This window comes from Ochotona princeps, chromosome 32, assembly GCF_030435755.1.
Source record: "Ochotona princeps isolate mOchPri1 chromosome 32, mOchPri1.hap1, whole genome shotgun sequence".
Taxonomy (NCBI): Eukaryota; Metazoa; Chordata; class Mammalia; order Lagomorpha; family Ochotonidae; genus Ochotona; species Ochotona princeps.
The window spans coordinates 10,938,128-11,082,306 of record NC_080863.1 but is presented as its reverse complement, the minus strand read 5'-3'; the positions used below and the strand labels follow the sequence as shown (position 1 = coordinate 11,082,306).

The following is a 144,179-nucleotide window of genomic DNA, read 5'->3' as shown; positions in this document are numbered from 1 at the left end:
TCTGAGATTATGTTCTTATGATGTTAAGAAAATGTGCATGAGTTAGGTTAATACAGCTAAAAAATCATGAAAGCCACAATAGAATCTCAAATAAAAAACTAAGACAGCTCCTGACTTCTAAACCCTGGTTTTTAATGTACTATTAAAACTGACTCCTGGTTTTGGATCCACTCAGGTCCAGCCATCGTATCCTTTTTTTTGTTTTGTTTTGGTTTTTTTTTTTGTTTGTTTTAAACATATTTTTATTGCATTTCATTTTTTAAATTAATTACATTGCATTATGTGATACATTTTTTATGCACTGGGATTCCCCCCCGCCCCTCCCCACATCCTCCCCCCACGGCGGATTGCTCCACCTTGTTGCATTTCCATAATTCAAATTCAGTTGATATTCTTTCATTGGAGGTATTTACCAAGCATAAAGTCCAGCATCTTATTGTCCTGGTAAGTTCAATGGTTTCTTGGTGAGACCATCTCTGGTCTGAAGGTAGAGCCGGCACAGTATCATCTCAATCAATTAAAAGCCCCAACATAATATTTCCAACCATTTACAACATTGTGGCATTAATAAATAAATGCATCTTTGGAAGACACAGAAAAATCTGAAATGTATGAATATTTGGCTTTGCTGAGCTTCAAGGAATCTGTACCTATTTATTACCATAAAAATCCACACATAAAACTTTTTCTAATCCCCAATGTTTGGCTACAATAAAACAGCAAATCATTTGAATCTTTGCGTCGTGTGAACATGCTCCACAAAATCAAGTGAGCTCTGAAGATTCATTATGCTGTGAATTTTAATTGTGTAGCTTCAGAAGTTGTAGCTTTGAATTTAAGATTGCAAAAACAAAAATATTCAGTAACGTATACAGTGTTTTATTTAGCCCATCATGTGGTTGCCATAGCTCTCTTTGGCAAGATAATGAGATCTGATACATTTTCTTCCTTGTAAGTTCCTGAGAAGTCCTTAGGTAAAGCACACTTTGCATTTTGTCGGTAAGGAAGTATATTTAGCAAATAGGCTTTGGAAAGTCATCAGTCTTCTAAAGTTCTTACAGGTGAGGAAAAAGAAAGGAATAAAATACTTTCTTTGTGTGCTTCAAATTGATGTTGTTTTGTCAGAAAGCAGTGGAAAATGCCCACACGACTCGGAAAGCTAAGAAAGGGAAGATAAGCCTTATTTAAGTAAAGTGTGAAAAAAACTCTGGCTTTAGCAAAGAGGGAAAGGAATGAATTTCAGATCAAGCACCTAGCAGAGAGACAGAGAGCGAGAGAGAGAGAGCGAGATAAGGAAAACATGTTAAGATACAGGAATACCATTAATCACTTGCATCTCTTACTGAACTACCAGAGGACTGAATTGTCGTCCTGAGGCACAGAGATTGCCATTATGAATTATCAAACAGCCAACACAAGCAGACACAAGCAAGGAACAAAGCAGATAATATTAGAATGCAACAGAAGATTCTGTGCACATTCAAAGTAAGTGCAAGTTAAGAGTGGGAAAGTTAGGTTCAGATGACAAATTCAAATATTCGCTTAAAATAGCAAAGAAAATTGAGCTGTATAGTATGAAAAATATAGATTGAGGCAACTTTCATAGCCACATTCACTAAAGAATGTACAAACTAAGTAAAAATTACTCAGAATTTATCCGAGAGATGAAGAGTTAGAATCTGCAGGGAAGATTTTAAAATGCAAATAAAGGGGGCTGATGAGATGTTTTAATATCTAACCCTGCGCCTTCAAGCGCCAGCGTCAATTTGCGCACCGGTCTGTGTCCTCACTGCTCCAATACCCATCCAGCTCCCTTGTGTCCTGGAAACGTGTGGAAGTTGGTCCAAAGCCTTGGAACCCTGAACCCACATAGAAGACTTGAATCTGCAGCCTCTTGTCATTGAATGAACACACCAGCCAAAAAATTAAAAAAAAAAAAAAAAAACCAGACGTAGAGGCATGTGGCCAGGTGGGGTCCTGACTGCCTAATATTTTGTATCCCTATTGGCCAATGCGGATGGATTTCCAGAGTGCCAAGCCTGGGAAGTGGGAAAACCTGGCAACAGTGAAGGAACCAAGATGCTTCCCAGCATTGTCTTTCTCAATACTTCCTTCTTGGGTGTTTTTAGCCCTGATCATGTGCAGCAACATTTTAATACCACAGATGTTTTCTAAGCTTCTTGTGCCCTGTTCTACCTGTAATGCACACAAAAAGACGAAGATAATTTTCCCTTCTCCAAGAACCATATTTTCCACCCTTGGTGGATCTATCACTCCTGTTAAGAATAACTATTTTAAAATAATATTTCTGAGTGCTGTGTATTGCAGAATACCACTTACATTCCCTGTATCCTAACTTATGAAAGTATAATAGATCTCTAAAATTTGTTAAAGTCCTTAGGAAGGGGACTCAACTCTATACTTAGGAAACTCCTGTGGAGAAATCATTTAGTTGAAGCAATTAAGGAGAATGAGTCAGTTGCAATTTTTTTTTTTTGCCTTGAAGTCAATTGCTTAGGGGAAAAAATGTGGAAGTGGTCAAATAATCTACATAAAATCAGCGAGGCAATGGTAGTGCAGAAGTTACATGCACTTATTATACCTCTTGATGAGAATTTCACAGAATGATAGCAAATCAAAGGATGGTTTTACTGTGGCAAGGCTAAGTCACATGACATTTGCTTATTAATTAAGCTTACCTAAATGTTCCCCCATAGCAGTTCTACTGCAAACTTGGAAAACAAAATCAACTAAAATACTTCCAAAATTTGCTGCTTACAGCACCTACATGCACAAAACAAAGAATTATGCCCTCTCCCCTTGGCAAATCCTTCTGTCCTTCCTTGAAATAACCAGTGCTGCTTCCAGTACCAAAAGTGGATAATGTCCTTTACCCCATCGAGAAGTAAATTCTTCACTACTGTTTTGTTTGGAGAGTGCAGAAGCAGGAGGCTTGCATCTTTACGCGCACCTGTTCACCTCATTCATCTTTAACGTGTCTCCCTCCCACTCATCCCCAGAGCAAAGGACACAGCTTTAGGACTCCACGATATGTTTTCTTATGCTTTATAAAGAAGCTTGAAATAAGTTGGATGTATCTACTTATTTATTTATGCTTATCACTTGTTTTCTGATGTCTGTTATATTTTATAAATATGCTTATTTATTTTCATTCTCAGCCACGGGAGAAAATACTCATATTTCCAATCTGAAAGTTTCAAGGGAAGAGTTTCAGAATGCAAGTAAACGCTTTCATCAATTTTTTCAAATTGCCATTGACCGATAGAAAGAAAGCAGGCACCTGCCATGGGTCGTAGTTGCAAGGGTTCAGGCATCATTGAGCAGCTGTATGACCTTGGAAAAGTAGGGCTAACCTTCTGAAACTTTCATTTGACTTCTTTGTAGCTGAATCAGTCATGACACCAGACTCAACCAGTGGCCATGGTCTCTGCAAAACTGGAGAAGTGCCCAGGTCTTCAGTATTCAAGAGATGCTGCTTGCTGGTCACAATGATACTATTCTATTTATTTTTGGCTATTATTTTATTATCCTCAACAGCAACTACCACAGTGCTGTGTATGCTAGGACATAATAAATTAGTAGATTAATGAATACAATTACAGTGCAGCTATGAACAATTCTTTAGAATGCATCAAACTAAATTAAATACTTTCCCTTTTTCTCATCCTTAAATTTTCTTCGTTAAGGATAACAGACATTTCACGACTCCTGGAAATAAGATGGGCTTTTCCAATGATTTTTTTTTTCTTAGACCATGAATTGACTATTGTGCAAGCCATAGAGAACCAGTTCTCAAGGGTGATTACCAAGGCTAGAAATCATGTAGAACTCAGATGACAATCTCTGTGTGCAGCTACTGAAATAAAAACTCCCCATTAAGGAAGGAACAAATCAGCAAAAATACAGCTTTCTATTACACCATTCCACATTTCATTTTTTATGAGTCTTTTAATCCAGGAATTTGATTAATTGGTTCTTTAATGCTCTTCGAACACTAACAGATAGGTAAGTCACCTTGTTCAAATGTGGCCATTTTGACCGGGGCCTAAATTCTAAGTATGAATCCCAAGCTGATATTATGGTTTGTACACTGCAGTTTGAAAAGCAAGGTTTGAAAATTTTTAAATATTTCATATCATGTGTGGAGTAAGATGAAGATCATTATTTTGAACCACTAAAATTAAACTACAATCTTAAGGTCATTTGCTCTGCGTAGCCAATTTTAGACTATTCCCCACATCTTTCATTGATTATAATTATTTTTTAATGAGGATAAGCATAGTGGTGGAGCAGTTAAACCACTGCTTAAAATGCCTGCATCTCCTACGATGGTGTCTGGGACCTGAATCCCACCACTACTTCTGATGCAACTTGCTGTGATGCACACTCAGGTGGTGGATCCAATGCTTGTATCTTGTCACCAGCTGGGAGACTTGGATCAAGTTCCGGGCTGCTGGCTTCAGCCTGACTATTACAACAACATGTGGGGAGTGAACCAGCAAATGCAAGACCTCTGCCCCTCTTGTTCTGTCTGTGGCTAGGTCTAGTTCTCAGTCACTGTGCCTTTCAAATGAATAACTACGTAAATGCGAAGAGAAGTAATAAGGGATGCTGTGTACGTGGAGATTATAACAGCTACATGGAGACAAGTTAACATAAACGGACAACTGACTATGATTGGCAGGTCTTATTTTAGCTTTTACTCTAAGACAAGAATAAGTAAACATTTTTGAATATAATCATACTAGCATTTAGGTGAGTGTGCATTTAAAATTTAACATTATTCTTCACTTAAATTCTTAGACTAAAAATTTCATGGAATTACGCTATCATGCTATCAAAGACTGCAAAATTGACACACGCTGAACTTTATGAAGGTAAATTTTAAAACAATTGAGTAACTAGTAGTATCAAAGATTTTAAAATATTCACATACCATGAGTCCATTCAAGAGCATGAAAGATTTGCCATTTAAAAGTGGAGGATGGATTTCTTAACTTTCTTTTGTAAAGATTTATTTATTTTCATTGGAAAAGCAGATTTACAGAGAAGGAGAAACAGAGGGAAAACTTCCATCCACTGGATCATGCCCCAACTGGCATCAGTAACCAGAGGTGAGCCTATCTGAAGCCTACGACTTTGTCTGGGGCTGCCCATGGGAGCAGAGTCCCAAGGCTTTGGCCCATCCTCTGCTGATTTCTCAGGCCACAATTGGGGAGCAAAGTGGGAAGTGGAGCATCTGGGACATAAACCAGTGCTCATATGGGATCCAGGCGCTTGCAGGGGGATGATTGGTCAATCAAGCTGGGCCTTGATTTCTCTCTTTAGTTCTCTTTAGTAGTAGAGTTACTAATTCCTAGCCTTGATATCTGATGGATTCTTCTAAATTATTTCTCTATTTGACTTCCCTGAAAACAAAAATCATATTCCTGAAATTCCTGAAGACTCTTTAGAGGGATATAATCTCAGATGACGCACCTGCCCAGCCTCCCAATCTCTGTTCAACACTTCTTTATAGCAGCCCTTGCTGTGTAAAGAGGTCACCTGCCTTCAGAGATAACCTGATAGTAGCTGGCTGCCATTACACTCTGATGCCTTATCTGATCTGGAGTCTTGGTACCATGAGGTGGATGCCTGCATTAGTTTAATCATTCTTTTTGACGTGTGTGCAAACCTGGAAACTTCAGGGAATCCTCACGCTCAACCCCAGCTCATTGAAAAGCAACAGCACAAACACTCGACTGGACATGCAGATCCACCCACAGGAACCGTGGGATTTCCAGCAGCAGTAACAGAAACCCATGCAGAGTCTCGCACATGGCAGTATCATCAAAGAGGGCCAACCATTGGCTTGACGCTGAGGGGGTCACACCAGACTGTATTCACTCTGGAGTGGGGGCAGCAATGTTCCCTTGCTATAGGAAAACCCGTCTCAAACCTGAATTTGTTGTTGTTGTCCATAGTGCACTGAACAGAGCACACTTCAAAACTCTGTAAACAGTCTGATTTACTTGCAGGTGATGACATAGCAAGTGCTCTCAATTCAAGTGACCCAATTTAAGGAGGAAGTTATGACACTGGGTGTTTGGCCATGGGATTCTTTGCTCCTATCATACAGTGGGTCATCTTGGAAACAAGTAACTGAATATTGGAATACCACTTAGAGTATCCAAAACAGTTGTTTCAGAGAATCCTCTAGGTTGATATTCATTCAGTGCTGTGATCCAACAGTAAGATGCCCTGTGTCCAACAAACTAAGGGTAAGAAATGGAGTTGGCACACTGTAGCTTAGCCTTAGGAGTTCTGATTTTGGATCCTTCAAATGTAGGTTCTCCTGGCTTAGAACTAGCTTCTGCTGTATGGGTCTGCAGGAGAGATGCAATCAGGGGCGATTTCTCCATGTGTCCATGAGAAGGATTCCATCGAAGTACAGACCAGCCAAGGTTCTCCCACACCAGTGGAATGTCATTACAAAGACAAGTCCTCCAAAGTGATTGTTGAATGTGATCTCAAATCCCAAGAGAAGATCGCTGCTCCTACAAGGTGAAAAGAGGAAGAAATGTCTAGAAGGCAAAGAACTACAGCATCTCTTGGTATATTTTCAAGTCTACAAAGGAATCTAATGGACCATTGGTGTGAATCCAAGCTAGCAACATTAAAGCAAATGAGAGTTCCAAACCATCATGATGAAAGCCAATAGCCTGAAGGTGTGGCAAATGGTGAGCAAAATATACAATTGGAGAAGAGTGTAAGAATCATTTACACTTTTGTACTTCATTGCAATGATGGTGAGAGCGTTTTGTCCCATTAACCTTTACATTTTGCGTTGATCAGATATGATCATTCATAGACGTAGTGCCTTTCAAAGTGGCAGGATAGGCATTCAGAGCAGTTAGATAATTTTCAAATGAATTAGATAATAATAGGGAAGAGATATATACACAAATAAATGAATAGATGAGGCATTTCAGAAACAATTTTAAATTTTGATGAAGGCATTTTGTATATAGATGAAAGATGGATTTTTCAATAACTGATGTTAAGGAAACCAAAGAGGATATCTCCTTCCTGAATTTATTGCTATTTTTTACAAATAGTAGGGCCCGATGCCCTGGCCTAGCAGCTAAAGTCCTCGCCTTGAATGTGCTGGGATCCCATATGGTCAGCGGTTCTAATCCCAGCGGTCCCACTTCCCATCCAGCTCCCTGCTTGTGGCCTGGGAAAGCAGTCGAGGATGGCCCAAAGCTTTGGGACCCTGCACCTGCATGGGAGACCTGGAAGAGGCTCCAGGCTCCTGTCTTTGGATCGGCTCAGCTCCAGCCATTGAGGCTACTTGGGGAGTGAATCATCAGACAGAAGATCTTTCTCTCTGTATATCTGACTTTGCAATGAAATAAATAAATCTTTTTAAAAAATGATAGTGGCATTGGGATCGTCGCGATGGCCCAACGCCTAATCGTCTACCTGTCATTGCTGGCATCATCTATAGGTGCTGATTTGTGTCCTGGCTGCTCTACTTTTCATTCAGCTCCCTGCTTGTGGCCTAGAAAAGTGGTGCAGGATGGTCCAAAGCATTGGGTCCCTGTACCCACATGGGATATTCTGTACCCACTGAAGACATTCTGCCTGTCTCCGGACTCCCCGGGTCCCAGCTCTGTCCCCTAAGCCTCTTAGTAACGTGTTCCCACCTTGGTGAGCTGCAGGCAATGGCTAAGTAGTTGGATCCCTGCCGCTGTATGGGAGGTGTGGCTGGAGCTCCTGGCTCCAAGTCTCAGCCCCAGCAGGCATTTAGAAACTGATCTGGAGAACGCAGGATCGCCTTCTCCATCTGTAGTCTCCCTTCCTCGTCCCTCTGCCTCTCAAATCATAAATCTAAAAGTTTTGAATGCACGATTCAGATAATTTCTCTAAGAAGGCTACTGAACTCTCAGATGCTGTTAATTTTGTTCTCCCTTACTTATTTCCATAGGATCTATTTTATCTAGAATTTAAATCACCTCTGTAGTAGCATGAATCTTTACAGGCAATACTCAGCGTTTCTCATCCTCATGTTGTTGATCACCATTACAATACCTGGCACAGAATGTGCCTGCTAACAGTCATTCATTTTCAATTGATTAACATGAATTAGAATAAATTGATCATTCACATGCTTATAGGTACAAAAATGAAAAATCTGGGGAAGCAATTTTAATGAGTGAGAAATACACGAAACCATTGAGTACAGGATGAAGAGAAAAAGAACTGCCTTTTACCCACTAGCTATAATTCAGTTAGCTCCGACTGACTCATGTTCAACGTGATTGGCGAATGAGTAGATTGTATTTCTTACTCCTTATAATACTTCTGCTTTTTGTCTAATGATGTATTACCTTAGCTGACGCTGGCTGTACTGATTTGAACCAATTAGCACATCAGAACATTGTTTATTTAGCAAGGCAAATGTGTGCCTTGATTGCTTTGCTGTCTTTAGAAAAGATAAAATCTTATGCTGCCCAAAGGCCTAATAAGAAGCACATTTTCAGATCACCAGGGGTCTGTAGCACATATATGTCTATTGCACATGTATTGGAATCCATATGTAGGGATTTCACTATCATTCACAGACTTGTACATCGCATGCTGTCTTCTTGGACTCACATTTCAAACTCATCAAACACCTGTTGACAAGAAAGGGGAGCAGACATTTGTCGCTTGGCAAGCTGTCACCTGTAACTGTTGCTTGGGCTCAGGTTCTGACTCTGCTCCTGAGTCTCACTTCCTGCTTCTGCGCTGCATGGGAGGTGCTGAGTGCTGGCTCAAGTGTCCGGGTCCCTCAAAAGCCACATAGGAGAGCTAAATTGAGTCCCATGCTTCTGTTCTTGGCTTGACTCAACTCCAGATGTTGCAGGCATCAAGTGAACAAGTGGTTGCAAAATGTCTTTCTCCCATTCTCCCTATCTTCCTCTCTCCCGCTAAGTCTCTCTCCCTTACTGACTCTCTCTCCCTCCACCTGGAAAGAAAGGCAAAGGAACAGTGGAGATGAAAAATAGAATGTGTGAGAGCCCAGCGCGGTAGCCTAGCAGCTGAAGTCCTCACCTTGAACACACCAGGATCCCATGTGGCCGCCGGTTCATATCCTAGCTGTTCTGCTTCCCATCCAGCTCCCTGGTTGTGGACTGGGAAAACAGTCAAGGACGGCTCAAAGGTTTTGGAACCTGCACCCCTATAGGAGACCCAGAAGAGGCTCCGGGCTCCTGGCTTCAGATTGGCTCAGCTCCAGCCATTACGGCCATTTGGGGAGTGAACCAATGGATGGGAAGGTCTTCCTTTCTGTCTCCCCTTGTCTCTGAATATCTGACTGTCCAATAAAAATAAATCTTTTGTAAAAATAGAATGTGTGAACAATCAACTAAGGTCAACATACCAGTGACTCTACTCACTATGTAGCTGAATGCCTAGATGTCTATCTTTTCTTAAAAAGTTAAATTCCAGTAATTTATGCAGTCACAAGAAAATAGGGCTTTTCCAGCAAAGGATCTGAAACAAATGTTAAAGATTAGATTTATCAGAAATATGTAAAATGAGCTTCTTGGTGGATATGGAACTAGGAATTGTGCATCTGAAATATCTTTCTTCATTTTCTTTCCTGCCTTGTGGAATTCACCCACTATCAATGGAAAGATGGTTTCATAAATATTGCTATTTCAGGACCATTTTTTTTCTGCAACCGAGACCTAAATTTGTCCCCAAATATTTTCAACATCAAATTTGTTCCCTTATTCCTAGAATTCTCATCTACTCTATAGCCCAGCAATATCTTAATAACAACTGGGTCTCAGTATCAACACATTGTATTTAGTTTTATCTTCTCTAACCCTAAACACTCTTTGAACAGGATCTTCATTCTTTCTCCTGTTCATATCTACTGCTTTATTTCCCCCAGGATGCTCTTCTGCTTCTCATCTCAGAAATCAGGCCAGTTCTTAGGAACTCTTCTCTTCTCTTAGTAACTATAGGTCGTGCAGGTCATGAGGTCAACCTAGATAAGGCAGAGATAAGCTTGATTTTCACAGATCCCATCATGACATGACCATGAACAAAGCAAGCAATACGACAACCCAACTATAATTCAAATGCACTCTTACAAGACATGTGAGATTGAGATTTTCCCCATTGTCATCAAAGCTAAAGGTTCTGGAACTGCTCCAATAATTCTTCCCTTATGATACATGAAATCAGTAGGAGTCACTCCAAATATTTTTCATGGAGTTTCCATGTACCAACTGACCTTCAAGCCCCCAGATAGCCATTGGTGTAATCAATACATACATGTCTTTGTCCTCAGAGGAGACAGAGAATTAATAGGAAATCAAGATAATTTCTAGATGAGGAGTGCAAACAAATAAAGAAATCACGCTCCGTGTTTGAAGTGGGAATTAAAGAGGGATTGAGTCTGACAGAGGAGAGAGGATCATAGAGCATGTTGTCTGAGACGGTGCAGTAGCAGCTAAGGCCTGATAACGACACATCTGACATTTCAACAGCTTGGGAAAGAAATCCCAAAAATCTTGGGGTCAGAAGGACACCAGTTTATTTGGTAATAAGAGATGATCCAGTGCGATGACAGCTTAGTAAGAAAGAGAGAAAAAAGGGTAATTAGAGAGAAGAAAGAAGTCAGGGAAAAAAAATCACTCAGGAACTTGTAGGTCATGGTATAGCATTGAGATTTACACTAAGTTAAATGTGGGGCCATGGGAGAACTTAAGCAGGGGTTGACATCTAATAGTCTTGCCAACATTGCTCTGTTTCCTCCGTGGCAAAGGGAGAGAGCAAAAGGGATAAGACATCTCACACATTGCACTGTTCTCCCACTACACAGATAGGACCTGGAAAAACAGGATGAGCTTCAGAATAGAGTATCAGGGTGGAGCTGGAGGAAAAACTCTCCTCACAGAAAATTCAAATTACTCTTGGGTGGAACAGCTTATTGGACAAGGAAGTAATAGGGCTGAAACAATGCCTGATTGAAAAGACTATCAAAACACGGGAACACAACCCAGCCTTCCCAATTCTGATTCACTTCCTTCCCAACCAGTTAGGTCCCCTTTGCTCTTAAAGGCTTCGGTGAGGTCTCACTGCTTTCATGAAGGTTTAAAACGTGTTACCAGCAACATAGAGACTGTAATAGTTTATTATTCTTAAAAGGGGTCCAGATTTATTTTTTTATTCTTCTAACAATTTAAAATTTCACTTAGAACTAAGAAAGCAGATTTGATTCATTTGACACAACCCCTTTGAACAATAAAGCGTGTAATTAAATTAATCTGATTCACACTTAACAAACTCTGAAGACACGCTAGGCATCATTCTGTTTATTTTTGTGTTGAAGCGCTACTGGAAACTGTGGCTGTCACAATTAAACAGGAAGTAAAATTGAGAAATGTTGGTGATTTATTTTTGAATTTGGACGGTCTGTCTCTGCAATGGACTGCTTCCAAATACAGAGGGTATTCATTAAAAGAAGTGAGCAGGGATGCATTCGTTCTATTCAGACATGTTCAGACAATTACACAACCCCAGTAGGTAATAAGTGGAAAGCAATGAACGGCTACATTTGGCAAGTGAGTGAACACAAGGAAGGAAAAAATCCTGATGAGAGAAATGTAACATATGTGTAAGTCTGTGAATGAAAGTAGGGTAAATTGGAAAGGCTGAAAAAAACACATTCTACCACCAGTGGCTTTAACCTCAGCTGAATGACTAGTGGACAGAGTCAAATAAACATCGCTGATGGAGCTCCTGATGCATGTGGGATAAATTTATTTTTAGGACTTACTGGGCTGACATTACTGTGTAATGGTTTAAGCTGCTTCTTAAAATGCTGGCATGTCCTGGCTGCTCTGCTTCCAACCCAGTTTCCCACTAATTTGCCTGAAAGGAGCAGGTGATGGTCCAAATGCTGGACTCTACCATTGTCCATGTCCGTGTCCATGCCCGCAATGATGGACGTGTGACTGTCTATGAGGAACTACACTGTAGTAATGCTATGGGGGAAATCAATGAGAGAGGGGATTTGGGAAGGAGGTAGGGGAAATCCCAGAGCCTATGGAACTGTATCATAAAATGATAACAATAATAAATGAAAAAAAATTTCAACGAGCTAGTTGCAGATCTAGGGATTGAACCCATGCACTCCAAGATCGGATGTGGACATCCCAACCACGGTCCTTACTGGGTAATCTGTCTGTAGATCAGCTATTCTTAAAGTCACCATTTCTTAAGCCTGATAACAGTATGTGCTTGTTAAATGTGTGGTCTCAAAGACTTCTTTTTAAGTAAAACATAGGAAAAGTCTGTACATTTGCGTTTTTGGTAAGGTAAGAGAGGTTCTACTAAGTAGAATCCAGGAGCTGATATTCTATTTGGGAAATTTGTCTCAATTTGATTTGAAGCAAAAGATGCAACAACCAACGTTTGCATGTTTCTCTCATCATCTTTTTCTTGTTTCTTTTGACCTCAGAGAGCGATTAATGAATCACTTATACGAGTTATTGGGCCTTCTATGTGCAGTTTACACCAATTTATTGGTGCCTTGTCGTGCATTTCTTGTTCCCATCTAAAGCCTTTTATTTATGTCACTCAAATATCTATTTTCTTTCAGTCCATTGTGAGCATCTTGCAAAGGCCAGTGTAGTCACTGTTCCAAGGAGCCAGCATAAATTCTGCAGCTCAAAAAAAATCCTTCCTCTAAGCTCGGAGAATGGCAAGCACTTGTCATTAGAAGCTGCTTGCCAGGGAGTCCGACTAGGAGCTGAAATAAAAATGTTTACTGCTTAAAGATTGGAGAGGTTCTGAAACTCCATTAGAGATATGCACCTGACCTGACAATGCGGCATTTTCAAATAAAATGGGCATTAAATGAAAAAACGTTCCCTTTTGGAAACAATCTTATTTTGCTATTCTGAGTAGAATTTCTTTGTAGATGAAAAATTCAAAACGTTTTACCATGATTTCTATGATTTAATAGCTTGAATTAATTATCATTATTCTATTTTGAATAACATTAAGGAAAACCGTAACACTGATTGGAAGCTTTAATACTACTTTAATAGTGATTGCAAGTTTTAATCACCAGGTTAGGTCTTTAAGACGCAGTGTTTATTTGAAAGAGAAAGTGACAAAGACAGAGAGGGATGGAAGGAGAGACTTCTTTCATTCACTGTTTTATTCTCTAAATTCCCACAGTGGCTTGAACTGGCTGTGCTGAAGCCAAGAACCCAGGATACCATTTTGATCTTCCCTACAAGTGGTAGGGGCCAGGCACCTGCATCAAACTTTCTGCCTTTTCAGACACACTGTCACGCAGCTGGATGGAAAGCAAACCAGTCAGGACTTGAAACAGCACCCCACTGTGGGATTTCTAGCATCCTAAGCAGGTGCGTATCCGCTGCACTACAGCGCCCTCCTTCCCAACCTGTTTTATAATAGACTAGAATCTATAGTTTATTTTTTATTCATCTTTGAGTAGCATATATTTCTACCTGGCCTGGTGACAGGACTCCATGACAGGGCCAGGTTTTGTGGATTTATTGCAGCACTTCACAAGCAGAAGATATTTATATAGAAGCCACATAAACACTGTATTACCACAGAAATAATGCATGCTTAGATGTCAATAGTATTCAGAGGTCATGATCGTTATAGTAATAGATTATATAATTTGTGTGTTTGGCGCTGTTCTGATATTGTGGGGTGGTGAAGGCTGGGTGATTGGTTGGGTGTTCTCATGCATAAGAGGGGGCATGAATTAGACACGCAAAAACATCCAATGAAATTGATATTATTATCTGCATGTCTCACAGGCATGTTACTTAAATGGAGTAAGAAGAAAGGAGTTGGCTAAATGAGCAACTTAATATTGAGTAATTGGTAATTGAGTAAAATATTTAACAATACTTTAGTCTTGGTCGTGCTGTCTTCAATGTGCCATGAGACGAATGCACATCCCCCCACCCACCTCAGGAAGCAGAACAAAATAAGACCATTTTTCTCCAACCGAGAGGAGTTTGTGCTATTCTCACTTTCCTGTAGCATCCTGTGATTCCCCGGCGATTGCTGGCCTTACGCAGACAGCAAAAATAGCCAAGTGGAACGCCATGTTAGTGCTGGAATTTTAATTGGCTGGGAAAGAGGAGCCTAAAACAGTACCACAATCAGTGTCAGCCTAGATTTACAGTCAGTGACTATTTAGGTTTGTAATTTGTGAGGTTTCTCTTTACCATCGGGAACATGTTATTACTGTAGAGCTACTGCAGGTGAATGGGTGGGGTTCTGGCACCGACATCGAAGCAGTTTCCATTCACCTTCATGAATCTGCCTCAGTTAGCACAGTGCCCTCTATCCAATAACTGTCAAATTGTCTTTCCTGAAACATCATAAGCATCATCTGCTTATTTGCTAGGATTCCAACTGTTGGCCCCGTGCATATCCCATCCATTCAGCAAGAGGGAAGGCGGGATCTAGAATTTTCTTAATTTTATTTGCCCCGGTGGAAAACCCTGATACGTGTTCTGCTCACTGCTGAGATCTCAAGTTGGGCTGGTTGACAGAATCACCAGAAACAATTCTGAAAAATATCCAACTTGCTACACACCTCCCCGTAAATAACTCTTCAGGAAAAAAAAAAAACCATAAGAATCTGTATTTTTAGATATATGCCCAAATAATTCCATTGGGATTTTAGTGGGAAGTCCATTAAGGTTCACTTAGTGGTCTTCCGAATTCCTTATTTAAATAGTCTCTTTTCTAAGCATTTGCAATGAGAGGAAACCCAATGACATTTGAAAGAAAATGTGAAGCTATTTGAGAAAGGGTGTTTACTCACCATCAAACCCCTCTGGGCACTTCCCATGCTGTGGCACTGTAATTCCGAGTGTTAACCAAAGCTGTGTTGTAGCAGGGCCACCATGGTGCGTGTTAAAATTTTAGATCTAGAGTCTCCTCTGGCCTGTTGGATGGAATCTCCAGGTCCTGATAAACATAGCAACATACAGACACCTGAGTGCCACGAATAACTTTCTTGCCAGGTTACACTGCCTTACCCCTGAAACCATCACCAGAAATGCAGTACTGTAGATAGATACTCAGACAAAAAACATAATAAAGTTCTACCTACACACCATACATGTGTAAGCTCTGGATTTCAGTTTCTTCCTGGGAAAAATTAGAGACAGATCATCTCGAATTTCTCCTCCTGTTCTACATGGCAATAATTGCATTGCTTATTTATCAACCTATCCACATGCCCATTTCCAAGAACCATACATAATATGACATGCTTCCCTTGGAACTCCTGTTTGACCACACCATGTACTGCATTGGTCAGAGACAAATATTTTAAGTGGATCACATTTGTTGACACAAAACAAGAGGGGAAAAGATGGAGAAAAGCTTCCTAAACATTTTTTGATGACACTTCTCACCATATGTTAACAATTGCCCTTTATTTTAAAATTTTCATTTAGCATAGCATGCATTTTTTCACATGTATCACTTTCAATGGTAACCAAATGAAATCTATTGATGATGTTAAAGACCATTTTTTTTTTGCTAGATCTGAATGAACAATAGTAAATTTTCCCAGAGGTTCTGGCAAGAGAGAGAGAGAGAGAAAGATCTTTCACCTGCTGGCTCAGAGAAAAAGACAGAGGCAGATCTTCAATATGCAGGTTCACGTGACAAATGGCTGTAACAGTCAGGCCAGGTTGAAGCCAGGAGATAGGAGCTCTGAGACTCCTCTGTGGATCGCAGGGACTCAAGTTCATAAGTCATCCTCCACTGCCCTCCTATACAAGAAGCCAGATTGGAGGTGAAGTAGCGTCATTCAAACCAGCACTCCTAAACAGCCACCTCCAGTTTGTTTATGAATAAAAAGCATCTCAAAATAATTTTCCATTACCTCGAATTGCTGAAATTGCCCTGGACAAATTCTGAGTTCTTAGGGCATAATCTTGCAATCCTAGGCCTAAAGAAATGACCTTATGTTTCTCATGATGGAATTTTGGTGGGTATATCAGGAAAAACTGGGGTAAAGATAAGATTTAGCAACTTTTTGGGACTCTTGATTGACTGGGATGATATTCTACCAGCTCTAACTTTGGACCAGAAATGGTCTCCCCAAGAAGCTGTTCAACCCATCTGGACAATAAGTAGCTGGACTCTATGCTTGGTATATGTTTGCAAGGAAAGAATCTTGATGGAATTTGAACTGTAATACTGCATCAAGGTGGAGGAATCCACCAGGGGGGAGGGGCGTCGGGAGGGGTGGGGGGATTCCCAGAGCCTATGAAACTGTCACATAATGCATAATAATTAATAAAAAAATATATATTAAAAAAAAAAGATTTAGCAACTTTACAAAACTAACAATTCTCATGTTGTTAAGTGACTTAACCATAACTAACAACTGGACAAAAAGTGCTAATTTGAAGGCTTTTCCTGATAATTTTTAGGATGTTTCCCCAAACTAATTTGAGTGGTCACCGCATTTGAGAATATTCCAGTCTGTAACGTGTTATGACTAAATGACAACAAAGGACAAAGTCATGGTTATTGGTCATGGTCCAATAAAGCCAAATTTATTGGCCTTGGGCTCAGCGTTAAGTCCATCTGTTTAGCCAGGTTTCTTCCTAATTGAGAATCAGCTGTGTTTTTTTTAAATTATTATTATTCAAAAATTGCCTCACATCATTTATTTGGAAGAGTTTGCATTGCAATGCATGGTCCTTAGATTTCGTTCTGTATATATAAGTAAAAATCTACTATTTTATATCAGTCTGTGATTGATATGTCTCTGGCCTTTGAATAGATTTATTTTGTTTCCACTAAAAGTGATAATATAAAAAAAAGATTGCATAGTACATTAAAAAGAATATAATTTTTTTAATTATTCAGTTGAAACAATGTCGGCTATCTAAGACTCTTTTCACCAATAGTCATAAGATGTTAATGTACAATGCCTTTGGAATTTATGTTTCTCTATTAGTAAAAGCTATTTTATGAAAAAAATACCCTAAGTTTCTGCCTTGATTATATTTGTCATGACTAAATAACACATTTTTTATGCTTTAAAGTAGATTTCATTTTTAAGTGAAGATATGTTGTAGTATGCTTCTCTGCTCTCAAATAAAAGTGACTCCCAATGAAACTGTCAACTATGTCTTGATAGTAGGATACTAAATGTTGTATCATTGCCTATACCTACAATGCCATAGTGCATTTAAATAGAATGTTGGACTTGTGACTGTTGCTAAAAGACTATAGGATGAATTTGAAACAACATAAGAGATCATATGAACCAGCAAAAAAAAAAGTAACCAAGGAATGAATCAAAAAATCAATCAGCTAATATAGTTCAGGGTGCAACTTAAGCATTAAACATGCCATGACAGACCTGAAGTCCAGGTGACTGCTCTCACAGGTAAACGTTCTTTTTCTTAAACTTGCTGATGTTTTCATCCTTTTCTTTCCACCTTGCATGACATAACCGTCTTTTGGCAAAGCGATTCAGAGATGCCACTGGGTTATTAAAGGAAGGCTCACACGCTCTGCTTTGTCTGCATTTTTCACACTAGTTCTCAAGCATGAGATGGACCAGATGTTGACAGATGTTTTGTGTCAGATAATTCCCTGGTTATGAAATTTTGGAAAGGCCAGGGTACATTAACCAGCAATCTTGAATGCAGACACATTAACAACATTTACAGGGCAATTAGTCCTTATGGATTTCTAAAAGAAAGAAATAATCAGTCTTTCCTTAGAAATTTTTGAGAGGCATCGTGCAGAATTAATTGTAACGCTGAAAAACGTGGACTCCAATGAATCAGTACATTTCTGATTCCAAGAAATTCAGAGGTAAAAATAGACTTATTTCTGAACTGTATGAGCTTGGGGAGGTTAAAATGAAGAAATATGCATGACATTTTGAATACATTCAAGACTATTTTAATTGCATGTAAGACATAATATAGCACATGATATGTGTAAAGTGTGGTCCTTCCATTAGCTATACATTGTGTTCAAACACAAAAAGTCACTTCCACAAGTTTAAGAAAAAAAAAGCTACATGTAGATTTCAAAAATGCTCAAAAAATAATTTGCCTTAGCAGAGAATGCTGGCCCAGTGGAGCACACTTAGCAACATGGTCTAAATCAGCTGCAACAAATCATTGGTAATGTGACATGAACCATGGACAACTGCTGGAAAAGGGGCTTCGGAAGCAGAGTGTGACCACTTCATAATTTATGAGACGTTCAGTTTCTTTCCTTGGTGTCCCAGAAGGCAAAGAGCAGTGAAAAGTATTTTCTAATTCATCATGAGCAAACGTGGCCAGTTTAAAGAAAATGAAAATCTTCACAATTTCTGTGAGCAAGACTGGTGAAGGCGTGAGCTGCTGCGATTCAAGGTGCATGTCAAGTGTGACCTCCGATCATTTGCATCACAGAAGGAAGTGAGCAGAGGACATCCAGAGAAAGGGACATGTTTATAATAACAGCTTTGGGCAGACCGGACGGATAAGACAAGGGGACATGTGAGAACCAGATATGAGAAATAAAACCAGCTAGTTGCAAGAGTGTTGGGTTACAAGTGTAGCTTAACAGGGAACCTTACATTGGATTTAGTACGGAATAGAAACAAAAAAAGGAGAATTTGTGTGCTATCCGCTACTAAGCACTTAGCATTGCCTACCTTAACTGTTACAGTATAAATAAAATCACACTTATTCCTCATTTTTTTAAGTTCCACAATTTCTTTACTCTGTGAAGCTCTTTATTTCTCTTTCTTTTAAAAAGATTTATTTGTATTCATTCATTTATTTATTTGAAAGGCAGATTTACAGAGAGAACGGGAGACAGAAAGATCTTCAGCCTGCTGGTCTACTACCCAAATGGCCACAACTACGATGTTCAGAACTGAGCTGATCCAATCCAGGAGCCAAGAGCTTTCTTCCAGGTCTCCCATGTGGGTGCAGGGTTCCAAGGCTTTGGGCCATTCTCTGCTGCTTTTCCAGGCCGCAAGCATGGAGCTGGAAGGGAGACAGAGCAGCTGGGACCTGAACTGGCATCCATATGGGATTTGGCACTTGCAAGGCGAGGATTTAGCCACTGAGCCATTGTTCCAGGCCCCTATTTCTATTTCTAGTATTCCCTTGATCTTCCCACTTTAAATCCACTGTGAACCATCTATGAACCAAGGGGCCAACTCAATCCAAAGGAAGTTAGTTCCGCTTCCAAATATCAGATGGGAAGGAAAAAACATATGGTGGGTCCATATCCTCCATCAATTTCATCATGAGTGCCTCACAGTCAGATATTTCTTTTCTCCTGCATGGAGGTTCTTACCAGCCTAGACACCTGCAGAGAATGGAGAAGTGATTCTCCTTCAGATTCAAGGATACAGATTTTGTACACTTATTTTCACAGACAGATTGTTTCCTTAAGCAGGACACTAGCCCAGAAGGGCTGGGTTTCTGTACCTGCTGACTCACATGGAAATTGCATAAAAATGTTCCCAGAGGGTAAACTCAAAATTCCATAGGCTTTGCCTCCAGGCAGCTGAACATACAACAGGCGTTGACACCCTGCTGTAAATTGGCTACATGTTTCATAATACCAAGTGTTCTTGCAAGTTTTATATAAACTGCTGGTAAGAGTAGAAATTGCTACACCCACCTGGAAAAACAATTTCACATCTAGCAAAATTCGAGATGTGACTGTACCAGTGCCCACTCCTAAAAACCTAGTCCACATGCTCATGTTCTCAACCAAGGAGGGGAAATGATGGAAATCTCCAGCAATGAATAATGGCTAAATAAACTATGCTATGGCCACACACTGCATTTAAATTTAGCAGATAGCAGATGTGGAGTAGCATATTGTGGCTATAACTCACTAGCTTGAGCAAGAACAACAAGGTATTTCATGGAGTATCTACATTTGGAGGCTACACATCTGAAGTTCAAAACTATGAAAAACCTAAAAATTCGTAGAGCTAAAAGATAGGTGGATGTGTGGCAAATTCATCAAGAAACACGAATGGATTTGAAAACATACTGCAGGATCCTGGCTATATCTGCATGAGATGGAAAGAGCTCTAATCAGGCAGAGGCACACTCATACACATACACGCTCACCAAAGCCACATACACTGTATGTTTGGTCCACATCAGTTCACAACTACTCCAGAGTTTCATAATTCAGCACATTTTGTAAAGACTGTCTCTAGAATCATCCTGGCTTTCCCCGACTCCCCGCTCCCTTTCCCTCCAGGTCTCCAATGGTGGAGACTCTGGTACTTGAATCTCCTGGCTCTCTGAGAGGAAGGGCCAAAGCACCAAGAATGGACACCAATGAGCCTGTCCTGGAGAGCATCCCCGGAGTGGCCTCTCTGTGGCTGATGGCTTCCGGCTCTGCTCTGTCCTGGCACCTGCCTCCCCAGATGGCAGCCCCATGTTCACCCGCCACTCTGTGTTGAACACTGCCACTCTTCTAACTACCTCCTTCCCTCTCTGTTTTCCCCCTTACCTACTTTTTCCACTCCATTCCTTACTTACGCAGTTTGTAAAACTTAACGTAGCTTCACCAAGATTTAAGAATAGGGAAATGGAAACAGAGAGGAAGTACTTTGTGGACACTAGTGTTGGAAACAGGTTGTTGGATAAGACTTCAAAAGCCAGGGAGGCAAAGACAAAGTTAGGTGAATGGGATTCTGTCAATCCTTCAAGCTTCCGTGTAGCAAAGGCAACAACACACAGATGAGGCAACCAACAGAAGAGGCAGAAAATACTTGTGAGCTACTTATCTGGGATCCATAAGGATGTAAAACAACAACAACAACAACAACAAAAACCCTACAACAAAAACACAACCAAGTCAGTTAAGAAATGGGCAGGGAGCTGTGAACAGATCTTCTCAAACAGGATACACAAATGGCCAAATAGTATATGAAAAATGATTCAACATTCCGATTAATTGGGGAAATGCATGTCAAAACCACATTGAGTTATCACCTTATCCCAAGCAGAATGAGTTACTATCAAACAGAAAGTAGCAGACAGAGATGAGGAAAGAGAGACCCTTACATGCGGTTTGTAGGAAATCAATTAGTATAGCCACTATGGAAAATGGCTTGGGAATTCCTTTAAAATGCTAGAAATAGAACTGGCATATGACCCAGCAATCCCGTTCCTGGGTATGATGTTAGTATAGGTAGTTAGATAAAAGCCATGACCTCGCCAGCCCTAAGCAACCCTACTCACCTGCCTGTCAATTAAACAACCCCTTCCACAAAATTACTTCCCCTCATCTGGAACTTGGGGGCACTATCACTCCCTACAAGCCTGCAAAGGGAGACGTGTGCACTCTCTCTCTCTTCCTGCACATACAGTGGATGAAAGGTAGAACTCTCTCTTTACCTCCCCCTTCCTGGTCTGCCCTATCCCTGAACATGGCACATGCTTGTCTGTGAATACCCTAACTTTTAAATAAATGTTAGCACTTTGTAAGCTGTGTTAGCATCTGTACTCAAAATGCTTTTTAGGTAAAAGGCAAGAAACTACCAAGTAAATATTAGGGACAAAACCTAGACCACAACAGCAGTGCATGTATGTGTGTATATATGTGTGTGTGTGTGTGTGTGTGTGTGTGTGTAGAAGACATGAAAGGTGGCTGCAGTACTATTCACAACAGCCTAAACATGGAATCAACCAAGATGTCAAAAAAAAAAAAAAGTTAATGCTCAAGAAAATTCGGTGTATTTCCACGAAGAAACAGGAGTTAGCTATGAAAAATAATGAATCCCTGTCATTTACCAGGAACTGTAGGCCTCTGTGTTAAGTGAAATAACTAGACACAGAGAGATAAGTAATGCATAGCACGACAAACACAACACAAAAATAAAAATAGACAACTCTCAATCTGGACACAAAACAGCAATTACCAGAAGCCAGGAAGTGTACAGGGGACAGTGGCTTGAGAGGGTAGCTGAAAGGTCGCCAATCAGAGTTGGACAGAACGGATAGGTTCCCAGGGTTACACAGCAGGGCAGGGTGACTGCAGTCCACCAACATTTATAACATATTTTCTGAACAATCAGAAAATGCTCTCTAATCCTAAAATAATAACGAAGAATGACAGATAACAAATATTCTGATTTGATTCATGCACTTTGCATACCTGCGTTGAAATTCCCTATGGTACCCTATTAGCATGTTTAATAATTCTTTATCAAGCACGTTAATATTTTTTAAATTAAATAAACTTTAAAATTGGTAAGAACTCCAAATGTTCTTCTCTAAATTCTAATTTGTATAAATTACTGAGGGAGTGTGCTTGTTGGAAATAGGCCTCTCATTTACTGACATTAAAGTGAATAAGATTGCTTTTAATTTATTTATAGCATTATAAAATAGCACTCAATTTGGTCTCGCACTTTATGGCAATATTTATATTGCCAAAATGATGCCAGAATAAGACAGTCCTTCTGTTTCACAGTTTTAAGTAAAATAGGTAATTTAAGGTAAAAATAATTATTTGAAGTGTGCTCATAGGCACGTGGCTCACTGGGGAGGAAGGTGGGGTATGCACAGAGCAAGCTTTCAAACTAATGTAGCAAATGAAGCAAAAAAAAGTTATCAATCATAAGAACTCTAAAGCAAGGATGCTGTGTGCCTTTCATTTCCAAATTAGTTTGAATGAAACAGAGAGGCAGTCCCTGTTCTCCAAATACCTGTCTTGGTTAATGTGCTCACTAGAAAAATAAAAACATCAAAAATGCCACTTGAATTACCATCAAGAATGTTCTCAGACTATAAAAAGAAATTATATTGTTTCCCTACATTCAATATTCATTGTAAATCATTTTTTTAATTTCTCCTACTTTCTATAATGAATTAGATATGGACATTTATATAATTAATTCTTTTTTAAAATATTTATTTTATTTTTTATCACAAAGTCAGATATACAGAGAGGAGGAGACACAGAGAGGAAGATCTTCCGTCCGATGGTTCACTCCCCAAGTGGCCACAACAGCCCGTGCTGCACCAATCCGAAGCCAAGAGCCAGGAACCTCTTCCAGGTCTCCCACACAGGTGCAAGGTCCCAAGGCTTTGGGCTGTCCTCGACTGCTTTCCCAGGCCACAAGCAGGGAGCTGGATGGGAAGCAGGGCTGCTGGAATAGGAACAGGTGTCCATATGGAATCCCGGCGCATACAAGGTGAGAACTTTAGCCACTAGGCTACCACGCTGGGCCCTCTCTTAATCATCTTTAAGACATTCTACATTTTGTATTCTCACCTGAAACTGAATGAGTGCCTCCTCCAGAAACAGATGCTATCTGAATGTTTGGAGCACAATAAATACGATTATATGCTAATGGATCTTCTTTACAGGGAAAAACATCATTAAAAAGTAATTCCTTCTCTATTTAGTGTATAACAGCAAAATAAAGACTATAAACTTGATACAAGTTTAATGTAATGCTCTTTTATTGGGCTTTTTTTCCCCCCAAATGATCCTAATTTCATTTAAGTAACTCAAAATCTGTTACCTGAGGTCCCATAATAGAAGACATAGCTCAAACAAGGGCAAGGCACTGTATGAAAAATTTTAGTCATTGTCCAAACATTCATCTCATTAGTAGGAGTACGGAGTCCCATCCATGACAGCCAACTCTTTAACCTTCTGAGTGTTTAATGACTTCATTTACATACTCTGATGTTCTGTGAAAACATGATTCAAACCAACTCCTCTATCATGAAGAGGAGATTCGGTGACGCTGATGAAAATCACGTTGGATGATTAATGTAATAAAATTCCATTAAAAAAAAGAAAGACACGGCCGAATCAGGATGGCTAAAGAACAGGAAAGGGGCTGGCATGAAGACATGCCAAGTAACACTGGTGCCCATGAAGCCACTATCCTATATGGACGTAGGTTCATACTCGATCCATTTCGCTGCTAATGACCCTGGCGGGCAGCAGAGGATGGCACAGTATCCCAGGCCCTGTCATCCATAACAGAGACGAGTGGAGAGCTCTTGGTTTTTGGCTCTGGGTTGGCCTCCATGCTGTTGGTTGTGGCCATCTGAAGAGTGAGCAAGTGGATGGAAGAGTTCTTTCTCTGTCTTTCCCTCTCTCTGTGTAACTATGAGCCTCAAAACCAATCTTAAACAAACAAACAAAAAGATTCTAAGAAGGATTCCAAAATGGATTCTTTGGGGGCAAGTTATGAAGTGAAGTGTTACAGAAATTTGGTCAGCTGTCAAATACATGATCAGAAATCATTATATATTCCATGAATATGCCAAATACGAAGGCAGCCACACTTTCTTTATGCATTTTTAAAAAGATTTATATTTATTGGAAAGGAAAAATCTCCATCTATCATTCCACTCCCCCAAATGGCCACAACTGCTGGAGCTGAGCCAATCCAAAGCCAGGTCTCCTGACTTGAGCCATTCTTCGCTGCTTTCCTAGGCCATAAGCAGAGAATTGATCGGAAGTGGAACAGCCAGGATTCAAACTGGCATCCCTATAGGAAGCCAGCACTGCAGGGAAAGGATTAGCCTGCAATGCCATTCTGCCAGTCCTGATTTAATGTAAAAGTCAACTTCCTTAATAGTTTAGCAAATTAGAGTATGGTTAAGACTCTAAGGGAAGCCTTGCTAAGCCTTAGGTAGCCTATTTATTCTTCAAATTGAAGCAGCATTTGGCAAAACCCGAAGTCAAATTCATTTATGAGTATGATAGATTGGTCTCATTTTATGGGAACCTACTTTAAAATCCTTTTCACTAACAATTTCTCAAGGGTGAAGCTCTTCTGCGTTGGTCTTCTCCTAGTGTAAACATAGAACTAAGAAGTCACAGCAGTTTGGAATCTCGTTTTCTCAAGGGTTGCTGATTTGGGTTCTGGAATTTGGAGTTGGCTAGGACTGAACCAACCGCATGTCTCGACTTGTTGTCACAGGTCAATGCTGCACCTGCAGTAGGCTGCCATGGGGCTCTAAGTGCCATTCTGTTTTTGTAATTTCTTTTTAAAAATCATCATTAATTGTTATCATTATTTTCCATGATACAGTTTTTGTACCTACAGGATTTCTCCCTCCCTGTCCTTTTTTTTCCTTCCCATTTTCCGCTACTGCCATTTTATAACCTCATATTATCACAGTAGTATAGCCTTTAAAATAGTTGCAACTTTAACATTTTGCTTTTAAATGTATTATAGCATCGTAGTTGTAGACAAAGGGAGAAAAGCTAACATGGTACTATCGAGGTAGTCTAAATACTGTCTTCTTGATATCGGAGCAGAAAAATCAATGTGTCTCTGGTAGCTATGCCAGTCCTCATTGTCAGTGTCAGTCCCTGGGGGACATGTTAATTTAGATGGCAAAAGGAACTTGACAGGAATTAAAAAAAAAAAAAAAAAGATTCATTTATTTTCATTGGAAAGGCAGATTTCCAGAGAGGACAAAGAGAAAGATCTTCCAAACACTGAATCACTTCCCAAATGGCTGCAACAGCCAGAGCCAATCAGGAGCCAGGAGCTTCTTTCAGATCTCCCACACGGGTGCAGGACCCCAAGGCTTTGGGTAGTCCTCTATTGCTTTTCCAGGCCACATGCAAGGGACTGGATGGGAAGTGGAACAGTAGGACATGACTCAGCATCCATACAGGATGCTGGCTCTTGTAGGTGGAGGATTATCCAGTTAAGGCATCACATCAGCCATTTAAAAGGGCAAATTATCTCGGAATAACCCAGGTGGGCCCAATGCCATCACAGGCATGCAGGACTTGTATAAAAAAATGCTAGACTGAGGAAAACATCCACAGGAACTGAGGTGAAGGATTTTGCAGATCGAGGAGGCGGTCATGAGACAACAAGGTGGACAGTCTCTAGAATCAGGTAAAGGGAAGGAAGTTGGCTGCTCCCCAAACCCTTCAGACAATTCATTGTCTTGTGGGTCTGTCGGAGAATTCTGGGCTCCAGAAGTTAATAGACCAGTCGCTACTTTTGCTGCCAAATGTTACAATCATGGCAGAAACTAGTGGAAAGCCTTGTTCGAAATTTCTGTCACCTGTTCAGTTGAAATCTTCAAATGACTCAGCAGGTAAGTGATCGTTTGGTGACATCAACATCCCCTTGGAGGGTGCCTGGCTTGCGTCCTGGTCACCCTGCTTCTGATTCCAGCTACCTGCTCATGTGTATCCTGGATGGCAGCAAATGATGACTCCAGTAGTTGGGTCCCTAGCACCCTGCTGGAGACTTAGCTGGAACTGTAGTCTCCTGGCTCTTGGCTAGCTCATTTCTGGCCATTGTAGGGTATTTGGGGGTCCGTTCAGGGATTCAGAGAAATTCTCTCCCATCCGTGTCTCTGCTTTTCCAATAAAGTGAAAATGAATTATTTATTTGTTTACAGTTCCATAGGTGTGGGAATTTCCAATTCCCCTTCCCCCACCGATTTCCCCCCTATTATTACAAGAGTGTAGTCCTTCAAAAACAGTCCCTTCTTCTGCTATTTAAGTGTATCCTGACATTGCAGTTATTTTTAAAAGAAAAAGACAGCTTAGTTCTCACTCTTTCCAGTTCCCTTTCAAGAGTAGCAGGACAAGGGCAGAAAGGTTGTCTTCCTCTTTGTCCATTTTCCCTTTTTTTCAGATCAGTTCCCAAGTCCTCTCGCCCAGGAGGGAGGCCCTAAGGCCATCTCCTCGCCTTTCTGGTCAGGTTGTTTCATCTGTGGTGACAATGAAATTAATAATTATGCTGGGACAACTCGGGTAAAGTTAAACTGTGCTGAGATAGACAGTCCCTGTGCTTGTATTTCCACTGCAATACCTATTTGATTTGGCTTTTGAATTGCAATGGGTTGCTCATCTGTCATCCTTACCTTTCCTTTTTATCTTTACTATTTATGATATACTCTTCATCATCATCATCATTATCAGCAAAAAAGGAGGATGATTGTAATATATTTCCCTGAGCCTATCATAGCACATCATGGATCTTACCTGAATGACTCATTCCATCCTTAAAATGGCGACAGTGGGTTGGCGCGATCACCCTTGTTTTCTAGAAAAACAATGGAGGCATTGACAGGCTAAGTAATGACTCAAGGTCACGCAACAGGAAATGATAGGCAGTTTTAGATGTTCTGGCTTCTTCATCACTATCCATTTTGCCATGCCCAACTGAACTGTTCCCAGAGAAGTCACTGAATCATCATTTGAAAAGAAACGGACACTCTTCTAAGGATGCTTTACCAACGCCTGTCTCTTGCAGCATGCTTCAAGAGCATCCTTTTCTCTTTGATGATTTCCAGGTGCAGATTTAGGTCCTTGACTCTTTCGGACCTGATTTTTGTATAAGGTGATAAGTGTGTATAGGGGGAGTCTTGTTTCTTACTTCTGCAAGTGGAAAAAAAAATGGTAGTAGGATAAACCAGGGATGGAGAGAGCAGAAGAAAAAAATAAAAGTAATGGACAGTTAGGTCCACATGTCTAGTCTAAATATTGCTGGAACAAAAAAGGTCATTATTTTTGTCCTAGACCTATTTTTGCCTTCCCCCCTTTATCACTTCATTAGTAGAATGCATAGTTCAGTTGGTGTTCTAGCCAAACTTCCACGGCCATTTAAAAGAACTATGATCTCCAAATATTGTCCTTGGCCTTTTCACAGCTAAATTAACAGTGTTAGAATTGATCTGGGGAAATAAAAGTTATTGGAGGGAACATACTCATCTTTTAAGCAGATGTCCAATCAGAGCTTCACCACAGCGACTCTAAGTGGAGCTGGCTGCTCTATCTTCCTTAATAGGTCAAATGCTTCCCAACCGTCCTTGACACTAACTAAACAGCAAGGGCCATTTTTTTCCCCCAAAGGTCTGTGGGCAAGAGAGATAACATTTAATTAGAAAAGATGGAGAATTTATATGGCTTCTTAAATGAATTCTCTTGCTTAATCTGAGACAAGTCCTGTTGAAAAACAGCCCTGGGGCTGGGACTGGTAGCCAAGTGCAGCAAATCTGATGCTGCTTAGCAAACAGAATAAACACACAACATGCCGAGAAAACTCACAGGCCTGCAAAATAAATAAAAGAAAGAAGTGTCAGGCTGGTTCTGTGTATTGACCATGGAAAGCTCTCCTGTCTGAACCATGATGTGGCAAGTACAAGTAAATGCATTCTACTAATTAAGTGATAAAGGGGAGGAGGCAAAAATAGGCACTATTTTCCAAATGATGGTATAAACATGAGCACAATTAGATAAATAGTGGATTTTTACACATAAAGTAACGTGGAAATCAATTTACTAGAATCTTAATATCTTCATTGGCTACATAATAGTTCAATCATATGATAACGAAGTTGCCAAAAACTTTAGTCTTCTTCCTCTTAATGATTGTTAGGGAAATTTAACTCCAGTTTGATTATTTAGGTATTTTTCAACTTAAAAAAAAACTGACATTTTTCTTTAAAATATGTTTTGAGGGCCCAGTGCAACAGCGTAATGGTTAAAGTCCTCGCCTTGCATGTGCCAGGATCCCATATGGGCACCGGTTCTAATACTGGCGGCCCTGCTTCCCATCCAGCTCCCTGCTTGTGGCCTGGGAAAGCAGTCGAGGACGGCCCAGAGCCTTCAGACCCTGCACCTGTGTGAGATCTGGAGGAAGTTCCTGGCTCCTGGCTTCGGATTGGCTCAGCTCCAGCTGTTGTGGTCACTTGGGGAGCGAATCATCAGACGGAAGATCTTCCTCTCTGTCTCTCCTCCTCTGTATATCTGCCTTTCCAATAAAAAATAAATAAATTTTTAAAAAAAAATAGATGTTTTGAAAATTTTCAACTAATTACAGTAGGGGCAAAGTCAGGGTTATATACAGAGAGAATGTTTCATCTGTTGGTTCATTTCCCAAATGCACAAGCACCAGGGCTGACCCAAGGCAGAGTGCAGGAGCTGGGAGCGTCTTCTGGTTCTCTCCCACATGAGGGGCAGGTCTCATGCATTTGGGCCCTATTCTGCTGCCTTTCCCAGGCCTTTTTTTCTTTTCAGGGAGATGGATCAGAAACTGGAACAGCCAGTCCATGAACGGGCACCCAGCAGGGATGCAGAATTAGCAGGCAGCAGTTATACCCCCTATACCACAAGGTCAGGCAGTCATTACCCATTTTCGATATTTAAGAATGAGCAAAGAATCAAAGCTGGAATTTCGTTTTCTCCAAAGATATTTCAAATTCAAGAGTCCAGAAGAGAGACTCCCAGGTAGCAGTATTTCCTCGTCATCTTGTTTTACCATGAAGACTAACTTAAAACCAAAGTTGTGCAACTATTTGTAAATCTAGGAAACACTAGCTGCGAAAAGCAGAAAATTCTATGTACATACAGCATGTCTGCACAGAATGGAACTAACTTTAAGAATTCTTTTGTCTCGTTCTGTTTTATCCTGGAATAAAAAGATTCCCAGGGTTGGTAAGAGATAAAGAACAGACAGTTGTGTTTCTTACAACCTGGGAGGTAGAGTCATCCACACAGAGGTGCTGGTATCTGATGAGGGCTTCCTTGGTCCATCAGAAAGAATGACACAGCCAAGATCAGCTTAGGTTTCTGGTCCATTTCCAACAAAGACACTACTACAAATGCCACCGAGAAGGTCACTATCATCATGACCCCAGCTAGGGGTCTCTCTACAATCCCATCCTCTAATATCATTAACACAGAAACTTGGGGATTCACTTTCTTTTTTTTTTAAGATGTTATTTATTTTTGTTTGAAAGGCAGAGTTGAAGAGACAAATTTTCCACTCAATGTTTCTCTCCCCAAATAGTCACAATGATCAGAGCTGCGACAGTCTGGAGTCAGAAATTTTTCCATATCAACCAAGGGGGTGCAAGGTCCCAAGGTCCTGGGCCATCCTCCACTGCTTTCCCAGGCCATTAGGAGAGAGCTGGATGAGAAATGGAACAGTGGGGGGTGTAAACCAACACCCATTTGGAATGCCAATGTCGCAAGTAGAGATGGATAAGCAGCCAGCCCTGGCATTCAGTTTCCAATACACGGACTTTTTGTGGGCAGTTGGGAAAGGAATTTCATGAACTCTGTGGTTTTCCCTAAGATGGGCAGTGCAGTCAAGGAAACTGGAAATACCTGACTTTAAACACAGGGTGTTCGAAAAGATGTATCACACAGCCTGGCTTAACAATCACAGCTTATTTTTGTCTGTACATATTTGGGTGTCTCTAGGCTTGATGCAATATGTTTCATCATTTTTCAAATGATTCAAAAATCTAAGGAAATGAAAGAAAACACAACAGAAACCAAAGCAAGAAGTTATTGGTTTGGGAAAAATGCCTGGGAAAGAGGCCAATGAAGTTGTGAAATCTAAACTCTACATATACATGCATTTTACACTTCTAAGATAGGGGTTTTTGAAAGCAACAGAGAAAATTTCCAAAACTAGGTTTATCTATTTACCTTAAAAAAAAGGGGGGGGTAGGGCCTAGCACAGCAGCCTAGTGGCTAAAGTCCTCGCCTTCATGCACCAGGATCCCATATGGGCACCATCTCGTATCCCAGCTGCCCTGCTTCCCATTGTTAATCACTGATACAATTTTAAAGCCATTGTAAAACATTCTTAACAACAGCAAAATTTACTGAAGGCTTCTGATGTACAATACTCACTCTTAAGTGGTTAGTATGCATTAGCAACTTAACGCTGCCGGAAACAACTAGATTAACGATTTGGTCCCATACTCCCTAATTTATGCAGATGACACAAAAGAAGAAAAGATAAACATCTTGTCCAAAGTCATCCGCTTTACAAGAGTGAGAATGTGGTGTGTGGGTTAAGCTGCTGTGTGAAATGTCACCATTCCATAAAAGTTCAGGCTTAATCCTGCTTGCTCCACTTCATTCCCAGATCCTTGCTAATGTCCTTGGGAGAGCAGTGGAAGATGGCCCGAGCGTCTGCATCCCGCATCCCTTTCTGCCTGTGTGGGAGGGAAGGGTGGAATTCTGGACTCCTGGTTTCAGCCTTGTCCAACCTTGGCTGTTGTGGGCATCTGGTCCACATACCACAAAGTGAAAGATTTTCTCTCTTTCTGCTTTTCAAATAAATTATTTTAAAGAGAGTTGAGGTTTGGAGCTAGACTTGGATCTCCACCTTGACTTTGCACTTCCATAACTAGGACACTAAGAAGCAACAATGTTAACAGTTGCAACATATGTAGGTATGTATTTTTTTAAAAAAATTGCTTTAACCAATTTTTATCTTACGTGAAAGGCATAGTGAGAGAAACAAAGATCTTCCATTTGCTGAGTCACTCAACCATCCACAACAGCTGGCAGTGGGGCAGGTTGAAGCTAGCGTTCAGAGCTTAATCTGGATCTCCCACACAGATGGTGCCAAATATTGAGAACCCAAGTATTTCAGTCTTAAGTTGCTGCCTCCCTCAGTGTGTAAGACTAGGATACTACAATCTGAAAAGTTGCTGGGACCTGAACTAGAACTCTGAGAGGGAATGTAGGCCTTCCAAGCAAAGAATTAGCCACTGTACCCACAGTTCTGCCCCATTCTGTTTTTTGTTTGTTTGTTTGTTTAACTAAAATCATATATATGGTTCCCTCAGAGGGTAGAGTAGGGATTGGTGAGACTATTTATTTCCTTTTTAGAAATAAGGTACACATGCTTAGGGTTCTGACAGACACAGAATCTGAAGTACTTAGTTTCAAATGTGGATTGGCGTTGCTGAAATGACAAACCTCTGATGTATCTTCCAGGGAAGGTAAGGTGTGCATTCTACAGCAGTGTGGAAATTTGAGTCAGTACTTTTTCCAACAAGGGACTGAACAAGACTGAATGAACTCGGCCTAAGAGCAGTTTCTCAGATCAGTACTTACGTGAGTGAAGAGAACTGGTTCCATTTCAGTCCCTTGCCCAGTGATGCAACTAGGGCTGACCAGACCTTGGCCAACAGCCAGGGAAGGCACGTGCTGGGACTGGCAGCCTGGCTGGAACTGCCCTATGCCCCAAAAAGGCAGACTGAAGAACAGCTATCAGTGGAATTAATGAAAGGAATCACGGCACAGGCATTTGGCACAGCAGTGACGCTATCGGTGTGGAACACCACATCTAATCCTGGCTCAGCCTCCTTCCCTGGATCCCTGCTAATGCAGGCAGTGGAGGATGCCCCATGGATTTGTGTTCTTGTCATCTATTTGGGTTGACTTCCCAGCTACCAGGTTTAGCCAGCTATGTCCTAGACATTGAGAGGACTTTGGAAGAGAAACACTGGATGGCATATCTGTCTGTTTCAAGCTTTTTTAAATAAATAAACTTTGTTTTTTAAAGGGGTGAGTTTTGAGTACAGTGGCCAACCCAGATGAGTGCCTGGGTTCAAATTCCAGCTTCCTGCTAATGTGCATCCAGTAAGGGAGCAGTGATGGCCCAAACGGTTGGGTCCCTGCCACTGAAAAGACCTGCACTGAGTTTTTGGTTCTGGGCTTAAGCCTGGCCCATTTCCAGCTGCCCTGAGAGTGTAGGGAGCGATCCAGTGGATGGAGGGTCTCTGTCTCCTGATTCTTCCTTCCAAAACATAACTAAATCAAGGTTATCATACACGAAACCAATGAGCTATGCAAATTTCAGACACATATGACCATTTCCTTGGCTCCAGACAATACTGTAAGCATGTTAGATGTAGTGCGTAGCCCGTGCTTGAATGCAGTCCAAAAGGAGTTGGGGGAGCAGTGGGCAGTGGGCTGAGATAACAAAAGGCTTTGAGTGGGAGAGCGGCTGAGTTCTATTTAATTCTATTGACAGAGTCAAGGAAGGTCACAGAATAGAGGGCAACACAGGGACTGCTCTATATTAAGACAACCAACCTAGATCAGAGGCAGGAAAAAGGGGAGGCGGGGATTCCATCACTAAGGCATCTCAAACGGAAGCTCAGCAGATACCTCCGACTCAGCAGGTTGGTACCACAGATGGAATGGAAAGGTAAAACAATGCCAAAGCACAGAGATAAGTATGGGGAAGGAGAAGCATCAGCAGAGACAGAGAGGCAAGACAGGAAGGGCTTCGAGTGGCCAACACCTTCCCTACGGAGGACTACACTGGGTGGTTTTCCATAGCTAACAGGGCAGAGCTGGAGATGAGAACTGGGTTCAAATAGGAGTGAGGGAGAATCTGGGTTTGGGCACAGGGAATTGCAGCAGATGATAAATTCTCAGAAAGGGGTATGAAGCAGGCAATTCCAAAACTGGGCATCCACCTAATGAAAAAAATTCGGACCAGAAAAAAAAAGCATCTGGAGTAGGTGAAGATGTGAAATAAAACATTGAGAAAGATGAACTGAAGATAGGCTGAGACTTAATTCTAATGCAAATGTGTTTAGGCAACAGTGTATAAAATTTTAAAAATTTAAATTTATTAGGATTTATTAGGAACACAGTTACACAGAATAAAGTTTAGGAATTCACCAATGATGGTCAACAATATGTGCTTCTTTGTGGCTTTTTTTTTTAAAACCATAGTTCTCATGATTCAAATTTATTCATATTTCAGTTAGACTTAACACACCTTCACAATGTGGACATTACAGGATTCCCATCAATAAAATTAATGAACACACATTTCGGATGAAAGGCACAGAAAGAATAGAAACTAACACATTGAAGGAATTGCAATAACTCTGAATTTCTGTACATTACAAAGGAGAAGGAACAGAATCTCTAAACAGGAAAGAGGCACAAATATCATTTATGACTACACACACACACACACACACACACACATCCACTTCAACATCTATTCTTTAGGGAAATGGCAACACGAAACCAAACGTCAACAAAATGAGAGCACGCAACGAAAACAAGAAGCCACTTCCCAGTGAAGCTTACTGAAAGACTAGGTTTTTCTGTTTGTTTTCCCCAAGATGAGTAAAAGGAGGGATGCTGGCTGGGGGATGCTGTTGGCTTTGCTGAAACAACGTCACAGAGACACACTAAGAGTAACCCAAAGAAAAAGGGTCCTATCCAAGGTACGAACTAGCCGATAAGCAACGGTGAATTTGAGCATACATAGAGTCACGGACTTTTAAATACGATTACTCATGTGCAAGTACCACGGTCCATTTCTGCCTCAGAAACTTTAGCATAACTGAAAAAGAAAGAATACGAGCTCAAGCAAGGGGAGGGGGTTTGAGAACCTAAGGTGTGATACAGTGTGATAACCGAGTTTGAAACCAGTTACACAGATGAATTTGAGGGTTGCCCTGCATCTGTGATCTTTCTAACTAACCTCTAAGGTGGTATACCAGGTATGACGTATTTCCCAAAGGAAATACACACATGAATGTTTCAACATTCATTATGCTGACACTGGCTTGTTTTTTTTTCTTTACTCATGGAAGTGCTCTCAATATCTCCATTTAAACTGTTACAAATAAAAATTCGGTTATTTCAAGAGTATAAAAATCAACCAGGCATCACCTTTTTAAGGCAATGCACTGAATACCATCCAGATATCAAAATTCCAAGTGAAAACAAACTAACGGAATAAAAAGAAAGTGTTTAGAATATGCTTAAAGCTGTATATCCTAAGAATTGGGAAATTTTAGTTTTTCAAACTAGAGCTCACGTAGTACCAGGGCAGCACGTAACTCTTCAAATTCAAAAATTAAAACACACACAAGGCTGAAATAATGGATTCAGAGGCAAGTATGCAGTTACCCTCTTTAAGAACATTTCAATAAAACAGTCAATTTAAGGAACAAATCATGTTATTAAAATAGTCTGTGCAATGTTTGTACAAATAACATCCTTATGAATACAAGTGTACATGTCATCACGATCAAGGCTGTAACATCTCCCCGATCAATTACTGTACTCAAAATAATATGTAAGACATGAACATAAATACAGCTGGTCAAAACTGGCAGACACAGTCACGGTCGGTCATTCAGCCCAGGGTACTTGAGAGTGATGTTATCTTCAAAGCCATCACACTACAACTCAAAAGTTGCCACTCGCGAAACCTAATAGTTACGTGGAAGAGTAAAGTTATAAATACATGTGAACATAACATTTTTGCATATTTACACTGAGACACAGAAGTCAAGAGATTCTAGAGCCCAGCTTAACACTGTCCTTCAGATTCACACTGTGGAACCGGCTTTCACTCTTAGGTAAGGTCCTTCTGCTACTTTGAGACAAAAAGAAAAACAAACAAACAAAAGAAACCAGAACAGAATAACTTTGGTGAAGTGCCGGATGCAAATGCCATAGCCTACATTCTTGTGTTGCTGCAAGACTCTAGGAGGGAGAAATCCGTATAGAAGGACTCATTTGGTTTGAAAATGCAATTTACCATTCACTGCAAGACTTAGAAGAGACCACAATCTTTGAGGTTATTTTTGATGATGACATCTGTTACGGCATCGAAAACAAACTGCACATTCTTGGTATCTGTGGCACACGTGAAGTGGGTGTAAATTTCTTTTGTGTCCTTCCTCTTATTGAGGTCTTCGAACTGACACTGAATATACGCAGCTGCCTCTTCATAGGTGTTCGATCCTGAGCCAGAAAATTTTTTTTTAAAAAAAGGGAAAGAAATAGAATATAAGAAGTTAAAAATAGACCTTAAAATATTGAAGTCAGCTTTATTCACATCAAATATGTGGGGCTCGTTAAATATATTTTCCCTTCTGGAACAAAACAGATGATGCCAAGGCAGAAAACATCACATGCTAATCACCTTGTAATGTCTCTAAGTCAGCCCTAAAATTTAACAACCACAGCAGCTACAACAAGATACGCCTCGTGTGTGGTCTTTAGGATCCCACGGTCTTTATTCCTGCTGAATTCCCGGAATGCCAGGTGTCTTTTCTCTCTGGCCCACCCTCTACTTCTGCACACTCAAATGTCTGACGGTGCGGGCTACTTCAGTCTAACCCTGAGGCAGCTCAATAATGTTGGCTGAACACCAATAGGTGTTTTTTATTCCCTTTGCCATTTGTGAATTAATTAGCATCGTTCCCTTATTTTTCTTCATTCAAAAATTAAACAAGGATCTACGATGCTAGCTACCAAAATAAAATAAAAGACATCTCCCACTGGCAAGTGCAGATGACACATTTGCGCCGAGTACAAACGCACCAGAGACTACATGTCGGACCCAGCAGATCTGTATCTAGGTGGAGAAGGGGAGGACCAATACTCCTACGTGTACCAGCAGACATTTAAAGTACACAGAGCCCAGCACACTCACAGGGAGCTGCCATGAAAGAATGCCAAGTGACGGCAGAAGCATCGTTGCTGCATGAGAAAGCCAGACCTATGAAGAGTATTTCTTGGGTGATCCAAGGTTGTCTGACAAAACAGCCAACATGCTGAGGAGAAAAGATTGTGGCTATTCTGCGTGTGTCTAGGGGGGGGGGCGGAGCTGGTGGAGGGGGATAGAGAGGTGGACCAAAGATGGAGGGGTGCCCTGACACGACTTCTGGCATCCTGGAAATGAACTGCTTGACCTGAAGGGTGAAAATGGGCGAGTTGCCTTTCTTTTCTTTTTTATTCTAATTAATTAACTGCATTTTCTCTGATCTACTGGTTCACACTCCAAAGCCTGCCTCTAATAGCTGTCCTGATTGGGCCAGGCTGAAGCCTAGAGCCTGGGTGTCCATCTGGGACTGGACCATCTGGGTGAGCTGCCTCTTGGATGCAGTGCGTTGGAAGTGGTGTGGTCAGGGCTCTAACTGTGTATTCTAATGTGGGGTAACTGAACCACTGTGTGAAATACTCACCCCTGGTACATTCACTTTGAAAACTTCCATGAGCTCCACGCTTGGATGTTCATAGATATGTCTGTGTGTAACCATGTACACTGTATATCTAAGTGTGTATCCATCCCACATTGTTTTAATACTACGTTCATGTGCAGAAGAAAAACACATATACCTACAAACTTCTATAAAATGTCATTTGAACAAAAACTACATAAATTCCTCTTGCAGTAATAACACAAACATTCTCTGTCTGATTTTTGGGGTGCTGTGCGTGATGCCATGTTGAGGGGATCCACCTTCCAGAGATCTAAGACATACTATGTTCCTGGCATAACTACTGTTCTCCCTTCCACTGCACTGCCTTCATGTTTGCTCCAAACCGGCCCTCCACACACTCTTTCTACTTAACCAAATCCAGATGGGTTCTCACTCACTTAACAGACTCTACCCAACTCCTAAAGAGCATAGATAAACTTCACTTCAGCTTTTGTTAGATGAACATTGCTCATGAGGTTTCGATCAGATTTTCAGCATGCCATCTCCTCCCCCAGTCATGAAACACTTCAGGAGTAAGCGTGATAGTCTACAGACCCCATATCGCACACAATAATACCCTGCTCAGTGCAACGTGACAAACACCTGCAGGAATGTTCTATTGAAATGTATAAGTGAAGAACATTTGTGTTAGACGACCTTTATTTTGATGAAAAAAATTGAAAACTCGTGCAATTTTTTTCATAAGACTTATCTTCCATTCACTTATTGGAGATCCCACATGGATATCATTTCATATGTTTTTGTACCCCCAAATAAACTTAATTTTTCAAAAAAAATGCTATCACCACATTATCTGTGGAACTTGTTACAGAAGGGATTCAAAAATAATGAATCTACAGTCTTGGATAAGCATGCATTTTAACACTTTTATGATGCTACTAGATAACTGTACACCTTTATAAAACACACTTTATTTTACTTTCTTACGAATTAGAGCTGGTGCTCCCAAGTTCTATGACAATCCATAGTGTCTTGCTGCTAGATTAATAAAGATTTGCAGGAACACCTTGTCCTGAACACTTAGCTCAGTTGCTTGAACATATCTGGGTAATCGTTAAGTTCCTCAACCCAAATAACATGAGACATGAGGGAAGTCATGAGCACACTCCTCAGCTGGACAGCAAATCTCACAATCAGTAAAGTATGTGTGTCAGGACACTGTTTGGAATCAAGATCAGTGTAGACGAGACCCAGGCAGAAAATGGAGAATCAAGAAGTTGATGATGTCATCGGAAGGGAAAGAGGGGAGGTGTTGGGGGTGGGGGAAATGAGTTCAGTTGGAGCATCAGATGTTAAAACACGTATGTATTCAACATGGAGTTGGTCTGGAAGCTGTGTGTTTCAGAGAAATGTTACGTGGGTGTTTCTTTGTTAAGGCAGAGAGTTCCTCAGCACTAAAATAAAATCATATTGAGAACCCCGACACGTCAAACCCAGGAAACATCTGTGACTCTGCCCTTGTAAGGCATGAATGAGGTTGTAAGGCGTTGTAAGGCATGAATGAGGTAAGTTCTTCTTACTCCTTGCACATAGTACCTGCCCGGTTAGCGCTCCAAGGAGCAAAACTATACTAAAACCAATGCTGCAGCCCTATTGTTGATTTCAGAGTTTGGGGGTACTGAGGACAAGGCAAGTTCACTGCTATACATTCAAGGCCAAGAGTTAATTCTGGCAAAGTGGAAATGTCCTTCTGGCTAACTTTTCTCCTTCAAGGGCATTTTCCATGGTGGTCAACTTAAAAGGAGCATGAACAGATGAGTTATTCAAATGGGTACTGTCTGTGAAATCTTCCCTGACGTTCTGGAAAAGTCCATTGCATCAGTGACATCTTCTGCATTCTGTTTTCCTTATAATGATGTCCACACTCCTTGGCTGTAGCGTGGCCACGGAGTGCTTAATGGTGCAATGGTCCGGTGGATTACACGGTGAGCTGGTCCTATTTACCATGTATCATATGCTATTTGACACAGGCTCTGTTATTCAGGTGAACAATGCTTTCAATTTAGGAAGCCCTGCAGTCATCACAGAAAAGCATGGAGCAGCCTTTCTTTGGAAAGAATGCTATTTTCAGCAATCTCTTCTACATCTTCAGCAACTGAAGCGATTGATAAATAGTCATCCTGTAGAAGTACGAATTACCAAGCTAAGAGACTCAAACAAACTCTATCTTGCCATAGGGGAAGTTTTTACTTTGAAATACATAACTCTGCTATGTTATTCATAAAAATGAAAATACCTGTATATTCTGGATAGCATATGGTGAGGGGGCTCTTCTTGATTTTTTCTTCAAAGAGATCCTTCTTGTTTAGGAACAGGATAATGGATGTATCTGTAAACCACTTGTTGTTACATATGCTGTCAAACAATTTCATGCTTTCATGCATTCGGTTCTATAACATAAAATAAAAGTATATTGTCACTAATAGGATTTTGAGGAATCCTCTAATAGTAAGGATTTTGAAGAATCCTTCAAGAAAAAAAAATCAAAGAGAACTAGATGAAAAGTAGCTAATATACTGCAAAAACAAAGAATATCAATTTAGAACAAGGATCCTATGAAACCCAATTAGCCAATCATCCCAAATAGTAACACAAGAGACTCCTACTTCCTGCTTCCTACATTTTCCAAAGGGCACTCACTGACCAGGGATGGGTGTTGGATGCAGTGGCTAAGAAACTGCTTGGAATACCAGCTCCTCCCCTTCCGATCCAGCTTCCTGCCACTGTGTAATCCAGGAGGCCGCCCATAATGGGTCAAGTCCTTGTGTGCATAACCATTACTGTGGTAGGCATGGATTGAGTTTCAGGCACGTGATCCAACCCTAGCTATTGTGACCATTTGGAGTGAATCAATAGACAGAAGATATTTCTTTCAAGTACAAGGGCATGGCATCTCCTGTCCTAGCAGCAAAGACATAGTCAGAATCCACATCAGCGTGTCTGAGTTCAAGTGCACTAGTGCACACCCTGGGGGGCAGCGGTGATAGTTCAAGAATTGGGGTCCCTGACAGCCATCTGGAAGAGCTCCAGCTTAGTCCTGGACCAGTCCTGGCTGTTGTGGGCATTTGAGGATTAAAACAGGACGGAAGAACTTATTCTTTGTCTTCGCCTCCCCCCAAAAAATAAACACTATATTTTTGAAGGACCCTGAAACATTTTCTAGTATTAACATGAGCGAAATGAATGAACGCTGTTGTACTCTACCTACTGCATAACAATTTCCTGGTCCTGACTCTAAAAATAGAAAATTTGCATTTCTATCTTAATCCCTCAACCCAACCCAATTTTGTACTGAAGTTAATTCAAAATGAGTTTTCAATTTCTGTGTAAAAATATTTTTCCTCCACTAAAAAGCATTAGAAAACGGCATAGCAATAGCGCAATATAGTATCTGTGCAACAAAAATAACTGAATGGGCACAAGGAACACAAAAAGAAAAAGGGGCCCTGGATGATTGTGGAGTTGGCTCTACTGGTACTTAGGATGGAGATGGCAGATGGAGGCTCAGGCAGTGAGAGGGTTGGGATAAGATGTACTCTCCATCTTCTCATTTTCCCTAACATCCACCTGCACTAGATTCGCTTCAACCAGAAAAAAGTCAGAGCAAAGAGCTACACTTCAAATAGTTGAGACATGAACAAGAATTTCCCAGGAAAATGCCCGGCAACATGTCCACCTCGTCGCGCATGACACCCACACCCCGGAAGTGGCTCTACTTGCCATCTCTTCGTCTTCAGCGAGGACCAGATCATAGTCACTCAGGGCCACGCAGAAGATGATGGCAGTCACTCCCTCGAAGCAGTGGATCCACTTCTTCCGCTCTGATCTCTGTCCTCCCACATCAAACATTCTGAAGAGAGAAAAACAAGGAGTTAACAGGAGTTACAGGTGAGGTGAGATCAAAGCAACATCTCCAAATAACTGGTGGGGAAGAAAGCAAAAAGGGCATTCAGGGAAGAAAACAAATCTGCTGATAACTTTGTCATGGAAGGTCAAGAACGCGAAGAAAAATCAAAATATTGTTGAAATAGGAGATGTTCATTAATGTGAACATTTACAGAACATGAAATTGAATAGAAAGGATTGGACAGAGGGGATACAGGAGGTCTGTGGGGGAAATAGCAGAGATCAAAGAGCACAGTCCACATCCCACAGTTGTAGAGCACTCCAGGCAGAGGACCAAGCTCCCCTCTTCCTATCCTACATTGTATCAGAGTGGGTTAAGCTATCATCTGGAAGCTGGCATCCCATATGAGAACCAGTTCCAGTCTTAGCTGTTTCATTTCCAAGGCAGCTCCCTGCTACTACGTCTGGAAAAGCAGCACAAGATGACCCAAGTCTTTAGGACCCTGCCATTCATACGGGATGGATCCTGGACAGAGTTCCAGGTTCTTGACTTTGGCCCAGCTCTGTCCTAGCCATTATAGCCACTTTGAGCAGTAACCTAGCAAATGGAAGACCTCTGTTGGTCTCTCACACTTCTTCTGTAACTCTGGATTTCAAAAAGAAAGAAGTCTTAAAGAACAAACAAAAAAGAATAAAAGAATGGTATAGAAAACATGATACAACTAAAATATAAATAAGTAAAGAAAAACAGCCTTGGAACTGAGAATGAATAACTCAGTTTTTGTACAATATACAACAGTAAACCACTGTACGTTAGCAAATGACATAGCAACACATTTGGAAAAGATAAAGCACAATGACCTTTCTTCTTACAAGTGTTGATAAAGATAGGCAAAAGTTAAAATCCACAAAGACTACATTATGCAACCTAGAAATAGTCACTTATGTAACAGAAGCTCTATGCACACTGGCACATTTTTAAAGGCTACATTTATCTAGATGGTGCGCTAATTAACACAGTCCCCATTTAATTCCCAGGCAAGAAGCATTTTCCCTACAGAGCACCACTGGCCTATAAATTGAATCTCAGCACATCAACTACTATCATTACTATTTTCATCCTGTAACAGGCCTTCAGTTTGGCTTAGCCAATGCATACAAAGGCGCTATGTATCAAAATGATTCTACCACATGCCAAACAAAAATGAATAGCATACCTAAAGGACAGTTAGTAACAGAGACCAAACAAGAACAAAAGAAAGTTGATTTTTAACTGGGCAACCCTTCGTCAAGTTGCTTCTCAATACAACTAGAAAACACTTTACTGAAAACGATAAACATGGCTTCGGGAACTTCTGTAACACAATCATACATACTCCCTGTCCAGTCAATATAAAAGAATAACTCCACCCAGGCCACCTGCTATTTTCTGTGATGGCTGATTTTGGCTTGGCTTGGCTGGCTGACCACACTGTTATTTAATCCAGTACCCAGAGACTGCTGTGATGACATTTCACAAATGTGATCTAACTTTAAGTTATGGAGATAGTCCTCAGTATTGTAGATAGGCGGCATACTACGAGTTAAAGGCTTTGGTGCCCAACCTGAGGTTTCCCTGGCCTAGACAAAATTCTTTCTAAGCCTCTAACAGCACTCATGTGTAGGCAGGTAGGCCTGCCCTATAAACCTGAGCTCTACAGTCACACAAACCAATTCACTGAAACAAACATAACAGATTGGTTCTGTTTCTCCAGAGAGATTCACTGGTACAAATTTGAGTACCAGGAGAGAGGTGCTACTTTAACAAATGCCTAAAAATGGGAAAGTAGCTTTGGAATTGGGTTATAGACAAGGCTGAAAGAATACTGAAAACACTAAATGGGGGGGGGGGGGGGACACACAAAACTAAGTTGTTTTGAAGAAACAGACACCAGAGGCCAGTCAGGTAAGAACTCAGAGAAATAGAGCTACGGCCTCGTAGCAGATAGTACCATCATCAACAGTGATGGGAGGTACGTGAATACTGAACGCAACTTTAATGAGGTCTCAGTAGGAAATAATAAGTTATCACACCATGCAGGTAAGACAATCTTTGTTACAAAATGGCAAACAGTTGGCTGATTGTGTTTTACTGTGCATGATGGCAGAACTTACATCCAACACCAGGGTATTAAGCATGGGAAATTGGCAAAATGTTGAGTGCTAAAACCACATTTTTTTTCTTGTGACTTCCAGCAACTGAGGGCAAAAGAGATACACTAAGGAATGAACTGATAAGCTAAATGGAACCACACACATACACAAACATGTGACAACTGCGATACAGGTTGAAGCGATACAGCTGCCACTTGATGAGCTCTGACACCAGAAGAGGCAAGAAAGGAGTCCTCCTTGGAGTTGTCAGGGGACATGTCCTTGTGGACACAGTGATGGCAATCTTTTCACCTGCAGCACTGTAAAAAGCTCACTTCCTAGTGCTTTATGTACTCAGTTTGTGGTCATTCGCTATGGGCACCCTAAAATGAATACATCCCCCTACTATACACATCCATTTATATGTCATAGATTTTCCATAATACACATCTGACATTAACCTTCTGGAGACATATTGTGTGCATAGATTAAATAATGTTTTCTAACCAAAATACTTTCATCTTAATTCCTTTTTCCATGAATTTCTGGAAGGGTCCGCATATATAATTTTTGAGGTAACACACATGCATTTCTACATATTTTACTTTCTCTACAGCTATTATCATCATTACATATTAAATACTGACCTACATCATTGATTCTCCGCATCCCTTTCCTTCCCAAGAAAGTATACATGAAGGCTCCGTCTCTTTTCTTTCCCTTCATGTCCCCCACACTTGACAACTACTTCATAAATACTGAGACTGAAGAAATTGTGCCTATTGAACATTTTCAACACTTTTCAAGGAATAGCGAAGAAAATCTGCTCAAAGCTTTAATTCAACAAGGCAATATTTGGTCTACAGAACACAATTCTTCAATTGATTTAATTTAGGGATTATACAGAAACAATAGTCATTCACACTTTGGTTCTCAGAAGCCACTGTCACTGGACTGAGGAGTCATTCTTCTGAGAACCAACAGTCCACATCCCGAGAGAAATATGACACATGATCAGACTGGAGAAACAGAGCGAGCATTTCCATCTTCTGGTTCCTTCCCTACACAGTCACAATAGCTGGAGCTGAGGTGATCCGAAGCCTGGAGCCAAGACCTTCTTCCAGTTCTCCCACATGGAGTCCATGGTCCAAGGACTTGGGACATCCTCTGCTGATTTCCCAGTCGATAAGCTTAGAGATGGAGGGAAGTGCAACAGTGAAGGCATGAAGAGACACCCTTGTGGAATGACCACACTGCAGGCAGAGGATTAGCCTGTGAGTCTCCAAACTGACTCCACATGGCAAACTTCTCAAAATAAAGATATAGAATGTTCTCCTTCATATGACATAGATGAGACTTTTGATGAGCAACCAATAGGACATAAAGGTGAGTTTCTTAGGATTTTATAGAGTGCAGCATGGACTCTGAGGGACACCCTATGATATGCTAACAATTGTTGTGATCAAGATTGTCATCAAGACCAACTGGTAAAAAGTCAGGTGAATATCTCTGGATACGAAACACATGCCCAGCATACTGTGTTCATGTTGGAGCACCAGAGAAAAGGAAATGTCTCCTACATCACAACACTTGCATAAAAGAAGCCATGCTTAACTCCACCTCCAGCAACAGTAGGAGAGCTCTGATTCTTTAATTAAAGCTAACTAACTCGAACAGAAACTCCCCACAAAGGCTAGACAAACTGATAATATGAACTCTTACATTATAATGCCCTATTCCCTCATTTTCGATTTAATCACGGTCATAAAGAAGTCAGTGACCCTAAAGTTATTCCTGGTGGTTAACATCAAGGAGTTACATGAGAGGCACACGATGATCAAGTGATAACCTCTCAGGAGAATCAGTTTTTTTTAAAGTTCCTTGAAAGACAGACACACAGAGGGATCATCCATGCCCCCACACAGGACTGAGTGAGACTGAAATGAGGAGCCAGGTCTCGCACACGGGCGACGGAAGCCCAAGTCCTTGAAGCCAACACCTGCCGCCTTCCAGGGAGTGTGTGAGCAGGGTGCTGATCACAAGCAGAACTGAGCCTCCAACGGTGGCACTCTGATACCCACCACAGGTGCCTCCGCTGGAGACTTCAGCACCAGATAAATTATCCCATCTTCACTCATTGCAGGATCAGGAAACCTAGCAAAGGCAAAGCCGGAACCACACGCTGGCAGTGATGGCAATGTCACAGAATTCAATTCCAAAGTCAGAGAAAGTTTATCGCAAGATGAAAACACACCTGTGTTTATCTTTAGGTTAGCAAACCAGAACAGTAACCACACACACACACACACACACACACGGTATTCTGCCTCACCTCTGGAGCCCAAATGGAGCCAGAGCTACAACACTGAAAAGTATGGTTTGGAAGTACAAGCTCAGGAGTGCATCCAACCAGCATGAACTGTGAACTTGACTGGCTCAGAATGTCTTAAGTCCCGTTGGATTAATTTAACATTTACAGTCATTTCTCAGGGCTTGGAGAGTTCTAACCTTTATGACAGTTTATAGGCCATAATTCACTTGCAGCAAGTCTGTATTGTAGTCTCTATCGACGAAGAAGATTATGATTGCCAAGCTCTGTTACAGGGGAACCTGGGCCTAGAAAACTCACTTGCTTAACCTTGACTCCAAGTATTTTGTCCTACAATTATTCTGCTTAGAAACAAGCTCTTATCTGAGTGCCATCCTTTTAGTTTGCCTTAGAACACAATCTTTAAAACAAAGGGAACAAAACCCCCAAAAAACTAATGTTCACTAGATTTAAAAAGAAATACATTTTAAAGCCAACAGTCAATACTAAAACCATGTAATAGTTTTAACATGAATATGACACATGTTCCCACAGACACAGCAAATTATGTGAAATTAGAGTACTGTGTGGTTATTTAATATTCTACAAGAGAAATAAGCAAAATAAAAGAAGGTAAGTGATTTTAGTAAACATAGTATTAGTGGCCAAAAAGAGCGCCCATCAATGAAAATGAGGGGGAAAAAATGAAAGCATTACAAAATCCCACCATGCATGGAAGCATGAATAAAATATTGCCAGACACATCATTCATGATCTCTACCGATATAATCATTTAAGACATCAAGGCTGGGTTTGGGCTTTTGGGGGGAAGTAGGGAAGGAGTGGGAAAAAATGAGAGCAGCCACAGGCAACTGAAACTAAACTTCATTTCACTGGAAAATCCAATTATATGAGCTACCAAAAAATCAGTGACAAATGATAGTAACAGATGCATATTATCTAAAGCATGTGTGGAAGCCATCAGAGGCATAGACACATATCCATGTGAGCTGAGAGGTGTTTCCTTTTCAGCTCTGTCTAGACAACTTTTACGCAGGGGTGTTTAGTAGTTTCTGCTTTCTTATCATCACTGTTTCGGAACACGGTCAAGAACGGAGCAAAGTCTCATCCATAATTCACAGTGAAGCCTTCCTTGGACTGAATATCCCAGGTCATAAAAATTAGCAGCAGGTGAAGGGAAAAAAAGGTAAAATAAAGCCAGCAACAAAATAAAGCATTCCCCACTTGCAAACCAAATGCACAATAAACTACTTTCTTGACAAATGCAGAATGATTGAACAGTGTGCCATTTGTTGTTTTTTGTCTGACTGTGTAACATGTTTTTGCCATTGCAGAGCTGTTGCAAAATAAAGGCAGAGGGTATATACACAGTCTTGTGAACCTGAGTATCTAAAGCGAGAATGAGACCCTCTACTAAGCACAGATGGAAAGGCGAATCTGAAGGAGAAAATCGAAGATCTGATTAAATTGAAATTTTAGAAAACCATACAAAATTATGAATATTTACGCAAAGAATAAGACGTCTCCTGGTGCCTTTTCTAAACCTGATTTTCCACAATTGCAACTAGTATTCACTCTCCTGGAGCCAACCTACTTATAAAGCACCACCAGCATGAAGAAGGTGTTTGATGCGTTCTTAGAGCAACCTTGCCTAAACACAACCCAACTTTGCACAGTTAAAAACTAAAACAAAACAAAACAACAACAACAACCACCACGACTTGATACAACTTAGGCACTCCATGGATATTAATGCACAATGAATAAATCTGAATGCAGGTTTACATAAGGCAGGGGGTTTTCAGGGGTCCCTTCCAAGCTGTGCAAGTTTGTTTCCAAGATCCCTGCTGCTGGATGCTCAACCAGCCTTTAGGAAATGTGACATTTTCAATGACTTGAAATCATCAGAAGCTAGCAGTTTCATACATGGAATTCTTGCCAACCCTTTTATTTAGCTTCAGTGAGCAAATAATGGCAAGGATGGAGTGGAATAAGAGGAAGATAGCCTGTAAAGTGTTTTTAATTTGTGTTTTTAGATCAAGTCACACCGCAGTAGTCTGGGGTTTCTGTGGAGGTTCTGAAGGCTTGCTTCAGTATAAAGTCCTGTGATGTTTATTATTTTATTTCTTTCTTTTTATTTTATTGCTTTTAAAAAGATGCCGTTACTTAAAAGAACTACAAACAGAGCAGGAGAAAGAGAGAGTGAGGGAGATTGAGAGAGAGGACAGGGCTTGCACAAATGGATGTGTGCACTGTTTCACTCCCCAAAATGCAAGAGCCTGAAACGTCAAAAAGGAGATGCCGCCACGTGCTTCCGCCACCACCTGCTGTTCTCCGAATCACACTGGCAGAGAGCTGATAAGTGGTGGAACAGGGACCCGAACTGGCATCCCTTGGGATGCTGGGCATTGGTGGCACTAACTTAACTCACTGTGCCACGACACTAGCCTCTTTTTGCACGATTTCACTGTTACTATCTTAACCAGAGTGAGGTCAACCGGAAATCGTGAGTAGCAATACATACTTAATGGCAATGGGTTAAAAACTGGGGTTAGTCAGTAGAGCACTCAGCAGAAGGAAGTCATGCTACCTAAATCCAGATTCAACCGACCTGAAAGGGAAAAGTGGATTAAAGCAACTGACTACAATGTCTGTAGAAATAATACAAAAATCTGAAAACAGAAGTCCAATCATTTTCCTCACCCCTTAGAAACTGTTCTTTTTTCCTTGAACAGAAATTCAGTTCCACACATCTGTATGAACTGTTTTATTTGATCTCCTTGGGCCTGCTTCATTCATTACAAAATGAGAAGACTCAACAAGAGAAAATCTAAGATCTTTCCTGTGCTGGCAGGACACAACTGAGTGTCCTTCGCTCAGACCTCAGTAAGTTCATATGCAGAACATTCCAAATTCAGCAAGCACTGTTAAACATGAAACAATACAATTTTCACTTTGCTATGAATGAAAGTCTTCAGGAACAAGTTTGAAAAGGCACCTTATTTTTCAGTATTTCCACCATCAAGCATATTTCTCCTATCAGCAAAATTATTACCTTCCTTTTGCCAAAAAAAATGATAGGAAACTTTGAAAATATATTACCCTGTCCTGCAGCAGCACCTACTATTTAGAAATAAAAGCCAATAATTACTTCTACTGGCATTGTTGCCAAAACCATAGGCAAATGGAATTTGTCAAGGTATTACTCATACATAAAAATATTCTTCCTAAAGCAGCTTCCATTTTTTTTTATTTCCGCCCCCCTCCCCCACCGTTGCCCAACTCTTCTGTTCAATCATAGGAGATTTTCCAACTACAGCTTCCAGTGCTACAAATGTTCATCATCGGACCTTTTGTTTCTAAAAGCAATGTATTTTAAAAAAATCTGAAAACTGGACATGATGTACTGGATTTACTCACTTAAAATGGAGATCTTTGAAAGTGAAGTGGGTTTCAACAATGCCTGTGGTTTTCACTCTAGTTCTGAGAACGTCTTGCTGTGTTGGAATATAATTGGATTGGGCTATTCTGTCCAAGTCGTTCAAATAGCTGAAAAAAAACAAAACAGCACCAAAACAACAATGTTAACAATAAACGCAGCCAACAAAGATCATGGAGCAAGAAGAGAAACCACACACGATCACCGGAAGCTTTCACATTTCTTTGTAATGAGGTAAACAACCCATTTAGGATTAGCTATTATGAAACTCCCACTGAAACGAAAATATTTACACTTCTCTGGCCACAAAGTTCTTTTACTATTTTTAAAAACTGTACTTGAGGACAGTGACTGGCAATCAAGAGAAAGAACACAACTTTTTTTTAAGGTCCACATGAACACAAAACCATGTGTCTGCTTCTTAAAATTCTTCGTTACGTTTTCTGGATCTAACCTGGGGTTGACGCTCCAGACGTAACTCTTTTGCAGGACATTTATCAAAGTCTTTTGGAGAAAGCTGTGAGGAAGGCTGACTGAGATGTTGGTTTCTTTCTACCTGATCATACACACAGGGTAACACAAGGCATGCTTCCTTATCCTGCAGTGTTAAAACCAATATTGTACTTCTCGGTTTTAGTCATTCACCAATACTTTCATCATAGATGTGAAGTACACTGCAAAAGACACATGTAAGAGATGGGAAATGCAATTGGTCTAGCAACCAAGATACTTGTTACGACACCAGCATCCATGATCAGAGTGCTTGGCGAGGAAACCTGGTCCATTCCTGCCTCTAGCTTCCTGCTAATCAAATGCTGGGAGGCAGTGGGTGTTGACTCACGTGGTCAGATCGCTCCCCACCCACGAGAGAGCTCTGAATTTTGTTCTGTACTCCAAATATCACCCTAGTGCAGTCCTGACATTTGTGGGTAGCTGGGGAGTAAACTAGTAGACAAGATTTCTTCTCTGTCTCCCTCAAGTGAATAAAATCAATAAAATAAATGCAGTGGCTCACAACATGCAATGTAATTCTTTGTGTCAAATGGAACAGTCAAAAACTCATGAAAAGTGAGGAAAGGGGGAGCAAATGTACTCAGGCAGTTAAAGGCTTCATGGACACTGAGAGTCCAAGCAGCAGAAGCTAAGACAGGAGGCCATTTCCATCAGGACGAGCTGCCAACAGCACGGAGAAGGAACCATCTCCAACATTTCATGGTGTCTTTTACTAGGGTAAGGTCACGAGTAGGCTACACACAAACTTCAACTAGAGGTCGGGAACATATCTCAGGGGGAGCTGGGAATGTGGAACATCTCTGCAGGCAACATAAGGCCGGTTACAGAGGGCTTCCAACTGTGGTAGCTTAAAATTGGCAACACTCTGAGAAACTGTCCATCAGCCACTTAGAATGTGCCTTTGCAAACAGAAAGGAGCTCACTAAATATTTGATTTATCAGAGACAGGGTTGGAAAGCTATACAAATACTGCAGTAGCAACAAAAGTGTTCTAGGCAGTCAGGTGTATATATATATATGTGTGTGTGTGTATATATATATATAAATTATTGCTATTTGAATGGCTGGAACTAGCAGCTTGGGTTGTCTGCATTCACTGAACAGAAGAGAATCCTATTACCTCATCAGGTTGATTGGTGATAGTCTCTCGGTACAGTCTCTGCCTTTATACATATAAAAGGTTCATTTGAAAATCTTTATAGAGAAGAGGAGGAGGAGGACAGAGAAAGAGAGAGATCTTCTGTTTGTTGCTTCACTCCTCAGAGGGCTGCAAGGGTCAGAGCTGGGCCAGGAAGACTGGAGTTCCAGCTAGGTCTTCCATTGGAATGGGAGGGACCCAACGCTGGGGCCAGTTTCTGTTGCTTCTCCAGCCTTCAGCAGAGAAATGGATGGGAAGCGGTACACTTGGAGACGAGCCAGTGCGCCTAGGAGATGCTGGTGTGGCCAGCAGCAGCTTTTGGCTGCTATGCCATGACACTAGCACCTAACCTCTGCTTTTAGTTCTACATCCATGCAATGACTTCAGAAACTTTGTGGAAAATGCAATTCAAAGACAAAAAAATTTATTTGGGTGCAAAAGCATTTTGCATTCTATACATCATTTTTCTCATCATATCTACTTCCTATGAACTTTCTGGAAACCCCCTTTTAAAGTGTACCTTATGCAAGAAAATGTGACTTAACAGCAACACAAGTCACAACAAGATTTCACTGAAATATTGAGGCATTATTTAATGCATTGCAATAATTCATAAACGGTTCTCTATGTAGAAGTGCTCTGATTTCTAAAAAACAATGCACATTTATATTTCAACATGATAAAACAGGTATTTTGAAAAACTGTGAAAGAGCAAGGGTAACAACACAAATGGTGATTTGACAAGCCTGAGAGACGTCGCCACATCCCTCCTACTGAAAGCAAGATAGCCCCTAAGCACCATGAAGAAAAATCCTTGTGCAACCTCCTTTGCTCTTGAAAAAACGGCCGCGTCACATCTCAAGACATTTTCCTTAAAAAGGTGATTTTTTTTCCAACTTGCCTTCTAACCTCTGTGAAGTCTAGGTTATTCTTTCATCCCTTATTAAACAAGATCATACTGAATTGACACCTAGGTGCCAGGGGTGCTAGGATACAATGTTGGTTTTATAGCAGGGACAAAAAAAGAATCAAACAGTCGCAGTATAAACGTAAGTCCAATAACCTTAAAACTCATGTACACCTAAAGGAAAATGCATAAGATTATGTATTCTTGAAAGGAGAAGCAAAGACTGACTCAGTGAGCCGAGGATATTTCCTTGTGGAAGGAAGGGGGAGGATTACAGAGGCAATGAGATTGAGTTATATATTTACCTTTAGAACCCATATATACAAAAAGATGAGCTAGAGTATTTAATACAGAGGTTAAGAAAATCAGCGTAAAGATTGTCGTGGATAATACAGCGGTGTGCTTACACATTCACTCACACCAAACCACACTACATGTGCCGTGTGCTCTGCCATAAGACAAGGGGGCCCTCGGCAGCCACACCCCATTTATCTCTCTGTCACTATGGCAAAGTGCATGCATCGACCCAAACAGGTCGATGCCTGTCATCTTCTCTCTGCTCCAGATTTATGTCCCTGCAGGTCGATAGCCCTGTCAAACAAACAGAATGACCCGGGGAAGCAAAGTTAATGCCGTGCACACATCTTAAAGACAGAGGGATGCTTCAAATACCAGAGCTGTAGCTTTGGAGTGTGCGTATGCATGCGTACTACACACACAGCAAATCAGGGAAAGCAACCTGTGGGTTGCTTCCCCTCACCTTATTTATTTTATTTTATTTTAATAACAAAGAGAAGCCTTCCTAATTAGGCTTTTATCACAATTTTCTGGGACCACCACTTGGAGCACTTGGATCAAGTTTCCTGTTCCCCCAAAACGGTGCTTAAATGTCACAGTGTTTAATATAACTGAGCATGTACAACAAAGTATGTTCGAGTGATGGGCTGCTTTCCTTGGTGAGGCCACCAGCACTATCCTCCCCCTCCCCAACACCACCCTTTAAGATGTCCCTGCTGCAACTTCCGTCACAAAACAGACAGTTCTTCTGTGGCTCCAGGTATGTCACAGAAACAACACAGGTCAGTTACCCTGCTCTCTGGCTAGCTCCAAGCAAACCATGGATCCACCCAAACTCCGAGTGAATTCAGAGAAGTTCCAAAGACTTTCCTGGAAGTACACTGAAAATAATCCCGTTGTGCACGTTCCAAATGAAGTTACGTAAGTAAGAATCTCTGGAGATATCACTGGGTACACAGGCAACCACAGTGCCGCTACCTCACACACACACACACACACACACACAAGGCAGAGGCAGTTTTCAAACGCTGAACATCAGCAGCTGCCCAAGAACACGTCAGCCAATTGTGCAGTACAACTGCCTTGGAGGTATATTTGACTTGCAAGCAATTATTCATGAGAGTTGAGTTCTGGAGTTATGATTACTTACTACGCCGCCGAGTCATTAAGCTGGTACTCCCGGGATCTGTTGAAACAGGCTTGCACACCACTATCCTTCCACAATCTCTTTATCACTCCAGCGAGTTCTGCCGTCATAAAGCCCTCTTCAGCAGCTCCAGCAAGCACAAAGAGTTGGCGGGCATCATCCTGAACATTCGGCAGCCATTGTTTGGGTAAGAAGGGAGGAAACACGTTAGAGGCAAAGAGGACCAGAGGGAGCATTACAGATAGAAAATTAGACAAGGACAAACTTCCCTCACGTTTTTCACACAAGGGTTACAAATCTCTCTCTACAACCACAATTAAAACAAACTAGCTTAATCAAAGGAATGTATTCATAAATCCCAAGTCTATGTTCTACAACGTTAGTAATATCTATTACCCAGGAAGTCATCTACAAGTGGAAAAAAATGACTAAATTTACACTTCATGAAGGCAACGTGAATCAACAATTCAATTATTTCCTTGTGAACTGTAGAAACTTAAAAAAAAAGAAAGAACAAAGGAACTTCTGTCTCACTCCTTGATCTGCATCATGGTTCTAATTTGGCAGTTACATTAAGAAAGAATATAATTGTTGACACATTTATCATTTCCCATGATACAGTGTTATAAGTATATGGCTTCTTCCCTCTCCCTCTCTCTTCTCTCTCCCTCTCTGCTCCCACCCCCACTACTATTTCCCGAATGATCACAGGAGTGTAGTTCCTTAGTAACAGTTATAAGATTAACTTTGTGCTATTTAAATATCTCATGACATGGTAAGTACAGGTAGAAGTAGAAAATCTAGTATCGCTATACACGGGTATATTTGCATGTTTCAAAATGGGAGTCCTGCTTTGATTCAGGAGTCAAGACATGTATGGCAACACAACTTTCCTACCCAGTACGCTAGTCTCCATTGTACAACTCATCTGTGAGAGTATATATATGTACTTGATTATCTATTATCTACTAATGCTGTACTTTGCCTAAAGGACATGGTATTTGGCCTTTGGGGACTGGGTTATTTCACTAAACATGATGCTCTCCAGTGGGGACCATTTCATTGCAAACGGTAGGATTTCATTCTTCTTCTTCTTCTTTTTTTTTTTTTTTTAGCTGAGTAGTATTCCATAGAGTAGATGGAGCACAATTTCTATACTTTATGGAAGCAATGTAAATGCAGAGATGGGAGAAATCAAGGTAGAAGAAGAATTATTTTCATACAATAGGATTTGGGGGGACACCTCAAAGTATTTATTTCAAATCAATGGGGCACCACTTGGGAGATGTTTGTTAATCTCTGTGGAGAAAAGCAATGATCAGATCTGAATTAGAAACATAAAGTATACTGTTTTAGAAGCTCTGGTGCTACTAATGTAGCCACACATTTATTTTTTTATTTAAGAGTCACACACACACACACACACACACACACATACACACACTCACATTCATAGTTAACATGTGTTGGCTCAACCCCAAAACCCGTAAATGTCCACATCAGCCAAGGCTGGCTGGCACAGGCCGAGGCAGGAACTCAACTCAGGTTGCCTACCCAAGTGGCAAGATCCCAGTACTGCAACATCACCATGGCCTCCCAAGTCGGCATTAACACAAAGATGGAATATGAAGACTAGATCTATCCTCATATTCAATATGAGACAAAGGAACTTTGACTATGAGGCCAAATATTTAGCTATTCAGACCCACAAGTAACAGCATTGACCAAGAGAAACATCATGTGATCCACTACCAAAAGGTGCACCCCAAAATGCAAAACAAACAAAAAGTCAGGTGAAATTAAAAAATATATATATATATATTTTACCTTGTATTTAAAAATATCACTGACATGTGGAACCAGTATAAAAGGAAGTCTTTGAAATCTGGTGTGTATTTTAGACATACAACATGTCTGAATTCAAACCAGAGGTGTGCACATATTTAACAGCTACTTGTCAGTAGCAGTTACCATTCTTTAATCTCCATATCATAGCCTGGTGAATCCAACAACACAGGTACAGAGGAGGCAGGATAGGGTGGAGCTCTTCCCACCCTCCCGTCATAGAGATTCTCCATAGCCTAAGACACACCACTGTGTGCTAAGTGAGTACACAATTCAAGGGCCGTTCTGCAATCAGGTGGGCAGAGGGCAGCATGTGGCGACATGGGCTAGCAGCCTACACCAGCTGACAATAGAGATCCAATCTCTTGCCAATGCCCGAGACATTTTCTTTTCGGCTGGAATTCATCATGACAAATAATTAAGTCTCTCAGCATGAGAAGAAGATATTATTCAAGCATATGTTTCCCATTTTAGCAAATCACAAGACAAATTCATGCCAGTAAAGAGCATGTGCCTCATCTTGTCAGTCAAGTGTCTGAAGTCACTCAGCATGGGTGACACAATTTTAATAAAATTCATCCAGCAAGCCAGATGATCATACGCCAAAGATGTCTGCATTCGGCCATGTGTACGTATGAACGTTACATCATACCTGAGTTCCATACTTGCCACTTCAGTGGCACTTGAGTTCTTGTTACATCCCTCTGCACTTAATAAAAGTTTGTGACAGAACAGACAAAACAGCCTGCCAGTAAGGGTGAAAACATTCTCCTGAAACTTCTGAGGAGGAAGCCTGAAGAAAAGACCTAGCACGCTTTGGGACGTGTATTTATAGACGGCACTTTGTGGCATTCGAAAATGTCTCTCTTGTTTTTTTAAGATTCCACACATAAGTGAGATCATGCAACATTTTTATTTCTATGTATGGCTCATACCACTTTGCAAGAGTCCCCTGGGTCAAAAAAAAAAAAAAAGAAAAACAGGTCAAAGACAAAGAGAGAGCACAAAATCGTGGTGCTCGGAGCTGGCGAAGGAAGGGAAGTGGAGCACTCAGCTGAAAGGACGTGGAACAGCGAGCGTGCAGGACGCACAAGTCACAGAGCCTCCAGGGTGAGCAGGAAAAGCACAGCCAGAGACGTGGTGTTGCCGGAAGGAGTTTTGCTAAGGTAGAGCGGATTTTCACCTGCTCTGACGATCACACAGAAAGAAACTGTGAGATGGGGCATCTGTTCACCTGCTTCACAAAAATAACCATTTTACTAATCTCAGAAAATGCTACAAACCTCAAATGCATACCACAAAATGTATCATTTTCTTAAAACGTGATATTCTCACATATATAAACTCTCCTCCTCATGAGAACCTGACCGGAATATGCCACTCCACTTCCCTGCTTCCGGGTCACGTATTGGAACAGGAAAGCACTGTAGAAGTTATTTTACCTAATCATTTGCTTTACAAGGTGAGAAACAAAACAAAATCAAGGTGCAGATAGGTTCAGCAACTCATCCCAAGTCCCAAAGCTAGTCACCCAATCACATCCATTAGTTTGAGCTAACAGAGTGCAGCAACCATCTAAAACGGGATACATTTCCAAACTGCGCAACCATGGACATGACTCTGAACAATGTAAGTTTCTTCTGAACATTCACAAACATAAACATGTATGAACCAACACAGTGTGACAAGAGGTAGAAAATGCAGAGAGATTACTGGAGATGAGAATGTGATGCGGTCTGGAAAGCTACAGGTGAGTCATGTAGCTTACAGGAATTCTTCCGTGGTATTAGGGGGAAATAAAAGGATGTTCTTTTCCAGGCCATTAACTGATAACAGCAAGGAAAAAAATAAATCTTGGAGGAAACCCAGTTAAAATATTTTCAAATGAATCAGAATTAAACCAAAATGATTTAGAGAATACAAATTCCAGCACAGGGAACCAAGTGCTCTGGGAACCCAGAAGGGGATCTGAAATGCGTTTGTGCCAGGAGACAAATAAGAACCAATCTTCCCTTCTGTGGAGGGTTAAGGCAGGATGTCCTTAATTAGGGACGGCTCACTTTATGTCAAGCTGTCACCTAATTGACAAGAATTCACAGGAACCTACCCAGGATGGGGAGACACGACCCTGAAGGTGCATGCTGGCTGTCTTCTCCAATATTACAGATCATAAAAGGTAAGAAAGGGTAGCTTGCAGTGTAGATACAGTGCAGACAAAGGAGCATTCTTAAGGCAACAGATAGCAACTCCCAGTTGGGTAAGAGAACCCTTTGTAAAAATCAAGGGTCCTAAAATGCGAAAAAGGGAAGGGGGCAGCTTTCGCTGCACTGCAACAGAATGGGTAAATGAGATTAAGAGTTTAAACAGAAAATATCAAAAAGCCCTTCTAAAATAGAGGCTATGAGATGTGATAAAGAATTATTGAAAAAAAAAAAGTTGGTACCTTTGAATTTCCGGCCCCAGGGAATAACACAGTGATATCGTGACGGACAGACAGGAAGTCTCCTTCTGTGGGTGAGCTTATGACATTACTACAGCGAGCCAGTGATCTTGACTACAATGAATTTTCACATATCTCATCTACCACATCTTATCAGAGCTAGCACACCCTTGAGGAAATCCTAAGAGCGTTGGTGGGTTCATCGCTCCGTGACTCAGATGGCCAACCTCAGACACGGAGCACCTGCTTACATTAAGTTACGTAAACGTAAGACACATTTTCTCTGAAAACAGAAATGTGATCAAAGTAGAAATGACTCCGGGCAAGATGACAGGAAGTCATTTTTCTCTTTGTTTAAAAGGGTGAAGAAGCCCAAAAATAAAATCATCTCGGTTACTTTTAAATTAAATTGCAAAGTGCAAACTTTTTGATTAAATCGCAGCACATTTAGAATGAAGTATAAGCTTGTTACATTAAGAAGGAAAGTGACTGATAAATGTGCCACAAAAATGGAACTCACAAACATTTTTATGAGTTTTGTAAATGTGCATATCGGTAATTTCAAATTAATAAAATAAAACAATATTGATATGTATGTGTCTTCGTTGGGACTCCACAGAAACTAATGTGAGCATAGATACAGAAATAATTGACAAGTGAACAGAACAAAGTAGAAATAAACTGTGCTAGAAATGCACGTTACATTTCCGTTAATGTCCTTTTTACTACATATATCTAGCAATGTGTGTCAGAACCAAAAAATATACAACACCATGCCTCCCTATCTTAGGTCTCAAATGTAAACTAGGCTACTACTTCCACAAATAAATCAGATATTCACATGGAAAAAAAACTATCAAGTAAAAGCATCCAAGAACAGTTTGAAAAGAGAAGACTAGCAAAGTGGGACTGAACTTTTCAGATACGGAACGCACAGGATAGGGAGAACGGTGAAGCATTCACAAAAGTCAGTAGTGGAGACAGCAACCGTGAACGTACATGGTGCAGGGGACACGGGAAAACAGCAGCAAAAGATGTGATCATTCAGAAAGCATTGGGTGGTAATGAGATAAGCATGGAGAGAGTGAAGAATTATGTAGCTCCTGCCTCAAGGCTTCCAAAATAAGGCACCAATGGATTCCAGAACAAGCACTGAAATGAACGTTAAAACTTGCCCTCCCCTCAACAAAAAAAAATATGTAAAAATAATGCCAGGTTTTGGCAAATTTTTGATTGTCAGAGGATGTTGTAACAATAGGAAAACAATAACGGGAATTTACAACACATAAACTACCATAATACTAAAGGCAATAATAGATCAAATGTGCGGAATTTTGCATTGTGCAAAGGGTTAAAATGAATGTTAACAAATACAGGTAAGGAAAAGATATTCAAAACAGCAAGACTCCAACCGGAATAAAACGAACAAACAGGAAAAAATAAACATATCCTGAATAAGGTCAGGGGAAATTGGATACTCCCAAGTTGGAAATTCAATTAAAACTGACCTAAGATTTACAATTTACAAGTCAGCAAAGTGTTTTTTTTTAATTATTAATGCAAGAGTCTTAAATGCTGGCTGCTGAGTGGGCTAAGAGAAGGAAGACATTGTCAGAAATTGCTGTGAGCCAGGTACAACCTTTCTCAAAAGTCACCTGGCCAATCTGGCAGGCAGACACAGATGGACAAATAATGAAAATAAACAACAATATCATTGGAATGGACAGGCACCCTTAGGTAGGGAGCAAGGTAGGATGCTAAAAGCACATTCCTAACCCTAACCCTCACAGCCCAAGGCACTTCACATAAGAACTTTTCAAACTCTCTTTTCATGCAGGACCAATCTTTTATTTTATTCTTGTGTCTTTCCCAACTTATTTCCAAACTAATGGTACTAAAATTCAAACAGCCTATACAACAGAAACTCTTACTTAAAAACGAGCAGAGGTAACAGATTCCTCTGCCATCTGCTATAAACCAGTCTAAATGCACAAGTTCATTTCCCCGTTTACCTGCAGCGTGAGAAAGGCACATAAAATGTAACAGGAACCAGCAAAGGACAAGGAAGAAATACAAACAGGTAAAATGTTTCAAAAGGACTCTACACACCAGAAAAGTAGATACTAAAAAAAGACAGTATTTCTCATCACGGATCAGTGGTGAGACATTCAAGAGTTAATAACATCTGAGTTAGTGACACTGGGAATAATACGGTTAAGGATGCACATTCAGAAAGAAGGCCGTTCAGGAAACGCCTGGGGTGACCCAAAGGGAGAAGCCATGGTTCCAGATGCTTGCACCCCATATTGGTAGATCCAGGTCATGTCTCAGCTATGATACACTTCAGATCCTGGCCCCTGCGACCAACCAAACATGGGCGACAACATCGGTTCCTGGCTCCTGGCTTTGTCTTGGACCAGACTGGCTGTGGTAACCATGGAGATTGAAACAATGGACAAGATGGCTCTTTGCCTCTTGCTCTTCTTCTGTCACTCAGCCTTTCAGATAAACAGATGGATACATAGATGAATGGATGGATGGAAAAATAAAGCCTATGGTCTATTGCTTGTCTTTGGAAAGCCGATCTGGTGGCATTTACCAAAATTAAATATCTGATTATTTTTCAATTTGGCTCTAATGCTTCTAGGAATTGATATTGCAGAAACACAAATATATTCAGACTAACTTTTAACATAGCTCCTTATTTACAGAGTGATTTTCCCTTGATTTTATCTAGCACATTTACTGGCATTGTAACACTCAGCAGCAATGGCTCCTGCTCTGCCCACGCCATGCTTAGTTGATCTCAGCATGGCTAAGAACAGTTCCCAGGACTAGCTGGGGTTTTCAGCATGGAGTGGACCACTGGGAAGCCACCTGCAGGTATGCAGACCTCTGTGCCAGTGAGTTCGGGATGACAGCAGGTACCAGGACACATCCTGAGAGGCAGACAGCAGCACAGCCAAGCAACACCACAGAGAGCAAAGAGGAGCAAAGTGGTCCCCAACACAGACCCGGAGCAGTGCAACGCCACTGCAGAAAAGAAGGCACGTGCTGAGAGAGTCACCTTTCCCAGTGGGCCCTGAACCTGAGCAGAGTCCCTTTTCAAAGAGTAAGAGTGGAGCAGTAAACCAACACTGAGAAAGTAACTGGAGAATAAAGTGCTCGCATCCCTTTAAGCTTTGCTGCACCGTCCCCGAAGTGGAGGGCACTCAACCTTTCTCCTATATATGTGGCATCTAACTGCACAAAACCGTAGAACTGAATTTAACCTATCGCTTCAACAGAATTGGCATAAAGTACATCACCAGAAAATCAATGATCCTGAGGTCTATTTAGAATTCTCAATTCATCAATATTAAATTTATATGAACTTTCTTGAAGGGGAAAAGAAACACTTTAAACAAATGTGGTCCTGTGAATTCTAACAAAAATATTTTTTAAGGAATTCAAGAGCAAATACCTGGCAGAACTGAAAGCACCAACCAGTCCTTGCTGTCACTCCAAGCTTCCTAATCATGGACACCCTAAGAGGCAGCGGGCAATGGCTTAAGGAGCCTAGTCCTTGCTACTCACGGGGAGACCTGGATTGGCTTCCTGGCAGGCATAGTTAGCAGATTTCTCTAATGTCTAACTTCAGATGTTTCCATTTACGTTACTTTCCTATCAGGCACGGACTGAGTCTATATGTTAAAAAAGCTAGCATACAATAAAACAAAAAAACCTCTCCACACAAAACTTCACTATTTTAGTAGTTAACACACACATACTTAGTAATGAAGATATGGAACTAAGAAGATGAACAGTATTAGCAAAAATATAAAACATCTACTGTGTACCAGAATAGTAAGAGTTCACATAAATTTTCCAGCCATATTAAGTTTTAGATCAGTTTTAAAAAAGCATTAAAGTCAAATGGAATGATATAAACCTAACTAACTTGAAACTAACAGATTAAGCAACCAAAAGTAGGCTGAAAAGTAGGCTGAAAGGAAAGAAGAAATAGAATGTTTTATGGACCAAGGTCACTTCCAAGTGAACTGGCATCAAGTTTTGGAGTTAAACACCCAGCCCAGAGCCTGGACCATATGACTTTCGACCGTCTTTCTGGTAGAACAAAGCAGCGGAACCAGCTAGTTAGGCTAAAGATCTTCATCTCTAAAAATCTGACAAATGTTTTTTAACAGTCTATATATCCCTTCTCTGATGATAAGCAAACCTTTCCACTGTTTTATCACTTGCCATGAGACTGTGTTTCAAGTCTGGCATGATTACAAATAATCAGATGTTAGGATTCCAAACGATAAAAAAAAAAAAAAACACTTTGAAGATTGCCAGTATAATTAAGCCATGTATCCAGTTGGAACAACTAAAATCTGTCATGAGGAGAGCGGGACACCTGGTATAGGGCAGGGAAACAATACACTGCAATGATTGTTGAGTGATCCATGTCACGGGATAAAGTAGCAAAGCAGAGCTCCACAGGGGAGATTACCCCACCCTGTAAATTACACAACCCTGGCTCATTCCACTCACTACTTCCTTCCTGACTTGGGTGATGAGACTTGATAGGTGACGAGTTACCAGGTAAGCTACTGTTTTTACCCATCGGACCTGCTCCATCCAATCCCATCTCTTACCGCCCGAGCAGACTCGCCGAAGTCTATCTTGAGCCGTCCCATGGCCCTGATGATGGCGATGATGGACTGGATGGTATTGCTGTAGACCACGGCTTTGTACTGTTTGCATTCCTCTTCCGAGTAGCCGGCTTCATGGATGATTCTAAAGAGACACAAGGGTCAACCAGGACATGGACTTGCTTTGGCGAGAGGAGACACTTGAACAAATTCAGTCTTTTAAATCTACTTACTTCATCTGCTTCACAATTGTGCTTTTCCCAGATTCACCAGCACCTACAAAAATAAAATAAAATTAGAGATTTCCCACTTTATGATTATCATAGATTTCTGGCACCCAACACACACACACACATGCACACACAGTTTCTTAGAGTTGAATTGATTTCTATTAAATTGAGATACAATATATCAAATATGTAGGTAGAACAAATCTAAAGATTGAATGCATAAAATTAAGAGTATAGCTAATAATAACTCTACTGTATTCAGTCAGGTAGTAGAATAGTAAGTAAAGCCTTCGCCTGCAATTTTAGCATCTCCCATGGATGTTGGCTCAATTCCCACCTGCCCCTCTTCCAATCCTGCTAATGGCTCAGGAATGTAGCAAAACATGGCCCAAGTGCCTGGCCTCTGCATCCACATGGGAGATGGGGAAGAAGTTCCTTGTTCTTGCCATCAGCCTGGCGCAGGGCTGGCCATTGGGAACTTCTGGAAGTGAACTAGCAGATGAAAGCTCTTTCTCTGTTTCTTCCTCTCTCTCTGTTTCGATCATTCCCCTCTGTCTAACTCTCAGAAATAGATGATTTTTTCATTAATTTTTTCATGAAAGGCAATTCACAAGATAGAGAAGGAAAGTCTTCTATAGAGATTTATCTGTTGGTGTTCACTCCCCAAATGGCTACAACAGCCAGAGCTTCTTCCAGGACTCCCACGTGGGAGCAGGGGTCCAAGGACTTGAACCATCCTCTGGTGCTTTCCCAGCTGTTAGCAGGGAGCTGGATCAGAAATGGAGCAGCTGGGATTAGAAGTGGCGCCAATGTGGGAAGCTGGTGCAGCAGGCAGAGGCTTAACTGGGTCCACCCAGGGGCTGGCCCTTCAAATAAATACATCTTTAAAATATATCTGTTGTGTTGTATTTAAGAATTTTAGTACATTGCTACATCACAGCTGTTCTTCCTTCAGTGGGTTCACTGATATATGTTGACTAAAACTAATTTAAGGTGCTTCAGTTGAAATTACACGAGATTGGATTTTTTTAATGCGTCTGTGAGATCACAGCAACAATGACAGCAGTTCTTTCGGCTGAGTTGATTTCATTTAGCAGGAAGTGCTAGACATATGAGACATATTTATGACAACTTTCATTTCACCTGTTCATTTTGAAATAAAGTGCACTGCGTTTGCACTTCAGAAAGAACATGGACTTACGGGATAAATGTGTGTGCATGTACAGGTACACCACTGATTACTAAAACTATGCACACAACTATTATTCCACTGAGTTGCCCGTTTGCACCACTGAGGTGTGCTGCACATACAACGCAGGGCAGATGTCTGTGCAATCTCCATTACTAAACACCCAACACAGAGCCAGGCGTCCTTGCTGGCACAGAGATGCAATCAATAGTGCGCTAAACCAAGTCAGCTTCCCCTGCGTCCTGTCTTTCACACAAGACAAAAAAAGCCAGGAGGCATTTCCCAAGTTCTCTATCTTGTTAAATGTGGGATCTGTCCATGATCAAAGTCCCCAGGGCTCTACTCGCCTAAGAGGAACCTATTACTAATGAAATCACCAGTTACAAAATAGGGAGCTCTTAAACTCCATTTCTTCTCAGCAGCTGCTGCCACCTATATATATATATATATTTTCTTTTTTTTTACTTCTGTTATATTTTTAATTTTATGATACAATTCTATAGGCTCTGAGATTTTCCTTCCCCCTCCCTACACTTCCTTTCCCCATCTTATTTCCCCCATACTATCACAACAGTATAATCCTTCACAAGCAGTCATAAGTCCATCATTCTGCTATTATGTCCTGACATTGCTGGTACAGACAATGGCACACAGTTTAGCATCCTACTGTCAAGATATATCCAACAGTTTCACTGGGAGTTCATCTTTGATTTGGAAGTAGAGCTGCATGCTGCATTGTATCTTCACATCTGGATATGACAGTCTCTATTACACAGTTATTGTACATTCAGTTACACGAAAAGCCATAAAACAAAATCAACAACAGGAATAAAGTAAAAACAAAAAAAACTTGTAACACCATGGAGTTAAGTAACATGCTACTGAATAACCAATGTGATGATGAAGAAATGAAAAAGAAAACATGTAAGCTTCTTGGAGAAAAGGATGTTCCCTTGTGATCTATGATTCCTTGAAGCATTGAAGAAGCAACTGTTTTGCCTCTCTCTAGCTGCCATCTTTCTAGCAAAATGGATGAAGTATGTGTCAAGCTCCTTTGCATTCCTGGCCATGGAAGACACGTGAACTCAGAATGTGAATAAGGAAGATGCGACTGGTCTGTTTGGATGCCTACGCCCACCCCCTTGGCCAAGGCTGCATCTGCTGCAGGAATTTGCTACTGCTGCTGAGACAGCTCATGGGTTGCATCAGTGTGCCTGTTCAGCAGTATGCGACCACACAGAGCTCCCCAACACCCCCTGTTGTTCATGCATCAAACCTTCACGTGTGCTGTGTTGGCTGTCAGAAGGCACTTTGCTCTGCTTCTTCCTGCTACCCTTGTGACCCTCGACCAATCATCAAGCATATCTTTTCTGTCAGGCCTTCCTGGCCCACTCCACACATGTGACTCCATGTAGCTGTCCCTCACTGTGCACACATCGCTTGCAGATCTCAGCAGCCTAAGCCTGTGCTGGACACCCAAGCAATGACCCAGAAATATACTTAAATAGATGTCAGTTCTTTGCAACTGACACAATTCTCCCTCTGCTAGGTTCTCTCTCTAACCACAGAGCAGACAATATCACTCATCACCATCATCACCCCAGAAAAGACAAATATCATCATTATCATCACCATCACTACCATCATCATCATTACTGACTTCTGAGAACAGGTCATGTTTAAATGGTCTATTTTAAAATCCAAGGAGAAAGCTGTCTAAATGTGACTTGCGGTTTGACAAGCCAGAAATTTCCCCCTCTACCATCTCCTCACATTCAACAGAAAAGCAGGCCCTGAATAAACAAGGAGGCCCTTCTTCCTTTACAGAGAGCGTTTGACTCTTGCAGGGCCTCTGCCAATAAAAAAAAGAAAAAAAAAGCTCCAAGATAAACACCCCATTATTTATTAATCAGCAGCAAAGCAAGCACGTTGGGCTCTGTGACAAGCAACACTGCAGGCATGAAGGGGGTGGGGTGGGGAACCCAGGTAACACCCCAGCTGTCTCCAGCAGGGCTGTCTCCAAGAGGCCCCTCGTGCTTTCCAGGACTGGTCCAGCACCCCTGGCTGCTGTGTTGTGCTGTGAACATCCACAGTGGAAGAGTCACCCACAGTTCATTGTTAGTACAACACCTCAAGGGCCAGAGAGAGGCTGGAGATGTGTAAGCAACCAGGGCCACACAAAGGGAATACTGCTTCTGGGTAAGCTGGGTCTGAACAGAGAACCGATCTCTAACAAGAAAAGAACCAACTTTTTCTGATGCCAGATATTCCCTTTAACTTCAGATCCACTTTTTCTCATCTCCTTAAAAGGCATATTTGTTTATTTGAAAGTCAGAGTAATAGAGAAAGAGATATGCACAGAGGGAGAAACAAGAGCGAGAGAGATCTTCCATCTGCTGGTTCACTCCCCCAAAAAAGCCACAAAGACCAGCTTGACCCAGCCAAGCCAGAGTTAGCAGCCAGGAGCTTCTTCCAGGTCTCCTACAGGGGTGGTACAGGCCCCTACACTTGGGCCACCTTTCACTGCCTTTCCCATGAGTGGGATTGCCAGGATTCAAATTGATCGCCACATGAGATGCTGTCCTCCAACGTGGCACCCTTAACCCACGAGGCCACAATGCCCCCAATTTATATCTCTTAAAACAATTGGTGATGGGAGGTAGTTAGCCAGTTTTGGAATGGACACAGTAGCTTTGTGGTTCAAAAAAAAATTTGAAATCTGTTTAATAGCCAAAGATTACAATTTCCTTCTTTCTTCCAAGTCATAAGGTACTCTTTGTGGTACAGCTATCCAGAGGCAGAAACCCTGCAGGAAACTCTCAAAGCATGTGGATTCTTATGTGGTGAGGTAGACAGCTAGTTCAGGGTCATGAGCTTGGAAGCCGCTCCCCCCGACCACCTAGATGTTCCCTGAAGCCCACCTGTGATGCTCCGCAATGATCACCTGGAATCTCAGACTCCCCTCATAATGCCCATGATAGGGAGGGGCTCGCTCTCTTGGTCATGTGCCTCCATCGCTCTGACACTCTCAACTCTTGACCTCCCCAGTACCTGCTTGCTCTCTGGCTTCCCAAGGACAGACTCCAAGGACAGGTACCCCTGAACATGCCCCTTTTGTGTCTGTATTCCTCACCCTCTGTTCACTGCTTGGGCAGGACAGTGAAGATGTCAATGGTAAGATGCTTTGTATGTCTAATGTGTGTACTTTCAAGAGTTCCAGGAGAGGTGAGGCCTAGCGATAACGGAATGTGGGCAGAGAAGCCAGAGAAAGGTGAAGGTCTGCAGGTTATTCATTGTATGTCTCTTAGGATAACTTACATTGTTGTGGAAGCTGGTACATAGGTCTTCAGTTTAAGGGATGGACTTCATGGAAGGGACCATTTGTTCCTCTCAGGGGTTTGATGGACTGGATTGCCGTATGGACTTGTGATTTGCTATTTCTAGTGGGCCCTGTTATCACCAAGCTTGGTTAATAAAGACTCCTTAATAACCTTAGACTTGTCTGACGTGATCTCACTCACAAACCAGCTCATGTTTTTCAGTATTCACTTCCACATTAAGCAACTCCCAAGGGGGTAAGTACAAAATCACGTGATTGAGGTTGTAGCATTCTAAGCGATGATGTTTTCTGCAAAGTCCAGGGCAGGAGCAAGGCTCCATGGCACTTCCACCCCATCAAAAGCAACTACTAGTAACAAGGATCGTGCCGAGCGACCCGAGTGCATGCAAGATGAATACGGGGCCCACTGGTTGAGCTCACTAAGCAATGCGTAAAGCAGCTATGCACAAAGTGGCCACTGCTTCCTTTGGGTGGGCCTTCCGCAAGGCAGGGGCAGATGTGAAAGTATGTACAGTGAATGCTCAGGCTGTGAAGTTTAGACAGCCTTCTCCCAGGTCTCCTGTGGAGCCCCAGCAGCTGTGTTAGTGAAATTCAAGCTCAGCAGTGACAAGATTGCCTTGGGGCAGGACAGGCATGGAAACCCTACGGGGAAACTCATTTGCATAGGGGGGAATGGAAAGGGAAAGGCATTCAAGTTAGCAGAGGAGAAAGTTCTAGTCACTGTTGACTGGGTTCTAATTCCACTTTATCATTTGTATAAGTCATTCAGCCTTATACAAATGATAACCAGTACCTTGGCCTCTGTTGAGGAGTAATAGGGGACATATTTAAGTTTTCACAGCTGGCAAAGTATTTCTTAAAAACAGAAACCTCTGGCCCTCCCACAGCACTTATTATTATTATTATTATTATTATTATTATTACTATTATTAAAGAAAATCTGTCTTGCTTAAGGTCAAACTCCTACCAACTACTACTGGCTGGCAGCCATGGGAGAGCAGCCCAACATCACAGGCTGACATGGCCACGTGCTGCGTTTACTTGGTACATGCAGCATTAGGGAGAGCTCGACTCTCCCATGGGGAAATCTCAGCTACCAAGAGCAGTCACAAAGTAAAAGTGTCTACACTGAGGAAAGCCAAATGAAAACGAAAATTACAAACAAAATGCCGCCAAATTACGAAGCCACTTCTGTATATCAGTCTTCCCTGCGAGATGAACAAGAAGAAAATCCTCATGGAGAAGCCAAGAGGTTAAAATACAAATTAAAACAAATTTAAGGATTCACTGTCCCAGGTTGAAGGAAGGAAGATCCTCTTTCCTGTTTGTCCTGAGGGCTTGTGTAATTGTAAAAACCCCTTTCAGCCTCCCTTTGAAATGTATATCTAACAGGTCTATAAACCTCACCTAAGGAAATGGGCAGCTTTAAGGCACAGCTTCTTCCTGGGAATCTTTCTTTGAAATGCAAATATTCTCCTAGGAGACAAACTTTCTCCCTTTTGCCCCAGAGGGAGAGGAGGAGCTGCAGTGTGTAGTGTAGACACAAGTGTTTCTCTGTCCCACAGGACAATCAGCCATCAGAGAGGATGACTCCAGTGGGCACAAGAAGTGTCAGCGTGGCCTCCAGCGCTGGTGCCTGGTTACCCAAGGAGCTGGGAAGCAATGGTTCTGTAAAGGTGGAGGTCTCTTTCTTTGTTGACAAACCCTTAACAGATGGCCTGTGGTGCCAGTCCTCCTCTGGTTTAAACCCTAAGCTTATCCAATAAGGAAATCATTTTCCCTTCTTGTGTGGAGGACATTTGGGGTTGGGAGATCCTGATCTCAACTGTAATTTCCCAACAGGGGTGAAAATCTAAAATTGTTTCTATTTAGCTATCAGAACTCTAGACTTCTGTTTGAATCAACACGTTTTTAAGGGCACATTTAAGTTGGTGGAAAGATGACATTAAGACATAGCTATATTTTGGTAGAAACAAGTTTTAAAATCCATGTGCTGGTTTTGCACACCATGTACTTGCATGAACTTTTTGTAGTACCCTCCTATACGGGATGCAGTTGACACTCTGAGATGTAAGAGTAATTTGACAATGATTATAAACACCAAAATCTAGACCCTCAAACTGACCCACTTTTCCAGATCTTAACTCTCCATAAAACTTTTTTAAAACCCACTCATGCTTGAACAAGGTCTCATACTAACATCTTTTTTCCCCATACTGTTTTCTTAAGCAAGAGTGAGTGCATCCTCATCAAAGGAAAAAAAGGAGGTGGAAGGGACCATTATTTACAATACCCAAGCTATGAATCAGTTGAAATGTCTGAAGACAGAGAAAAATTGGTACATCCTTAGAATGGAACACCATGCAGCCTTCTAAGAAAATAAATCCTGTCATTTGTGACATTATTAGTGACCCTGGAAGACATTATGCTAAGTGAAATATGTCAAGCACAGAGAGACAATGCTGTATGAATTCATGTACGTGTGGAGCCCAGTACACTGAATTCAAAACCAGAATAGCAAAGATTATCAGTGGTACCCGGAGAAGGAGATCTCAGGTCAAAAGGGTGCAAGGTTTTAACTGGACAGGATGGACATACTCCAAAGATGTGTAGTACACTATGCCTGGTATAGTGACTAACCTAAAAACTGCTCAGAGAGTAGATTTTAATATTCTCACTATGAAAAATAACATAAAACCAAAGACAAAAAAAATCCCTCCTAAAGCACATGAGGCAATGGCAAATTAACTTGATTTTAATAGTCATATTCACACACTAAAGCATGATATTGTATGCTGTAATTATAGATAATTTGTATATGTCAAAAAATCAACTCTGCTTAGCCCCTTGTTATTGTACCTCAAACTTCCAGAACTGTGGGGGAATATATGTCTGTGGTTAATAAAAAACAGAGGTGGAGGCAACATGATGGTGTAATCGGTAAGACTGCTGTCTGCAATGTCAGCATCTGACAGGGGTGCCGGTCTGAGGCAGTCCAGGCTGTCCCACATCCCATGGATCTCCCTGATGATGTCCTGGGAAGGCACTGGAAGATGACTCATCTTCTGGGGCTCCCGGAACCCACTGGGGAGACCCAGAAGAAGCTTCTGGCTCTTGGCTTCAGATCAGCTAGTTGTGGCCATTGGGGTCATTTAGGGAGTGAACCAGTGGGTGGGGGATCTTTCTGTCTGTCTCTCCTTCTCTCTGTAAATCTGATCTGCCTTTCCAATACAAGCAATAAACCTTACGCACAAGGCTACTCTAGAAACGCAACACAGAAGCAAGTCCACACAGTACTTTCCTGGCAGCCTCACCTAAACGGATCACATGAGCAGCTAGATGGCCCAATCGACTGCACTGATGTCTATAGAGCAAGAAGGTGAAGGGCAGGAAGTTCATAAATAGTAGCCCGTAGGAAATCCTAGAGAGTCCAACAAATGTTCAAACCAATGCTCTCATTTATACAATGACTTTAAAAAATCCCAAGTGATTCTGAGTGTCTTGGATGACTTTATATATCCCTGCTGTCATATAATTTTTAGTTCCATATTTGTGTCTGTGTTGGTAGGTGTCTCAGATGTATATTAAGTATCAAATACTTTGTCTTGAAGAAGCTTCCATCCACCAGTCTGGCCTGACTGTTGGTCACTTGAATCCTTACTGCTAAAGAAGAGGTCAGGTGTTTCTAGATGGCCAAACAGAACTGGGTTCCTGGGAGTAAGTGTCTTCATGCTTATGGGTCTTAAACCAATCATCAAACATATTAAAAATTACGAGATGTAAGTATTTCTATACATAAGATGGATACATAAATATAGAAAAGGACACAAAAAGTTTACAACTTTCCCCACCCCATCACCAAGAAAGGCCCCAGTCAGAATTTTTCACTGGGGAATTCTATGGCAGCTGTCAAGAAAGATCTCAGCTCTGGAAGCATGATGGGAAACCTGGCTAACAAGGTCAATGTCCCTGATCACCTCACAGAAGAGACAGCAAAAGGAGCTTTAAGAAGAGTGGAGCGACCAGAAGAAAGCTGGGACAACAGAAGCCTGCTGACACAAAGTAGGGAGAACATGCAACTTAGCAAGGCGGAGCAAAGGGGATAGAGTGCAGCCAGAAGAGCCCTAGGTCAAACATCCAGTAACAAGTTCACTTACATTCCTGTGCAACCCAAACAGTGGCCAACCCAGTGTCAGGTAACATGACCTCAGTCACCTTGAGCTAAGGCAGGAAAAGCTAAGGAGGTTAAAGACACCCTCATATGGAGTGCAGACCCATTGAGGATAAACATGTGTTTCACCAAAGAAAGTTACAGAAACTTACACAGAGGAAAGATGTGGGCTTGAGTCCTTACAAAGCCCACTTCAGAAAAGGGATGTAAAATCACAGCAATTAGATTGCCACTAACTGCGGGTCAAATCTCACTGTCATACTAAGTCAGTATCGATGCTCCTTATTTATACGCCTCCATCCATAATCATGTTTTGTTTCGTAGCTCATGTAAGACCTAGGAGCATAAGGAATTTTATTCCCTCAGACAGTTGTACACATCTGTGAAAACTAAGTTACAACTATACCAGGGCAGAGCATCTTCCCTCATCACAGAGTCAAGCATTGTTCTGCCTGCAGTTAGAGTCAAACTTGTTTTGTTTTTCCTAAGCCACTTGCTATTAAGAACTGGTAAATAATTAATATGATACACACTTTCTCCACTCCCTGGTCAAGCAACACTTGCCCATGGGCCACGGTCATGTTTGTGGACATCTCTGAGCAGAAACAGCAGCGACTATCTTTGTCCCCTGTGTGCATCTCAAGGAATGGCTGGTTGATTTACTGATTTATTTATTTTACAGGAAACAGCTGTGGGAAGGAGTGAGCACTAGAGCTTATGTCTCCCTTTGCTGCAGAGGAATGTTCTGTTTCTTGTCCAGTATAATAAAGCTAACACCCCCTCTGGGATCAAGGTCAGAGAGAACTATTTTGCATCATAAAAAAAAATAGGAACCATAAGTTTAAGGTTCCTGTGCTATCACATAGCCCATGACTCCAACAGCCATGCCCAGGATCTCTCTCAGGTCAGCACTAGGGAACAGAGCCCACTGCTGTGTAATAAAAGTCCCACTGGTGTTGCATTCAGGAATCTCATGTCTCCTGCCAGCATGCAGCATAGCACAACGGCTTGTAGGAAGGAAAGATTCAAGACACTGTAGTATCCTGACTGTTTTGTTCAAGTGCAATTGAACCCCCATTTCCTGAAACCTCCTAGGCTTTGCCTTTAATCTGTTCCACTTAACCTTGTGCATACAGTCTAATCTTTTACTTTCTTCCTCAAATGGCAGCCAACACAGATTCGTCTAATAGGGTCAAAGTAGCAGGTAGAACTCTAGCTTCCAAGGGAGGAGCGCCGTTGCAACCATGCCTTCTTGGGCCGATTTAAGAGTCAGTTCAAAACTTGATGGCTTCATGCTTATCGCAAGTCACTGGACTAAGAAGGGAGACAGCCCTTTTCTTTCAACACCATGGTGCCTGCTGTGCCTAGACATAACACTCAGAGGGGCTTGGAAAAGAGCAACAAGGTGGGATGGAGGAGAGATAGCAGTGACTACTAACATGAATGATGGCACTAGAAGCATGCTACTGGAGACCTGATGAAATAAATGAAGGAGTTGGTGGAAGCCTGTGACTGCAGATAGGGGTGAGCCTGCAGCTAGTGAGCAACGAGGAGCTAAGCACTGGCCACACCCAAGCCATATGTCCTGCCCAAATCCCTATCATCCTCCATGAAGATTCAACATAGCTGAAGGCCCAGCATACCTAAACCAGATGCCATGACACCTGCCCGGAGATCCCCACCCTGCCTTCTTTAAGCATTGAACCAGGGCCTGCCTCAAGCCTCTAATCCTATGGAAACCCATCCCAGTCTGGGTGGAGGCAATTCTCCATCAGAAGCTTCCTCAGTATGCACAGTGCCTGAGCCTTCCAATAAACCCTGCTTTCCTCCTCACCATATCCATGTCTCCTGACTCCCTTCCTACATGCTGGAAGACAGGAACCTGAAGTACGTCTAGTCTAGAGCACTTATTCTCCCAGCCCAGCTGGGGACGCTGGCCCCATTTTCAGTGTACGTATATTTATGCAACAAGAAGAGTACAGGGGAAGAAATATACTGAAGAATGTTTATATCTGGGTTATGTGGTTTTGTTACTCAACTACTTCTGTAGTTCCCAAATTTTTAGACTGTACGTAAGACTGAATCAAAGCTGAATAAAATCATCTTCCTTAAACCCATTTGCAACTACCCACCTTCCTGCCTCATCACGCATGCACATAAATTATACATTCCAGCCACAACCAATCACTTTTCCTCTATGCAGTGTCACAATCACCTTGGCTTCTACTCTGTTTTGGAAGAGCCCCTCAAACACAGGGAAACCCACTCCCACCCTGGATCGCACCCCACTGTCCATGTTCAGGCAGGGAACCAAGCATCCACCAGAACTATTTTCTCAAAAAAGGCAACTCCACTTCTCAGAGAAATATAATAACTGAGTTCTGAGATGTGCACTGAGCTGTGTCCCAGGGTCACAGTGGCAATGTGAGGCACAGCCACCAAGACCAGAGTCAACCAAAGGAAGTTCAAGACTCACAGTAATAGGGATCAGACAGGCTGGCTCCAAGCAAGCCAGGAGCTGCAGCACCGGTGACTCCAGCGGTAATGCCTCGAGCACAGAGGTAAAAGCCATCAATTCCAAGAGCAGAGGAGGCAGGGCATACCCTACCTATCAGACCTATCAGTCACCCATTTCCCCTCCTATCCCTTATACCAACAAAGCGGCACGGCAGTAGGGGAGCACACCAAATGACAAAACATATTTATCTCACCCCTACACAAACAAGCTGTCCACACTGCCAGGCTGGACTAAGGCTTGGTTACTGTGGAAATTATGAATACTTTACAGATCTTCTCTACTCATCAGCAGGCTGGGGGTTCAGCAGGAGGCAAGCTGACTCTGACATAAACGAAAATAATTGTCTGCATCAACACCCAAGCTGCAGTGTGAGGTATCTCTTGCAACCCTCGGTACTAACATAGAAGGATTGAGTTTCTAAGTGTATTCACAAACAGGCATGTGCAGCCCATCTCTGCTCTGACATCTTTCTGACTTGGATTCCAACTGGGATGAAAGACACCTGCTAGTGACCTCATCTATGTGTGAACCCAACAGTCAGTGGCAGGGAAAGAACACGCTGGGAAGTAAACAGAACTCCTTGTCCTCATAACAGCACAACTCAAGAGTTCTATCCATCACTTCCACACTTCCACTCACATCTCCATGGCCAGAACAGAGCCTGATTATAACGACAGCTGGGAGACAGCCATTAGCAGAGGGGGTCCCAGCAAACAGAAGTTAGGAGACACAGGGGACAGGAAGATGGTAGAAGCTCTGCTAACCACACGCTATTCTACCTTTAAATTGGGTATTTTTAAAAATTCAGAATGACACAATGAACTTAGACAAAATAAATGTTGGCATTTTCTTTGTAAGTGTTTTTATTTGTATACATCTTGAAAGGCAGAAAGAGAATTTTCATTTGCTGTTTAATTCCGCCAAAATGTCTGACATAGTCAGGGCAGGGCTGGGTCAGTCGGGACCCAGAATTCCCACAGGTCTCCCACATCCGTGGTACAAACCCAGTAGTTGAGTCCTAGCAGCAAGCTGGACTGGAAGCAGAAACAGAAGTTGAGCTCAAGAGGTTTTGTATGGGATGCTAACCTCCCAAAGGGCTTAAACTGCCAAGTGGCAAGAAATGGCTGAGTTTTCCATTGTTTGTTTCAATTTTCCACCTAAAAGTCATGTTGAATGCCTTGGAATGACAAAGATTCAGGCAAGCTGTTAAAAATGTCATTGGATTAGGCAAAGACACCTGTGAATTAGAAAGGGAAAACATTTTTTTATTAAGTTTATTCATTAATTACATTGTGTTGTAAAAACCTAGGAGGGTTTTCGCTTTCATGTGCAAGTGTCTTACTTGAAAGAACCGGAAACTGGAGTAGGGAGGTCTACTTTGGATAAGAAAGAAAAAAGGGAGAGCGAGAAAGAAAAAGATAGCTTAGAAGTAGAGTCAGTGAATCATCCACAACTCCTCAAAACCATGTTGCTAAGTCAAACGGCTGCTGAAGAAAAGCATGCTTCTGTTTTTATCCAAACAAGCTAATCAAGGGATGTTTGCAATGTTCTCTCTTTCAGAATTTCTCCTGTAGACAGGCTGTTTTTTGACAGATAAATTCTGACCTTTTCTGTACACAGGGAACTCCTCCTCCCTGCATATTATTTCCAAGCGTAATTACTTCCATCTTGCAAAGTTTATACTCAGAGCCATGCTATTTCAGTCTGTATAACTATTTAGTGTAAAATTCTTCCCATGACATTCTTAGCATTCCAGAATTGGTTAGGAAAGCCTACTAGCCTCACCTCCTCATAAACAAAACTCCAACCCTCCTTCAGTACATAAACATGACACACGCAGGAGCCAATGTCCTCATATAACAATTCAAGCTGCCGCTATGGTTGTCAGCATTCCATATGGAAGTGCCCGTTCAAGTCCCAGATTCTCATGGCTTCAACCTGGCCCAACCTATGCTGTTGGGGGCTTTTTGAGCAGTGAACCAACAGTTGAAAGATCTCTCTCTCTCCCCCTCTACCTACTCTGTTGTTCTGCCTTTCAAATGAATAAATGCATCTTTAATAAATATATATCACAAGCAGGCTAACACACGCAACCAGGATTTAGCATCTTGTGGTATGGACTATGTTAGATATATCAAATTTATGTTGATCCCTGGAGCCTCGGATTTCAAACAGCCACGCAAAGGAAGGACAGTAGTTTGTCTTCTTTTCTTTAGAGCAACACGCACGGGGCACATAGAGCCATTGGATCCCGTTCACATGTGGGGGAAGAACAGGTGGCAGGAAGCACTCCTGACTGTCAACTAAGGAAATGAAGTGATGAGCACACATGGATCGTTTACTTAAAATGTCAACACTCACTATTCACGTGTCTCAACAACAAGTTAATATGTCTAGTAAATTTAAATTCATGAAAAAAAGAAAATGATAGTGAAAGGTTACAGATATTTTGACAAGAATAAAGAGTATAAGCACATACATTTCAGAGTGCAGAATCAACAGTCCGATACGATCCACTAACACTTCAAATACCATTAAAAAAAAAAACTCTTCTAGGAATGACACAGGCAAATAAGTTTATGTTCAGAGAAGTAGTATAGAAACTACCAATGCGTGCCCGGAAAAGAAAACAACTGGTAAAAGAAGTGGTCTGAGAAATAGATGAAGAGACTTCACATGGGAAAAGAAGATACGCTGTGACCCTAAGGAGACTGGAATTACAATCAATAAAATCATACAGAAGCAAATTCGACTCTGGAAAAGAAATAACCTATTAATAACCCGATGACAGAATCCATAACAACGCCACCATCTGTCACCCGAGGCATGGGCCATTCACCTTAGCAAGAGGTATGGGTGTACGTGGTTACATTAGCTGCTTTTTTTTTTTTTTTTTTTTTACATCGAAGGGTAAGTTAAAAAAGAAAAGGGACAAAGCACAACTGGGAATTTTAACAACTCTGCGCCCTCCTCTTAGCCATGCAGCTGCGTTAAGGTACGAGTTTTACATAAATATCAGTAATAACGATACTGAGTTTATCTGTCATGGGAACACCCGGTTGTGCAGACACTCACAGTCCAGAGGTCAACAAAAACCAAACTTGTCTTGCTTCTCTCTTCAGTCCCTCCACCAGACAGAGTGCAGGATGACAGACCAAGTTCTACACATTCTCCTACCCACAAACACAGAGGCCCATACTTCATAAAGAATGTAAACAAATACTCTTAAAAATCCAACAAGGTCTGTCTTTCTTTACCAGGAATAAGGACTGCCTTAAATTAAAAAAAAAAAAAAATGAGCACAAATAATATAGGAAGCCCTCCATTACTGGCTAGATCATGATGGAATATGTTGGTAAGCATTGGCACACTGATCAAAATATGTGTACATACGTGAGGAGCCTTCACACCATTACTACAGTGAACTCTAAGAAAGGGTATCATTTAAGAAAACAGAAGATTCTAGTCAAATTAGCTGCTTGACAATATGCCAAAATGCAATCAACTCCTTAGCTATCCACTGGGATTTTCTTCTTTCCTTTCACACTATCCCTAATGAAGCCAGCATCCCTAATCCATTGTTGGTGGGAATGTAAGATAGTGCAACCCTTGTGGAGGATCTGAAAATAGATCTACCGTATGCCCCATCCATCCCATTCCTGGAAATGTACCCAAAGGAAATGAAACCAACAGGAGAGAGTGAGTTGTACCGCCATCTTTGTAGCAGCTCAACTCACAATAGCTAAAATATGCAATCAAACCTGGTGAGTACCAACTGATGACTAGATAAAGAAATTCTGTTATATACACTGACCATGAAAAGGAGATCCTATTATATAGCAAACAGATGCAACTGGACACCATTATGCCTAATGAAATGAGTCCCCCAAAAGACAAATAACAAATGCTTTCTGTGATATGTGGTGGTATATACAGAAGATCTATTTACATATCTGTCTGGATATGAATGAAATGAACTTATTATGACTTATTCAATGTTTATAGCCTTTTTGTCTGTTCCTGTAGAACAATGCCCTTTCTACTTTTTTGCTTCTTTAATATCACGGTTAGTGCTGCATTAATGCTGTAATGATAAAGAATATTTAAATGTGTTATTGTGGAAAAAACCAATGGAAAAAAGGAAGGAAGGAAGGAAGGAAGGAAGGAGGGGGATTAGGGAGTGAGGGAGGCAAGTATGGCTACCTTCTTAGAAATGTATCTACGACATACATGAAATCTGTTCTCTTTACATTTATATATGTATTCACATTTTTAAAACAAGCACCACTATACACAGAAAAAAATATATATAATTCAACAACTGTTATGTCAGGGACCATCTGTGCATATATGACAATACTTTCAAGTGTTCGCAGAAAATGGAATTAAAAGTTTAGGACAGGTGTTTTTCACATGTTTAGGCTGCCTCCTGGGACGCCCCGTCCCATATGAGAGTGTCTGGTTTTGAGTCACACCTCCACTTCATTGCCTAGCTTCCTGCTAACCCGCACTCTGAGAGATAGAAGATGATGGCCCAAATACTTAGATCCCTCACCTGCATTGAAGAGTTGTATGAAGGCCCGGGTTCCTGGCTTCAGCCAACCCAGACTACTACATGCAACAGGGGGTAAAAATGAAGGCTGATATTCTTTCTTTCTCGTCCCCAGTAACTCTTATTCCCTTCTCTCCTTTCTTGCCTTTCAACCAAAATCATTTTTTTAAAAGAGCTCTAGTTTGGTACAAAACCTTTTTTTTTTTTTTTAAGATTTCTTTCTTTTTATTGCAAAGTCAGATATACAGAGAGACAGAGAGAAAGACCTTCCATCCACTGATTCACTCCCCAAGCGATCGCAATGGCCGGAACTGAGCCAATCCAAAGTCAGGGGCCAGGAGCATCCATGTGGATGCAGGGTCCCAAGTCTTTGGGCCGTCCTCGACTGATTTCCCAGGCCACAAGCTGGGAGCTGGATGGGAAGTGGAGCAGCCAGGATTAGAACCGGTGCCCATATGGGATCCCGGCACATTCAAGGCAAGGACTTTAGCCACTAGGCCACCACAACAGGCCCGGAAAGGTATTTTAAAGCCTGAGACAGACATCAAGTCATGCTGCAATAGTGGGCTCCTGGTTCAGATAAGACAAAGTGTTCCCACAGGGAGCTTTCCACATTCTTCCTTCCCTCGTGTGTTGAGGCATGAAGTTTCCTGCCTGCACAATGAGCTCAATGACTAGTGGGTTCCCATAAAGTAGAAGACAAAGATTTTAGATCTAGCAGCGAGGTGGTTTGGGGTATGAGAAAATGATGCATTTCTGCTAAAGCATTCTGAGATGAGCATCTGTGAAATAAATTCCTCCGGGAGGAAGTTCTAGCCTCCAGGTCTGCAGGCATGGCCTCTCCACACTGAGACCATCTGTCAGTCAGAAAAGAACAGCTAGAGAGGGGCCAGTAGAGTTGCTATGGGGACAAGTGGCCGGCAAGCCACTGGAGAGCTGTGTGTATGAACTGGGCAGCGTCTCTTTCCTGGAATCTCTCAATTACAGTTTTTACAATTGGATTTGAATCCAAGGAAATTTTTAAAAGGAGAAATCCTGATTTTCGCTTTAAGAAAGAATCAGAGATTTCCCAGGAATTAACAGCAGGAAATATACAAGGCCTATAAACATAAAGATGGTTAGCTTCATTTGTCATAAAAAAAAAAGTGATAAAAAAATGTTTTCAAAGTACGGTGGTAATTGTTGGAAATTGAGTGAACAGGGAAGTATATTCACATCCTGTTATGGGAACTAAAACTTTTCTGAGACCATCACAACGCAAGATATGTCTTGAAGCCTTAAATATCCTAAATCTAAACACCAGGCTTAGTTTTAGCATTTTTTTTTCTTAAATGCATTTACACATTTTTGCAATACAAACAGATGGAAAGTCAATCTAGAAGTCTGAAAATAACGGTCACTAAGCAAACTACGAAACGGCTACATGCAACATACTTTGGATGATTATTTAATTTCATCTACTTGGAAGACAGAAATAGCAGAATGAACACATGCTGGGCGTCCTGTTTCCCATCCTCTCCTTTACTCCCCAAATGCCAGCAAGGCCAAGGTTGGGCCAAATGAGAACTCCATCTGAGTCTCCCATGCGGGTGGTTGTGGCCCAGGCACTTGAGTCATGACCACTGCCTCCCTAGATGTGCATCTGCAGGAAGCTGGAACAGAAGTGGAGCAGGTGGGACAGCCACTCGAAACTGCGACGTGTTTGTCCCAAGAGGAGGCTTATCCCACGGTGCCAAGTTTCTTCTTCTGAACTGTATTTTTATGTAAGCACTAAAAAACATGATGACTACATGAGTCAATATAGAAAACTTTACCAGATACAGTGTATTGGGGAGAAAGGAAATGATGAATGTGTACAAACAGATCAGATATATGTATACATGCAAGAGCCTAAGTAGAGTAGGCCATCAGTCTGCTGTTATCTAGTGGAGATTTGGTAAAAGGCTATTACCACACTGTTACTATCGCAAGGCCAGGAATGAGTCATTTCCATCGTGCAAGTTATCCATTTTAGCTAGTAAATTCAATGAAAATCATCATGTTAGATGGGGTAAAAGAGCAGTCAGTGATATATCTAGGATGTGAGTGAAAAAATCAGTAAAGATCTAGATATAGAAAACTATACTGAACACAGTATGTGGAAAAATAACAAACTATGAAGGTATTAGGTGGAATTTATGCATGGAAATACATGTAATGAATGAATGAACAAGAGAGTTAAAATAAGACTAAAAAAGAAGGCTAGGCTAACCTTAACGAAGAATGTCAAAACAATGAAACGCGCATATTTAGAACAAAAATGTCATGGGCCAGTGCTATGGCTCAACAGGCTAATCTTTCACCTTCAAGTGCCAACATCCATACGGGAGCCAGTTCATACCCTGGTTGCTCTACTTCCAATTTTTGTGGCCTGGAAAAACAGTGCAGGATGGTCCAAGCCTTTAGGACCCTGCATCTGCACTGGAGACCTGGAAGAGAGGCTCCTGGCTTTGGACTGGCAGCTCCAGCCATCACGGCCATTGGGAAAGTGAAACAGCAGATGGAATAGTTTTCTCTCTGTCTCTCCTTTTCTCTGCAAACCTGCCTTTCTAAATAAATAAATCTTTTAAAAAAAAGAGAATAAAAATGGCTGACACTAATTTTAAAAATGTATGATAATTTAAGAATTAAGTTAAAAAACTACATTTGATAAAGGAATTCGGATATTATCATACTAAGATAGCTAAGCCTAGAGATGCCAATTTGCAAAATGGGGAATTAAACATTTTGGAAATTAGATACACATGCACACACACACATACACACAAAGGAAGTTTTACTCTTATACCACATACAAAACTTACAACAAAATACAACTTAAACATAAAAAATAACATTGACAAAACTCTTGAAAAACTTGAAAAATCATAGGGGAGAAGTTTCATGGCACTGGGCTTGACAATGTTTTCTCAGCTGAAAGCATAAGTAACCAAAAAAAAACCTTGAACTCATCACCCCAACTGAAAACTTACATCAAAACTTACATCAAAATACACTATGATGAAAATGACAGTCACCTACAGGATAGGATAAAATATTTTCAAGTTCTATATCTCTAAGGTATTAACATACACGACGTGTATACAGAACTCCTTTAGCTCAACAAGAAAAGGGAACTCAGCAGAAACCAAAGGATTCTAACCAGTATTTCTGCAAAGAAATGAAAGAGCATGAAATGTATTCAATATCACTAGTCACTAGGACAACTAAAATCAAACCTGCCATGAGCTGCTATTTCACACTTGGAGGATGGCTTCAACTGAAAACAAACTTTGCACAGATCTGAAGAGAAAGAAAACCTGTGCGCTTTAGATGGGAATCTGAAATGGTACGGCTGCTACAGAAAACAATACGGCAGTCTAAAATAAAATGCAGATCTTACTCATTCTCCAAAACCAAACAGAGAGGCATATGATATGATATCACCCAGCAACTCCATTTCTGGGTGTGTGTCCCAAAGTATTAAAAGCCGTATCTCTAAGAGATACTTTAATCCATCATCGTTATTACATCATTATTCACAATGGCCACCCAGGGAGTTGTTTGTTTTATGGGTACAGAGTCTGGAATGATACAAAAATTTTGCACAGGGACAGCGATGATGGGTGAACAAGGTGACTATATTGATGCCTCTAAACTGCATCCTCAAAAAAACAATGAAAATGGTGAAATCTACATTTTAATAGCTGTATTTATAATATAATATATTATAATATACATTTTGTGCTGTAGATTAAAAATGTAGCTAATTACAAATGATTATATATATATACACATATTTTATATATATATATATATATATATATATATATATATATATATATATAAACAACATCTGACTTAAAAATATTTGAAAAGCAGAGTTGCAGAGAGGGGGGTGGAGGTGGAAAGTGAAAAGGGAGGAATGAAGAAGAGGTAGGTGGTAGGGGGTGGGGTGGAGGAGAGAGAGCCAGAACTCCCATCTGTTTACACCCCCAATGGTTTCAGTTGCAGTGCTGGGTGAAGTCACAGCCAGGAGCCCAGACCTTGTTCTGGATCTCCCACCCAGTTTCCAGGGCCCAAGCACCTGGGCCATCTCCCTAAGCTTCCCCAGGCATAGGAGCAGGGAGTTGGATCAGAAGTGGAGCAACCGATACTAGAACCAGCACAATTCCAGAGTCCCATTACATTACCAGCCCCCAACTATCTGACTGTTAGAAAGATCTGTAGTTGTGGATGAGCCTTTACATGGTAAACCACTTTAAAATACTTCCTTTTACTTCTCTAACACATGACTATTAGAAATATGCTATAGTGCTTAAGTTTCAGTAAATGTACAAGGATAAGGTTATCATGAATTGTGTTTTATCGCAGGATATCATAGACAATTAAAATTATTTGTTAAAGGAGACAAGGGGGCATTGGGCCTGACAAAGCAGGGAGATTCACTGGTCCAGGACAACTAAAATACAGATGTCCTTTCCCTGGCCAGACGTCTGACCCCAGATTCATTCTAATGACATTGAGTCACAATGGCCCCATGCACCTGCTGCAGCATTCCCCAGAACACATGAGTAGATTTATCTATAACATCTCATCCAAAACCTATGATATTAATATTCCTGAGTGGGGGGAGAAAGGGGAAAATGAAGCTGAAAATAACTTGATTAATGAAGATTACTGTCAAAACTCTTACGTGATCTGAAGGGTCTAAAGTTAAATCATACTACATAAGAGTTAAATAAAACTTGAATGAACCTCAATATGAGTCACCCTAGACTCAATCTATAGTGTTCAGTCAATATCAAAATGCAAATGCTCACAACGGAATTACAATTCTCCGTTTCTTCGACTCTGCTCTCTGTATAATGATTTAGATAAAAGGAAATGAAAACCGCATTTCCACTACTAACCTCGTGATTGTTAATGAGAACCATGTATCAGTCTAGCATGCATAAAGGAAAGTACGCTAAGGAATGATCATCCTTCTCTTTTTATGCAAAAAAAAAAAGAACTGAAGTTGTGTTTTCCTCAATGATTACACTCACACGTTAGCCCAACCCACTTATCGGGAAGACTGTATTCCTATGACCACTCCTGAATCAAAACTGTTTCTACCTATACTTCCTAGGCAAGCATGCGTGCTCCCCAGAGCATAGCAGAAATGGGAGTCTTCCTTCTTAAGCCTTCAGCAGTGAACAGTAGTAAGCAAACTGTGTCCCTGTCTCTGAATGAATAAAAATAACAACCTTTATAGTTTTCAAAATGGGACCAGTACTGTGCTAAAAATCTCACATTCATCTTTTCACCCATTTAAAAACTACCATGCTATATAGAACAATTCGTCAAACGAAGCTTAACAAAGACTCCTCAAACTGTCCGCAGTCACGAAGCAGAGAGTCCAATGATTTCTGTGCCTTTAGCTGTTCTGCCTTAATTGTGATGGAAGAAGTAGCAAAGGTCACAGGAAACAATGCTGTCCACAGGATTCAGTCACCTACAGACAATATTGTCTATGCCTACTTTAATATTTTCTTTAATCTACATTTACTCACACATCTAAAACTTTAAGGGCTGAAAATATTAACTGCTTAGTAGTAATCTATTAAAAATGTTTTGGAATGAAAAATACTTCCCGCTACCATTTAGATGAAAGAACACACATACATTGTTTGGAGGAGAAAAATAAAACAAATGTACACATGTTCAGTTTCGCAACTGAATGCACAAAAATAAAAAGGTCAAAATGCCGATGGCAAAGTGACAAGACTGTCTAAAAATAAAATACCTTGTCAGGCTTTCTCAATTATTAAAATATTCCATAAAGTATTTATATTATACCCACACGGTGCAAGTGCAGGTGTATTTTTATGCTGAGAAGAACACCCCAAACAGCACAGTCACCTTTCCATCAGCAGGTCCTTGGTAGAATGTTAACAGTAGTTTAAATGACAGCAGGAAGGAAATGAAATTTAAGGCAAGGAGCCCTAGGTGTGTGGTGACACTGGTGGGAAGACAGAATCACTGAACAAGAAAGGGCTTGCAAAAGTCACCTCCCATCTCCTGCAGCTTATGGGACCACTGGAAGATGTATGTTCATCATTCAGAGAATTCAGCTGGGGAAAAAAATAATCACAAGTTTCTCTAAAGAAATGAAAGCCATTTAGAATCATAAAACTAAATTTATCCTCAATATAAATCCTTGAGTAATGATGCATTTTTCTTTGGTTTGGTCTCTGTGAACTGTGCAAAAGAGCTGGTGATTACCATGCGGCCTCAAATATGAGGAGAAGAATATTCCCAGGCCACTGTGGGCATTTGGGAAAGAATTTTTTTTTAAATTAATAAACAGATGGGAATTTGCTTGCTCTCACTCTCTCCCCACTTCCAATCTCTTCTCTCCCTCCTTCTTCTCTCTCTCTGTTGGGTCTCATCTTTTTTAAAGGTGGAATGAAGAGACCAGTGCTGCCCTAATGCTCTGAAATGTTCAATAGTTATGACATGACCACCTTGAATTTCTTCCAACAATGAACTCCGCCTACACTCACCAAACAGAACTAAGTTGGTATGGAGTGTTAGAGCAAGGTTGAGATACACAAATGCCCCGAATTCAAAGGGAGGAGTGGGAACTAAAAATGCCTAGAATTTCAGACGATCTTTGAAGCCAACTTGTCAAAACTGTGGGCAGCCAGAAAAGAACAGTGGTATGAGGAAGGAGTGGTACAGGATCACCAAAAAGGTCAGTATGCACAGACGGCATTATTATACATGGCATGATTGAATCTGAGACCTACAAGGACCTAAGTGCAGCTAGGCTTCCCTAATACATCCTGCGATACCCCTGGGCTCAACACCAGAAACCAGTGCTAAACAAACTCTACATAAAGAAGGCTGTAAAACAAATTAGTGTCAGAGAGCGGATGATGTACAGAATTCCTAGCGTAACTAGTAGGTACACTACAAGATGGAAAGAACACATATACCGCTTCATGTGTCAAAATCCAGCAATAACTGGCTAAAGGAAACGATCTTCACAAACGTTATTAGGAATGTAAAATACAGCACTATGCCAATGCAAAGTTCAGACCCTAGACATGAAATATCCCACTTCTCAGATCCGTGCAGCTGAACAGTTCCCTCGTTGGATTTCAGTTGGGTACTATCGCATGGGCCTCTAGGGTAAAACACTGCAGAACAGAAACTAGAGTGATGCAGTATCTGCTAGCAACAGCCCCACACCCCGAACAGGACACAAGGAGCTTGTGGCAGGTGTAACTGCTGGCTCTTGTTCAGCACACACATCTTCTCTACAGACAAGAGGAGCCAACCAATAGAAGACTGGGAGGAAGAAGCTGAGGTGGGGGGGGGGGTCATGAGATAACAGGTACAACTTTTTAGCTTTGGTGAGCAGAGGCAGGAGGAGGTTCTGGAGGAGAGGGTGGATTGTACTTCAAACATTTAACCCTTTGAGATCCCTACAAGGAAGAAATGATACACATTTAACCAGAGGGAAACAGCACTGGTGCCAAGAAGTCACATGGAAGCCAGATATCTCGGCCAGCCTTTGGGGTGGCCCCAGTCAGTCTTATGGGCATCCCACAATCCCTAAACCAAATCCAACTTCAGAAATCACTGACAACAAGCAGCTCCTAAGGACCTGAAGGGGAGAAAACTTCTCACGCAACACAGAAATTGACTCCATTCAAAAGGTGACGCTACACACTCCTTCCACCTCCCACCACTCTTCACAGAGGGTGGGATCTCCGGGGTGGCTTCTCCTGTAGGACCTTATGGTTGGCCCTCCACGCAGAGCTACACCAGAGAGTACCTGCAGTTGCCTGAGACCATTCATCGTGTCTCCCAATTCAAGTACCCTGACCACCTTCCCTCAGCCTCGAAGAACTGTTCAAAGCATTCTAAGAAACATCCCAAGACTCAACCATGAAACAGGAAAGAATTCAGCTGGATCTGCTTGTGTATTACACAGACTATGGACCGCTTTCCTTCTGTGGCTAATGTTATCCCTGGCACACAGATGTGTGTCTCACTTTGGCAACTATGAGATTACACCTGTTTCCTCATTTGTAGAACGAGTATACTAACACAAATTTCCTCAGGGAATTGCTATAAGTCTTAATAAGATACCCTAGACAAATAACCAGAAATCTGTCTGGCATACTAGCAGGTCCCCTGCATCGGTATTGCTGAGGTTTCCAAACAGCACACAGTGGATGACTTACACTCTAAGTACTCACTGCTCACTGTGTTCTGGAGGCTGGCGGTCTGAGGTCAGTGCACCAGCGCTCCTGGGTTCTAGGGAACCCTCTATCTGGTGACAGACTCATCACACAATTGTCATCAGGATCGTATCAGTGTCATTCCTTCACCCTCTAGAGAGCTGCACCCCCGAGCTTCAACTCCACAACCTCATTTGGAAGCAATCACCTCCCAAATCCACCTCTTCCCCCACACCCTCAGCCCCCCCACACACACACACAACAAAAAACAACAAATTCTGAGTTGGGGCTTCACATAGAGTTTGAGGCACACAAACAATTCAGGCGACAGTACAGATACTCAGCACTGAATAATCTAATAATCACACAGTGTAGACAAAGGGTCAGCTCTGTTGAACTATGAACAATAAGCAACTGAGCACTTTCCAAACGACCTTCATTCAAACCATACAATTCCATGATCTGGAAGTTACAGGAATTATTTCAGTTTGCTGAACAGGACAAAGGACCAAGGAGCCTGGATTCAACTGCCTGTCTGGCCATGACTCACGGTCTGCTGGAACCTACAGCCTCCACCACAGCAGTAAGCAGCTTTAGCAAACATATGCATCAAGATTAGCATGTATGTAATCACAGCCCAAAGAATGTATGCTGCAGGGCTGTAAAGTTCCACCAAAAATGTATCACATTTAAATGAATTCTTTCTTGTTGACAAACACAATTAAGGAGTGAAAAGTTCACTCATATGTCCAGTGGCAAATAACTGATATCCTTAAACTCTGATTCTCCTAACCAACATCTTCTAATACATTTCTTTTCATCAACAATGTTGGAATCAGTTAACCTCTCAAATGCTTTTCCATATCATATGCTTTTGCTGCTTTCAAATTTCAATTCTTACTGGAAAGGAAATAAGAATGATGTGCCTTAAAACACAGCCACAGCTTATGCTCAGACGCAGAGTCCAACAATCTCTAACAAACTATATAAGCTGCAGAGGACTACATGATGCAATCTGATGATTTGTATCCCTGCAATAGGAACACCGAAAGGCTTGTTGTGCTTGCCGAACTACATCATGTACCAAGTAGTGCACTACACTTTCTTGGTCAGGATTCACAGTTCACATTGGCAGGCAAATGATTCAACACAGTACCACCTTTTTTTGAACATGTTAACTGCACATTTCTTTTGAACACTTTCATTTGCTTGAGAGGCAGGGAGACAGAGAAGCAGATCTTCCACCAACAGGTTCACTCTCTGAAGTCCCACAACACTCAAGGCTAGCCCAGACCAAACCTAGGAGCCAGGAACTCCATCCAGATCTCACATGACGGGGCAAGAAGCCAACCAACTGGCACATCACCTGGTGCTTCCAAGGGTGGAGAGGCAGGGATTATTTCTGCTAGCACTCAAACCAGGTACTCTGACGCAGGAATCAAACATCCAAACATGTCACCACTGCTATGCCAAACAGCAGCCCCCAGAGTTAAATTTGCTTGAACTAAGTTCTCCTTAGATGGAATGAAATAAGAAGTCACTTTACTTGGCTGTGAAACCCATTATTCCATAGACGAATGTAAGACGTCATTACACACAATATCAACTATTACATCATCAGAATATTATTTCTAAAGTTTTAATTATTATTCAATGGAAATCAGATTAAGATATACTCCCTGCCAGCTGAGACAAAGCTGTGTGCCAAAATAGCTTCCTTTAACTTCTTCATTTCAATTCTTGCAAAAATCTGTTTAAACGTAGCTTTCAAAAAATCACTGCAGATAACATATTAGCAACAATCTAAAATGAAGACTGATTTGGGCATTGCTACTCATTTTTAAAATGTAAAGCCATCGGTGTTGGCACAACGGTTAAGATACTACTTGTGATACCAGGATCCCATGTCAAATTGGTTGACTCTGACTTCTGCTCTTAATACCATCTCCCTTCTAGTGCGTGCCCTGGGAGCCAGCAGGTGACAGCTTGGGTCCCTGCCAAACATATGGGGAATCCAGCATGAATTCTGAGTTCCTAGCTCAAGCTTGGCACCATCGGAAATAGTCAGTAGATAAAATGTCTGTCTCTCTGTTCCCTCAGTCTGTCTTCCAAATAAAATGAAAATGCACATAAACTTTCAAAATTAAAATGTAAAGAAAAAATTTTGAAGACCACAACCAAAATAAGGCTAGAAACAGATCCATTTCTAAACTCTGATTAAAAACTGAATTCCTGCTAGATATTTATTCCATCAGGAAAACAGCATAACACACCCAAGTTTCATGCAAATCATTTGTCTAAACTATACAATAGAGGAGTGGTGTTGTCAGTTTGAGTCCTAGCTACCGTGCTTCCAATCCAGCACCTGGGTAGAAGATGGCCCAAGTACTTGAGTCTCTACCTCCCACATGGGAGGGACTGGATGGAGTTTTTGGCTCTTTCGCTGTGGCATGGCCCAACTGTGACTACTGTGGAGTGAACCAGCATGTGGAAGTTCTCTCTCATTAAAGAAAGAAATCGAGGGGGGGAGGAGCGGGGGGGGGGGTGTCACTCAATTTTCAGGCAAAACAAAGCAATCCTTGTCTGACTAGAATAAGAGATGTTTTGTAACACCAAAAAGTACATCTGTCCCATTTTTCCTAAGCATACTGAGGCCCAGGAAAATTTGGAAAGTGGCTGGACTCTATGGTATGCTGCTTAATTAACGCACACCCTACTGACAGCCACATGTTCACACGCAGGCAGTTCTGCTTCCCTCTTGGTTTTCAAAGCAGAACTGTCTGCAATGATCTACATTAAAATAGAAGCCACCTGTAGCATGCCAGTGTCACCAATGGGGTGTTGGTGTGATCCTTTAAAAGAGAAGCAGAATGGATCCAGTGTTATGGTATAATACATTAAACTGCAGTCTGCAAGACCAGCATTCCATATGGGCACTGATTCATATTCCAACAGTTCCACTTTGGATCCAACTCTGTACTAATGGTCTGAGAAGCCAAGAGAGGATGGTTCAAGCGTTTTAAGCCCCTGCTGCCCATGTGGGAGATCTGATTGGAGCTCCTGGGTTTGCCCTGGCCCAGTGTTGACATTGCAGCCATTTGGAGAGTGAGCCAGTGGATGGAATTCCTCCCTCTCTCTCTATTTCTCTCTGTAGCTCTGTCACTCAAAAGAATTATATATATATATATATATATATATATATATATATATATATATGTATCTTAGGGAAAAAAGAGAGGCGCAAATACTGTGGTGTAACCTTTTAAATCATAGCTTGTGGCAAACACAGCTGTCCTGGAGAGTCTGGTTTGAATCCCAACTACTCAGTTTCCTGTAGGTAACAGATGAGACGGGCTAAGTACTTGGATTTCTGCCACCCACGTACGCGACACTAAAGGAGTTCCTGGCTCCTGGCTGCAGCCTGGCATTGGCCTTGGCTGTGGTGAGCATTTGTGGAATAAGGCAGCAGATAAAAGCTCTCTCCTTCTCTCTTATTCACTGTATCTTTCCAATAAAAAAAAAAACACAATTTTCAATACAGATCAGAAGCAGTCATCATCCGAGAGGCATTCATGCATTAACGTGCAGCAGAGCCGCCCATGAGCACAGCACAGGAACAGCTGGTGTACTGACTGACAGTTAATGAGTAATCCAGTCCACTCAGAGGTCAATACTGCCAGCACATCCTGAGCACCAAGCATGTACCTACTGCCAGATACACTTCTCGCATCCTCCCATGAGCCACGAGACAGAGATGGTCTGCCAAGTGCACAGGTGAGCAGCTACAGTTCCCCAGACTTGGAGAAACGTGCCATGCTCAAAAGGAAAACATGGAGATTCAAACTGAATCCAACCTTCTCGAACGCAACAGGTTCTGGAAGAACAACGCCATGAACAAACGAACCCGAAGATAATGATAAAGATTCTAAACCATCCAGTTAGTAGGAATTGTCCCCTTTCAGCACAGAACAACCACAGCCGACAGGTCAATGTCTTCTGTGGGACAAGTGTGCTGCTTGAACGTGAGCTGTGGCCAGAAAGCCCTGGTTTCCGTTTGGTCTGGCTCTGAACTTGAGCCAGCAGCCTCTTGTTTGGAGCAGGATCTCACTGCACCCTGCCCGTCTGGCCTGAAACTGGCAGAGGGCACTGGGGCACTGCAATAAACATATGCATGAAAGCCAGAAAGAACTATTTCTCAAGAGTCTCTATGGAGCCACTGAACACAAGGAACCAGAGCCTCAGGTCAGCAGTACAAGATGTATTCATTCCTTCTGTGGCCGAGCCAGATTCTTGGCTTCACATTGGAAATACCATGGGGTCTTCGTGAGGCAGCCGGCAGCTGAGGCACATCAGGCTTAGTGTGTCTGTGATGGCTGCTGGTAGAAGCTGTGCTGCCTAACCTGAGCCACAGTGGGAAAGCAGGGAACTCCTGGAGTTTACATGGAAGCCTGCAGCCCTGGCTCAAGGATGAAAAGGGCAAGATCCTGCCCCTTGACATGTCCCAGGAGAACTGGGAGGAACTCAAAGGGGGATGATCTGATCCCTGGGGCTGGCGAGGGTAACTGTGCAAATTAAGAAAATACCATTTCACTATTTGCACTGTGACTTTCGCTTGAAAGGTCACCCTCTGGGAAAAAGAAGGATTTAATAAATATGTAGAAACACTGTTAAATATTAGCATACTGGTTAAGCATACAAACACCTCATTAAGCATTACGAAATCCATCAGTGATTTTACAAAGAGAACAAGGCAGCTCCAAAGTTTATATGGCGAGGTAGGCATGTGTGGAAGAGTCAATACAACTATATTCAAGGCTTATATAAAACAGCAGTGATCAAGACAGGATGGTATTTGTGGAAGAACGGACAGAGGGACAGGACAACATTGCAGGCATTCTGGTACAAGTGAAACCACCGCATGGTACACCAGCATCCATGTTGGAGTGTCAGTTCTAGTCCCAGCTGCTCTTCTCTCAAGCTAGCTCCATGTTAACACACCTGGCAAGACAACAGATGATGATGGTTCAATTATGTGGATCACCAGGGTAGGAATCCCAGGCTCTCTGCTTTGGATTGGTCAACCCTGGCCATTATAACCATTTGGGGAGTGAACCAGCAGAGAGCAAGTCTCTCTCTTTGGCTGTCATGTTACCTTTCAAGGAGATGACAATTAACATTCCTAAAAAAATCTAGCTCTCCTTGAACTTCGTGTCGGGCTTTTTAAACGCAATGCCAAAGGCAAGGAAAGAATTGCAAAGTGAGTTTTCATATTAAAACAAAAAAAACCCTCTGCTTTTTAATAAATATCATCAAGAGAAAAGAAACGATGGTACGCATTGGAAAAAAAACATTGGCTAATGACATGCTCATAAAGATATCATCAAAATCCATGACGGATGTATCAGTCAAAAGAATAAATATGGAAGATGTACAAAATGCACACATCATTCTTAAAACACAACAGCAGGGCAGGCATTTGGTGCACTTGGGCCACTCAATCCTCACAGAAGACTGACATCAAGTGTGAGTGAGATTCCACCTCTGTTTCCAGCTTCCTACTCTGAGAGGCAGCAGGTGGTAGCTCATACAGGTGTCCCTGCCACTCAGATAGAAGGAGGTCTAGACTGAGTCACAGGCTCCTGGCTTCCATTTGGCTCAGCCCCAGCTACTGAAGGCATTTGGGAGTGAAACAAAGAATGGGAGATATCTGGATGCTTCTCTCCCAGCATTTAAAAAAATATCTATATATTTTTTTTAAGTTAAAGAATACTAAACATTAAACAGAATACCCTAATTGAATAATAAGCCAAAGATCTGAACAGAAGTATAATTGAAAGACAACACATTAGGGCGGCAATTACGCTCAGAAAACACACTTCATGTCCCAGGTTGTCGGAGAACTGCAGATTAAGCGCTCAAGGCATACCATGATTCACCTATCAACAAGGTCAGAATCCAAGACACTAACAACACCCAAGGGAGCAGAGGAGGTGGAACAGGAATGCTTAATTCCTGGTGGGAATATAAAATAGTATGGCCATTTGGGAAGAAAATTTCCTACAGAATTCAAAATGCTCAGGACCAACATGGTAGCATATCAAGGTAACCCTTCACCTGAGGTACCAGCATCCCAAACAGGTACCGGTTCATGTCCTGATCACTCCACTTCCCATCCAGCTCCCAGCTAACACCCTGGGAAAGCAGCAGAGGATGGCCCAAGGCCTTGGGACCCTGCACATACAGGGACAACCTGGATGGATCCTGTGGCCTTACTTTTGGCCTGGCCCAGCTCGTGTTCTCTCTCTCTCTCTCTCTCTCTTTCTCTCTCTCTCTCTCTCATTTTCAAAGAAACAAATACGTGTTCAAAAAATTAAAATGGAAAGCATGACTCAACTAGAAAAACTACAAACATGTGGGAGATTCTTGTATGCACCTTATGTCAAAGAAGCGAATCTGAAGAGACTACTTCATAATTCCAACATATTTGATATTCTAGAAAAGGCAAAACGATGGCTTTGGTCCACAGTGGGGTGGAGGAAGGGAGGGCGACAAGATTTGCACACAGCATGAGGAAACTACAGTCAATTCTATCCCGGCAGATGGAGTGTTGTGATGCATTCGGAGATGCCACGGAAGGTACACGGCCAAGGGTGAGCTGTGACGTGAGCCGTGTACTTCTTGACGGTGGTGATGAGGCTCCAGCTCAGGTTTGTGCACTGTAACAAACACCCCACTCTCCTGAGGGCTGCTGACACGGGGAGCAGACACACAAGTACAAGTGGGGGATGTGAGGGCCCAGCACTTTCTGCTCGATATTACTGTAAGCCTAAAAAAACCACTCTGAAAAATACAGTCTATTTTTAACATGTCATGAAATGAGAAATGATTTCATTTCAGTAGTCTGAAGCTCTCCTTTGTACGGGTACCTGGAACACGGACTTGAGCTTTGATGTGCAACTGAGAGAAAAAGCAAAAGAAAGCAACCTTAAAGGACTCAGAGTGTGCAAATCTTGTTCCTTCCCTTCACATCTTCTAAGAGGACATACTGCCCATGGTAAGGGAATAATTAAGTGCTTACGAATATACCATGCATTTTTTAAAGACAGGCCAATGTGTCTGGAAAGATGTTGCAAAAGGAAATAGCCCCACAGACAGCTAGGGCCTGAGCCAGCAGCTCTTCATGGTTAATGTCAGCGAGAGGACCATGGCCTTGGTGCTGATGGAAACATTAGCTTCCTAACAGGCTGTTCAGTGACACTGATTTGCTTTTCTGTTAACCATCCAACCGCATAACTCTGCTATCACTCTGCTTGCAAATACCACTGCTACAGAAAAATTTCAAAACCTCAATTATAATTCCTAAGTTTTAATAATAAAGACTCCAGCCCACTCACTGACTTGGAGAGTAGACGCCACAAAATATACTTAACTAAAGCAATCATCTGGTCCCAAAATAAATAGAGACAAACCGTCTAACTCTCAAACTCTGAAGTCACTCAACTTGTTCCCTTTCATTGATTTTGCACACACCAATAGCAAGTCCCTTCTAGACATTATGCATGTGTTGTCTGACAGAATTCAAAACTAGAAATCGTTCTGAATTGGTAATAAATGAACAGAAATACTGTTGGCTTTTTTACTTAAGAGAAACCAATTCATTATCAGGAAAATATCCAAAAGCCAAAATATTCTATGTGTTCGATCAATATCAACTTAGAAGATTTTGTCCTTAGAAAGCTCGTTAAAATTATCTTCTACTAAGAGAAGTTCAATAATACAACAGTCTATAATCTCAGTCAGTAACTTTGGAAAATCACTACTCTTAGTGCCAAACATGATATTTCTAACACAAATAATCCATTTAAAAATGAGTTGCAAAACAGACTAAGATGAAATAAAGAATACCCAGTGAAGTATTTCTTTTTAGGTGATGAATGGGAAAGCCATTTCTAAAAGCGATGGCTCTCATTAAAAATGAACCTATATTCTATACAAAAATAACCTACTTTTCAAAAATCCAGTGAATTTCCAACCTAGCGAAGTATGACTAACAGCTTCTCACAACCACATCCCTTCATAACTCTAGAACATAATCTGAAAACTCTCGCGGAGCTCAAACTGCAGTAAGAATCATCAAAGTCCCCGAATTGTTGTCACTGGGACAAAATTTCATTTTCCAGTGTTTTCTTAGCTTTCTCTTAATGATAAAATGTATGAGTCATCATCTCCTTTTAAGATATTTTACTTATTTATTTTGTATTAGAAAGTCAGATATACAGAGAGGAGGAGAGACAGAGGAAGATTGTTCCATCTACTGGTTCACTCCCCAAGTGGCCTCAACAGTTGGAGCTGAGCTGACCCAAAGCCAGGAGCCAGGAGACTCTTCCAGGTCTCCCACATGGGTCCAGGGTCTCAAGGCATTGGGTTTTCCCAGACCACAAGCAGGGAGAAGCATGGGAAGTAGGGCAACTGGGATTAGAACCGGTTCCCATATGAGATCCTGGCACATGCAAGGCGAGGACTTATAATTGTAGCTAAGTCTCTCTTCAATGATCCAGAGTATTCAAGTGCCTGTAAATTTGTTTCAGAAAAATGAATCTCACTTTTCATTTTCCCTGGAGACTGAAGATATAATGGATGGGATGGAATCAAAATTAACCACCGATTCTATCCTCAAGTTGGTTTCTCTTATTCACAGACATTTTAAAAAACCAACCACAGGCATGATCTCTATGTGTATCTATGATTCAGTCTCCTCCAGCAGTTAATGTTAAATCATATAAGATATATTCATTAATAATGATATTTGAAGTAAGAATTCATTTCTTCAGTGCAAGATACAATTGTTAATAAATTCATTCAATAAACATTTACTCAGCATCTGGCCTCGACCAAGTCCCACCCCTCCAAAGAGGGGGAAAAACAACATTTATTTGGCAACTCTTTTTGTATATAATGTAAGGACAGAAGCTTATCTTGTTTCACATACATAGGTGTGTGCTCTTTTTTAACTGACACATAAAGAAATTACACATATTTATGGAACACCATCATCAGAAAGCAATGAGAGACAGGAAAAACACCATCAGGATTAAGAATGAAGATCAGACAAGCGGATTTCCAAATCCAGCCCTGCTTTTTACAAGCCTGACATCTGTGGGCAAACTGTGCACCTGGCCTGCTTCGCAACATGAGCCTAATCCTGGCTACTTCGGTTCTAGAAGACGGAAAGCAACCAGGTCAATGAAAAAGACATGATAAGCAGCAATGAAAGGAGATATGAACACAGAAATACCGTCCTCATTCAAAAGGAACAGCCAGAAATCACACATGCTTGCTTCCCGCCTTTTAACCACAGAACTAGGTAAGCAGGTAACAGCCTTGAACTTGAAATCCTATACAAATTCAACTCTCAATGCTTGGGTTTTACCCACACCCGAAATAATGTTTGCTTTTGTCTTCCTGATGCCACTTCACTCAACTCCTGGAGGGCAGGGTCCACGTATGTCAATGCCTGTCTCGATCTACATGCCCATGACTCAGACAGCACCTGATTTAATACTTATAAAATATTAAACATCTAATTATATTTATGTATAAAACCTTAAATATAGCTGATTTAATATTTATAAAATAATTATCTGGGCTCGGGCAGTTTCAAGTTCGGTCCAGGACATTGAGCAGTGGGAGGAAATGCTGCTGTCACTGAGGGATTTGTTCCCGTGAAGGTGGGACCTCCCCGCGAAGTAGGGTTTTGTAATTGGAGAAAGGGGCGGGGAGAACTGAGACACCCTGTGGCATCTGGGAGTAGGCAGGCCAAACATTCATGAGAATTCAACTACTCTGGGGTGTAACTCTTTTGGCTCTTTGGCTACTCCAAAGGTGGGGAATGTGATTTAGAGATAATCATAAATTCACAAAATGGAACATATTTAAATGATACTGCAAGATATTAAAATTAGTAATAGGCATTTGTAAACAGTTTTATTAGGGATCCAAATACGATTCAATTTTGAGAAAAACGGACTTAAACTTTCATGAATACATGTGGGCAAAGTCAGAAAATAGGTAAGAGCAGAAGGGTATTTCTAGAAAGAATGACACAAAGAAGTCAAGATGGGCAACTAGAGCCAGACCTGTGGTGTAGCTTATCAAACCAATACCTGTGATGCTGGTATCTTACATGCTGGCTGCTCACAATCCAGCTCCCTGTTAATGGCCTGGGAAATCAGTGGATGATCACTTAAGAACCTTTTACCCACATGGAAGAGAGTTCCTGACTCCTGGCTCTGCTCTGGCCTGGTCTTGGTCATTGAGGCCATCTGGGAAGGAAAGCAGTAGACAGAAAAACATGTCCTCTCTGCCTCTCCTCTCTCTCTGTAACTCTTTCAAAATCAATCAATCAATCAATCAATCTCTCTCTCTCTCTCTCTCTCATGGAAAGCCATTGTTGGAGAGCAGCAAAGGGCAGTTGTAAGAAATGCAGGCAGGACGGGCGGAAGGCTTGTACATAAGCACAGGATGGCATACAATCCACAAAGCAGCACTTTGCAAATAATCAAACCTACCAAAGGCTTCCGAGCAGTCCTGAAGGCTGTCAGTGTGGAGGATTAGTGCAGATCAAAGGGTGGCAAGTACACAGGTAGGAAGAACAGCTAGGAGGACATTACAACACAGCACTCCCGCAGAAGCTGATGGGCAGGGCAACGCAAAGGAAACACACACTAGGCTTGGGAAACAACCGGATGCCAAAGCCTGGGAATGGAGACCACAGACCTGACACGGATTAGCCTACAACATCAACATTTCTCTTAAGAAAATATTTGTCACGCAAAATATTTAGAATGCAAGAGAATTCCAACCTGTGCATTCAGGGTCTGGCCCAGGATTTCAAACATTGTGCTAGCAGGGCATCCTTCTGTCTCGGCGATAATCAGCCCTCAGATCTGACATTTTATCCCTTTCCCACACGAGATGCATTTATACTTACAGATTCAACCTTGGGAGGCTCCTTTCCCCTCGTATGAAAATGTCATAGCATCCATTGCTGTGCAAACTGCATACTAAATATTGCCACTGGAATTCAGCCTATGCTTACTCCCAGTTCATTACTACATTTAAACAGTTTTAGCACATTGTTTCACTTTAAATACTTGCCTTCATTTATTCACTGCTGTTTTTGTGATTGCTTGCAATATTGCAGCAAATATTTTTCTTACTAAGTACAAGCACAATACTCTGTCTTAATACGAAGCATTTCTGAAGTATTGACAAAACTTTGTCCAAAGCGGTTCTAACAATCAATGCTATCACACAAAGCATACTTAAGCTGTCCAACTCAATATTTAGGCCCATATGATTCTGCTGGGTGTGAAAAGGGGACCTTTTAACCTGCACTCCCATGATAATGCTTTCTGTCTCACTTTGCTTATGGGGACAACGTTGGCAGGGAACAAACAGATCAATGCTGTCTGTTAGAATTTGTATTTTTTTACTTCTCATTTAAAAATTTCTTTACTGCTAAAGAAAGAATTTTTTATCTTGTACATCCTGAAGGCATATTAAGTGTATTTAAAAAATCCATCTTGAAAGCCAGTCCAGGGGGATCAGGAATGAGACAAGGAGTTTAGTTGCCATGAGAGGGTTGGTGTGCGAGCATTCCTTCATGGAGCGTTTGGCTGGAACCCTGCCTGCTCAGCTTCAGAGTCAGCTTCCTGCCATGACGCACTCCCGGGGAGGCAGCTGCTCCCGGATCAAATACTTGGATCCTTGTCACATACATTGGGAGGTGCAGAGTTCTCGGGTCCTGGCTCTATGTGGGTCCAACCCTGGCAGTTACACCTGGGAAGTGAACCAGTCAACGGAAGACCTCTTTCTCGCTCTCTGTCCCACTGCCTTACCAATAAAAGGAAAAGAAATAAAACCCACACAACATCTAACTGGGTGGGGATAACAATCTGAACAATTCCAATGGAATTCTAATTCCAATTCATCGAAATGGAAGCACAGTAAGTTATCTAACACCAAAAAAAAAAAAAAAATCACAAAATTTAATGTGCGTCACGTAAGGAAACGTACAGAAAGATCCCCAAATTCCAGTCCAAGTATTGGAAGCTCAAATGAACCACACTGAGTTCTTAAGAATAGAGTCCTTCTCCTTTGAAAACCCCAAACTGCAGAGGAAAGCAATCCACAGTCATTTTTACCCATCAACACGTAATTACAGCAACATCTAGTGCTAGTGAGTGCAAGGTGAAAAACCGAGTCTCCTGCTGGCAAAAAGTGGAACACTTCAGGGCAGCGACTTCCCATACAGCTTCCAAGTCTTGGAAGAGTTCAAAACACTTTTTTTTTCCTTATATGATTGGAGTTTATAAAATTGCTGAGCATCATGTAACACTCATGCATCCTTATGGGGCACCGTGCAGTATTTTAACACAAATACACAGTGTCAAGCAAAGCCGGCAACTAACACTCACATCTCCTTAAGCATCTTGGCATTCGGAGACTGCCAGCTGCTCTCGTGCAGCTTTTAATCAAGTAGATAACTCATTAGTGTGAACTACAGCAGCTTCACAAATCTATGCAGTTTATGGAATGTATCTGACTGTGCTTTGTTACCTACGATCCAACCCTCGTCCCTCGATATCCCTTCTGTCAACCCTTCCCAGCTTTTACAATCACTACCCTATGGTCAGACTGAAAACGTGTATTTTTGTAACTTTCACATAGGAGAGAGAATATGCAGTATTCGTCTTTTCTGTGCCCGTTTTTCACCTAACATAATGACCTCCAGTTCCACACATTTTGCTATAAATGACAGGATTATATTCTTTTTAAAGGCTAAATGGGACACCAATGTGTCATTTATGGTTATATACATACACATACATACATATATGTTTTTTCTTTATCCATTCATCTACCAACGGACACCAAGACTAACTATATATCTTGGCCATCATGAAAAGTGTTTTAATGAACTAACATAACTAATAATGTACCCTGTGAAGTTCAAGGATCTCTTTCATATGTTGATTTCATTTGCATGTGATACAGGCCCACAGTGGTACAGCTGGGTCACAGTGTAACTATTTTTAACTTTATGATGACTGTACTAATTTGTATTCCCACCACAGTGTACAGGGCTCCCTCTTCTCCACATTTTTGCTGTTATCTCTTCCTTCATTTTTTAATAATAAGAAAACCTGGAGTAAGGTGCTATCTCACAGTGGTTTCTGTTTGCATTCCCTGATGGCAAGTTGTACGGATTGTTCATTCCCATATTTATTGAATACCATTTGCATTTATTCATCAGGAAAATATCTATTCAGATCTTTTGTCCACTTATTTCTCTTCTTCTTTTTAAGATTTATCTTAAAGACAGTCACAAGGAATGAGGACAGAGGGCAGAGGGAGACAGATCTTCCTTTAACTGGTTCGCTCCACAAATGGGCACAGCCACCAAGGTCAGGCCAACCTGAAGCCAGGAACCAAGAGAGTGGCTCTCCCAAGTGGGTGGAGGGACCCAACCAGCTGAGCCATTTCTACTGCTCCCCCGGGTCATCAGCAGGGAGTTGGATGGGAAGTGGAGTTGCCAGGACCTAGATCATCAACCATATAGGATATTGGCTTGGCAGGTGGAAGCCACGGTGCCAGTCACCGCCTGCTTCTTACCTGGACTATGTATTCTGATGATCAGTGTTTTAGGTTCTTTGTATCTTTCAGTTATTAATCCTTTATCTGATTGATCACTTGAGTGGAAGACTCAGAAGAAACACCTGGTTCCTGGCTTCATATTGCTTCAGCTCCAGTCATTGAGGCCATTTAGTGAGTGAACCAACAGATGGAAGATATTCTATCTCTGTAAAATCTGCCTTTCAAGAAAATTTTTTTTCATTTATTTAGCAATGGGTTCATTATTGCTGTGTAAAAATTTTACTTGTTTTTTTTGTTTTTGATGATTTTGTGTTCTATGCGATTACTGAAACCATTTATCACTTCGCTAGTCTCTCGGTAGAGTGTTTAGGCTGTTCCTTGGAACTTCTACTGACAGCTCCTGGCACCGCAAATGCCTCCACTCCGAGAACTTCCGACTGTGGCACAGGTATTATGCAAATTCCGGAAAAGGTCGGTAACAACAGCACAGGATAAACAAGGTTTAACAGAAAGATTAGAGAAGAACTTCTGGAAATGAAAATGTCAAGCATTAGAATTAGAAAGTCAATGCATTAAAAGGCAGCTTGGGGTTATTACCGAATGGAGAAAAGGAATTTAGAGGTACCGAAGCAGCGAAAAACGAAGTGATAAACCTAGTTACATAGACGTTAGAGTAAGAGGTCCAATCTAAATAAAAGGGAATCAGGGAGAGGCGATTTGGTATGGTAGTAAAGGTGTCGCGTGGGCTTGCAGTGCTTGTATTTGAGCCCCACTCCGAGCTTTAGATTCTGGCTTCCACTAACATACACTCTGGTGCTGGCTCCAGTACATTGGTCTCTGGCTGTCAAGAGACCTGGACTGTGCTCGGAGCTCCTGGCTTCTGCCTGGCTCATTCTCCTCTGTGTTGCGTAGGAAGGCTATGGAAACAACAGCTGAGAAATCTCTTTTCTGTCTATCGTCTTTCTCTTGGTGTCTTTTTTCTTTCTCTCTGTGTCTTTCAGTCTTTCCAATCAATTATTTGTTTTCAAAAAAACCATTTTTTCTAAATAAAATAGATATGCCAGCATGATTGCAGAACAGAATAATCCTGTGCCTAACAGCACTGACAGCCCGTATGAGGGTCAGCCAGTTGGTGTCCTAGCTGCTCCACTTCTGATGCAGCTCCCTGCTTGTGGCCTGTGTAAGCAGTAAAGGATAGCTCAGGTCCTTGGGACCCTGCACCTGCTCACGAGACCCAGAAGAAAATCCTGGCTCCTGGTTTCATCTCAAGATGACTGTAAAGTGAAAAGTAAAATGTGAAATACAACCTAGTATTCCACCCAGTTTAAACTACGCATGAGGCCCATGGACAGTTTTGTTTGGACTTAGCATGATGAGATGACCTTTACAGATCAGAACACAGGAGTCTTTCAGACAACACAAATCTGCCAGGGAGAGTGAGGCAGGGATGGGAAACAATGCTGGGGGATGGAACAGGTGCAACACTGAGCTCTCAGCTCCAGGGATTTTGCTGACCAGCACAGCTGTAACACAGCTTTCACAGGTAAGTTCACTTTCTTCTAACGCCTACTATATCGTATTAATCTTAAATGCAGCATTATTTACAAGTTGCATTGCCCACTCCAATATTATCAAGAAATTGGTGAGCCTTAAAGAAATGTTACTGGGGTCAGTACCATGGAGCAGGGTATTAAGCTGCCATGTGCAATGCTAACATCTTTCATATAGGTGCTGGTTCAAGTCCTGGCTGTTCCACTTCCAACCCGGCTTCCTGCAAATGCACTCTGAGAAGCAGCAGAAGACGGTCCAAGTGTTTCAGTCCCTTCCACCCATGCAGGAGACCTTAATGGGGTTTCAGGCTCCTGGTCTCATCCAAGCCCAGTGTTGGCCGCTGTGGCCAGTTGGAAAGTGAACCAGCAGACAAAAGAAATCTCTAGCTAGCTATCTAAAATTTCAAATAAATAAACTTTAAAAAAAAAAAAAGAGCTATCAAATAAGGACATGTGTCCAAAGGAAACCAAAATAGGTAATATGGATTACATTACCAACTTAATAGAAACAATCCTGGACTTGTCCTTAGATAAACAAAACACACAAGAGCACCAAACAATCCAACCCTGTTTTAAGCAGCTTCTTTCACAAGGTATAAAAAGGTACACACACACACACACACACACACACACACACACTGCCACAGGTTGGTTGCTCCCTGTCTCCACATGCAGGTCCCCACCCCCTTTTCAAGACTTCCTTCTCCTCTTCCCAGTAACCTCAGGATGATTCTGGAATTTCATTTGGAACCTCACTGAGGCAGCAGTATAGAACATTTCACAGAGATTTTAAATCCCGGGGGAAGTCACCATGAACTCCCCTGAACAATGCCACATCCTGCTGAATCAACCCAAATAATATCTCGCAATGTACACTAACAGCTTAGCTTTACTTCTAGCAGGGATGAAAGCAAAGTTTGCCAGAACCACTGCATTTATTCTAACAGTGACAAATGGAGGTAAATTACTTCTAAATTGGAAAGTCTTCACCTTACTTAGAATTCACTCTCTAGAATTCTTAATATAGCACCGATATTCACCTGGTAGAGTCCCAGTGAGCACAATGTTAACAAAAATCCAATTCCACAAGGTGGGATGAAAAGCTATTAGCTAAAGCCAACTCTATACTTCTACAGCCGACTACAGACACATCCTTAGCTAAGAAGAGCCAACAAGGAAGTTATCATTCCTGACCATAAACAGATCAAAATACAAGGACATACTAACTCCAGAGTCCCTAAAGAATTTATCCTAACAGTTTATATTTATTGAGAGCTTTCATACCATGTACTTCTTGAAAAGGTTTACTTTGTTTGAAAGGCAAAGTGACAGAGAGAGAGAGAAAGAGAGAGAGATCAATCTTCCATCTGTCGGCTCAGAGAAATAGAGAGAGAGATCCTCCATCTGCTGACTCACGCCCCACATATCCCCGCTGGAACAAGCTGAAGCCAGGAGCTAGGAACTCCATCCTGGTACCCTACTGGGGTAACAGGAGAACCAAGCATTTGAGCCTCCCAGGTGCACTCCACCACCAGGAAGTTGGATCGGAAGTGGAGCAGCCTGGACTCAAATCAGGTACTGAGATCTGGGATGAGGGTATCCCTAGCAACAATTTCAATTCCTGTACCTCATCATCGGCCCCTCCGTGTCCTACCTGCATGAGCTCTCTTTGTCCCTAGCACTTCAATGGGAACGCATTTATTACGTGGCATTTCCCAGAAAGAAAATGTGAGCTTCACAAACTTGACCAAGGTCTTAAGGCAAACACGACACCATCAGAATTTCACACTGCATTTTCCTCTTCAGAGTCTCCCTAGGAACTAAAGAAACCTTGGATGGGTAAAAATTTCTGGCACATGCAGAATGGAAGAAAAACAAAGTTCACGGATGACAAACTCTGTTTTTAACGTGTAAGTTTCAACACAACACGAAACCCAGAGTCCGTCAGAACCGAACAGTAAGTGCAGAAATACATAAAGCAAGCTGATAGGCTGATAAGCAGAGTGATTTCTGAAGGTATGTTCCCTCCCACTCCACCTTGCCCTACACAACCAACCAGGCGACGACAGTGTGGCCTCCCATCCTCAAGGTTGGCAGCCTACTAGCTGTCACCATTCTGTTGCCTCCCTGCTTGCCTGAGGAATGACTTTCACAGACGCATTTCATTTTCCTAAGTAGGCTGTGAATTATCTTTTTTTTTTTTTTTTTTTTTTTTTTTAAAGATTTATTTTATTTTTATTACAAAGTCAGATATACTGAGAGGAGGAGAGATAGAGAGGAAGTGGAGCTGACGGGATTAGAACCAGCGGCCATATGGGATCAAGGCGAGGACCTTAGCCACTAGGCCACGCTGCCGAGCCCGGCTGTGAATTATCTTAAGGATTTGGTAAGCCTAAGGCGTAACCTGACACCCAAAAGCATAGCACCCTTGATGAATGTCAGCCATGATCATTCTTACCACATAGGATACACGCTGGCTCTCAAAGTCAAGGGTACCCACACACAACCACACATGGCTGTGAACATACCAGTTCACAGCCATGAGAACTCATTGAATGCCCTGCTGTGAGGCCTATGAAGAAAGCAGTCAAGGAATGGAATGTAACTCTATTATTGAATACACATCATTCAGAATACACAGACACAAACACTGTATTCTACTCTATCATGGTGCCTCTTTGGTCATCGTGTAATAAGATTTGCTACCCAAGATTAACACTTAGAATTCTGTCCATAATAATGTCACAGGCTCGGGCCACTGTAACCTGCAAAATATTAAAATAATAGAAGGCTCTACATACCCAAGACCCAACAAAAACGCATCAATTTTTTTTCCTTTAAAGGGCTATTTCTCAAAATTAATGTTCTGCAAGGTATCCATCAAGTTAACATTATGGAAAGGTAATTTGTTCCACCTGCTCAGGTAATGAACAAGTCCAACCGGATTCACAGTCAACTGGCTGCACCCCCATCCCCCCTTCAAGAGAGGCAACCAATGGAAACAAACGCACAAAATGGTTTAAACAGGCCATACCCAGAAAGGCAGGGGAGCAAGGACTAAGGTACAGTAGGTGCCCAAGAAAAAAGTCAGCAAAGATGACACAAAAAGAAGAATGACTTGTTTCTATCACCAAGATTCCAGAGGCCAACACGAAGTGACAGAAACACAGCTTGCATGTGGCCGTGAGAGTCACAGGAACTCTCAAGCATTCTCAAAAGTTATATCCACAGTATTAATGCCAACATTTCACCATCCGAAATCCCAGAATACATCTGGTACAGGATAAACACCTGGACATGTACAAAAGGTCCCAGAATCGCGCAGTGGACAGACACTGAAAGAATTCTGAGGAAAATGAGAGAAAAGCACAGTACCAACCATTACAAACACCATGCTGACGCTCGCAGGGAGGGATTAGGACAAAGTCAGGAACATGGTGGCCTGCAGGTTTTGTTTTGTTTTGAACCTCTCGCTGGTCACAGTAAAATAAAAGGGGCAAGGGAAATAAATGATGAGAATACAAAATTAAAACACAGTTCTCAGACCATAAAAGTTCTACAGATCACAAACGGCCTGAGAAAAGCATTCGGTACCAAACCTACACTACTGTGGTGCTTTCAAAAGGAAGGGAGACTGCAAGGGTGGGGTGGGGTCCAATGGTTAAAAAGTACAACAGTGAGTCACAGATCCCATGGACAAGCCTTGAAACTTATTGGACTTCTGTGTTCTGAGATGAAATGCTTATGCATGTCCTCATCTTAGCATTCTGCAAACATAACCAGTCCTTGGCTTCCAAGGCCTACAAAGACAGAAGAACTTTCTCTCATTCTCAGCTCTTCCTGTCCGTGACCTCTGGATGCATTTCTGAAACCTGAGTGAATGCCACCATGGGCTGAAACTTTTGAAAATAAGACAGACAGAGGCAGTCAGACAGTGGACAGAGTAGCAAGCCCTGTAACCAACCTGGGCGTGTACCACCTTCCATAGTAAAATAAACTTGAGGGGCAGGTGCGATGGCTCAACTGGCTAATCCTCCACTTCTAACTGCCAGCATCCCATACAGGTGCCAGTTCGCATCCCAGCTGCTCCACTTCCTACTCAGCTCCCTGCTTGTAGCTTGGGAAAACAGTGGAGGATGGCTCAAGCCCTTGGAACCTTGCACCCACATAGCAGACTTGGAAGAAGCTGCTGACTTTGGATTGGTTCCGTTCTAGCCACTGTGGTCATTTGGCGAGTAAAAACCAGCAGATGGAAGATTTTTTTTTTCTCTCTGTCTCTCCTTTCCTCTGTAAATCTGCCTTTCCAATGAAAATAAAACTTAAAAAAAAATTCACAAAACCACACCAACGGCACTCACTCTTGGCTCAGAAGATGGAGAAAGGTACCACCAGCCAAGCAGTGCAGACAACCCGCAGACGGAGGCTGGACTCTCCCCCATCACTTCCAGAAGAATCCCTTCCTCGTGGGAATACCCCTTGGGCTTCTGATCTGCAGAACTATATGGTAATAGTCTCTGTGCTTAGCGATGTCTGTCCTATTTCTGCTAAGGCTTTTAACAAGTGACAGCCCTAAATGATACAAAAGGAGAGAGAGTTGACCTCAGTCCCTAAGGCTGACCATCACCGGGGACACGAACTTCACCCATGTCATACTCCAGGTAGTCACACACTGGGTAACTACAGGCCAGAATGCATGACCTAGAAATGCAACCAACACACACAGAGGCCCTGCTACAGGAATCTGCTATACTTTGACTCTTCCAAGGTAGTGAGAAACTTGTAACAAGATAAAAATGAAGGTTGTGGTTGGATATTGAATTTTTGCTTAGGGGATGACAGCAATGTCTGTACCAGGTTTGTATGGCATCTGCTAAAGTCTTTGTGAAGGGAACTGCATTTCCCATAACTGATAAATTTAAACAGGACTCTTGTGCTTTTGCATGATTAAAAAGAGGGCCAAGACAGATTAGAAATTAGATCCAATTTATCAAATGACTGCAGAAAGCTCTTATGAATGTGAAAACAAATTACACTGAACAGTTTTTAGACAGTGTGTGTTTATTGTGCACATCCCTTCCGTCCACGACCCCCTTTCTGCTTACATTGTTAGCCTGAATAATCACTCCGAAAATGGCAGGATAAATTGTTTACATCCCAGTAAGATAATTCCACATAAATAAGGACTCATCTTCCACATGACAAATGAGAATGGTTCTCAGAAACACTTAGATAACTTGCAAATATTCTCGCGCCCTCCTCTCCCCCACACATTCTTTAGGTGCTCCCAGTAACAAGAGCAAAGTTAAAGGACTCTAGAAAGATGGGGTCAACACACTGCTGGTTGTACCAACTGTTCCAGGGTGCAGGAACGGCTTGTCCTGAGGGACAGTCTGCAAAGACAGAGGAGGGCTAGGTCTGCAACAAAGTTTCCACTCTGCAGGCAATGGGGAAGACCACAGAATGTTTCTGAACCAGCATGGGACTTCTGGACAGGACAGCTAGAAGGGAGAGAGCTAGAAGAGCCTGCTTCATTTACTGGAGGCAGAAGGACTTGACCATGCATATGAAAAGGATGCGCAGATGGCACGGGCAAATGAGTGCATTCAAACCATACTCTGATTTCTCCTACAAGGCAGAGCAGTACCAGAGGCACACAACTCCTGCTGAAACTCCAGGCCCAGCACTCAAGGAAATGGGCCCTGCAACATCTAAGATCCTGAGCCAACTCAAGGGAACAGCGACAGGAATGCAACATCAAAAGTCCCGCAAGGCCTTCATTTCTCAATCTAGGAAGACAAAGGGCATGTTCAAAGGGAGCGGGAAGATGAATGATGTACCCCGAATAGCCAGTGGTGATAGCAATGGAAAAACAGACAACACAACAGACCCAATCCCTCGTCCCCTTTTCACCCACACGCGTAATATTTAACCCACACTGAAGCATGAGTTTTAGGTGTGGAGTTCTGGTTGCTCCCCTGTTTTGGGGGGTTTGTTTGCTTGAATAGCAGAGGGTAGCATGAAGGAAGACCCAGTGTGCTGGGACAAGAGCTTTGGGGTGAAATATTTCAGACACCACTAGCTCATGAAACTTAGAATTTTGCATAATCTGACTTCTTGTACCTTTGAAATGCAACAAAATATTTAGTAAGCACCAATGGAACACCACCCTCTTGCTTAAAAACAAGAGCGCTAAACTATAATATTCTCAAAGATGCAGCAATTAAAGAAAAGGTATTCTCTCCCCACCTAGGCAGCAAAATCGCCCACATAAAATTAAAACTTTTGCTACTATTCGTTCTGTTAAAGTAATTAGTTTAAGATTATTATTCTAATACTAAAACCTGGGAATTACACCCAAAAGAGTTAAACAACCCAAAATTTAGCTGATTTCCTTCAGATGGGTGATCACAGTGGGTATTCTTGCTTTGAGATCCAATTCACTGCTCTCACTTAGCACAGAAAAAAAAAACTTATTTCTGACTAAAATCCGACAGATTCGACAAATCTAATTTTTGGTACCAAATCTTTACCAGGTGACAAGACTCACACCTTAATTGTTCAGCTCAGGGGTTCCTTAAGAAAAAATAAACAGAATAAGCTATTCATTGTATTGTCTGAAAGCTACTTAGAACATAAAAAAAAATCAATCGAGGAGAAAAACAGAAGAGCGGAAGAAAGCGCCTGATGTAAATGTAAGTGTATGGCTTATAGTTACCTAGAAACAATCCAACACATCTAGTGGATTCAGCTGTCACGTTTCAGACAGATGATTCCACGTGCTTTAAACAGCTCCCCCACCCCTAAGAAAAAAAGAATCAATGACAACAATTTGCAACTGAACTCAAGTGTGTGTGTGTGTGTGTGTGTGTGTGTGTGAGTGAGTGAGTGAGTGATGGGATCTCAACGGTGGGAGAAGCCAGGCATAACACTGAGCTAGGACTGTGTCCATGGCAGCTGGGGTGCTGACACCCTGGGCGAGGGACTGTGTCCATGGGAGCTGGGGTGCTGACACCCTGGGCGAGGGACTGTGTCCATGGGAGCTGGGGTGCTGACACCCTGGGCGAGGGGGCAGGGTGGGGGCAAGAGAGATGAAGGAGAGCCTGCGCCACCAAGATCCGAACCGAATCAGATTTCACAGAAAAAAAGGCATGTGAGGAAAAATCAAAAAGTCAAAGCTCAACAGGGCACCTGAGGTCTCTAAAAGGCATTCCTTGAAGATGAAATTGAAAAAAACAAATCAGCTGGAACCATTCTCATTCGTTCTGATAGGAAGAAATAAGAATTATGGAAATTGGGGCTATACAGGTTCAACTTCTGGCTCCATTCAACTCGATCCGATTGTTGGCCTAGAACCCTGGTCTCTCCGTGAGGTTAAATTTTGTCCCCAGGGAGATGTCCGGCAGCGTCTGGAGAAACTGGTGTGGTTAGTGGGGGGTTGAACATGATCGGGAACATGCCAAAGACGGCTGCTAAGCACTCTACAGCATGCAACAGAGCCAACCTGCCCTACAAGCTCTGGGCGCCAGGCACTCATCCCTGCGAGAGTAAGCCAACACGTCCACACACACTTTCACCCAACCCTGCCTGCTCTCACACCGGCATCTCACGAGAGCATTAAACACTACCATCGGAGGGACTCCTTTTTCCGTGGCATCAAACATGGTGGATCCCCGGCTCCAGGCAGCAGTCACAGGGCTGACACAGACAAGCAAGCACAACACAGCAGGAGGGCGGTTATCGCAAACTTTTACATCCTTTTATCTCATCTTGTCTCAGACACCAGGCTCCCTTCACCTGTGGAGCATCTGCCTGGCTAGGTATTCAGCTGTGCCGCTGCCACCCTCGTAATACTTTAAAAAAAAAATGCATTGACTCCATCCATATTTCTCATTAGTGAAAAACTTCGGTGACAGCATTAGCCAAGAAGACAGCTTTCTGCTGGAGGTGGGGAGGTGCATAAAGTCTCCCAAGTGTTTAAAATGCAAAGTTATTTTATAGTTTGCTTGCAAAATGACTCAGATCGATATTACTTTTAGCCGTGCCAAGTTTGCTTCTTTGGAGCCTACCAACAATGGAGAGAATGGGGGAGGGGGAAAAACAACAAAAAGAAAACACCATTTCCCCTGCAATCGTTAAGCTCAGGCACACATTAAACCCTGCCATCTCTCTGTAAGTGTGACATAACCAAAACCAAGCCGGAGGCCGGACTCGCCAGAGAAACCTTTCCACCAACTAAATGGCTAGAGATAGGGAAGGAAAGCCAGCAAACAAAAGATAATAGCCCTAACTATTAGATGCAAAAAACGGGGGGGGGGGGGGGGAGAAATCACGCACTGTCCACACTCCCTTCGTGCGAAACCCTGCCGGAGTCTTTGAATTTGCTTCTCCTGTCCACAATTGTGGGAGAAGACCTGGGCGCAGCACAGAGCCGGGAGAACCCAGCACTCCAAGCGCAGGCACCCACACCCGGCCTGCGCCCGGCGGGTCGTGCTCCTTCCTGGGAAAGAGAGGAGGCAGAGCGGAGGGAAAGTCCCCGTTCACTCGCGACATCCGCTTCTCCCACTATGAAGGCACAGGACATCCAACTTTGGGGGTTTCCAGCCCCCCCCCCCGACCACGGGTCTCGAACCCCAGGCTCCTTATGCAGGGTACAACAAAAAGCCATCCAATGCTCTTTTCCACTCGCAGGAAGTTACACACCCCGGCCCCGCTGAGCGCCCCCAAAAGGCTCCCTGGCTGTACCAGACCCGCCCTTGGGGAGTGGGGGGCGCGCGCGGCATCGGGGGTGGGCGGGAGCGAGGGGAGCGCCGAGGGCGAGGGTGGAGGGAGGAGGAAGGCTTTTGATTCTCTGGTCACGAAGGCGCCCTCCTTTCCCCAGCCAGGCTGAGGGAAAACTTCAAAAGAAAAGGGCGGACGCGCAATCCGCCCGCCCCGCTTCAGCCGAGCCTCACCTCTCCGCCCGGCCCAAGCCACCTCCACCGAGCCCGGGCAGCTTCCTGAGCTCTCGCCGGGGCCGGGCGAGCTCGGGCGCAGCGGCCAGCGGGGCGCCCCTGGAGCCGAGGCCCCCGACGCGCGCGGCAGCAGCCCCTCCGCCTTGCTCACCGAGCAGCAGCAGCTTGACCTCGCGCGCCGCCTTCTCGCCATCCTCGCGCAGGTTGCGGTCTATCATCTTGCTCCGCTCCACCGCCGCCTTGTCCTCGGCGCTCAGCGTGCAGCCCATGGTGCAGACAGCCCACAGCTCCCGCTCGCCTCCACAGTCCCTTCCACGCCCGCCTCTCGTTTGCGCAAAGCCCTGGCTCCTGGAGGCGGGCGGGGAGGGGGTGCGGGTGGGGAAGTTGGGGGGCCGCGCGCCCCGACTTGGACCACACCACCACCTCCTCTTTAAGCGCCCCTTGCACCCGGCCAAAAGCGGGCTGCAACCACCCCCTGGTTCCACGCCCCACAGTCGCCGACTCCCCGAGCTCCTGCTGCTGCTCCTGCTGCAGCTGCTCGCTTCTCCCGGCGCTCACTGACCGCGCTGCAGCCGAGCTCCGCGTCGCGCGCCGCCGCCGCCCCGCCCCTGCCCGCCCCTGCCCGCCACCGGGCGACCACTCCCAGAGCGCGCGCCCGCGCACGTGCCCTCGGCCAGCGCCCCCTTGGCTGGGGCGCGCGCGCGCGGGCCCGGGAGCGCGGAGCTGTCCCGCGCGCTCGTCCGGCCGGCCCCCGCGCTCTGCCGGTGGAGCCGTGCTGTTTCTCGGCCTGGGCGCGCGGCAAAGGCTAGATAGCTCCAGAGCTGCTCAAGTTAGAAGCCAATCACTGCAGGTTCCGAGCGATTGAGCATGCCCAACGCTTGGCTGTCTTAGAGGGCAAGGGCTTTGCAAATGCAAACGGCTACAGGCAGATTCGCTGGGCTCCAGGTACCAAGGTTTTGGCGCCCAAAAAGGCAGGCCGCAGAAGAGGGGAGGAGTGGTGGGAGGAAGGCCGCGAAGGTAAAGACCCTCCCTCCCCTCCGTTCTCACTCTTCTTGTCACAACGCGCATTTGGGAGGATGTGTCTCCTAGCCCCAGGAAAGGTGAGTCGAACAACCAGAGAGTAAAACTGACAGGATCAATAGAACACACCCGCCCAAAGACATAGGATCCATGCCAGGATTGATCTCTCCTCTTAACCATAGTAAGCTTGCAGGCCGGGCTGTGAACCTGCATTTATGCTGTGGGGCATCTCACTGCTTTTTGCAGGCCTTATCTTCTTTGCACATAAAAGAAGTAGTTGATTTAGACGACAGGTTCATCCTTAGGGCTCTGACTGGTCCCCAGGGAAACTCATGGCCGTCCCACCCAGCATCCACAGGTGAGATCCGAGGTCAGTTGTTCTGCCCTGTATGTTACTAACAGCACGGGGCGGCACATGTTGTCTGATTAGAACCCCGGAACCTGGGGCAGGCAACGTGGCACAGGGGGTAACGCTACCAGGGACACGGGCATCCACATTGGCACCTGTTCCTGTCCTGGCAGCTCCTCTTCCAGTCCAACGCCCTGCTAATGTGCCTGGGAAATTTTGCAAAGATGGCCCAAGTGCTTGGGTCCGTGCCTCGCACGTGAGAGACCAGGATGAACCTCCTTACTCCTGGCTCCTGGCTTCAGCCTGGCCCAGTACTGGCTATTGTGGATTTGCTGGGGGAGTGAACTAGCCAAATAGATCTCTATCTATCTATCTATCCCCACTTCCTCTCTGTAACTCTAACTTCAAAAATAATTTTTTTAAAGATTCATCCATTTTTATTGGAAAGTGAAACCAAAAAAGATCTTGCATCTGCTGGTTCACTCCCCGAGTGTCCACAATGGCCAGAGCTGAGCCAATCCGAAGCCAGGAGCCAGAAACTTCTCCCAGATATCCCACTCGGCCTTCGGCTGTCCTCCGCTGCCCTCCCAGACCACAAGCAGGGCACTGGAAGGGAAGTGGAGCAGTTGGGACACAAACCGACACCCACAAGGAATCCTGGCTAATGCACGGGCATGACTTTAGCCACTAAAGAGTCCCTCCATTTTCCTGAATTGGGTAAGAGAGATTCAAAAACCAAATCTCTTCCCTCGTGGCTTAAACAAATGAGTTACCTCCAAGTGGATAATGTTAGTCACCCATATAGGAGGTGGTGAGAATCACTCACGCTGATAACTTACATCATTAGGATGTTGCAAACTCTGATTCAACAACCCAAACGAGGAAGTGGAATAGATCTTGTTAACCCATCTGTTTTAAAGAGAGTACAATTGACATTACTGTGGTTCAAGCACACTACTCCACAATATTGTTTTCCCTTCTGAACATTGTATGTTGATGCCAAGAACTTTATTGAGCTATGTATGCATCACATCCCATAAAATTTAAAGAGTGTAATTCTGTGATGTTTACTAGATTTAAGTTGTGTACCTAGGACCACAATCAACTGTAGAACTGTTTTTTTTTCTAATATATATTTTTATTGGAAGGTCAGAAAGCAGCAGGGATTACATGCAAGGCGAGGACTTTAGGAACTAGGCTACTGCATTGGGCTTGGTAGAACAATTTGTTTTAAAGATTGATTGATTGATTGATTGCAAAGTCAGATATACAGAGAGGAGGAGACAGAGAAAAAGATCTTCCATCCAATGATTCATCCCCCAAGCATGCTCAACGGCTGGAGCTGAGCCAAGCCGAATCCAGGAGCCAGGAGCCTCTTCCAGGTCTCCCAAGTGGGTTCAGGGTCCCAAGGCTTTGGGCCATCCTCAACTGCTTTCCCAGACCACAAGCAGGAAGCTGGATGGGAAGTGGAGCAGCTAGGATTAGAACCAGCACCCAAATGTTATCCTGAAGCAGTCAAGGCAAGGACTTTAGCCACTAGGCTACCGTGCTGGGCCCTATAAAACATTTTTTATTCACCCTCAACAAGCCCCATATTCCTAATCATTGTCCCCACTCCTTCCCATCCCCCAGTCCTAGAAACCACCAGCCTCTTTTCTGTCTCCTTAGATTTTTTTTCTATTCTGTCCAGCCTTTCATAAGTGGCTTCTATCACTTAGCATGAAGTTTTCAAGGCTTCATGCGTATTGCAGTGTGTATCAATTATTCCTTTCTTTATTTATTGCTGAGTAAGACTCACCGTCATAAGCTAAGAGAAACACACATGTGGTAAGACCAATCGGGACACCGCCAGCCGAGAGCACTCAGTCTACAAGCAACTTCAGTTAACCATAAAGGACAGATAAGGAAACTTGGAGCTCTTTAATGCAGGAATGAGAAAAGACAAGGCGACATGATAGCTGTTTCTAAATGCCTGAAGAGACATCATAAATCACAGAAAATAGGTATTTTCTATCTGACTCCAAGGTGGTCGATTTGGAAATATTGAAAGAACATGACAGCAAGAACCATTTTACTGTAGAGTAAAACACTATATACAATTCTCTCAAATGAAAAGAGACACGTTCAAAGACACGTTCGTTCCTGACGAAGATGCAGACATGTAGATGGGGTGGGCACACTCTGGGCACCTTTGAGAGCTGGGTAAATCTTAAAGATCTCCCCTAACGTTTATGTTCTCTATTATTCAGACACCCAGTGGGATTTCTGGCAGAACTGAGATGAACACCTAGAAACGCCTCCTAGCCTGTAACACTTTGCCTACTCATCCTGCCACCCATCAGACAGGCTGGCGTGGAAAAGGAAACCGGATGTGAGACACGTTCGGTTGATAATATGATGCATTGCTACACAAAGAGTGAGGAGCGTGGCAGAGGACACAATGTGGAAAACCTGGGCAGGGCCGGGGTGCGTGTGCGCATGTGCATATAAGAGAGACAGAAAAATCAGAAAAGCGTCGTGTGCTTGCTGGTTTGCAAATAGATGCATCACATGGACAGCTCTACATACTTTGCACTGAGGGTTTTGCTTTCCAAATGAGAAAAAAAAAAATAAGAGACTTTTGTTTGAGCAGCTGCTGGAAATGCTGAGTAAGAGAGAAGCAAAGGGCATCTGCATAGTTAGGTGTAGAAAGGTGCCACATCAAAACCACTTTCATTAGAGCTTTGTAGGATTCCAGTCAAGCAATAGTCCACCGAGTTATTTCTGAGCGGCTCCGAGAAAAGCGATGACCTGGGATGAAACTGAGGAACCAGAAGTTTAGTTGACTGAAATCTGACAGTGAAAGGCTTTTGTCTTCCAAACTGGCACTATCAGAAGCACTACAATGAATGGACCACAAAATGCCCACCACATTTCCTGGCACTCATGCCCACAGCACTTTTTTTCTTTTGTTCAGTCACATGAAAGAGTAAGAACAAGACAGGAGAGAAAAAAATTAATTGAGGTAAAAGAGACAGTAGGAGATTTGAGTGTGGATAAGATTGGTAAGGCTTGAAATGATAATAAAAATCACGATGAAATGCCATGTTTGTATCTCGCTGGGCAACGATGACAAAACAGTACCAGCTGTAACCCCTTCCTACTGGCATTGTGTTTTTGTTTTATTTTATTTTTAAGAATTTTTATCTATTTAAAAGGCAAAGTTAGAAACAGGGGGGGAGGAAGGAAGAGAAGGAGAGAGAGATTTTAGATCTGCAGATTCAGTCCCCAGATGGCTGCTTTGGCCAAGGCTGGGCCAGGCCATTAGCAAGGCATTAGACCAGAAATGGAGCGGCCAGGGCTTTAGCCAATGTTCACGTCAGCTGCTGGGGTCGCAGGCGGTGGCATCACATGTTTAGCCACAATATTGCCCCCACGCTTATGTTTTCATGGTTGTCAAGTTTCCATACTTTCCGAGAATGAAGGCGTGTGCATGCTAGACATTCCAGAAATTTCAAAAATGTTCCTCAAATAAAGGTTCAAGCCAAGGGTGGGCCAAGTTTGAAACATGGGCTCATGGCTTGCAGAAGGAGCCTCCTGGCTGTGGGAAAGGCTGTGTGCGTGTGTATTTGTTTACTACATAGAATGAGAAAGCAGCGGTCCTGACACCTCCCCCTCCCTTGCTGCTTCCTGCTGGCTCAGCTGTTTTTCCTTCCCTGCCACCCTCTGTTTAAGCTGTGGAGCTGACATGTGTGTCTCTTGTTCAGCTCAGCGGGAACTGCGACAGAAGGACTCAGGGCTGCGAGCAGGAGCCGGGCCAGAGGGATTCAAGCAAAAGGTGAGAGCTGTTCTAATGGCTGTTAGAGGCCACATTATTGCAAGTAGCAGTGTGCAAGAGCGCATTGGTGAGACTTCTTTGGTTGCCTAATGTGCCAGGCCTATCTCTGCTAGCTTTGTTCCCCCTTTTTGTTATCCTAAGACCCAAGAAAATACATTAGATGGTTCGATAGGCCAAAGCCATAGATAAGGAATGAATTCCAGAGTGTTCATTTCCTCCTTAAAAGCAGGATCACACATTCCATATTCTGTTATCACGTCCTCTCCTTTCCTCTTTTCTCTCTTCCCTTCCTCTCCTCTCCTCTCCTTTAACCTCTTCTCCTTTCTCTCTCTCCCTTTAGCTTCTAGAGGAGGAAGGTAGAAAGAGAGAGAGAGACAGAGAGACAGAGAACATACAAACAGGGAGAACGCTCACCTGTTAATTCACTTCCCAAATAACAACCAGGGGCTGGGTGGGGAACTCAAGCCAGATCTCCCAAATCTGAGAACCAAGCACTGTGGCCTCCCAGGGTCTGCAGTGACAGGAAGCTGGAGTCAAGCTTCTCAGTGGGGCGGTGTGGGAGTCCTTCCTGGTATCACAGCCTCTAAGGTCTCATGCCTGCCTCTGCACGTCCAGTGTCTAATCTGGCTGGGTATGAAAACCCAAGCGGTGACTGCAGAAGTGTCTCTGCCGTTCGAGGCACCTGCATAGGTAGATGGGCTTGTCACAAGGGAATCTTAGCACACTGAAACACACATTTTTAATGTGCTCATGATGAGTGTTCCTTAACCTTTATGCTTCAGTCCTAAATTCACCCTCTTTCTTTTAGCAAGGTTGTCTGTGGATTATCTGGCATCACACAGCTATTAGCAGAGCCATGATTTGATGGACAAAGTGTTCCTGTCCCTTTTCTAAATAGCTTCTTAGGAGCTTCTAGAAGAGGGTTCAGACTGTCTGAAAGCTTTCCAAGTGTCTCTTGATCTAGAAAGAGAAAGTCAAGAGGATTTCCCAAGTTTTACTCTAACAGTTCTTCAAGCACAGTTGGATGATGGATTTGCGCTAACAACTGCTTTTTCAACAACAACAAAAAGGCTATTCCGAGAATACTAACAATCACAGAATAGAGCCAGAATGTTGACAAGGGCGAGAGGAAGCGGGGCATGGCGCCTTTTTAAAAGAAATTCAGCTTCTTTAGGTCTGCCGGGATCGCTTTTTCAACAGAAGGCGGCAAACTGAAGGAATCTATGGCCGACACAGGAACACATCAAAAAAGAAACTACAATGGCGGAAACGTCATAATTTCAACCTGGGTGTGTTCACTTTGACACTGGTTTGCTTGTTCTTCATCCCTACACATATGGAAAGATTTTTCTTTCATTTCGGCTACAAATGACAAGTACGCTATTTTGAAGCATGGAATTCGAGGGTTATTAATTAGTTTTCTAACACGAGTAACCATCATGACTAATGCCTGAAAATTATCCCAGAAGAGAAAAACTCCATCCCCTTGAATAGCCAGTTCCAAATCTCTACGCATTGTGACCCACTAGCAGTCACAGATCTATTTCCCGTTTTATGTTTTTTTTTTTTCTGGACTTTTCATAGAAATATAATCATAGTTTGTGACCTTTTCTGTTTTTCTTCTCATTGTTTCATGTTTCATCCTGTATTATAGCATATGTGTTGTGGCAAGTATATCTATTTCTTTTATTTCTATTACCAAGATACTAGTTTTTTGATCTGGATTTGTGTATGTGTGTGTGTGTGTGTGTGCGTGTGTGAATTTTGCTTGGATAAGTGGCAATATTGAGCTTCCTTCAGAATTCATAAACATTTGAGTTGTTTTTACATTTTCACCCCAGCAAATTGTTCTGAGAGGAACATGTCTGCACAAATATTGGGTTGGATGCTGTTTTCATTCTCCTATATTACCTCAAAACAGAACTGCTGGGCCATAAGGCAACTCTATATTTTGAGGAGCTGTCAAGCGGTTGTGCAAAGAGATTCTGCCCTTGTATTCCCACAGCCATGGTGTGAGGGCTGATGTGGTTCAAACTCGGTTTCCACTTTCGTAGCCTGAAACCATGTTGGGCTTTCTGGTGCCTCTGAGGTTTCAGAAAGTGCCAGAGAAATCAAGAATGCTGTGAGTTGCAGGGGTCTCCCTCACTATTTTTTTCTTTCTTAAAATACAAGTTGAGATTCACTTTGGTCAGTGGAGTCACCCTCAAAAGCTAAGAACTGGTGTTTGGTACAGGTAGGAATTCAACAAATGGATTTGAAATGAACTGAACAATGAGTAAATGATACTTCTGTGCTTAGGAGCATTTATTTCATTTAAAGAAATGTCTCTTTGATTGTTGCCACTCAAACATCTACCACTTACCTACTGCTGTCATAACATTTTCAGGAAGAGAGTTCAGCATATCAACACAAGCCCAGGCATACAGAGACATACAGATTTTAGTTCTAAGATGTTGCAGCAAATGGTTGTCTTCAGTTTCTACACCTGTCGGGTGGTAGTGGTATGGTACTGAGTGGATCATAGGAAAGAATTCACTTCCAGCCCAGAATTAGCCGGCTGCCTCTGGCCCCTTAGCATCGTGAACTATGCATATTCTCACTTTGTTTCTACTCTGCTGTTACCTGCTCCGTAGGCACGCACGCACACACACATACATACGCACACATTTATTTTCGCTTCATTCGGATAACATCCACCCAGCGGACACTGAACCCAGATTCTGCGGAAATGACTGAACATTATATAGATTTTTTAAAATCCTAAAAATAACTATTTTTGGGAGAGGGTTGTTGCTCCATGGGTTGGGAGGTGGGAGGTGGGGGAGAATAATGTGACTCCTGGAAGATTTTTACAAGTTCTTTACCCAGCTTTGACATATAGAATTTCTTGTCATCTTGGCCTTCTGGCCATTCCTTTCCTATGCTTTCTCCTCTCCATCCTCTTCGGAGCACAATCTTGTGCTTTTTTGACTTTCTGAAAAGGATGCTCTTTTCAGGCTTCTGTTCTTGGAGCACAGCAGGTAGGCATGCCCTCAAGACTCCGCTTCTCATGCGAATGCTTTGCCAAAGTAGCTTTTTCTTTTCCCTCTTAACAAAAATAGTTCCATCCCCCAGAGAAATTCGATCTGCTAAAATAATGCATTTCTCCCCACTTTATTCACACGTGAAAGTACTTGGGAAAATTAAAGAGAATGGTAGGTACCTAAGGGATTTTTATGTTCAACAACACTTTTTCTCAGAAGGAAACAAAGCTCTGTTTCCAGCACATTGGAAGATAACAGTATTCACCCAGTAGCCATCTCATTTGTCTTATCCTTGATCATGCATCACGATTTATAGGGCTTAGTCGGGTGTGTAATTCAAGCCTAACCAAATTCCCAGTGAACTTGTAACTGGAATGGAAGAGAAGTCAGTATCTTCAGGAGGCTGACTCTGTACATTGCAAACTCTGGCTATTGCAAGCAGCGATAGTCTAATTCAAAGGAAAGCAGAGAAAGGATATGTTTAGATATTTATAAACTACTTGAGAAAATCAGAGAATAAACAGAGAAAAGAAGTAATTGGTTCCAGTTCTTTCCTGAGACCTTGGTGTACCCCTGGTTTCAGACACCAGGAAATGTCTGCCTTTGCTGTCATCACGCAACCCTGGCTCCGCCTTTTGTTCCTTGTAAGCAAGCTTGAATTGATTTCTATGGCTTGCAGCTATAAGGTTCCTAATGCAACAGTTACAAAATGAGAGCTCGTTACCATCATTGTCCTTAGCAATGCTCTGGCTTCCAGGAAAGGAATCTCTCTGTCTTTTTGAAAATATATTTACATGCTTACCTCATCTGATTCCCGTGAAGCAGGCAACACAGACTCTATTGTCCTGTTATTATAGATGAGGAAATTGACTTCCAGGGAGATGTGCTGGCATAGTCCCTTGGTGTGTCATCAGTGGCTGACAGAATCGAGAAGAGAGCAGAGCTTCTGTAGCATTGCAGAGATGATGAGGGGAGCAGTCCTGTTCAAATGCATCTCCAACTCAGTGATGTTCAGTAGATGTTGAATAATATTCCGATCCCATTGACCCATCTAGATTGAGAGAAATAACAGTAAAACATCAATGCCATTTCTAGGAAACAAACCCTTACTGATGAAACTGAAAACTCTGAACCAAAGAAGTCATGTTATTTTATCAACAGGGATAGAAGTATGACTGTTTCAAACACTAAAGAACTCTTACCAAAAATCCTAGTATGGCATTATTTTTTCTTTCTTTTAATTCAACACCCTTTTTTTCTATTCTCTTTTTTTAAAGATTTATTTATTTTATTACAAAGTCAGATATACAGAGAGGAGGAGAGACAGAGAGGAAGATCTTCCGTCCGGTGATTCACTCCCCAAGTGACCGCAATGGGCCGGTGCGCGCCGATTCAAAGCCGGGAACCAGGAACCTCTTCCGGGTCTCCCACGTGGGTGCAGGGTCCCAAAGCTTTGGGCCGTCCTCGACTGCCTTCCCAGGACACAAGCAGGGAGCTGGATGGGAAGTGGAGCTGCCGGGATTAGAACCGGTGCCCATATGGGATCCCGGGGCGTTCAAGGCGAGGACTTTAGCCACTAGGCCACGCCGCCGGGCCCAACACCCTTTTTTTTCTTTGAAACACAGACTTACAGAGAAAGAGAGACAGAATGATCTTCCATCCACCTGTCCACTCCCGAAATGACCGTAATAGCGAGAGCTAGGCTGGCTCAAAGCCGGGAACCAGGAGTTTCCTTCAGGATTCCCAGGTGGACGCAGGGTCCCGGACTTGGACCATCCTCTGCTGCTTTCCCAGACTCATTATCTCAATCAATAACCATGATATGGACAAATGATCACGTATTCCATAAGCAGGAATTGGAATGAAAAAAAGTGTAATTCAGGAAAGACAGAGCGATCTTATTGACCAGAGGCAGCGACACACCAACATAGGAACCATCAGGACCTGTGCATCCCTGGATTGCCAGAGATGACAGGATGGAACAGAAGAATTTATGCACAACTTTCAGATTTCATTTCCTTTTCCTTGAGGCACTGGCAAGCATTTCACAAGATGAAAATCGTGGAGAGGTATGGGTGAACAGAGACAGTCACCAATGACCTTTCCAGCATTTCAACCCAATTAGGTTTGTAAGTGAAGATGTCCTAAAGGCAGCTAACCAAAGGAGGCCAGAATTTGGACGAAGGGGATGAGCCTGGCTTCAGAAGACATTTGGGAAGTGGGAGCAAGCAATTGCTACTTGTAGCTTTAGGGAAGAAAGGAGTGACTTCTGGAACAAGATGAAGGTTTTAAGGATAGAGTGAGCAAAATTTGATTTTGCAGCGGTCGGAGGACTCAAATCTGAGATTGAGTTTGAAGAGAAAATGATGCTAACTATTTGGTAAAAAAAAAAATCCAGAAGGGAGGGTTTGGAAGAACACTGTGTGCCAACGTGTCAAAACATCCAGCAGGTTCAACAGAGAGAAGTTCCCATTGCAAGTGGTAATTGTGAGATAACTGGAAAGGGAAAAAAGCAAAATGTGTGTAGTTTGACGGATGAATTGAGTAAGATGAGTTCAGAGTAGTAAACAACTAACTAGAGCATTTGTATGGGGAAGACAAAGAGTAGGACAATAGTTATAGGAATTATGGGATTAGGGGAGACTTTTAAAAGGAGAAATAGTGAAGAATATCTACTGATGAAAACAGATTGATAGCAAGACAATGGGTCTCTTTGAACAGGTAGGTAGAGAAAACGAATGGATTTGTGCCTAGGGGTAACTGTTCTCTGTGACCACCAATGTGGACCGTGCATCCTCTGAGAGTTACAAATGAAGGGTATGGTAGGAGGAAGAGCTAGGTAACTGAGGCGTAAGTTGGGAATGGAACAAGGAGAAATATTTCAATTAGTTTCTAGTCATAATGAATAAGTTAGTTTCCAAGGCATGAATGATGAGTATGTCAAGTCGTATGACTGACATATTTTCAAAGGTTCAGGAAGTGAGGTTTGATGCTAATTTTAGAAGTTGCTTTCTAATAATTTAAAAAGTGTAACTGATTCTGTCTCCATTCAGCTCATGTATTTCCTGTTCTAGTTTCAATTGACTGGAAAGCACCGTATTATCTATCCTTACAACTAGTCAGAATGACTACCCCTTGGTAGCACCTTCACCAAGGAGTGGAATAATGCAGAATCCCTTAGATGTAACAATAACCCCTTTTATTTATTTATTCTTGAAAGACAGATTTACAAAGAGAAGGAGAGACAGTGAGAAAGCTCTTCCACCCACAGGTTAGCTCCCCAGATGGCTGCAATGGCTGGAGCTGAGCTGATCCAAAGCCGGGAGGCAGGAGAATCCTCTGGGTCTCCCTCAAAGACCCGGGCTTCCCAGCTCGTAAGCAGGCAGCTGGATTGGAAGTAGAGCAGTCACAACACAAACAGGTGCCTGTAAGGGGTCCTGGCACTTGAGGGCAGAGGATTAACCAATTAAGCCACTGCACCAGCTCTGTAATGAGAACTCTGAAAGCTTACATTTGCTCTTCTACAAATTCAGATGTCATATCACTGCTGGATTCTACTTCATAATTCCCACAAGAATTTTCTAAAATATGTATGTATGTGTAGAGAGAAAAATTATTTTCAAAGATATTTAAATAAATGAATAAATGAATAAATAAATGAACTTATCTTTCAAATAATTTATGATCTGAAAAAAGAGAATACACAGACATGAATTTTACTGACTATACGGTTATACAAATGGAGAACTGAATTTGCTAGAAACTTATATCAACAGTCCTAGGAAATAAGATACATAACTAAAAATTTTAAACAGGTTAAAAACTTTAGTTTATCTTACAGATTTTCACAGTTTTATGTATTGTATCCCTACATGTTCAATTGGATTCTCAAATGGGCTATAATTTCTGTATGTGTAATTTCTGTATGTATGTACATGACAAAATAATATTTTAATGAGTCATATTCAATATAGGATACAGGCATTAACTTTTAATGTCCTCAGTATTCTGAATTCCAATTGATTTATTATTCAGTTAAATTATGCATCATGTTTCCTGAGCAACTTGAATTATAAAACTATCTGTATATTATCTTACTGAATTCTTCATTGATTTGCCTAGAATCACATAAAATTAGTATATTAAGTGTTATTTTTCTTGCTCGGCTGCTAACTTGTTATTAATATGTCAAACCAAGACAGAACATTTTGTGCTCTTCCTAAGATCATTTCAAAGCCTCTAAGGTAACTTCATTTGGATGTTATGAATATGCACAACTTTGCATATCTTAAAAGAGAAATTACTTTACACACTGGTTCCGTTGCATATCAAATATCTCTTAAAATGGTATTGACAGTGAGCAGCAAAGAGTGAAAAATAACACTGCCAACCGAAGGATTTTTTTTTCTATGGAAGAGCACTTTGTCACAAACATTTTACAGTTCACCTGCTCTATGAACAGCAAAACATATACACTCTGACATCAGACCGAATGTGATAATGTGGGAATGTAATAATTAATATGTGTACCACTGCCAATTCCATTTATATGCCTGGATTGTTTGAGCCCTCTGCTGCCACAGAATGTCCAGTTGGACTGGAAAATCGTGATAATCATCTACTCTCATTCTGAGTGTGCACTCCTGTCCCTTGGCTCACTTCAGCCAGCAGCCTGTGCGTTGGCTTGAAAGTGGGAGTAGGCTTGAAAGGCCTTCAGCAATTGCTTTCCTTTCTAGATGTTACCATCACCATCGAAAGAACAGGTGTTTATCTAAAGAGATGAGTCAACCAGAGGAGGGAGAAATGTACAGACTACGTTATCCACTGATTGGCTTTCACGTCAGCTGACCCTGGGTTGCTCATCTGGAAAAGAGCTGGTTCACACATTTCAATGGACACTCAGATCCATGCTCTCTTTTGATTGTTGAATTCACCTGCCCTTGCTATTGACAGCCAATCGGGAACTTGGAATTGAACCCCAAAACTCCAGTCTGGTGTACATGTACCCAGTAAGAGCTTAAAGGAGATCAGAGACCTGCTCTGAAAGGGTTTTGGAGAGAAAGCCATGTATCTGACAGACTATAACAGAAGCCAGAAATAAAAGCAGTACATCTAACAAACTTAGTCATGACTATTTTAACACAAATATGAATATTCCGATAAAAATGGGGGAAAAAAACCCTATGGACAAATGCTAAATAGCCATGAATGAAATCTATTCAGGCTCAGCAAGAAGCTGGGGTCTTTGCTTTCTCTGTCACACACACTCGTGCGTGCACACACACACACACACACACACAGGCTCCTCCCTCGCCTCCCCATTCCATTTTTACCTTTATTCCAAGCATTTCTCCAAGAAGGGAGGAACAGAGCTAGGCAGAGAAGAAAGGAGACGGATGGGGGAGGTAGGGAAGAAAAGAGAGGGTCAATGGGCATCAAACATCTGTTCTGATCAATGACAAAGTGACCTGAAGACATCTATTCTATGAGTTAGTGTATTCTTTTGGTGAAAGCTTTTTTTTTTTTTTGGCCACAGTGACACTGGCCTCACACCATCCATCTAAAGCTTTTGGCTCACAATAGCCTGCTCATTATCACACTGCTTCTAGTACCTATTTTCTCCAGGAAGAGAATGTGCTGATCACCAACAATAACATGCTCTCTCCCTGATAATGCCATTTTTGGTTTACAACGACAAATTGGCTTTCTGCTTGCATCAAGAATCCAACAGATATTTTGAGGCCATCTTCCTTTTGGAGCTCACTCGGTATCTTTTCCTGGTACGTTCTATTCTGCATAGAAAGAACTTGGAGATTTTTTTTTTCTAATTCAGTCATTCAACTAATATTGATACAAGGCCCTGTATGGGAGGGCAGGAAAACTTCTAGCATATTCTCTAGTGAATTGTTGAATTTCGAATTATCGAAGATTGCATCCTGTGTATTTTCTACTCTATTACTTTGGTTTTTAATGTTTGAGAATCCTTTCAAGCAGAAAAGGGAGGACATAACTATTTGCATATGTCCAGCATTTGATTCTGTGACATATTGAAACTGTGATCTGAGATGATAAATAAATAAGCAGAAAAATATATAACTAGGGGCCCGGCATGATAGCATAGTGGTTAAAGTCCTCACCTTGCACGTGTCAGGATCCCATATGGGCGCCGGTTCTAATCCCGGCAGCTCCACTTTCCATCCAGCTCCCTGCTTGTGGCCTGGGAAAGCAGTCGAGGACAGCCCAAAGCCTTGGAACCCTGCACCTGTGTGGGAGACCCAGAAGAGCTCCTGGCTCCTGGCTTCAGATCGGCTCAGCTCCACCCGTTGCGGCCACTTGGGGAGTGAACCATCAGACAGAAGATCTTCCTCTCTGTCTGTCCTCCTCTCTGTATATCTGACTTTGCGATAAAAATAAATAAATCTTAAAAAAAAAAGAACTTAAGAATTTACCCAAATTACTACAAAACAGTCAGTTAATAGTTGTATGCTCTGGAATATTTAAGTATCTACAACTGTATTAGTCAACATAAATTTATAGCTTATCAAGCTTTCTTAGATGCAAAAATAAATTTGGGGGGAAAATTTTAAGAAATATATTTATTTAAAAGTCAGGATTACAGAGAGAGGGAGAGATACAGCCAAAGCGATATCTTCCACGGCTGGCTCACTCCGCAGATGGTCGTAATGGCTGGTGGTGGACCAAGTTGAAGCCAGGACCTTCTTCCAGGTCTCCCAGAAGGGTTGCAGGAACCGAAGTACTTGGGCCATCTTCTGCTTTTCCCTGGCACGTTAGCAGGGAGCTGGATCGGAAGTGGAGCCGTAGGGCAACGAACCAGCACCCACATGTGATTGTGGTATTACAGGTGTTACCCTTCTATGTCACAATACTGGCCTCCAGCATTTGTTTTTTAACGGAAGGTAATCAAGCTAACAACATAGCATTTAGTATGTGGCATAGCTAGCAAAGTTTTCACTGGTGACACTGACATGCTGGTGCTGGTTCAAATCCCAGCTCTTCCACTTCCAATGCAGCTCCCTGCTAAGTGACCTGGAAAAAGCAGCAGGATAGTGATCAATGATTTGGTTCCCTGAGATTCATGTGCAAGACACAGATGTCCTGGCTCCTTAGACCCAACCGATGAGAGATCTCTCTTTCTATCGCTCCCTCTCTTTGTACCAGTGACTTTCAAATAAGTTAGTAAAATGTAAAAAGTGATAGCATTACAAATGTCATGTGCTCTTGTTGTAATACAGACTACATAACTTATCATTATAAATACTGGTTACTTTTCTCCTTGCTTTAATTTTTGTATATTAAAAATCGCTTGTTCAATATCAAGGTTTTTTGAGTATATTTTCTTTTCAATGGAGAGAATAAAAGAATCATGTTTGGAAGTGTAAAATATAAAAACCATGGCTGTAATGTTATACCATCAGTTAACTCTATGTTGAATGAGGCATACAAGAAATTTCAGCCCACTGACTGCTTCTTCTACCTTTTAATAAACCTTGAAATGCCTTGAGATTAATTTGCTATATTAAGAAAATGGGCGTTTAAAAAACTCACATTTTCTATTTCTATGGTAATTAGAACCCTCAATTTTTATCTGATTCTTGAATTAAAGCAGTCTCATTTACATGAATACAGTAAATGTTTTTTTTAAGTGTGGCTAGGATCATTTCCATAATTTTGTATTTTCAATCTTTCCTTAACATTCTGGAACCTGACATTGTACAATCCATTCAGAACTCATCTTTCATAGCAAAAGGAGAACCCAGGAACACAGGCGTTCTCTTTCACCATAACTCAATGGGTAGAAGGAAAAATACCGTGAAGTAGTTCACCCCAAGTGCAGGATTGATTCATGTGACAGAAATAGGTGTAGTGTTCATCTCCGTGTGGATTAGCTCATTGCCAATACTAACTGGAAGTAGCCATGTGCCTAAACCGAACACAAACATTTTATCTGTGCCCATAATTCCCTGCTTTGTCATTTACTCTCTATATACAGGGTGCAAGCTAGGATAATAGTCACAAATATCAATGGCTATACTAAAATGCTTTCAAAATGTTTCCTTGAGCTTTTGTGCTCCCCAAATCTCACTGAACATGTGTGTGTGTGTGTGTGTGTGTGTGTGTGTGTGTGTGTGTGTTTATACAGGCTTCTTTTCCTTTTCTCTCAGTATTCTAGCCAACATTTGTGCCACGATCAATTATGAATGTGTTCATTTAATTGAAAGGGTTGAATAAATTATATGCTTAGCTAATGAAAGCATTTTCTTCCCCAAATAAGCAGTTTGACCTACAGTACCTTAATAAGTAACTTGTCTACATTTCATTGATTTTTGAAATTTATATCAGGAACTTCTATTTCATCTACAGGAGCTACATACTTAACTTTGCTGGGATTTTTTTCTGAACTCACTGTTAGCAGATGAAGTTAAATCTATTTTCTATGCAGCTTTTTCTTACACCCTGAAGAGCAAGCACTTAGGCGAACAGTAAAACTGTGCCTCAAGAACCCACATCCTCAATGGATGCCTTTTAGAGGAAGCATTTTTTTTTTTCAATCGAAACAGGATACTTATACCCTTCAGAGAGAAATTAGCAGGGCCTACTCCTCTGACTCTTAGCTTCTAAAACCACAGCCCATACCTGCAATATTGTTTTCTAAATGAGCTAAAAATAAAACATTGATGGACTGTGTCGAACCCATCATTTCTGTTAATGGCATACTAAGAAGCCGTGTGTTGGGGATGCTATTCAATGATTTTCTTTCCGTTTGGGGGGTAAAGAGAGCTCCTACAAGTCCTTGCTTTCTGGGTGCCTGTTTTAACTTGGAGGCAAAATAATGACTTAAGCTGATGAATTTATACAAATGCACCTAGCATATGAGCTTTACCTTCCGATACTACAGAAGAAAGGATCTAATGCTTTCCATAACCATGTAGCTCTGAAAAACAAGCTATAGTTGCTCCAGATAAGCAACTACATGCTGACACAAATAAGATGCACAAAGTGATAAACTTATTCTAAAAGATGAGAAAGTGAGCCCCCACACACACACACATACACACAGACACACACCAGGAGCAGGGGTTGGCGCACATAGGGAAATATCCGCCATGAGCAGACAGCAGGCTAGAAGACATTCCCCAAAGGAGAGGGTGTGTGTGTGTGTGTGTGTGTGTGTGTGTGTGTCTGTGTGAGGCAGAGAAATAAAGAACTTCTGGCAGCTCCTCCAGCTGTGGTCTGTGGCAGAAGAGAGACCCAGCTCTTCCCAGTCGTTGGCCTTGTTCACAAAGTTGGGGATGATACCTCCAGAGGTGAAACCACCTGGGAATTTTGTGGCACCTCTGCAAGTTCCAGGTGGAGCTCAACATCCACATACTCGCAGCACCCTCCCTAGGTCCCGGATGAAGGAGACCCGTGCTGGGAAAGGGGACATTTTAGTTAATTAAATTTTAATACAGAAAGTTACATGCTAGCTTGTGACTTGTAGCTGCCTTTTCCATATCATACCCACATCAGTTAGTTTTCTTTCCAATTTCATAATTGTGATTATGCCCAAAGCTAATCTTGGTACGTGTGTTGTGGTGAGAAGATTAGGTCCCCCTCCTGCTGAAGAAAAATATTTCCCTCTGTCCTCTCATGTCCTCTGATGCTCTTCTGTTTTCTTGTGATCCTCTCTCTATTGCTCTCTCTTTCTCTACCTCTCTCTTCTGTTCCCTGATTCCTGTGCTTTTAATTTCTTCAATGGGTCCAGTTTTCTCCTTTCAAAATCTTTTCCCCTCTGAATGCAAACACCTCGAGTGACACCTGTTCTGAAAGCTTCTAGAGATTTCTAGAAAGGGAAGGGAAGCCTGCAGGTATTTCTTCACCTTTAGCTTGGACTCCCACAGAACTTGACAAGGGCTGTGCGTGGGAGTAACTCCCTTCACAAAGCACAGTTCTCACACATCCTTTGTGTTTGCCTCTGTGACCTTTGACATGGCTCGCTAGTTCCTTCTCGAAGTCCTCACTCTTCTTGGCGTGTCTGTTTGTTTTCTCCATTTCCTTCTACCTCTCACAGTCTTGAAACAGAAATATTTAAGTCAACTTGTGCAGAATTGAGCAAATTCTTAGACACAAAAGAAAAATGAATGCCAGTCTGATTGTAAAGAGAAAGGCTTCAAACTGCCCAGACCCCAGAATTACATATGAAAAGCAGTCATTATCTACAGTTCTAATTAGCTAAATATATAAGACTATAATTTTATCTCCAGTCACCACCATGGGAAGAACTGCTTTGTTCTACCCACGTATCTTGGGGTAGGAAATAATGCTAGGGTGGTTGGGGCTGACCCTGCAGAGAAACCACTGGTAGGGAGAGGCAGTGCTAACCTTTTTGACCTTAGAATGATTATGATCTCCTAACTGTCTGAGTTTTCTGTTACTCAGAAAGGCAGATTTCAAAGGTACCAATCTGAGTTGACTTTTTTTAGATGCTTACTTATTCTCACCTACTTGAAAACACACACACACACACACACACACACACACACACACACACACCACAGTCAGAGAGAGAAAGAAAGACAGGGAGAAGTCTCTTATCCATTGTTTCTCTCCTCAAATGCCCACAACATTCAGGCATGACCAGCTACCTGGAGCTCCATCTTGGATTCCCATGTGGACCCAAGGACACAAACCATCTTTTGCTCCTATGAAGGTGCGTGCACAGGAAGCTGGATCAGAAATGGGGCTGGCAGGGCTTCAATGGGCACACTGATATGGGCGCATCTCAAGAAATACTGCAGCCAGCTAAGACGGGAGCTTTCTGTTTCTATAGAGTTCTGCAGTCATTGTCCGGAGGAAGGATGCATTCATCTTCTAGGGTTGCTTTACCAACATATCCCAAACTGAATGACTCAAAGTCTGGTATGTAGGTCTTGGGAGGGTGTCACTTTCTCTAAAGCTTCGGAGGTTGTACTCTCCTGGTCTGGGAGGCATCTAGTATCTGCTGGCAACCCTGAGTGCACCCGGCTGGGAGTGTGTGTGTCACACCAATTTCTGTCTCAATCCCATTTCCTTGTCCCTTATGTGTGTGCCTCTGTGTCCTCATTCCCTTATCCCATTAGGGCACTATCATGTTGGACCTAAAGCACTCTGTAAATCCAACACAAGGAAACTTGCAAAAATATATGCGAAAATTAAATCCCAAAAGAAGTCTATTCGATGCAAAAAAATTAAAATCCTTTCATAATACTGGCAGAATATGCATTTCACATTAACTTTTAGAACACTTCTCTATGATCTCATCTTAAATTGATTGTATCTGTGAAGACCCTGTCCTCAGTTAGTTGCATTCACAGTTGAATAAAAGTTGAATAGAACACTATTCAACTTTGTATAGATTAAAACAAAACAAGAAACTAAACGAATGCTTTGAAACAAAAAAAAAGGAAAAGGTGTGAGGGCGTTTGTCGTAGTGGTTAAGAAACTGTTTAGGATACCCATGACCTATATGGCAGGACTTGATTCATCCCGGGTCCTGGCTCCTGTTTCCTGATAACACAGACCTTGGGAGAGAGTGATTATGGCTCACGTGGTAGATTTCTATCACTCATCTGAACTGAGCTCCAGGTGACCTCAGCCTCACTGTCAGCCTTGGAAGGATGAACCTACAGGTGGAACAGGTCTCTGTCCCTGTCACTGAGACAGGCAGGCAGGTGGAAAGTGGGGAAGGGATTCTTTTTTTTAAAACATTAGTGATCACTCATCATTTGGTTTCTTTTTCATCTCTGCAAAATTAGGACAATAGCAAATACAGTAATCAGTTAATCAGTACTGGAGAGAGAGATAATATAAGAAAAACAAGGTTGCAATATCAATATGCAACTATTTTATTTCTATATTGGTATACACTACTTGAACACACAGTTGAGAAGGCAATCCCAATTCCTCTAGCATCCAAAAGAATAAAACCGTCAAGAGTAAGGGAAAGAATTGCTAAAAGAAAAGAATTGTTGAATTTCTACTCTGCAAACTATAAAGCATGAATGAAAGAATTTAAAGAGAATCACATTCCATGGACACTTCCCAAACAGATCTACAGACTCAGTACACTTCCTGTCAGAATACCAATTAACATGTTTTGCAGAAACTGACAAGCTGTTTCCAAAATTCATAGGGAACTGCAAGAAATCCAAAATAACAAGATGTGGAAAATATCTACATGGACATGATTATTTCCTCTCTGCTTATTATTTCAGTTCTGCTTTGGAGACCTACCCCAAGTCCAAGGGACACTTGGATTTCCAATACATGTATGGTTATCATAGAGACAGGAAAAAAATGGGGTACACAGTTTGAGAAAGCTGAGTTATAATTGGCCCAGGTAAGGAACCGATAACTGATGAACTACAAAAGAGTCACGTAAGAGTATTATTTAAGAATATAAAGATGAGTAATAGAGAGGAGAGTTATATATGTTGTGGCTCACGATCCCTTCAGGCAAGATGGGCAGAAGATCGCAGTGAGCCCTTGATGTACATTGTAAGCCTTGACTGGTCGCTCAGTATGTCCATCAATTATGTTTGGTAATAAAAGATATAATTTGAGAAAGTTTAAAAGTATCACAATGGTCTATAAAGTAAACAAAGACTCCTAAAGATGAAAATATGATTATATCATAGATAATTTACTTTCTGTACGTGACGTGAGCACCCCAGGAATATGTTACAACTGGCTCAATGGAAAAATCAAACAGCACAGATTATATAGAATGGTTATCCTAATAATGGATATGGAAATGGTATGGCTATGGAAATGAATTGCAAAGGGAAGCTAAGCTAGCTTTGCAGAGGAAGCAAGAGAGCAATGAAATCACCACCAGACACAGTAGAATTTATTCATCTATTAGGTGTTAATGAAGTGGAGAGCATCATCAATTCAATTCAATGAAATGGACAAACTACGTTCTGACATCTCAGGAGATACCGTAGAATCTGCCGAGTTTCCACTAAAACACAACAGTTATTACAGTGTGAAAGGTAACTGTGTGAAATAGGGATTTCTTCTTTGTGGAGGAAAAAAAATTAAAGCTTAAAAATGAATTACATCACTTGCTTATATGCTATCTTTCTTAACCTATTTGCATTCTTGCAGGGATGCCAGGTGTGTGTGTGTGTGTGTGTGTGTGTGTGTGTGTGGTATGTCTGTGTGTGTATTTGTATGGGATGTGTGTGCTGTGGGTACAAATGCGAATATGGGTGAGTGGGTGTGAGCATGCAACATCGAGTGTGTATAGGAGTGCATTTGTATATGTGTGAATGTATGTATAGGTGAGTATGTATAGGTATGTGTGGATTTGGGTTTGTGTTTTGAATCTGTGTGCACAGGTATGAGTTGGTGTGTGAGTTTGTAAGCGTATATGGTTATATGAATGTGTGTGAGTGCATGGGTGTGCGTGAGTCGGTAAGTGTGTATGGGTTTGTGAGTTTCCGTGTAGGGTCATACGTTTGCAACCATTTTCAAGGACCACCTTGATATCAATCATTACTTCTTTTTCCTGTCTTAATTTCAAAAGATAATGGTATCAGATTCTTCGGTGGCTTTTATTTTTTTAAACAGATACTGTCAGTTTGCCACCCAGTATTCGAAGTAAATCAATCGTTGCTCAGGGTCATTATCTGTGGTAACTACTAGGATATTTTCTCTAGGTACATCCTAGGAGGTGACACTAACTCAGGACAGCTATAGGAGGAGCAGGTGCATCCGTGAGGTCTTGAGGTGGCTGTGAGAGAACATGAGGATTCTGACTTCTGCCCCTGAAAATGATGGCCTCATTATAAACTCTTCCTCATATTTTACTGCGTCAACTCCATTCGGGAGCACCCTCTTTTCTTTCCCCCTTTGTGAATTCTGCTGCCTTCCCCTTGTTATTGTTTTTTTCATTGGTTAGAGTCTTTCATCCCCCTGTGGTCTAAATCTGGCTGCATGTTGCTCATTTCAGAAGCGTTTACAAGGACCAGGGTGACAATGTTGATCTCTCGTCATGCTTGCTCAGGCAAAACCTGTGACTTCCCACCGACCCGGTCACCAGACATCTCCCAGTCCCATTCTGCTCCCCAGAAAACTACGGAATCTACCATATTTATGCTGTGTGCTGTGGGCATTGTTCGGATAACCAGGTACGTACCCTGATATCAACAAAAAGCTTAGAAAATGTGTTTGAAGGACATGAGGAAATCCTTGATAGGTGGGGGGATGTGCATGTGGGTCATATTGTCCATATTCGAGTGTTCCTTACAGAATTATTGTGTTAACTATTATATGCCAAAGTCATCATTTTATCAGATGACTCAGGGATTATTAGGTTTGGAGAAAGTCACTTCACATGGAACAGCAGAGACTAATTAAGTAAAATATGAAGTAAGGCATTTGGCACAGCATCAAGATAAAGCATAGGACATCTTCAACCTGCACATTAGAGTACCTGGGTTTGAACCCTGGCTCAACTTCAGAGTCCAGCCTCCTCAGGGCATGCACCCTGCGAGGCACAGATGATGACTCTAGCGCGTTGGGTGCCTGTCACCCACGGGGAGGTCTGGATGGGATGAGGGCTCCTGGCTTCCAACTGGGGGAGTTCTGGCTGTGGGCTTTTGCAAGTGAATGCGTTGATGAGAGATCTCTCTGATTTTTTCTCCCCTATCTCCCCTTTTTTTTCTTTTAATGCCTCTGAAACAAAATGAAAATGAGGCACTTTAAAATGGACATTTTAATCAATGCTATGGAAATATTTCTCCTCAGTTTAGACCACCATTTAAGGAAGGGGTCATTTGGCATAACAGAAATGTAGTCTGATGAGCGGAAGTGATCCTATGGCAGCAGACAACACAGACAGATCTCCTTAATTTTCTGCTTTACACTAGAGAACAAATCGCCAAGCACTGCAATTTCAGGAGGATCCTCAGGAATGCTGGCATTATTCAGATAAAAGACAAATAGCAATTGTGACAGATGTACATTTGTCAAAATGATGTTAGTGATATATAATACAGAGCATCCTGTAAAGAGTGATTTCAGGAAATAATAATATCTAAGTTCAGGGATGTTTTCTGTCTCATGAATCAACTGAAAAAAAAAACTTGGAAGAAATCATAGTTTATTTCTTCTGAGACTTGATTATAAAAACTGTGGCTTGTGTCTCATAAGCATTTTCTCTTTCCACTTCTTTCATAGCCCTTGCAGTTCAGCAAGCGTCCTTGAGAGAAATCTTATGAAGATGCCTACGTGGTGACAACTACCATCTCACACAACAAACAGAAACACACACTTGAAAACCACATGTAAATAAACTCGGAAGTGGATCCTTCCACTCCGGTTGAGCTCTGACATGGTGACCATACGGTTTCATAGTTCAACCACAGCTCTGTGAGAAACCCTGAGCCAGAACTAGCCAACCAAGCCACACTTAGTTTCCTGAACTTTAGAAGCTGTGAAAAAATGAGTGTGTTTTTATGCTGCCGGACTTTGAAATATGTTATGCGCAGATAATCAATAGGACGTGCAAGTTGTTAGAACATACTGCTCTATAAGAAAGAGAGTTTTCTAAGAAGATGACAAATTATTAGGCCTCATTTGATTGTTCAAATGATTGCTTCTCAGTCAACACTATTTGCTTTAATTACATTCATTAGACTTAGAAGAATCGGTCTATTTGAAAACATACTATATAAATAATTAAGATCTTTTTGTATTAGTTGGAAGGCATAAAATCACACCTGCTTTCAACTTTTCATCAAATCCATGGGCATTCAAACATGGTTTTCTATATTTGTCTGACACTAAAGAACTGAGTTCATGATTTCTGTTAGGTTCATTGTGAGTAAGACATAGATTCAGCCCTTAAAAGTTGGCATGGTTGGAGATGGGTACTGTGCAGTGACAAGGTTAAGCCACTGATTGTGACTTCATCATCCCACATCACCTTCCGAGCCTACTTCCTGCTTGTGCGCCTGGGAAGACAGTGAAAGATAGCTCAAGTTATTGGGAGGCCATGATGGAGCCTGGCCAAGGCCTGCCAGTGGTACTCATTGGAGAACGAACCAGCAGGTGGAAGAGCTCTATTTTTCCCACTTAACTTAGTCATTCTGCCTTTCAAACCAATAAATAAATCTTTGAACAAAAATGTGTATAATGCTACAAGCATGATGTTATAGGCCTCTTTTAAGTAAGGCTGGAATATTTATAAGAAAAAATAATTTCTGGTTTTGGTTCTCATGATTTTCCTATTGCTAAAGCTGATCTCATCTCCATCTTAAATTAGATTTAATTTAAGATCATTTCCAATGGTGAAAATAAAGAGTTGCTTTCAAGAAATTTCTTTTCACTATCTTATGTGTAATCTCATTGCTAACTTTCTGTAAACAATTGTGTAAGCAAAGAAAGGATTTTGGTATCCAGTTATATGCCACTTTAAAACATTTATGCACATGATATCTGTCCCTTTGAGATTGGAATTGGCTTATTTCACTGAGCATAAAAGTGGCTAGTTGAGACCATTTTTTTTTTACCAATGTAGAATTTCATTTTTTGTAATGGCTGAGTAGGATTCCATGGAGTAGATGTACCACAGTTTCTTTATCCATTCCTTGTTAGAAGGGCATCTCGGTTGGTTTCATGCCTTTACTATTGTAGATTGTGCCACTGTAAATTTGGGATTGCAGGTCACTTTCACATATACAGATTTTACTTCCTTTGGATATATTCCCAGGAGTGGGATAACTGGGTCATGCAAGAGATCTGATACAAGGCAACCCTCATCAAAATACAGGATAAAGATATCTAGATAAACATGTATACACATATATTCTCCTAGCTGAACTGTATGGCAGAGGCTAGCATATCTGGAAGTGGAGATATATTGCAGTAAGTATCTCTATTCTCAAACAGAAAGAGGATTTTCAGTGAAACTGTTAAGTATATCTTGGTAGTAGCATGCTGGACTTTCTACCATTGTCTATGCCTACGGTGTCATGATACACTTAAACAGCAGAATGATGGATTTGTGACTGTTGCTGAAGGACTAAGTTATTGTAATAAAATGGGGGAGAAGCGTGTGGAGTAGAAGAAAGAAGAAAGCGAAAAATCTCTGTGCCTATGGAACCATATCATGAACTATAAAAATAAAAATAAATAAAATACTTATGCAGTTTATGAGAGAGGCAGTTCAATCCCATTTTTATAGCAATGCAATTCACAATAGCTAAGGCATGGCACTAACCCAGACGCCCATCGACAGATGGGCAGTGCATTTAATCCTCAGCCATAAAAAGAATGGAATTGTACCAGTTGCAACAAAATGGACCCAGCTGGACGTCATTATCCTTAGTGAAATAAGCCCATGCAACACTGCCTGGCAAGAAAGGAGGGAGGAACACGAAGGCTCAGTGTGTGAAGCGGGCACGTGACGTGATTCATTTCTATACTGGAGTGGCTTTTTTCAGGCGTCCTGCCTCCTCCGTTTGTGATGGAGCATCCTGCTAACGAGTCTGGGAGACAGTAGGTAGCAGCTAAGCTATTTCAGTCCCCGCTGCCCATGGGACGCTCACATGGTGTTCTAGCTCTTGGCTTGGGCGTAACTTAACCTCAGCTGCTGTTGGCATTCCGAGAGTGAGCAAGCAGATAAAGCATGGTCTCCATCTCGCTTTTGTTTTCCTGTTGCTTTGCTTTACCACTGAGTAATGAAGGAAACAGCTGAAAAGGATAGATAGGAAACATCATCACATTCAACAGGCTTTTCACAGCAGAGTGGAATCTTGTGATCCCCGAAGACGTTCCTATTTCCAGAATTTTCCGATGTGTTTGCTCTTCAGTTTTGATCTGACAATCGTTGCCACAGTGAATTCAACCATCAGATTACACTGAGATCTCCTGCTTCATGGGTCTGAATCTTCGTGACCTTGAATCACCTTTCCAAAGGCATTTGCTTATTTAACAGGCAGAAAAGATACAGGTGCTGAAAGACAGAGCTGTCAAACACCCATAACGCTACCGAAACACCTGCAGCAGCCACGGAGGGCCATGGGGCTCAATGTGGGTGCAGGGATTCAGGTTTACGGATAGCATCTGCTGCCTCCCAGAACACACACGATCAAGAAGATGAGGCGGGAAGCAGACTGATACGACTGAAGCATTCCAATAAGGAGCGTGGGTGCCCCAGACAACAGCATCCCAGCAGGGCCAAACGTCCACCCTTGATTGTTCATTCGTCAATTGCATATTTAGCCCAGGGTCCACAGTGCTGTTCTGCTATTTCAGGGTTATTTTAATGTAGACTTTTGCAAGTAGATAGTGCTAATGAATTACTGTGACTAAAATAGATAAATTACATTTGAAATATCAAAAAAAGACTATCTTTAAACGAAGGACTGTAAAAAGAGTTTGCCTCTGAAAGTAATTAAAATCTGCCTTTTGATTTCTGTAGCAGAGCAGAATCGTGTAAGCTATTTTACCATTGATTGGCTTTCACGGTATATCAATGCTTGATAATCTAAAATTCTGACTGTAATGTATTCATATTTTAAACCTTCTTTTTTAAAAGATCTGTTTATTTTTATTGCAAAGGCAGATTCACAGAGAGAAGCAGAGAAAGAGAAAGATGTTCCATCCACAGGTTCACTGCACAAATGACCTCAATGGCTGGAGCTGAGTCAATCCAAAGCCAGGAGCCAGGAGCTTCTTCTGGGTCTCCTACACAGGTGCAGGGTCCCAAGGCTTTGGGCGGTCCTCTACTGCTTTTCTAGGCCACAAGTAGGGAGCTGGATGGGAAGTGGAGCAGCTAGAACGCAAATCAGATCCTGCAGAATGCAAGGTAAGGATTTAGCCACTAGGCCATTGTACTAGGCCCAATATTTTAAACTTTCCTATACACTGCTTATCTAAAAAAAAAAATTTGTCATTGTCATTTTTTTATAGTGAGTAACTGACGTGTATTGGTTTGGTTTTACAGAAAAGCAAATGAAATATTTTATGTGTAATAAATTAATTAGCAATGCTTGAATATGTTCTTCAAGATTAGTCTGTATGTTACAACCAAAGAGATAGTGTGAGTCTGATTTCAAACTTAAGACTTCCTCTCTTTTGAGTATTTTTTTACTTCCTTATCCTATTACCAGCGGGGGTGGGATTTTACCCTCACTTGACTCTCAAGTCCAAAGTGCTGTCAAATAATTCTCATGGAAATTGTGGAATAACAATTACTGATATAAGCTCATTCTTACCTACACCTATTTCATATTTTCTGTACAAAATGAGGGTGGGAGGTAGTTTCCATGTTAGGTTTTCTATATCTGAAGAATGTGAATACTATATATTAATTGAACTGTATTATTACTGTATACATCTATATTTAAAATTCAAATTACATGCTAAATTGCAGTCGCTGTTTGCCGGTATGCGCCTGGACCAGTTTTGGCTGTTGCAGACATTTGGGCAGTGAACCAGTCATGAAAGAAGCCCCATCTTCTTTCTCTATCCATCTACACTTCAAATAAATAAACAGGAGGAAAAATTGAGAATTCTTTGAGAAAATTCCTTCCATGAAACTGTTTGACTCTTTGAATTTTTTTATTGAATTAATTGTAGTTTCTTTAAAAATTAATAACCCCAATTTTCTTACCAATGTAACTTAAGTCCATGTTAACATTTTTTTTGCACTTCCTTTATAGATTAGGAATGGTGAAATATTGCCAAGGGAGATTTGAATAGCATCATTTTCAGGCCATACAAAATCAACAGCATAAAAATTGTCCTGCAATAGATTTATTGAATTTCGAGTCACAAGCTGAAAATTGATTTGGCAGGTCAGACCAAATGCTTTTATGAATCTTATATGGCCCACAGCATGGACATTCCTCTTCTGCTATAGATAATAATTCAATCAATAGAATGTAAAACAGAATTTTTTGCATTGATTGATCCCAAATTTTGTATTAGCAATTTGGTTAATGCCACATTATAATTAAAGCTTGAAGTTTCAAACAACAGTGACTCATCTAGCCTTGGGATAACTTTAAAAAGGAGAGCCCAGTGCCATTAGTCTGTTTGTCATCTGTGCAGAGATTGTGTGAGGAAACGTTTTTCTGAAATGGTTGAATTTCAAAATACGTGATTTAGCTTCTCCAGTGTCCTTAATGAGCGCTTCTGAAATGGATTAAACATTTGCTTACAGATATAATGCCGCACATGTTGAACAATGAATCCTGTTACTCTTGGATACTGCAGACAGGGTGGAAATCTACATTAGCTGTTGTTGCAGAAACAACTCACAAATTCGTGTCTTGGAAAATAGGCAATGGCCTGGCGCAATAGCGGCTAAAGTCCTCACCTTGAACGTGTCGAGATCCCATATGGGCGCTGGCTCTAATCCAGCTCCCTGCTTGTGGTCTGGGAAAGCAATCCAGGACAGCTTAAAGCCTTGGGACACTGTACCCCTGTGGGAGACCAGGGAGAGGCTCCTGGCTCCTGGCTTCAGATTGGCTCAATTCCAGCCATTGCAGCCGCTTGGGGAGTGAACCATCTTTCTCTCTGTCTCTCCTCCTCTCTGCATATCTGGCTTTGCAATAAAAATAAATAAATCTTTTTAAAAAATAGGCAAAAGGCAGCCGAAGCTTCCAAATATGCATGCACAGTGTATGCATATGGCAGGCTATGTCCTTCAAGATCACCGTAGGCATTGGAGGAGATGGCAAATGCCGAAGATGGTCTACAAGAAGCTTGATCGGTCACTATGCTATTGGCAAGACACACACAAAGCCCTTTTATTCAACCCCTTTCTCCAATGGAGGTGTCTTGATCAGGATTCTTTGCAGAAATAAAATCAGCCATGATTTGGGCCGGACTGCTGCTACTACGGCAGCTAGCAGGTTCCAGGATTTACAGCTGGTGAGCTAGAAGCGCTGGATCCTTGGTGTCATACTTCCCAAAGGCAGGTCAGAAGGCTTATGATCCAGGACAAACTGATGACTCAGCTGGGGTCGATGTCCTAACTGAACACGGTCAGACAGAAGGAATTCTCTCCCATTCAAAGAGGGATGCAGGGGCCAGGCTGGTGGGTCCACAGGCTAATCCTCTGCCTGCAGCATCACCATGCTGTATGGCAGCATCTTCTAGCTCTGGTCATTGTGGTTCTGAAACAGCTCCCTCCTGAGAAAGCAGTGAAGGATGGTTCCAGTCCTTGGGTTCCTGCTCCCAATTCCTTCTCTCTATAAATCAGCTTTTCAAATAAAAATACAATTTTTAAGGGGTCTACCATTCTGTTCTTTCAGGCCTTCACTTGACCGGATGAAAGCCGGATTCATTAGGGAAGGCTCGTCTTATTTCAGCATGAATTGTCTTTAGATCACAGATGCATTCAGAAATATTAAGTGACTAAATGTCTCGGTGCCCCATGGTCCAGGCAAGTTGACATATAAAATTAACCGTCACGATAGGTCATCAAGGCTCAGTACTTAAAAGTGTTTGATACAAAGGTTCTCTCACAACATGCACCAAATAGCTGTCTCTGAGTTATTCTGATTGGCTTGGATAATGTGGGAATGGAGCTCCCATTGGGTAAGTTGGTTATGAATTTGCATTCAATTTTGACCGAAGATAGAAAATGTTGATAAAATAGTATTTCAGCAGACAAATAATGTAAGAAAAGGGACAATGGCATGTTTCTGAATCTCAACAAAGCATTGGGTCAAAAGGAGATAGAATCGGATATACTGACATAAACAAGCGTAGAATGAATCAGTATTAATAAGGTATCTCATATTACAGAGAGTATCCAGAAAATTCTTACTAGTTGAGGCACTGAATTCGCATGCTAACTCTATTTGGTGGGCTCTGTGATTCCTTATTTATTGATGAAGAAATTCATGAAATCCGTAGTTGGAATTGCACCTTGAACATTTTCATCTTGTAAACATTATATTCTTCCCACTCACCACATAGTCTCACTGTATCTATAGTTTAAACCTTTCCTCATGTTTTTCACAAAACAAAATATAGACTATGTCAAAGCTGAATATTTCAATGTGATTGTTTTAATCTTCTGCTCTGTTTCATAATCATTCAAACCATTCTCAGGATATTTAACATGTGAATCCATGTCATCTTCAAAATATGAATGTATGTGTATATATTTGTGTTTGTTTATATATAAGTATATATTTTCCGGTTACTTGGTTTTAGGGAATTCTTTCTAGAACTTGCCCATCACTAGATTAACTGGTGAGATTGAGATTCTTGATTTACAAAATTGAAAAGCAGAAGCGTGTATCCATGGCAACTCCACGCCTGTACTGACACCTGGCAGAGCTCACTCGGAAACATCTTGTCAGCCTCTTTCAGAAATGCACAGGAAAGGAAAATCAGGATAATGAAAAATCCATGGCCAAGCGTCTCCTGAGTGATAGAAAAATTGGAAAAATACAATTACACGCGTATTTATCTCCTATGTGTGAGTTACTGTGGAAGTAAAAAAAAATAAACAAAACATAATCTTTGCCCCCTCACCTCCAAAGAGCTCATATTTTAAGTAGGGAGAGATGGGGCTATGAAAATCTCGATGTATGTAAATCAAAACGCAGTGTGAAAAGGATCATCGATCTAGAATAAAGGACATATTTTGTGAAAAGGCTTTGATAGTTAGGACAGCAAGAAAATGATGTGATGAAGTGCTCCATGGTGGAGGTGAGACAGACAGGTGTATCACCTGCTGTGTTGCGCCCCCTCCATCAGCTCCTTCTCAGATGAGCACATCATCCATTGTAGAGGCACAGTAACCTTCATGTGGTTAATTCCAATGGGTGTGTTTTACATATTACCCTCTCTGACACGTCAGCAGAAATCATGATTTTAAATCACTTTCTGCATTCGGGAAAGCCTAACTTTCCATTCTATGCAAAATTTTACTTTGTAACTGCTCTCCCGTACGCCTCAGCTCCACATGGCATCAATGATAGTCAAATAAAAACCATTATACTGGAAACAGAAAATGAACTGGTATTTGTCCTCTCCCGCCTGAGCACGAAAACTCCTCTCTGATGTCCTTTGTCCAAAACAAACTGCATAGTTACCCAATTAGCAGCTGAAACCAGAAACTCAGGGTTGCCTTGCTGCACACGCCTAACAACTTCCTGAAGACGCTCTGGCCAATTTTGCCTCCCAGGAATGTCTCTGCTTGCCTCAAAGTTCTTCGAGGATAAGAACTTGTTTTAAGATCTAAACTGCCTTTTGCTTCTCCCTGCTTGGATGACTTTAGGCAATAAATTTCATTTGGAATTTTCTATAACTATCCCACAATTTAAAACCATGCCTGCTTTCAGTTCACAGCTCAAACGCTGTGACTGGCAAAGACTTTGATAACCCTACCCATTAGATCGTTTTTCTAAGTTACATTTTCTGCTATTAGTCATCACAATTGTACTTTTGAAGAGTCCATTTTGGAGCCGGTAGGATGACTCAACTGCCTAACTCTTTGCCTCCAAGTACCGGGATCTCACACGGGTGCTGGTTTGTGTGTCGGCTGCCTCACTTCCTGTCCAGCTCCATGCTCGTGGCCTGAGAAAGAGGTGCAGCATCATCCAAAGCCTTGGGACCCTGCACCCAAGGGGGAGACTCAGAAGAGACTCCCGGCTCCTGGCTTTGGGTCAGCTCAGTTCTGGGCATTGTGGCCATCTAGGGAGTGAACCAATAAATGGGAAATCTTTTGTTTTCTCTCTCCTTCTCTCCATAAAATTGACATTTCCAACAAAGTTCACAAAAAATCAACTTTGCAACAACCTGTCACATTATTTCATGAATGATCTGAGGACAGGAATTTTCTATCTGTGCCAATGTCTAACTGAACTTACATCTCCAGAATACATTCACAAGCGACCTGGAGACAGGAAAGCTGAACAAGAGTAGTAGTTGAGGCTTATATTACTATAGAAGTGGTTAGGTCAGAATAGGTGGGAAGTTTTGAGAAATTATCAGAAAATGAGACCACTATAACACATCTATTGTATGTAGCCCATAGGGGCCATAGGGCAAAGGAGAACCCAGGGATACCTCTCCATGTGAGTATTTCCTGAGTTTGTTCATTGACTCTTTTGTGTGAGGAGTATTCAAAATTGAGGTTAGAGATCAGGGAAAAGGAACACGGAGTGATTTGGGGGCAACAGCAGAGAATAAAGGAAAAAACCTAACGTAAGAGAAAGATTTTTCACAATAATCCGTGCCAATATGCTACTCCTTAAAGAAGTTCCAGTCTAGGGGTGGGTTTCCGGTCTGGCAATAGACGTACCACTTGGAATCCTGCATCACGTATTAGAGCATCTGGGTTCAAATCTTGGCTATGCTCCGGTTTGCACCTTCCTGCTAACGCACACCCTGGGCTGCAGTAGAGGATGGCTCAAACAACTACAGCCTTATGACACCCTCTTACGAGACACGGCCTGAGCTCCCAGCGCCAAGGTGTTTAACTCATAAACCAGTCGAAGGACTTTCTCTCCCTCTTCAATAAAATTATAAAAATTCCATTTTTAGAGCCGGTACATTCATTGTTACAGATTCACGGAGCTCTATTTTATTCAACTATCGTAGATTAATACTATGATTGATTTTGAGTTTTCAATGATCTCAAATGTGGTTAAAGGGGAGCCCTTTAACCCTAACTTTGGTGACCTTTTGGCACATGCCCATCATCTTTTGAAAATTTCCTTATCATGGACCATAAATACGTTCAAAGGTCAGCTTGTATACTTTTATTCTGAAATCGGAAATTTATTTTTAAACAAGCAAATCCTGTTTTTTTCTTTTAGTAACAGATGATATTAGGAATCAAGTTCTGGGTACTGGGTATATGTGCACGCCTATATGCAAAATAGCAACCCAGACTGTCTGAGAGAGTTGAAAACACAAACAAAATTTATAGTCATTGGACTTGAAATAACTGATCATATTATCTTTGTATAATCTTATCTCTCCTGTTCTGTAGAAATGGATGCTTCAAAGATTTTGTGGGAAATAAGATTTGCTACACTTTGCACAAACATTTTTTAAATTCATTGATTTTTTTTAAAAAAAGGTCATTTTTCATAATTTTTGAAGGTCCCTCATGCACCTGGACTTTCAGAACTCACTGCAGCAAAATAAACTTATCACTTAATTCCATTTCTATGCTTTTTTTGTAATATGCAACATGCATACTGTATTGAGTCCCACTCTCTCATTAAAACTCAGAGACTGAAACCCAAAGACCTTTGGAGAAGGGCTTCAGGACATAAATTAAGTTTAACTGAGGTCATAGCAGTGGGGAATCTCAGTCTCACAGGATTGGTGGCCTAACATGAAGAGGAAGAAAGCTCTTTATGTAAACACACTGAATAAAGGCCATGTGATCACAGCAATGAGGCAGGCTACAAGTGACAAAGAACATTCTCACGACCAGTGAATCTGCAGACGTCTTAATCTTGGATTGTCATCCACCCTAGAACTGTGAGAAGTAAATTTCTATTGTTTTAGGAACCTGGTCTGTTCCAAGACTCCAAGTAGATGCCTAAAACCCTGCATGACACTGAATCCAAACACACTACACATTTTCTACTTATATATAGCTTTGAAAAAATAACTGTGTGACGTTGGACTCTTATTTTTTCTGACAAAATACCTATTGTACTGTACTCATGTTTTAAGCTGTATTTTTCTATTATCTATCTATGTCATCTAACTCGAAACTATGAGGTTTTATTTTTTAAAAAAAGATGAGTTTTTTTTTTTTAAGACTGAATGACGGAGGGAGAGAGAGAGAGAGAGAGAGAGAGAGAGAGAGAGAGAGAGACAGAGAGAGAGAAGATAAAGTCTTCCTACTGTTAGTTCACTTCCCAAATTTCCGCAATAACTGGGCCTGTGCCAGAGAGAAGCCAGGGGTGGAGAGGATCGTGCCAGCATGCGCATGGGTGGCAGGAACTCAAATC

At 41.9% G+C, this 144,179-nt stretch overlaps 1 protein-coding gene across 1 annotated transcript; it reads right to left on the bottom strand.

Moving 5' to 3' along the window:
* Window positions 1–35,289: 35,289 nt before the first annotated feature.
* Window positions 35,290–110,349, bottom strand: GNAI1 (G protein subunit alpha i1). The gene is made up of 8 exons (XM_004591345.3): window positions 110,128–110,349; window positions 61,795–61,837; window positions 61,565–61,706; window positions 52,643–52,800; window positions 48,619–48,747; window positions 40,611–40,740; window positions 39,127–39,280; window positions 35,290–35,625 (listed from the first exon to the last, which is right to left on the bottom strand). The coding sequence occupies exons 1-8, from the start codon at window positions 110,243–110,245 to the stop codon at window positions 35,435–35,437; spliced, it is 1,065 nt and encodes a 354-aa protein (XP_004591402.1). The 5' UTR covers window positions 110,246–110,349; the 3' UTR covers window positions 35,290–35,434.
* Window positions 110,350–144,179: the final 33,830 nt, after the last annotated feature.

What these genes read in the sequence shown, in the direction of transcription:
- GNAI1 (XM_004591345.3), bottom strand. Translation starts at nt 110,245, where the DNA reads ATGGGCTGCACGCTGAGCGCCGAGGACAAGGCGGCGGTGGAGCGGAGC. An exon ending in ACAATTGTGAAGCAGATGAA is followed by an intron (nt 61,707 to 61,794) that starts GTAAGTAGATTT and finishes GTGTCTCTTTAG; the next exon opens with AATCATCCATGAAGCCGGCT. An exon ending in TTCAAAGATCTCCATTTTAA is followed by an intron (nt 40,741 to 48,618) that starts GTGAGTAAATCC and finishes TTCTCTCTTCAG; the next exon opens with AATGTTTGATGTGGGAGGAC.